This window comes from Corvus hawaiiensis, chromosome 11 (genome assembly GCF_020740725.1).
Source record: "Corvus hawaiiensis isolate bCorHaw1 chromosome 11, bCorHaw1.pri.cur, whole genome shotgun sequence".
NCBI lineage: Eukaryota > Metazoa > Chordata > Aves > Passeriformes > Corvidae > Corvus > Corvus hawaiiensis.
The window spans coordinates 8,676,465-8,820,643 of record NC_063223.1 but is presented as its reverse complement, the minus strand read 5'-3'; the positions used below and the strand labels follow the sequence as shown (position 1 = coordinate 8,820,643).

Sequence of the window (144,179 nt, the reverse complement as noted above, 5' to 3'; positions counted from 1 at the left end):
TACAAACATTCCTGAAATAACAGGAAAACTTTAGCAGATGTTTCCTCCATCTAATTTTTCCCCTTTCTCCTCTTTTTGTGTGTGGCTTTGCAGATCTCTCTGCTTTCTAAAAACTCCTTTTGTATGAAGGGCCCACATTAAAATGACAGGCTTTATTTTTCCAAAAGACAACTGCCAGAAATGAAACCCTAAATGCTTGTTCCAGAGCCAGGCAAGGATCTCTTGGGAACCACTGGGAATCCCACCCCTATTTCTGATTAGGTTTTCCTCAGCAGTGTAGGAGCCAAATTCTCAGTTGCCTGAAGGCTTTCATCTCAATGAGAATCAGACTCGGAGGAGCTCTAAGGTATCAAATCATATTTACTGTCTCTGTTAGTTATTGGCAAGGCATCTGGAAATACCTTGGGATTAGTGTTTTGATTAGAATACGATCATAACTTTATAAAACACAGATAAAAATGATCTCATTTTTTGAGCCAAGAACTCAACAGACTTGAGGAAGGAATAACTTTTAGCAACACTTTCTACAAGGAGCTTTAGAAAGGATCAAAATCCACGGCTGAGCAGAGTGAGGCGATCCCTGACAATTTAGGATTGGAACAAGGACTTTTGTCAGCTAATTACTCGGCACCCTCCTAGCACAGTTTGCTCAAGCACCCTCTAATGCTCTTGGTCACAGCAGGAGCTGGCACAGAATCCATAGAATCTCCTGAGTTGGAAGAGACCCACAAGGATTATGGAATCAAGCTCCTGGCCCTGCACGGAGCAACCTCAAGGATCACACCATGTGCCAGTCCGAATGCTAACAATGCAAATGGATGGTAGACAAATCTACACTTTTATGGTGAGCAGGACATCATTTGTTCCTGTGGATCTCAGTGGCAGCAGTGGGTCAGCCTGGCCCTAGAAAGTTCCACCCAGAAACCCCCCTCTCAGTGAGCAGACACAGTGAACGTGAGATATATATATATATATGTGTGTGTGTGTGTGTGCATACATATATATATACACACACACATATATATATTCAACCATATGACGGTGACTGGGGTAGGGGAATAAGCAATAAAGAGCCATAAAACGAGGGGTATTTTAGGGTGGCAGGTTAGGGCAGAAGGGCTGAAGCACACAGCTCCTCCTTGGGTGTACCCTCGGCTCTTCCCTGTGCTTCCCCCCTTTACCCGCTCTACTCACGGTTCCTTCCAGCAAAAGCTGTCTCAGTTTCCTGCTCTCACAGCAGAAAGGGTCCTTAATCTCACTCTTTATGAAAAGCAGCACACAGAGAAAAGGCTAATAAGTGACAGATGATGAAAACGCCCTGCCTGCTTACCAAGGGTACTTCCCACCCCACGTGCAGGGACACACCTACGAAAGGGGCCCGTTTTCCAAACAAATTTTTCATGTGCCATCCTTAGACTCTGGGGTGTTTCATTAACGTTGGGAGTCGATGATCTTACACGTCTTTTCTAACCTAAGGTATTCTATGATTTTGCTTTGGAGGGAAGAGGCGGTGGGAAGCCGGGAAGGGTCTCCTGGCAGCCCGGGCAACCTGCGGGTGGCTTTGCCCTCTGCTGGATAAAGCCAGACCTGCTGATTTTGTCCTGATTGCAGATATTTTTGCCAAGGGGAACATCATATTTAGAAAACAGTTCAGCCCAATGAATATTTTCAAACCTACTACCTTACTCTGTCTAGGCAGCTTTTTGCGTTCAAGGTCGGAATAGGCTGGGAAGGAGTGGGTCTAGGAGCACGGATGGAAGTTAAGGGAGTGGGAGACAGACACTGCATTGCACAATACAAAAAAAAAAAAAGGAAGAGAAAAGGCAGGCTGTGTCTGCTGTCCTTTATTGTGACCGTCCTTGTTTCTTTGCAACCTAATATACTCACACCAATTTCAAGTGAGCCTATCAAGATGCCAAATCCAAAGTATATTTCAGATATTGATTCAAATAAAGCAACTGAAATACATCTTACTTTGAAACCTATTTGCAGTAACAGGATGTGCCATCTGCTTCTTGCAATGGTACAAGCCAGAGACTTCAGTTCCAGAGACATATGGAAAATGTGAAGGGCTGTATTCATTTTTGGATATGAAGCTTCAGGAGGAGAGGCCATTGCCTTCAAAATCCCATAGGGGATGAGGTGCTGGGAGCTCCTGTGTGACAGCCCTCACTGGCTGGCCCTGGCTGGAATCCTGCTGAGGGTGGGAATGGGGGGAAGGGTGCCAGGGCTATCTGAAACCACCTGGTGGCTTGGCAGGGGCAGGAGACAAGGACAACAGCCATTCGAGTTTGTGCCAGTATTTTGGGGAATCATTAGATGGCTCAGTGCCTGGGACCAGCAATGGGAGTTTAAGAAGAAGTTTTGGATGGGAAATAACTCCCAGAGGCAGAAGCATTCTCCTTGATCAAGCCTACCATGTGCTTTTGGTTGGATTTGGAGGAGGGGGCTGGTTCCCCTGGTCGCAGCAAACATCTCTGTGTCTGTCCCTCACACGGGATCTGACCGGATGACATCCCTCTCTACCATGATACCCCCAGAGGAAAGAGAAATGCACTGACTCACCACCTGGCAGTTTGCAGCCCATCATAAAACCAGGTTCCTGCTTCAAATAACAACAAGGACTATTCACAATACAGCCATCAACAATTTCACCCCTTTCATTTATGGTTTAAAAGACCTTTCTTAATTTTGGTTCCAACACGACAACAAGTTCCTGAAGGGTAAACAAGGTCTGAGGAGGGCAAATGGTTTATCAAAGGTCACCTGTAGTGGCACTCACACAGTGACAGATGAAACAAAGTGGTTCAGACCACCCGTGTACCCCTACCAAAAGAAAACTGCAGGAATTGTGTTTTCTTATCATCCATCGGTTCAAAAAGATATAAACACAAACACATCTACAGTATCATCTCCTTTGACTGATTCCAGCCCAGTGCCATTTCAAATAGCTGCAGGATGAAATCCAGTTATTTTGTATTGGCTGTGCTGCACTTGAAAGACAATAACATTAATTTTTATTGTAACAAACAGCCTTAATTAAAATTGCAAAATAAATACATAGTCATGCAGCCTTTTTCCATGTTGGAGCTTGGCATTAATCTTTATTATTGTTATTAAGTGTTAAGAGATGAGAATATTTTGATGAATAATAACAGTGCATATCAAATCAATGCATTTTTAAAATACATGTTTACAAAAGGCAGTGGCATGAACATATGACTTGTGAGCTCTGAGGCTGTTATGGCCAGATAGATAAATGCCAGTAATTCATCATGTGCTGTGGGGATAAGAGAGATCAGCAAGAATACTTTTCATGAGTCTGTGGCAAGCAGGCAGCTGTGATGTGCCTGGTCCGTATCCCAATCTCAGCTCCCATACTTCATCCTCAGCTCAAAGATAAAGCAAGCCTGAAACTTTGCTGTCTGTTCTTGGGCACTCACAATAATTGTTTCACAGTAAGTAAAACCAGAAATAAATTCTACATTCTTTTGCCTGGTTCTCAAAAGAGATGAAATCTTGGAGAGTTTCAGCTTTCTTTATTATTTCAGTGATTTACAATCAGAAAAATGGGAGTTTATATCCATTAAAGTTTGATTTTCTGTTAGAAACCAGACCTAAACTGAAGTCAAAGATCTTGAAAATGGAAGTTCAGACAGTCTGTGCTCGGGGTCTTGCTCAGGACTCAGAAGATTCTCCAGTTCATACACCTAGAGGCCCCGAGGTACCATCACTATAACCCAGCTCCTCTGTCATCTAATGAGACCTCTGAAATGTACCCAGCACTTCCCAGATTTAATCCAGGAATTCATGATTGATGGAGAGGATATCTAAGAGAAAGAAACCCACCTTAACTCAGAGACTACAATGAACACAGAATTTGCCACATCCCTTCATAAGGGGATGTCCCAGAGCTTAGTTACCTGTTAATTTACCACATCCATTGAAAATGGTTTGAGTGATTGACTAACTTGGTAGTAAAAAAATCTGACTTACTTTAGGCCAAGGTTTGTTCAGCTGAACACCCTTGCTGTCCTTAAGGTCTGATTTCAATCCCCAGCTCTGCCCCAGCCATCCTCTGTCACCTTGGGCAAATAACTCCCTCCCTCTGTTGCCATCTGCCCCAACAACACATCCTTTGTTTGCCTTGTCTGGTTCCATCATAGCTCTCTTCCAGCTGAGGATTTTCCTGCAGATACATGGCACTCACATGCTAGCAATTTGCTATCAACCATGACTTCTATTTGCTGTACAAATATTTAATAACAATTTAAATGCTGGACTTGATGCTGGATTTAATCTCACCAACAGGTTGGATCAAATCCACCCAGCTGTGAGATAACTCAAATTTGATATGTTAGTTCAGAATTGTTTCTTCATCTTTTACAAATAGAAAGAATATATCAATTACAATATGTTTGCATTCCAAATTATTATCATTTCAGTTAACTAATTCAAGAGCCAGCCCTCTGAGTGCTGAGGTATTGCACATCCTCTGAAAGGGGTGGGAGGTGGCTGTAAGCCCTATTAGCTCTACAAAAATACTCACTGGCACTTTCCCAGTGGGTAAGGGTAAGAGCAGGAGTCATATGGGGACTTCACTGTGCACACCCAGCATGTCTAAATTCCCATGTTGCCCATAGTTTACACCAAAAGTACACAACCATGGCATGGGAAAGTAAATAACTCCCCTGCAGCCTCTCAGTGCATTTTCTGTGTATTCTTTTCCTGTACCCAGGACTCCGTCCGGGGCTTCACCTCACGTTGCAGCTGGGCTCTCACACAACTCCAGGTTCAGAGCTCTGTGCCCTGTGGTGAGTGGTGGCACGGAGAGTGGGTGACCTGCAGACCTTCCCAAACCAGACACCAGACACCCATTGCTCAGCTGCTCCTGTGTGTGCAGAGAATTTCCCTTAATTACAGAGGGGTAACTTTAAGTTCAGTGCTTGTAGGACACAGCTGGAGATGAGGAGCAAGACCCCAGATCTGAGGGTCCAGGCTGCACAGATGTCCTCACTCTGCCCTCATGCACAACCAGAACACACTGGCCGGTGAAAACATCTCTTTTCAGCTCTCTGCCCTTCCTGCTCAGCAGTGAACTTTCTCCACACGTGGAATTGTATTTAAGGTACAAATAGGAGGTTATCCTTTCCCCCTCATCCCTCTATCACAGCCTACTTGGCTTTGCAGTATTGTCACTCCAACACTTGTGCAGCTGAGTCAGGCTACGAGTGTGCTTGTGCACATCAGCCCAAGAGAACCCCTCAGCTGCAGCATCATTGCCTGTCCCTTTGAGGAGGGATTAAATCCCCTCATACAAGGGATAGTCTGACCTGGCCAACAAGAGTCCTAAAAAAATGACTAAATGTACTCCTAATGCAGAATGTGTCTCTCAGTGAGAAGCTCCACTGCCTGAAAATGGTGATTCACAGTGAAGTTAAAGTCACTGTGCATTTTATCCTCCCTTGTACCGGTTAATACAAAGCAGTTACACTGATGAATCTCACCAAGAATGTCCTAGCTGTGATGTAAATCAGTGTAGCTCCACTGAAGTGATGGAACTCTCCACAGTTATATCAGTTGTGGAGCTAGCCCTATACATATTTTCTAGAGAAATAGCAGGACTTCAGACAGGGAAGTGTGGTCTAAACGACTGAACTAGTACAAAACCCCCAAATGCAGAGGATACAGAAAGCATGAACCAAAAAAATATCTCCCCTTATGGTTCTGATACCTTTTGATACTGTCAGCTCATTTCCATTAATTTATAACAACGACACTTTACACTCACAGGAATTTTGCCTCAGACATCACTATGGTCAACTCAGGATGATCAAGTCTAAGCAGGAAATAACAAATCCAACTAAATCACACCTACAATTTTCTTATGGGATCTATGTATGTATTTTACCCACCCCAGGCATCCTCCCTCAGAAATACACAGTTTACATGCCTTTGGTATTTTCATGGTTCATTACTCAAGGTAATTTATGACAAGTTTATGTTGCTACAGTACATCATTTTGTAATTTTCTGCAATAAAACCATTGCACTGACTAGTCTCGGTTCTTTATTACATTTGAGGTCACTTGAAAGGGTAATTTCATCTACTGAACATTAAATCATGCAATAATTCAATACTTTGAAGATATTTGAAAGGAGTACTCTCTTCCTCTTCTGCAAGAGCATGTGGCCAGCACTGAGGGTAGCACAGAGCCATGGCCAGGTATGGCTCAGCTTTGGCTGGACTACTGTCAGGGTTGCAAAACACCTTGGTGGTCACCTCTGAAATTCCTAATGTGGTTGGAGTACGCTGGGTGGATATGTATGACATGGATAAGCTGAATGCCTAATTTTTTATTAACAGACATATGTGCACAGGGCCAGCACAGTGGATAGATTCATATTTTAGAAAGAACTTTGGGATGGATGGAGGAGCCTGTGGATGTGTCTCAGTAGGGTTTCCTGCAGTGGGAGCTAACCAGGCTCTTGAGCATTTTCTCCACCATTGCTTACACAGCCAAACCATTGCAACCCCTCGAGATCCTCTAAACTTGATGAATTTGCTGCTAAAATGCTCAAGGAATTGTAGCTGCACAGGAACTGTCTAAGTAATAACAACAGAATAGCTTTAATATTGCTCCATATCCTACAGCTTTACCTCAGACCCCCGAGGACTCCAGGTTTTGCCCACACCAGTGAAGAGCAATGCTTTGTATTCAGGGTGGTCGTTGTGGAGTAACAACTGCTGTGGTGAAAGAAGTGGTTCAGGGGATTAGCACACCAATGTTTTTTCTGTGCAGACGCCATAAGGAAGTTCTCCCACCCCTGCCAAGAGATCAGAGCCTTCAACGACGTTTTTAAATTGTCTCACCATAAAGTTTTAAAAACAATGTTTAAATCATCTGCCTTGGGAAAACTTGAGATAGAAGAGAATAGGAAAAAAAATCAATAACCTCTGGGAGGCCTGAGCTGCAGACAAGTTAAGCAGGAAAAAGGGATGTCCTGAGCAGCCCAGCACCAAGAGCAGTGATTCTGACTGCCAGAACTGCTGTTGAGCTTTTGTGCAGTATTGCCAGAGCTGAAATGGAGCTCGAAAGAAGGAGAAACTCTTCTATTCCTCTACTTTGCAGATCTTTTTCTTCATCAAGTCTCTCTGGATAGGAAAACTTCAATTTTCCCCTCACTGCATTAAAGAAAGGCAGTAAAAACTGGCATCAACCTTGTTTAAAGCAAAGTGAGTCTGGTTCAAATACCATTCCATGTGCCTTCCTTACTGACAAGCCTTATTTTGTGGGTGACCTCAGTGGCAGCAGGATGTGGATCCTTTTTCATTAGAAGAGTAAAAGAGTTGTAGCTGTCCCACCTCTTACTCTTCTGGCTGGATGAAAATTCTTCTTTAGCAGGCATTGCAAGGGCAGGTCACCGTCACAGGACCTCCTAGAGACACTGGGTCTGTGCCTGGCCTGGGGTGGATGGTGCAGGGAGAGCCACAAGCTGGCATGGAGCTGGAAAGATGAGTAGGCTCCAGCAGAGAGTCTCCATCCTTGACTGTGCACATCCTAAATGAGAGCCAGTGAGAGATTCCTGCCCACCTCTACCTGTTGGCGCTCACCACTCTGTGATGAGCAGCCCAGGCTCTCTTATTTCAGAGCTCAGCCACATCCAGTTCAGGAGAGAAAATGATAATGAGCAGAGTGATGGAATACCTCCAGTGACTTGAAGAAGATTCTGTAATACACAGAAATGTGCTGATTGCAAGTGTTGATGCCTGGGACACGCTGAGGCTGGAAACTGTTCATATCCTCCTCCACTTCTTCTACCTTCTAGGATTTTCCACTGTGTGCATTTCTCCATCACTTCTCTTCTTTCTCTACAATTAACCCTTTTGTTGTCCTACTAGCACCTGTATTTCACTGCTGCCTCTCTCCTGTCTTTCTTCAGCAATGGAGGGGAGGAGAGAGGATAAGGTTGTTTGTAGGGAATATTTGGTAGTTCACCTTTGCCATCTCACTCCCTGGCTACTTAACCACAGAGCTGTTCAGGAGGAGCAGGGGTAATTGCAGGAGTGCTTGGACAGCAAAGAGGTCGGAATAAAAAGATGACTCGGATGCTCTGGAGAAACAGCAGGCATGACCTCTGCTCTTCAGTTGTACCAGCCCAGTGCTTTGCTATTTCATCCCTGCACCTGCCCTAACTAAGCCTGTGGCTGAAGAAGCTGCGAGTACCTGCAGAGGAGAAGGTAGATGCAAGATTTCCTAGGGGATCTTCACTTCTCTCCTTCCTCCTCACTTAACGGGGAAAAAGTAGCCTTGGATATGGACTTTTGATTTATGAAAGAAGGAACCCAAACACACTCTGTTTGTTTCAGCTGAGTTGTTAGTCATCAAACTAACTCTTGCTCAGTCTCCAGTGATTCCCAGCTTTTGCTGTAACAGCCTGCATTGCTGTTTCCCTCTGAATTTCAATCAGGTGTCATTACCATGCGCTGCCCACATTCTGCTTAGGATAGATGCCTCTCATAACATACTGGAATTGCTCAATGCAGTGAACTTATTCTCTTTAAGAACCTGAATCACACTAAGTGCTTCACTTACCATCTGCTTTTTTGATTTGCTTACTCTTCTGCTCGCACTGTCTGCAAGAGCCATTTGTTTCCTTGCCTATAAATTCATGGTCCAGAAGAAACTGCAGCATTGTCAGCAGAGTGCTGAAATATGGTTTGAGAATGGACCTACAAAAGAGGCTGGAAGCAAAACTTAGCACACAGTCAAACTATCTGTAATTGGATTTTGAGGCCAAAACATTATAATGAACAGAGTGAAAGAAATAAACAGGATCGTTTATTTTATTCCATCATTAGCAAACTCCTTGGTTACGTGTGATAATTGCTGGCAAAGATTTACATACAGAAATTGTGCCTGAAAATGTTTAAGCCCATTTCTTTATAACAGATCCACCACCAGCATACCAATTACATGACATAAAGTGTATTGAGCTTAGAGAAATCCCACAAGGCTTTCAGCAGCATAACCTGCTAGCCTTTCCCTGCTCTGTGCTTGGGATTGCTTCCCGGATGGACTGATTTAAGCAAGGAATACACATTCTCAGCAATCTGTCATGTATGTTTACAAAATTATCTCTAGAGAAGCCTATAAGTCAGCCTGGGAATGAGAAGTGACAGAAGATCAAGATCTTCAGTCCTCACTCTGGTAACGTATTCATGGATCATAATGGGTGATTTTGTGTAAGCAGGGCACGCGGGTACGTCTCCATTAAGAACCTTTCTTATCAGTCTGTGTGTTTTAAAAAAGCAAAGTTTAGAAATTTGCTAGAGTTTACATCCATTAAAATAAAGAATTAATCTTCAGCTTATTCCCCTGAGAATGCACCATCCTGGGGGTTGACTTGAAGGCCACTGATAGGAAGAAATTTATTGACTTCAGAACTGGAGTCCAGTGAGTAAAAAGCCAAAATGCAAAAAGGCAGAAGCTTGGAGAGAAGGGAACAGCCATACCCATGAGTATATAGAGATCTCCCTTTGGAGGAAGGATATGCAAATGAGAAAGGCATCTGCTGGCTTGTTTTGTGAGCTGGGTTTTGATAGTAGGGGGACTAGAAATAGGAAAATACACATACTTTCCACTGCCTCTACCTGTTTCTGGGCTAACCTGCCTATCTTTTGAAGAAAATAATGTCAAGACTTTGACTCTGCAGCCTTTGCCAAAAAGTCCCTTCCTTTCTGTGTACGCCTGGTTCTCCTGCAGCGCAGGGAAATGGAGCGGCAAGGGGAAGATGGACGTGACAGATGTCCAAACTTGAGCCAGTCATCTCAGCTTTTGCACAGAGTATCTGGGTTATAGAGCACATTGCCCATTTGCAGCTCTGGATGTTTCTCCAGCTCCTGAGGCAGTTTCCAGTGATCCAGAAAAGGAAATGTGTTAAGGACACTGGTGCATCTCCTTCCCTCCAGACAGGCATGGTGGGAATGGCCCCCAGCCAGCAGCACTTCAAATGCCAGTGGGGCAAGGCCAGGGTGGTGTTGGGTAGAGACAGGGTGGGCAATGCTGCACTTTAAGGTAGGTGGGGAGTACCTCTTCCTGGAGCTGCAGACTGCAGTACAAGCCATAAACTGCTATTATTTACGATTCAACAGATAGCAAAGGAGATGGCCAGATGAGCAAATCAAAAGAAAGACTCCGTTTTCCTAGTGCTTTCTCACTGAATTCAGTGGACTTGGTGAAAGGAGGCAGCAAAAATCAGAAAGCAGGAGGGAAGCAAGATCAACAGCCACTGTCCCCAGAGCTGGAGGTCTTTTCAGGTCTAAAGGTCCTAAAGAACATCTGGGCTGAATTTGGATCTGATGGTGTAGCTTATTTCTCAGGCACGCTTGTCTCTAGCTCAGACATTGTATGTTGCAATGGCATTACTCATTGGTTGTTTTTTCCCTCCAAATACAGAGTAATGATTATTTGATTATTAGACAGCAGCATTATTCTCTCATTACTGTTTATAAAAGCAGCAGGAGAAAGGCATGGATACTGCAGTGTGGCTGACAGAATGGGCAGTAAGACCTTGAGAGGGAAGTTTGTCTTTCACTGTTTAGGGTGTTAGAGTGCAGACCTTAACTCTTCCTGGACCTCAGTGGGGAGACCTAAGATCTGGATCGCATGTCTTTTGATATGAGCTTCAAGATTTAAAAAACTCCTCTTTGAAAGTTTACAGACCCCCTTAGAATCAATATTTAATGCATTTAGAGGAATGACTGGGGAGAAGTGACCTGTGAGAGAAGAGCAGGGTACCATCAGGAAGGTAAAGTGACAGGCTGGTAACAGCAGAATGACATTTTATAATTGAGAGACCTTTGCTGCAGGTTTCACAGGGAGAGGGAGTGCTGACAACAGCTGATGTGTCTTGCTCTGCCTGAGCCCTATCCCAGCCCCTGTCAACAGCCAGTCCTGCTGAACATGCACCTGACCTTTCTGGAGGAGCATGAAGGCAGAGGAATGTCACATTTGCTGAGGACACTGTAATGTAGCTTCTGTCTATTTCATGCACATGCCTTTAACACACCAGGTTGGTGAAGCACCCCACTGGAGCTGCTGGCTGAAATGCTTCTTGTGCTGTGCCACTTTCAGGCTGTACTTTCTAGTCTAAGGATGCCCTGGAAGGCAGGGAAGTGAGGAAACCCAGATAACCCAGATAAAATCGGCAGAGAAGGTCCCTGGTGGAATGAGGGAGGGAAGGACATGATCTGTGCTCATACATTCTTCAAAGCCTGCCATGAGGCATTTTACAGCCACCCTAGGTCCTCCAGACCCATGGAGTCACAGGCATATCTGCTCAGATGTATTACCTGGGATCTATTTTCAGCATATTTTCATATTTGGGCACAGCCTGGGTTGGTGCCCCACTGTGCTGGCCATAGTACAAGGACCGTAGAGCCGAGACTTGAAGAGATGGACCCAAATGGCAGAGCTACAGGTAACACAGCATGGTAGGATGGCTTGGATTTTACCTTCCAGCCAAACTTTCCTTCCTTTCCAGTCATTTCATTCTTTCATGCTGCTATCTTTGCTCATTGGAAAGGCACATCTTGTACCATTTCCCCCCTTCCATTTTAGTCCCAATACTGACAGTGGAATGAATTAATGGCACAGTCTTTTCTAGTCTAGCAATCTTTGTCACAAAAGTGAGGGAAAGCATGCAGTGAAAATGAAGATCTATCAGCACTGCCATCTGACTGATGGCTCACTCTGAGAGCTGATGCTAAGATGAGAACAGAAGATGAAAAAAAGAGATCTCTTTCTTATTTTAATACCACGAACAGTACACAGAACCTGTATCCATCTTTTTGACCAAGGATGTAATGAAAATGGCAGCATGCTGGAATGTCACCATACCCCTGTGATGGGCTGAAATTTCAGCCCCTTCCATGGGGACTGCAAGCAGTCAGCTGTCTGCAGGTATTTGGGTTAAAAATGCCTGTCACTCCATGTACTGCATCTTGTCATCACCTGGATGGTATTCCAAGCCCCTTACACCACACAAGTTTTATCACACATCCTCTTTTCTAAGAGTTAATTGTGCAGAGACACCAAGTGCACTGTGTTTGTTTCCTCAGAGTCAGTAACCAGCCACATTTGATGCATGCGTTTTTTATATGCAACACCAGCCAAAAAAACAATGAAATTCATTGCACACATCTTCAGCTGTCACGCTGCAGGCATGTTCTTCACTGACCTTTTCCTCTGTTCCAGCTTTTAGGATACCATAATCCTCTCTGAACTTTCACAGGAGCAAAAATAAGGGTGTTTTTGCTTTCTGTATCCCCTGGCAAATCTTACTATTCCCTTTTGTCAAGACAAAGGCACAGCTGGATACTACACAGTTAAGATGCTGTTGTCCTAGGAACAACCTAGGAAAAGTTGGTTTGGACTTTATCTCTGCTGGTACAACTTTTTGTGAATTTTGAAGACATTACTTGTGCCCAAATCCATCCTGGGAGGAGGAACAGCCTTCACCTGAAAAAAGAGCTGTGTGATTAATACTATACAGGAACAAACAAGGCAGTGTGATGCCAGGGTGAAGGATAAAGTTTTCATCTGCTCCCTTCCCTCCAGCAAACCAGCTTTGCTCGTCAGTGGGAGCCCTTCCCTTATTGGATTTCAGGACAATCCTCTGGCGATGAGAACTTTTCCTTTTCACCACTATGTGGATGCGAACCATATTCCCTTTCCTTCCAGGGGAATATCAAGATTGCTTCTTGGAGATGAGCCTTGAAAAGGGGTTGGGATACAGGCAGCAGGAGAAGAGAAGATGGATAATCCAGGGGATTGCCCTCCTGACTTCTGAATTCAACAATTTCAGCAAGGGATGAGGCAGGCCCTGGACACCTTCTCCTTCATCTTTGGCAAAGGCAGTATGAGCCCATCAAGAGTCTGGTGCTGATGGGCCATGACAGGTATGCAGGACTCACTCTTTCCAATAGGATGGGGTATTTGGCAGCAATTCAGCTTCCTTTGTATTGGATCTGTCCTGTTCCAAAGCCCTGGGCTTACTAATCCTCACTTGTTTCCTGCTTTGAGCAATTTGCATAGTTATTAGGCCCAGCTCTCATTCTCTTCTCTAAAACATGCGGAGGACAGGGCTGAATGAGAGGGAAATTTGATTGCTTAGTATTTTGTCTGCTTGTTACTATCGGTAGGGAGCAGCTACACAGCCTGGCAACAGCCTGCAGAGAGTCTGAACTGCTCTAAAATTAAAAAGACCCAGATTCACACCTCCTGACTCCTCATTCTCACAGGCCAAAAGAAAAAAAGAAAGGGAAAAAGAAAGGCAGAAAGGAAAGAGAAGATGATTTGCTTGCAGAATGTTTCTGTATGTGTATATTTTTCAGAAGGTTAATTGGAAAGGGTGTTTCTATGCCAACAGGGGCTGAGAACAGACGGCTGAACCTGGAGAAGCATCCTCCCCCAAGGAAGCATGTTGGATGCATGGATTGTGTGGCCCAGTGGCTGCACACGGAGCAGGCCAGCAGGAGATACTTCTCGACCGTAAGTCTCCCTTTTAGTGAGGCTGGAGGAATTATTTGACCTGTGCCCTGCCCTAACTCTGACTGCTTCTCTGGTGGGCTCCAGTCTGTGATTTTTGGATCTTCCCCTCAAGCAGAAGTTGGCAGCACTGGGCTGAACTGGACACCTGAAGAGGGAAAGGCAGATCCTTCCCATTCTACACACACCTGGTATCTCCTTGGGAAGGGTCAGCAGGATAAGAAGAACATGCCACAGGCCAGTTCAACAGCCAAGTCTGGAGCTGCTGGAATGGCTGCTCCCCCTCTCCAGTAAGGGGAAGGCACTGGGGGATGGTGGTGGTCATTCAGCCCTGTGGCTCTCCAGGACTGGTGTGATGTTTGCCTTGGACAGTGGAGCCGTGGTTTGACTGCAGGGTTTAGAAGCAAATGCTATCAAGATACCAAGTACTTGACATTGTGAGGTATTCAGATCATAGTTATCTGTTCCAACCCTCTTCCCTTAAACATATATAAAGTCTGGTGATGAGCACAAACAGTGTTTTAAAGGGAAATCTTTTTAATAAGTGCATATCAAAGCTCCAGATAAAAAGAGAATACTATGAAAATTCGGCTTAAAACTACTGAAAGAAGGCAGATTATGTTGTGGTTCCTAATGACTCATTTTTTACGCAGGAACCTTAATTTAAGATGGCTTTCAGGACTGTCTTGGGAGGAAGATCCTGCTCCACACACTTTTCCATTCTGAGACATTTGAAGTGCAGATGGAGAAGGAGGCGGCTTAGGCGGCCTCTGGATGAGAAGCTACAAATAGGCTCTAAATGGAAGTGTAAATCATTTATTCTGGGTTTCTGAGGTGAGTTACATAATCACAGTGGTAGACAAGTCTCCAGGACATTCAGATCATTCTATCCCAGCTGAGTTCAGCACTTTTACACAGGTTTTCAGAGGAAAAAACTAAGTGCCCTACAAGACCAGCTGAGGTCTTGCAGCTGGACTGATCAACACCCCTTGGGTCAATCACAGTTTTGGCCCTTGGTTAAAGTAATTTCTGTCTTAGCTCACGTCTGCAGCAATTGCATAAAATTTTACTTTCCCCAAGTTAATCTCAAAAGAACCAACGCCACTTCAATAAGCTATTTCTTTAAATCAGCCTTGGAAATAATTACCAAGAGACAGTGCAACTACAAATCTGTACTCTGCTTAATGGCTGAGCCACTTTTCATATGGGACAAGACAGCACTTTGCTGCCTGCCATGGTCAGTAAAGAAACCACTGAACAGCTCTGCTCCTCCCTTTGATCTGCAGCATCTGCTGAGGTACCTGCCTGCCTCAGGGTCAGTGCACTTCACAGCTTTAATACTTGCCAGAGGAGTTAGTCAGAGTGCCTAACATTCATCAGAAAAATACCTTTCTAGTGAGTGTTGTGTGCCCCTGTATCTGTTCTTAATCAACACGTAGGTCCTGTCTGCACTGGAAAGCTTTGCCAAGGTAACACTGAAATGATGGCTTAGTTTATTCAAAGAAATGACATAAGCTACAGCAAGAAACACACTGACTCTAGTTACAGTCACAAATTATCTCCTAGACTGAGTTATAGATAAAAGTTCCACCAGCACAGCAATGCTCCTTAGGGATACCATTTTTTCATGACATTTCTAAGCCAGCACAAGTCATGTGAAGGCAGCTATGCCAGCATAAAACTTCTTTTGCCAGCAAAGAAGCGTTGGCCAAAAAATTTAAATTCTTAACTCTTATTGCTTTCCCAGGAGAAGTTTCTAGCATAGACTCAGCTGTAATTTGAGCACTGGGGACAGAGTAATCTACTACATTTGAAATCACTTCTCTCAGCAAGGTAGGGAAGGTACCTCCCAGAGCTTTTATTCTGTGCTATTTGCAGGGCCCTAACATCATGTAATTTTCTTCTTGGTTTATATAGCCAGAGTGTCTCTGCATCAAAGAAAATGTTCCAAGCAAATAATTTAGGAGATGAGCCACTTCATTTGTGCATGAGGAAAAACTTGTCAGAGAGCTGTGAGGCAGCAAATGGCATCAGCCTCACTGGGCATGTTCCTCACAGTGGATGGTGCTCGGTGCAGGTTCATCCACAGCACCCTGTGCCCAGCCTCAGCAGCTGCAGCAGCTACAGCTGATTCTGCTACAGCAGAGAGGAATGGGAGACAACCTCCCCTACTGCCATAACCTGCGCCCTCAGCAAGTGCCATAGGAATTTTCAAAAAACACCTAAATTACGGGATAATAGCACCTAATTCTACTGATTCTTCATAACTGCTTGATGTGTGCTTTGAGCTCTGCCAGGCAGGTCCTGCTCACCTCCATCAGATCTAGAGCAACCAACCAGAGAGGGAGGGAGGAGGCAGAGCTCATGTCCTGCTTGAAATTCCTCATGTCCCGACTTGGATGTGGTGTCTGTGCTCTTGGCCATGCTATCTGGATTGTAATGTTTGTGTTTCTGCTATTCTCTAGGTGCAGGGTTATAAAATTAGCATTTACATTCAGATTTATAACCCAGTAAAGGCGAGTTCCCTCTAATAAAAACAAGCTCATTTATGAGACCAGATTTCAGGCATGACTTGCAAGAGGGAAAACAACACCCTGTGTGATTCTAATGGCTCACACCTCAGTGGGCAGACACAGAAGACTGCTTTTTCTGCAGCTCTGCTTCTGCTCTCAGCCTTCCCTCATCTGTGCAGTGTCTGAAGTCCTCTGATGCTGCTCTGAGCTGCAGATGTGGCACCGACCCTCTGCAGTTATCCCAGGTCCCCGTGTATTTGCCCTGGAGGAATGAGAACAACTTCAAACCCTGCCTCAGCTTCCCATCCCATACTGATAAACACCCTGGGCCAAGCTTCCTGCCTGAGGTGCCAAACGGTGGCCACAGAGGCTGGGCAGAGAGAAAAGCCCATATGCTGCTGCTGCACTGCTCACGGCCATTTAACACAGGCAGGCAGCGCTCCTCGCGCTCTTGCTGCGGTAATTTGTGCCTGGGTCCATCCCCATACAGCCAAGTGTCCTTCTGCCACGCATCCCGAAGCAGGAGACTCTGGAATCAAGGGGCTGGAAGGCACCTAAGGGTGGTTTTGGACTGGCCACTTTGGGGGAACAAGGGGGATACCTCAGAGCATACACCCAGAGAGATTTTAGCCTCTGACGCAAAGGGTTGTGAATTACAGGACAGGAAAGCACAAGCAACCAAAGACTGAAAGCTACAATTTCTCTCTCTGTATTTACTATACCAATAAAATATCTTCATAGCAGCTGGCTGTAATGTAAATCCTCTTTAAGAACTAATGGCTGTGCAGGGGACCATTAAAAAAACAGTTCCATCATTAAGGATGTTAGTTGGGACACTCTTTGTGGTGTTATTCTACAGGGAGTGCTGCCCTGCAAGGCTGCATGAGCTGCTCTGGGCTTCAATGCTCTGCAGCAAACTGGCTCCCTGGCCCACGCTCCAGATAACGGCTGGATTTCAGGGGGGACTTTCCCTCTCCAAATCAACAATTTACTAGAAAACAGCAAAATCAGCTCCACCTTCCTGCAGGCACCTACCTTGGCCTCTGGTCAGAAGCTGCTTGCTGGCCGTGGAGCTGGTGGGGTCACTAAGTGTGACCCCATCATAGCCAGGAAAAGCTCAGGGCACATAGAGGGGTCTGAGCACTGCTCCAAGCTCAAAGCCTTTCCTATGATCCAGCACAGGACAGTGCAGTGCCCTGCTGCATTTCTGTGCAGTGGTTGTGATGCACTGTTCACCAGCAAACCTCACCTTGTGCAGCCTTTCCCTCTGCCAGCTCGTCAGCCTTGCATGTATTTTCAGTGCCTTTTGAATGCAACACTTTCATGAGTACATTTAAAAAAAAAATTAAAAAATCAGCTATCACCTGAAAAACATTTAATTAGTTGCAGAATCAGCTCCTTTTGAAGTAGTAATATAATCGTTCACCTCTCTCTTTGTTCCTGGAGCATCTGCTTTTAATCTAACATCTTGCAGGCTTTGCAAACAGTGTCTGGTTCTGTGGTGCTGAGCTGCTGGGATGCTGCACTCAGAGGATGCTCTTCCACACCAACAGAAACTATTCCTGTCCATCTCATCACATCTTGGGGTCAGACTTGACTTCGTGGTGCCATTTGTCTGGAATGCTGTGAAGGACACAGGGCAGGCTGAGGAGCGCAACAGAAGTGATCAGACCAGAGAGCCAAACAGTGATGCTGCTCTGCTTGATGGCCTCAATCCAGTTTTGCCTGTGTAGGAGGGTATTGGGAGAAACAAGGATGAAATCAAAGCACGCTGCAGGGATGAGAGCCTGGGGTATCACACTGATCAAACAGCAACTGCCTCTCTCTTTCTTCCAGCACAGCATCCTTCCTCAGCTGTTCCTCTGTGCAGAGTTTTGGGATTGCCTTGTTGTGCACTGGGCATATTGGCACAAGCCTCACCCCAGTCCCAGGGTACATTGGCCCACGAGCAGTGGGACCAATACAGCCTCTGCCCAGCAGCCTGGAAACCCTCAGTTCCCTCATCCTCTAAATCTTCTGACCTCCACTGGGTCAGGCTGGAGCAGCTACACCAGCTGTGACTCCCTGCCTGGCCAGCAGCCTGCACTTGTTCACTTGTGCCCAAGCCAAATGAAGCAGATAATTGCTGACCTCCTGCTGTGGTGGCTCCTGTTGGAGTAATCTGGGTCACTCTGCTCAGCCTGAGACCTACATTCTGTATCACCACTGAGGTCTCCTCACTGCTCTTCAGCTTGGCTGATGCTGCCTAGTGGGTCCAGCAGGGACTGGGGAGGGACAGACAGTAGTCCCCTCAATCTTGATTTCTACCTTCACCAGCTACAGATGAGGCTCCCACATTAAGTTATGGATGCTGTGGCGCCTCTGCAATACCACAGGCTCCACTAGTAGCAGTCTCTTATTTCTCAGGTGATGGAGCAGATGCTGAGCCCAGCACCCCAAGTCCAGCACCCCACGACTGCAGCCTCTTCCAGCAGCCGCAGCCAAACCCCATGAAATGGGCTGACTCTCTCACAGATTCAGATTTATGGTTTGCAATGTGCTTTCAAGCAGAGAAGTTGGCATGAGAAGCATGCTCTTGCAGGGTTCTGGCTGGCAGCTGCCTGGCGGCATTTAATCAGTTGTGTTCATGAAATCTGACCCAATCTGCACCTGCTGACCTTGGCCCCAATACTTGCAACAAGTCAAATGAACTCAGGCTCACAGATCCATCACTATCTTTTTCTAAGACCTGGTAATCATCCATCCAGTGCATCTTGATGATCTTCATGGAATCAGCACACAAATTCCCGCTTGTATTTATCAGATATTCACAGAGAAAGTGTCCTGTGTAAAGCAAAGAGAAAAGATCATCCATGTATAAGACAAATGAAAACCAGCTGCATCTTCACAGAAAAGATCTCCTCCTGGCCATGTATTTGGGTAATTACTGCAGAATTTGTGTCTCCCTGCTTCCACATAGGTGTAATGGAGAAGACAAAAGTCTGAGTTGCTCATTATGAACCAATAAGCCTTGGTTCCTTTCTCTGAGGTCCGAGGGGTCTCACTCCTCCACGGCCAAATTGTCTCCATGATCACTTCAAAAGAAGAAACCATAATGATGAGCTCAACCCCAGTGAGAAGACACAGTAAGAGCAACCACTTCTGTAAAAAAAAAAAAAAAAAAGACAATTTGCCACAAAGGTGACAAGGAAAATACGCTGTAGGAGGAAAAGTAAAGAAAACATTGCCTTTGGAGACTTTTAAAATGGATGCATGAAGGTAGCCAGCAAAAAGGTTTCATTGAATTTGAATTAGATGAGGATTTTGATGAGTTCATATTATTCTGTTATTGAGGTATTTGAGATAAGTAAAATGAGCCAGCAGAGGGTGGGTGGTCACATAAAGGAGAGTCTCCAAATGAAAGTTCATTTACTAATTATGTAAAGATTAGCAGAGAACACATGGCACAGTCCAGGGCTCTGCGGGGTCACTCAGACGAGGACGATTTTCACACTAAGGGATTGTTCCTTCCTTTCCAAAACTCATCAGACCTTCACAACAGAGCCCTACATGGTGTATCCACAACTAATAGTGTGTCCTGGCTGAATGTCCCACCTTGGCCATCAGGTGCTCAGGTTTGTGCATGATAGCACTGAAGTTGGTGGTAATTCCAGAGTACATTACATCCCGTTGACTATGCTGGAAGCATTAACTGCAGGGAGAGTGGATGTTGTAACTCTCTATTTTTACAGCCCACTGAAGTTTTCACCTTGATCATTAGAAACCACAGTGCACAACAGATGGCTGATTGACGCCATATAATTTGGCTTTATCACAGCCTTTCTCCTGACTTTCCTTTTTTTGGGGTCTGTGTGTGAATCTTTTAGCATTTCAAATATAAACTTCATTATAAACCATGTAGTAATTTTGTGACTGAAAAGCTACAACCATATCATCAGGAACTGACCTTGGAATTAAATGTTTTCCTCTGAAGTTCTGACTTGATAAAATGTTCCTGCATTTCCATGCTTGGTGAAACTCATCATGTGAGTAGGCAGCTGTGAGATTTTCTGGGTCTGCTTTCCAAGCTTGGCTAATCACACAATTTTAATAGCAATAAATCACTATTTCAACAAAGGGCTGTCTCTTCAGCAGAGACGTGCAACTTTTACTCACAAAGGTATGAATTTATCATGTTTATTAATAGACATGCTCCACTGCTTTGTCTTGCTTTGTGTACTGCAAGCAATGACTCAGCCCTGTGCCATGGGCATACAAATATTATTAATAAAACCTGATTCTGCCACATTTAGACAGATTATGGACAAACGATAAGGAGGGATTTGCATATAAGCAGCCCCATCAGAAGTATATGAGAGAGGATCATAGTTTCTGGTAAATTAGATATGCCATTTCCTCTGGGGGAAAAAAAAATCTAAGATTCACATGGCCTATCAGAAAGTGTGTTATAGCCTCAAATGTTGTAAATACTCTGCTGGTGTTCGCTGTGATACTTCATCTTGTCCATAAGCAAGGCATGTCAAGATAGTTCCAGAGGAGGATTTGCAGGGCTGAGGGAGCTCTGCCCATGCTGGGGATGGGGTGGGTCACAGCTGGGCCAGCTCTCTGTCCCTGGTAGGAGCTGTGCTCCATCTCGTTCCTGCACATACTGCAGAATCAAGAAAGCAGGGATGTGCTCACCAGTTTTCTGCTGCAAACACATGCAACTTGCAGCTATTAATTACAGGCAGCAGATTACTCATTGGAATTAAGCTACAATCCTTCATGGGTATCCAACGACCTCCTAAGGTCTTTCTTGGGGTCCCAATTCTGTCCCGCTCTTCCCAGGGTGCTGCTGTACGGGTGGCAGTGGGGATGATTCAGTCACAGTGAAGTGTTTTACTTTGAGGCTTTCAGCTGTGCTTCATGGCATCAGGACGTCCCTAATCAACCCCCAAATCTCGCTGCCGGTGTGGGAGCCCTGTGTGAAGACATCTGGCTCCACTGACATATTACTGCTGCAAAAGGGAAACCAGCCAGCACTGCTGATAGTTGTCAAGGCCCCGAAAAATCTCCATACTGGGGTGCTCTCAGTACCCGCCTCTTATCATAGCTGATAAGCACCACCAGCATAAGAAAACCTACAAAATACTAGTAAACAAGGCTTCCCAGGAGGGAGATAGACTCTCCTCCTTTTCCCTCCCACTCTCTCTCTCTGTGTGCAGGCAAATTTAGCAGTGAGCCAAGATTTACAGCTTTAATTATGAACTTTAGCCCAAGCAGTCATTCTGGAAATATCCTCATGGGGGAAATGGGGAATGGGACCTGGCGTGCGCAGTGAGGTGTACAGCTGTGCCTCTGCTTAATTGTACTGGTTCTAGTCCTTCACTGAAATGATTTCATGCGAAGGGATTTTATCTCCCCCCCTGCTTACTGGTGGTGACAAGGAAAAGAAAATGGGAAAAAAGGGAGCCTCAATCTGTCTTTTACTGTATTATCTAATAAACCAGCAAAAATTAGCCTCAGCAGCAAAGATTAGCCTCTTTCAAGCTCACACACCTTAATTAAACATGTTTAGCTCCAGCTGGCAGCAAGCACAAAATGTTTTACACTGTTAAAAGCTGTTCATTTGTTTTACTGTCCAGACATCCTATTTTTTTACACCCAAAGCAAATCAGGACTCCTAGAAAGAGCCTGACCAGGATGGTGAGTCACAGTGTAGAAACCTCTTTTCTTGTTTCAGAGAGAAGGCTGCAGGTAAGAAGGTAGGGAGATTTCTGTAACAATATCACTTGTGAACCATTTTGCTGAGAAGTAGCACAGACCCTGCCACCATGACTGGGGGTCTTGGTGCTAAAATAGAATCTGGTTTGAGTACAGATCTCCAATAAACAGTCCAGCTAATGGAGTTCATCAGTGCAGTAACAAGCTGGGTCTGACCTCATATTGAAAGTGTAGCTACATCATGATGTGCTTCTGTGTTGCTGAGCCTATAACCCAGCCCTAATGAGGGCTGTACTGAGACCGTGGTTCTGCAGAAGAACCAAAGCAGAAACCAAAGCCGTGTAGAAGGTCTTTGTGTCTTTGCTTATGTGGCATTTTTAGTGAAATAAGCTTTCTGTGTAAGACTTGTGTGATTCTTCCCTGTGAGGATGGGGAGGCCCTGGCACAGGTTGCCCAGAGAAGCTGTGGATTCCCCATCCCTGAAGTGTTCAAGGACAGGCTAAACAGAGCTCTGAGCAACCTGGTCTAGTGGAAGGTATCCCTGGCCATGGCAGAGGGGTTGGAACTAGGTGGTCTTTAACACCCATTGCAACCCAAGCATTCTACTATTCTCTGATTCCAAAAAGGCTATTTGGTACCAGGAGCTTTCTATGAACTTAACAAGCTAATGGCAAGAATCTGTAATTTCCTTCTGCAAAAGGTTCAAGATACTTTGAAAAGCCCAAGTACAGGGAACAATAAGCAGCTTAGAGGCACAAAATTCAGCAGCGGCATTCCACCTGTCTGAGGCAGGGAGCATCAGGGGACACCGTGCTGGCAGTCAAACAAGCAGGTGAAACAGCTGAACCTGACCCTGGGCTGGCCACCTTGAAGTGCAGAGCATGGTTGTGATCAAATTTTGAAACATGTTTTTCACAGTATTATTCGTTAGACACAACAGATGGGAGCTTGCAGTTCCCTGGGGAGTCGGGATTGGCCGACACCATCTCTGAACACATTCCCTGATCCCATCCCCTCTGGGCACACCGCTGCGTGGCTGATCCCCAGCATGGGCAGGGAGCAGTGTTATGGCTGCTGAAAGATGACATGCTGGGAGGTTTCATTACGTCACATTTGACCTTCCCAGCTTCCCTAATAGATTGTTCTTGTCATCAGGGCCTAACAAAATGCATTACCTTGCTGGCATTTGCTGCTTAGCAGCAAGTACAAATCTTAGCTCCCCAAGCTTCATTTGGACGTCCAGCACACTGATTTAGAAAGTAACTTCAGAGGCTAAAAAGCTTAACTTTTTCTTCCTCTGAAAAGATTAAATTTTAAATCTCTTTGTAAGAAGACATTTGCAGCTGAGCAGTCCTTTTCAACTACATTTCTTTCTTGATAAGATAGAAATTGAAGTACATTAGAAAAATGTTCAACCAAATCAGTATTCTTAAATATTGGTGTGCAGAACACAGAAAAAGTGCCTTTTCTTCTTTATAAGGTCCAAGAAAAGCCCTCCAAGTACTTTTGAAGACCTTGCTTCGCACCTGCTCTGTGCTTCTGCATCCCAAATACCCTCTTCATTATTATTTGAAGGCTCTCAGTTTTATGGTTTAATTTTCAATTCCATACCATAGTTAGCTCATAGCTGGTGTTTGTGGCCTGTCTTGCCAAAGTTCAGTAGCCACCAAGAAAGGTCATTTTTTCAACTATATGCTTTAGGTATTACATCACTTCCTGATGTCCCTTTCGATCACAGTTTAATTAGACTGATGATAGCTGTGAATAAGGTTCCTAGTTTTGAATTAATTCTGTTTTCTGAAGGTCACACAATCCTGTCCTTCTGTCATCCTCTCCTAAACTCTGTTAGACATAAGACCTTCCTCATGGTTTCACTCTATGCTGGTTAAATTTCAGAAAAGAACCCATGAGCACCACTATCACTGTCATTGATGGAGAATTACCTTCAGTCCTGTTTTGCAGCCATGGTCTTTAATCCACTGATCTTTGACCACATGCAAACAGAGGTTGTGGAATTCCTCTAAAGACTCTGAAAATACTCACCTTCACTTCCTTTGAAGAGAAATATGTACATATACTTTCACTCTCAGCCCTTCTTTCAAGACCTGCCTGAAACTGCGTAAGATGCTGTATTTCCTTTACTAGAAGAAATATTACATCAACTGGAGTTCACTAATGCACAGCCAAAAGCTGTCATTAAGTGATTGATCATGCATTAAAGATAAAGTAATAAGCTTTAAAACAGATCTGGTAAAGGAAAATTTAACTTACTTTAAATTACCTATAGAAATAACTCACCTAAACACTGACTTAATTCATTATGATCGGTGCCATTATAATAAATATCAGATATATTCATAATTGCATGGCATTTATCTTCAGTTAATGACCTGTAGAAAGGTTATTAAATGGGTTTCATCCTTTGGTTACTATAAATGGAAGAATTCGCTGAGCTGGTTTGCAATCTCTCTCCTCCTCCTGAAGAACAGTTACTGCTGAGCCCTCCTGCAGCACAACAAAGGTGTTGGCCAGCCAGTGGTTCTGTGAGCATTAGGTTTGACATAAAGTCACTTAATCTGGTGCTCCTCACTGCTGCTGCAGGTACTGTAATCAGCTGCATTGTCATATCCTAGAAGGGAAGTGTGAACTTATCTCATGGCCCCAGTTTGGGAACCATGGTCTGAGAAGGTGCTTGGCCAAATGCTGTGTAAAAGAGCTCATCTTCCATGGCTGTGTCTATTCCCTTGTCAGTGTCCTTGGTTTCTCTAAGCTTCATTAAAGCAGTGGGTGGCCAAGCAGGCTGAAAGACCTTTTGTTGCTAATAATTCACCTCCAGGTCTTTTGGTTCTCCTGGGATCTCAGTTCAAGGATGGTGGTTCCTATCATCTCTGGTACCCTTAATCCAATTCTTCCTGCCTCTAACCGCAGTTAATGCCTGCAGTGCAGAGAGAGCAGCTGCCTGTCCTGGCAATTAATGGCTTTTCCTTGGCCGGTGTTTTATCTATCAGTCTTCCCTCTCTGAACTAATTTTAGAAGCTGGATTCAGTGCCAGCTTCACAGATGATCTTTTCATTTTGTAAAGGTGTTTGGCTTTGTTCACTAATAACTTAATTAGAGGTACTCTCCAGATTCCTTCTCTGCTTATGCAGCCCTCGCCCTTTCTCTTTTCCCTGTGTTCTCTTTCCATCAGACCGGTACGTCAGAGCTCAGAGGACCTGGGGTGATGAAACGTGGGAACACTGATGAGTCCGTAGGAGGATCAAGGGCTGCAGCACCTGAGAAATGGTTTGTTGAAAGCCTCTTTCAGTTGCAGCCACATTAAAATGTCCCCCCTTGATGAAAAATGGGGGTGTTCAGGAATCTGGGAGCTTAAGGGAGGAGAGGGGACAGACGTTTCACAGGCCACACAAAACTGTGAGGACTGGTGGTGTGCCAGATGGTTGTGCTGCCCTTCAGAGAGACCTTGGCAGGCTGGAGAAATGGGCTAACAAATACAGAATCCCATGCCTGGGGAGGAATAACCCCCTGAACCAGGACAGGCTGGGTGCTGCCAGGCTGGAAAGCAGCTCTGTGGGGCAGATCCTGGGCATCCTGATGGACACTGAGCTGCCCATGGGGCAGCAGTGTGACTAAAGATAAAGAAGGCCATGGGTCTCCTGGACTATCACCAGGTCAAAGGAGGTGCTCCTGCCTCCCAGTTCACACTGGTGAGACACATCTGGAAGGCTGGGTCCAGCACGGGGTTCCCCATTACAGGAGAGACATGGACATGCTGGAGTGAGCCCAGTAAAGGGCCACAGAGACAATGAAGGGACTGGAGCATCTCATCGATGGGGAGAGGCTGAGAGAGCTGGGACTACTCAGCCTGGAGAGGAGGAGGCTTGGGGGAATCCTGTCAGTGTATGCAAATACCTGATGGAGGAAGTAAAAAAGACACAACCAGACTCTTCTCTGTGGTGCCCAGTGAGAGAGCAATGAAATACACTGAAATACAGGAAATTCCACTTAAACATAACAAACAACTTTCTTACCGTGAGCAAGGCTGAACACTCAAACTGGTTGTCCAAAGAGACTGTGGTTTCTCCTTCCTTGTGGGTGTTCAAACACAGTGGGACACATTCCTGGGCAACCTGCTGTAGGTGACCCAGCTTTGAGCAGGGACCAGGCAATCTCCAGAGCTGCCTCCCAGCCTCAGCCACTTGCTGATTCTGTGATTTTTGCTATCTCTAAGGCAAATGACTTCCATTACTTTCATCAGGGTAAATTTTGTCTGCAAATGTTTCTGACATTTTCTGAATTTCTACCAGAAACTGGTGTTGACTCTTTCCTTTCAGGAGCAATAACCATCTGTCCCAACTCCCCAGATGAAAGCTTTTACCTCTTATCAGTAGGTATAGTGGGAGAGAAACAGCAAAGACTGAAAACAGCTTATTGTTTATTAATGTTTGACTGAGTTTATATCCTTTCTGAAAGTCTGCAGCCTTGTGTATGCTAACTATTCTCCTGGATATCCTTCCTATGGATATAAACGTCTCTTTTTTTAGACTCTTTAATAAATTCTTGGCCTCAGTCAGAATTCCTGGAGGCAAGAAATCCCTAAAAACGTGTTATATTAATACAAAATATATTACTTACAAAAAAGTCTGAGTCCAGGTGTGATGGATTGTGCAAAGCCTTGCTTGGATTTTTCCAAAAATGTGACCTGAGGCCTAGGGCTGGAGGAGGGTTGTGATTTGATGGTTTCCTGACCCTTGGCAAAAGAGTGCGATCCAGCAAGACTGACACAGCAGCCTCTCATTCCAGTGTAACTGTTTTCTGGTTTTATTTAAATTGGAAAGGGGAAAGGGCTTGGGAAGCTGCCAGTGTTAAAGCTTTAGTCACTGACAAGGTAAAATATACTCGAAAATACAGACAGCTCTCCTTTCACAGCCACAATCACTTTAAAGTTGGAGCTAAACCTCTCCTCAGAGCAGGTACAGGGAGTATAGATTGCATTGAGTCCTGGCCCTATGAGGCTGGGAAGAGATTTGGTGTCTAACACCAGGCCCAGCCCTGCTGAAGGAGGGGATGGTGAAGGGATTGACTGCTTTGCGTTGTTTAATTGCCCTCAGCACTGCAATCTGCAGCACTTTGCTAAATTATGGCTAATGTTCAGCTTTATTTCTTTGTGAGAAACAGCAGCCAGTAATGAAGTGCAGCATTTAGTCAATGGTGATAAATAATTCCTTTCTTAACCAGAAAAGCAGTGGGGGAAAAAAGAGCCATAGCTGGGCAATCAGACTCTTCTTTTCTCTCAGATAACATCACCAAGAAAAAATCAGGAGCTTTAAGGAGTCGATGTCCACCCAGGAGTTTATTGGTGCAACAGGGCAGATTTTTCTAGATTTGACTCTGCCATCTTATGTTTAAACCTCAAGCCTATTCTCTCTCAGGCATGCATTACAAAAGAGATTTTAGCTCTCTGCCCACATAACACTTTCTTCCCTCTTGCTTGAGCCTCCTGCTCTTGGCAAGAGCAGTCTCCTACAGAAACAGATGTTTCCCTGTTGCCTATCAAGGACACACTGCTCTTGGGCTGAGGCTTTCTGCTTGCTGGTAGTACCTGACGGGTAAGCCATGCTCCCCTCTGGAGCTCCCTTCTTTCCCTCAGGAAACCCCTGCATGCCCTGGGCAGGCCTGCAAGAGGAGACTGAAGTGAACAGAAGTTTCCCAGAGCTTTTGCTGTATGTCTGCTTTCAAGTATAACAGGGGTATCCTGGGATGTGTTAATCCCCCTCCATCAGGGACTGATTTGGCTCCCTGTAAATGCTTTGGTTGTTTGCACTGTCATTAGAATTTCCTCAAACAAAGGGATCTGCTGGCATCCCCTGTCAGGGCCAAGGAAAGGTTATCAAGAAAACGATACAGACTGACTGCAGAAACTTGCTCATAGCCCCACCAGCAGCTTTCTTTGTGACTGGGGACCCTCAAGGTTCAGTCTTTGTTCAGAAAACCTTAAATTTTATGCACGAATTAAAACAGGTGACTGAGATACCCTGTAAGCTCTTGCTGGCTGGTACTGCAGCAGTTCGTAGGTTCTGGTAAGAATAGACCAAATGTCTAGGGATGCTGCTGGCTCTGCCTGGATCCTGGGTGTTTACTCATTAGTTCTTTGTGTGCTTTTCCCTGCAAGGTACTGTTATCAGTGTTTGGAAAGAGGGTACACACCAGTTACTGCACTCGGCTTCCTCTGTTCTGTGCCTCATTAGTTGTAGCCCTTGGCATGTTGATAAAACGTTATCTCCCAGATAAGCTGAACAGACTGTGTGGTTGTCTTAACTTGTGCAGTAATGCCTGGCCTTTGCCTCTCTGGGAAATAGTGGAGCGGAGAGGGTACACGATTAAATTACCTCCTTGGAGGTACTGCCTGTGTACCACCACCACAAGCACTGGTGTCTGAGAGGGGATTTGAAGACGAGCACTGAGAGGTGTCCTGGTGTCCTGGCCTGGCAGCTGAGCAGTGGCAGGGACAGCAGACCTGGTTAAGAGCCAGCTGTGCTGGACTGGGAAAGCAAACACCGGCTGGGGAGGGTCATGCTGCAATGGGCACGAAACAAAGGATCCCTCTATACTTGAATGTCTCGTGACTGGGGGAATTTTGGTGCTCTCCGGGCCACCTAACCACTCTGCCTTTCTGCAACTCTTTGCCACTACATTTGGGCTTGTCCAATATCCAAGGAGTGGGAGCACCTGGTGTTTTGGTGTGGTCCAGAGCACATCATGAAGGAAGCTGAGGCTCACCAAGGTTTGAAACCACATTCTTGGTATACGTGTGCCAGTAAAGCAGCACAAATCATTCCCTCTGAGTCCTCCATGTGCTTTCTCTGCTGTTCCTGCACTGGATTCCCAGTGCAAACACAAAACAGGCGGGACCTTTTCTGCAAACCTCTCAGTGATGCATGGCTGTCAGCATTAATACAGCAGAAGAAGCTGCACAACCATCTGCAGCACTGACAGAAGCCAGGCTTGATCCATGAGAGCACTGTATGTTTTCAGCAAGGATCAGAAGACTAGCTTACCAAGGACTAAAACAAAAGAGCTCATCATTTAGTACCCTCATCTTTCCATTCCTTCCAGGATATATATTTGGACCCTGTAAAGTTCTAGCTTTTATTTTCTTCAGCTCTCTAGAGGGTGAAATGGCCAAGATCCCCACTCCAATGAGATAAATGTGGCTAATTCACAGGTAGTGCCATTGCAAAGGGCCCAACCCACTCTCAGGCCTTCAAGCAATCCATGTTTGGTGATCTCTGCAGATGGCTGAAGTGGCTCATCTCCTCTCTAGCAGAAGCGTTTTATGTTCTCCATAGGGGGAAAAAAAGGAGAATAACTGCATAAATTACCCCTGCAAGCAATCTCTTCCCTGTCTTCCCTGTCTGCTCAGCTCCTAAAGGACTAGTATATACTGACTCTAATCAGGCTTGTCTGCTCGTGTCAGGAATTTCAACAAGAGGAAAGAGAGGAGATACTCTGCCTTCCAACCAGCAGAAAGCTTCCTGCAGCAGAGATTGCTCCCAGGGGGCTCAGGCCCTTTTCTCTCATTGATCAGAGGAAAAAGTCACTCCCAGGCATTACCCACTTACCTTGGCCTTTGCTTTCAGCAGTAACAAGACCCCAACTCCCTCCCGATGAGCATCCAGCTTATATTTTAACAAGGCTGATTTTCAGCTGGGAAATGCCTGGATATTGTCCTGCTTCTCCCATTGCCCAGGCTGGGCTGAGTGTGACCATCTTCATGTAACATAAGCCAGTGTAACCACAGCAAAGTGGCAGAGCTTCACTCTAATCTCAGTGCAGGGAAGCAGGATCATGAAAGTGCTCTTTACAGGTTTCCTGTCCTAATCCAGGGAGAAATTGCTCTCACTGTTCACTGAAGTTAGGGAATTGTAGGGGTTTGTACTTTCCTTTAAAGAGCTTGCAAGCCCTGTAGAGGCAGTGCCTGTGTTCTGTGTTTTAGCACCTGCAAAAACCACTCAGATCAGCAACTTGCCAGAGCTACAGAATACATAAACCTGGTATTTTTGCATCTGTTTAGTATGGGCTGTTAGTGGGAACCAGCTGAGTAGGTTCATGTCTTTTTTGCAGGAGAAAGCAGATGACACAAAATCCCTCTCCTTGTATTTTTAAAAGGAGGCCAAGAGAAGTCACTTCTTTCTCCTGCATGAAACATTCAACAGTGCCCAAGCTCATTATTTGGCACATTTTTTGTATAAATCTCTAGAAGCAAGGAGTGCAGCTGGGAAAAACTGCAGCCTACCAGCCATGAGACACTCGTTTGGATTGACCTGTCCCCTCCCACAGCTTCAGCTGCAGTGGGACCAAGCAGCCCCTTCAGACTGGCTGTGCATTTAGAACTGCTTTCTTTGCAATCAGCTGGTACTTCCCAGCCCTCTCACAAGCCATGAAGATCTGGAAGCTGTCTGGGGAGATGGGATGAAGCAGAAAATAAGAAAACACCAATACTGAGCTGTTAAATGTCTGAATGGCTGGAGCACGGCTCAAAAATGAAACGCCACTCGCAACTGCACTTGGAGTGAGAATATGATATTAAATTGTGAGAATACTGCATTAAATTGTCCCCTTCTTCTACTTGGGCACCACCTGCTGGCAAGTAATTAAATTAGCATCATCAGCCAGATACTAAACTCCGCAGTCCTGGAGAGTATGCCACGTTTTTTCCAGATTATTAAGCAAGGCAGAGAGGAGAATTTTTTAATCACTTTATGCACACCCTGTAACAGCAATTAGTTACTGTAAATATAACTCCTTGTACATCCCTCCTCTTTAAGTTTGTGATGATTTCTTATGGTGAATGTCTTTGGGCACTACTTGCTCTTGGCATGTGCATGGGAAACCAGGCATGTGCACGGCACAGGCACAGCCACTGTGCTCATCTCAGCTCTCAGTGCTTCTCATCCTACCTGCAGAGTACCCCTGGACCTGCCAAAACACAGACAGGACCAACATGGGACTGGAAGGACAATCATAGAGTGGTTTGGGCTGGAAAGGACCTTAAAGCTCATCTCGTTTCACCCCCTGCCATGGGCAGGCACACCTTCCTCTATCCCAGGTTGCTCCAAGCCCTGTCCAATCTGACCTTGGACACTTCCAGGGATGGGGCAGCCACAGCTTCTCTGGGCAACCTGTGCCAGGGCCTGACATACCTGGGAGCCAAGGCTGTGTAATTTACTATAATCCCAAAATATGAAACAATAGGACTGAGAAATACCAGCACACCTTCCTCAGGCATCCCAGAAGGAGCCACAGCAGGAGAATGGCCCAGGGAGCAGATTCCAGCATGGAAGATCTGCAAGAGGGATACCAGGAGAGAGTGGTCATTCTTAGGAGCTGCAAATAGGTTTCTGGGAGTTTTGACTTCATGTCTGACACAGATTAATCTTCCTTTGCAATGTTTCATGCAGGAACAGGAGCAATCCCCATGCTCAGCAGTGTAAGCCCACTCAAGCTAGCCTGGCAGCATGGAGCTTACCTGCAGTCTTTAGCAATGGTTTGCATCAGCTGTTCCTCTGCTCTTGGCAAAACATTTCCTGCAGCCAGGGCTGGTTTTGCACAGGTACAAGTGGCTTCCTACCAGCTTCTTCCAGCTGCAAAATGGGGAATGTGCAGGCAGGGCAAAGGAGAACACATCTAGAGAGTGAAGACAGGGACATATTCTCAACATGGGGATCAGCAAGTCTTCCTCTTCAAGAAGTCATGCATACTGCTGTCCCTTGCAAGAAGGAACAGACAAGTTTTCTGGCTAGTGACTCTATCCAGGACTGCAGAAAAGGGAAAGGGCAGCTAACACAGCCAAATTCTTTCCCTGGGCACCCAATGTCATGTTGTGGTGCATATCCTGGTGGTGGGCTAAGAGATGACACGTAGTACCCAGTGCTCATCCTAAGAAGCTTCCTACTCAGCTTTTGGCTGAGAGCTTCACAGCTGATTCCCAACATGCTGTTCTGTTTCTCCACATTGAGGGGAAAAAGGATAACCAGGACTTGGATCCTGAAGACTGAGGGGAAATGAGAAGCAACATCCAAATTCCTCATTGCTTGCAAGATGTGTGTACACCACAGGAGGAAACAAGCCAAGAAGAAATCAAATTAAAAACTGTGCTTGTGAGAAATTATGCTGAGAGTGAAAAAGTTCCAAACTATCATTTTTGATGCAATCTGCTGTTGAAGGCTTGTGGTCTCACAGGACCCCTGGAGCTGTGGGAGAGCGGTGTCAGGTGGCTGTGCAAAGGGGTAGGGAAAGCCTTGTGAGACATACGGGAGCATTTATACATTATCTGCCTTCAGCTGGCTGCAGAAATATGTGATTTTTATAAACAGAGGGGCTTTTGGGAACCTCAGCCTAGCTGCAGGGCAGATACTAGTCCATTTTCTTGGCTATGAGCTCAGGGAGACAAGAACAGCTCACTAAAGCCAACATGTCTGTGAAGTTCCCCTGGACCTAAGTGACAGGCTCCCAATGGGATCAGGCAATTTCAAAACCTTATTCCAGTATAAAATCCAGCTTGCCTAAGCAGCCAGCTCCCATTTCCTCTGCATAAGATGCACAAACAGAGCACAAAAATAATAATGGCGAGAGAAGGATGCATGGCCAAGCACACCCCTGCTGTGTGCCAGCCCCATCTGGGAGGCCTCTGGATGAAATGCAGTCCTTAGCCCAGGGAGGAGAAGCCCCTGGGAGAACAAGAGTGGGTGGAAAGGCAGCTTTTGGGACCTGAATTGCTGGTGTTGGGTGTTCCTGGGGTAGCCATGGAGAGAAAGGCCATCCTGGACCTGACCTGAACTTGTCAACCGTGATACCCTGGCCAGCTTACTAAGGACACAAGGCTCTCAGCATGGCTTACAGTGCTTTATTCATTAGCTCATTTACTCATTAACTCCTTGATAAAGAGCTTGAACAAAAGCCCTGCTTTCAGATAGCACCATGGTGCTTATAAACCTCTGCAGAGGAGAGAGGCCCATGGCAGTCAGGCATCCCAAATACAGAACTATCACTTGGGGGCTGCCCAGGGATGTGACCTGCTCCCCAAGAAGACCTCCTCCTTGTACCAGGGGCCGGGAGATGAAGTCTAGTGAGAAATGATGAGAAGGAAGGGTAACCAGGAGACAGTAGAGTCACTTGTGTTTCCCTCAGCTGAAATGTCTGTTGGTATCGGGATCATTACAGGGCCACAAATCTGGGTAAGGAAAGATGCAGGTGAACATCATTCCCAGTTTAAAGATGGCAAAAGGAGACACAGTGCTGGCATCTACCACCACTTCACAGCTCCTGTGTGTTACCTTTCTCAGCAGCATCTTTCTCAGGAGCCTTCTGAGAAGGCAGAGAACATTGTCCAAAGCCTCTGGATAAGAAATAAGGATGCCAAGTTTTAATTAAATTTGTTATTAAAGAATAAAACTCACTCAGAAGGTAACTTTGCAAAAAAATTATCATATCCTGAAGAATTCTTTGTGAGAAATAGAAGCTTAAGGGAATCAAAGTAGAAATGCTTCCTCCTTTATCAGGCAAGGGAACAGAAACCTAGGCATTTAAAAGCAAATTCTGGGAAAGGACCCTGCAATGTGTAGGATGAATGGAGCTGCAGGTGGGATTCATGCAGAAGGAACAGAGGAATGACCTGAAGCTGATGACAGGATTTCCTGACAGTCATGCATCTCTGCTTTTACTTGGCGGCCCTGTGCCTGCTTTGTGACATTCAAAGCTGTTTCAGGTCCTCATATGGGTAGGAGAAAAGTTCTCAAAATGGTCAGAAAAGGGGATTTTTCAATTAAAACCCTGAAAGATCTCCTAGACTCCTTCAGCATGAAGAAATGCATCTCTCCATTTCCTCCTTGCAGTAACAACAGTCCTCCAGCTCTTAGAGAGACACGACCAGCCTCACAAAATGTGCTGCTCCAGAAATTGTATTTAGGATGAAAACTGCACTCCCGTCTGGAAGAACTTGGCCTTCCCCTGGTCACTGCTATTTCCTGTAGTCTGAAGGATATGGTTAAAGAAGTGCAAGTGGAAGCACTGAGATGCTGTACCTGGTAGAGCTGCAATTTCTCTGCTACATTTGCCCAAGGGGAAGTGATGCAGCTCCTGGTGGCACTGGGCAGCGGCCTTTGGAGGGAAACAAACCCTCTGCCAGCTGCAAGCCTGCCTTGCTTTGTACATAATGACTAGCACAGGCAGGAGTTGAACATGGCTCCAAGGCAGCACATGAGAGAAAAAGTAACCAGCCAACAGTGAAAAGGTTTTTAAACATAATTTGTGAGCAATAAGACTTTCTCATGCTGGCTCAGTCTGACAACCTCTCCTCATACAAATTTCAGTGAAGGTTTACCCTAGTGAAAATACAGTGAGAGGCTCTCTTTTATATGTGTTTTAAAGGCTGCGCAATCAAAAAGCTCTTTGAAGCTCCAGGAACTGTAGACATTGTCTAAAAACATCTGCTTCTCCTTTTCTGCTCTATTTTTCCTCAATGTGAAATGAAACCAATCAAGCTCTTGTTACGGAGGGGAGACAGGATGGCCCTGTGCTGACAGCCAGGGTTATGGACTGGGACTGGCTCTACTGGGAGGGGTTGGTGGCACCTGCACAAACCAGCAGTGCTGGGTTTCCAAAAGCCAGGCTCTGCTTCCCCTGCTGAGATACACGGGATTTGATCCAGCGTGCTCAGGCAGACCAACATTGCTGCAGTTGCTTCTCCAGGTATTTGCTGTCCCCAGCCTTGGAGCTCAGCTCCCCATCCTCTCCTGCAGCTCTGGATGGGGGATTCTCTCTGGATGGCTGATGCTGGAGGACACATTCGCCTACTGCTTCCCAAAGCTCAGTCTCAGGAAGCTTTTCCTTTGGTTCAGTCCCATCTATGATGGAAAGGAGAGCTTGATGGATGGCAATGTGTCCTCAGAGAGCCCAAAGAGCTTCCCACACCATCCCCATGCCCCTAGCAAGGGAAGAACATGCTGGCTAGCTCACGGCCATCACATAGATCACTTTGAGTTTACTGTGTTCAAGCAAGCTGGAGAGAACAGCTGTGGATTTGTCATTTAAAAGCGTTTTAATGAGAGGAAGCTCATTTTTCAGTGCAAAAGCAGAAGCTCAAGGAAATATTACAAACTGTGAGCATTACTTTCTGCTTCCTTCACAGCAGGTCTGAGCCATCTCATCTGGTGCATTATGAAAAAAGTATTTTAGATTTTCTAAAAAAAAAACCCAACCCAGGAATGATAGTGCAGCTACCGTGCTGCTTCTCCCAGGAGGTAATTGCTTAATAGGAACATCTCACTGCGTCAAAGAAAAATAGAATAACCAGGCTCTTTAGATCTTCTCCCCAGCTGTTACCTACAAGTACCCACAGCTGCTGCCAGTAATTTCTAGCTCCTTATATACCACAGTACAAGAATATCATCACCATAAGCAACCTCATTGTGTAAGAAAATAGTATTTACTAAGCTGGAGTTGATTCCACAGTGACAGCCAGAGTAACATGTTCTGTGTTCCAGGAGAATCAGGGCTGATCCATCCTCAGTGGCAGCCAGGGCTAGCACCCACCTGGAGGTGATGGGTTCCTTTTGTGCAGGTACCTTTCTGCTGAAAACCCAGCAAGCACAGCCAGCAGGGATCAAACGTGCAAGGGGAGTGAGCTCAGGGTTCCTCAGGTGTTGTTTTTGCACCTGAACCCCTGGGCTGAACAGCAGGTGAAGTGGAAGGAATAAGCATCCAGACCAAAAGCACATCTTCAAGAGGAAGCACGTTTAAGCAGAGGGTAAACTGGAACACATTATGTAATTCTGGAAAACCTGCTCAGAGGCAGTGCTAGGGCAGGTGAGGGGGTCTCTCACTGTGGCCCAGTGTTCCCACAATCACCCAGGGCAAAGGTGGTGTTTCAGAGCATCAGTCAGCCCTTCCCTAGCACCCCTAGCCCTGCACCAGGTGTGACTCCTGAGCTGAGGACTATTGGAAGGGCAGGGACTGCCACAGTGTCACTCCTTCGCTTCCTCAGCACTTGTGTCTTTCTGATATCCAGCCCCAGCTTTCAGTGATTCTGATTTCTGCAATGGCATACTGATTTCTGCTCTCCTCAAGACAACTTCACATAGCTCTTAATCGGGTCTCTAACTGCTGCAGCTGCTGGCTGCAGATTCCCTGTTTCTCCAAGGGCCTCACTCTCATCCTGCTGTGTCAGGCAGGGTGGGCACTAAAAGCAGAACAGAGCTCTTAGTCCATCCCATGGTGTGCTCCTGGGCTCTGTGCTGAGGTTTTTCTCACACTGGAGGTGGGGGCTGGAGGCTCCTTACACTGGATATCTGGTGACTGAGAGGCAGCATTGATGTGCAACACGTGCAGCAAAAAAAAACTATTTGGGAAAATGAAACGGAAGGAGGTGGGAAGCTCAGTGTAAAATTCTGTGCTCAGCTTGAGGCTGAAAATCAGTGTGTTGTCTATTAACTCACCTGGTTTCTTCCCCCCCATTACCCTGACAGGTCCATCAAAGCAGTGCAGCTGAGTAGATTTTTGTATGGAGACATGAGGAGTGATGATTTGGCATTCAAAATGGGTACAGTTGATGCAGCAAGGAAGAAGTTTGGGGGAGGGAGACTTAGAAATAAAACCGGAGGATTTTAGGATAAAGATTCAACCTCCTTAAACCACACAGACCCAGAAACACAAGGGAAATAATTTTTAACGTAAGAAAAGTAGAACGATGTCAAAGCAAATTGCAATGCAGCGTGAGCTGCATCTAGTGGCCAAGGAGAGTAGTGCTTGGCTTTGGAGGAGCAGTCCAGCCTGGTAGGAAAAGCGACAGCCAGATCCAGGAGTGGAACCAATGCTTCTCTCCTTGCTGCTCACGCTGGGACCCAACAGCAATCATCCTGCCTGAGGAAAAGCAGCAGCTCACACTGAATCCCATCTCAGCATTTTAAACTACACCTGTTCTAGAGGTACCACAGGTGCCTCCTGACCCAGGTTTGCAGCAGCCCTCAGAGCCTGGAGGGGACGCCTCTGGGATCAGCTGCAGTGAAACCAGGCTGGTGCTGCTGCACCACTCCAAAGAGGGCAGCGTGGGCAGGAGATTCGGGCAGAAAGGCAGGAAATGCAAAGCAGGCAGTTTCATGCGTTAGTGAAGACACCCAAGAGCTGCCAGCACAGGCTAAGCCAGTCCCTGCAGTTTCGTATTCTGCTCAGGGCTGTGTAATCCCTGGCTGCACATTATTAGAATCCTCTGCATTTTCTCCTCAGAATTTTGACAGTATATTGATAACTCAATTTGAAAGCCAAGGTGTTTCCTTGACACAGGACTTTTTCTAAATGGAAGGCAGAGTACATCAACCCACGGCACGATTCATTATCCTCGACTCAGAATGTATAACATGTCAGGGATAAAGCCGTGAAGTTTTGATTTATAAAGGCTAATCAAGCAGACAGCTATTAACCAAGGGGCAATGGATTATTAAATAAAATGACAGGAGAAACACTGTCAAAACACCTAGTTCTGACTCTTGGAACATATAATTGCTCTTCTTATCTGTCCCAAGTCTTAGCTATGAAAGTTAAAGCAATCCCTCCAGCTCAGATACAATTTGAAACACAATGAGGACTCGATTCAGCATCTATTTAAGCATTTAAGGCATGGCAAGTAATTTGAAACTCTGAATAATATTGCTGAAGGGCTTTCTCAGAGTACTCAGTGAGTTCAAAGATCAAGACCTGGACACTACCTGCTGCAAAACTTTCAGTAAATTGCCCTTGACTGACAGCAGGGTCAGTTTTGGGAGGCACAGCCTGGAGGGATGTGGCACAGCCCACGACAGAGTGTAAGAACAATATCTATGGTCCTAAAAATAATACTCCTATCTGAGCAGGCTGCTAACCAAGCAGAGCTTCCATGTAATATGACTCCCTACAGCCAGCCCACCTTCACTTAAGTGATTCTAGTCAGGTAATGTCTAATAGCATTTCTCAAATAAGACAAACTTGACAATAAAGCAAAAAAACCACCCACCATGCTGCTCTATCTATTCAGCCTATTTTCTCATAGGGCACTCCCCAGCTTTCCCTTCTACCTGGGCCAGACTGCTCTTCTGGCTCTAACTCATTGCCTGATAACCAGCTAACTTTGAAGACTCTTCCTTCTCTCCTACCCTAGTGCCCTCCAAAAAAGGAGGAAGACACCACCCTTCCCCTCCAGAACTCTCCCATCTGCCTTTTTAAGGGATTGTCACACCCAGCCATGTCAGTGATTGACTTTGATTCCTGGATGACTGGCATCAGCTGAGGAAGGGAGGGAACACTGATCCATTAAAGATAAAGCTGAGCAGTTACCTAAGGAGGGTTTACCAGCCTGGGCTACAGCGAGTTCTGCTCCAGATCAAAAACTTTTTCAGTTGAGGAGTGCTGCTGTATGGTGCTTTTGGAGCACAGCAATAGGGTGGGCTGGAAAGAAATAGTCAAATTTTCACTTTATTTTTGCTCTCAAAAATCAAGGTACAGCAAAGCTCTGTTTCTTGCAGTGATTAGCCTTCAGTGTGAAGGAGCTGGTGCACTGATTTTTCTTCTTGCACAGTAAGTTGATCTTAAGCCTTTCCTGAGTATTTTCCTTAGATGAAAGGCTGACCATGTTCTAATCCCCTGCTACCAACCAAGCCCACAATTTAAGTTCTGGGTTGTGTTTGGTTGTTCATATAAGACAACTTTGTTTCCTAATTTTCGTGGATGCCTAAAGACAAACACAAATACTAATCCTAGAGACTTCGGAGTTACCCTGAACGTTGGGTATCCCAGACTTTCTGCAAGGTGTTCAAGACTCTGAAAACTCCCCTCTAGCACATTGTCCTGTGTCCAGGGAAGTAGTTTCCCCTTAGTATAGTGAATGCACTCTTGCTCCCTTTGTTTCACAGAGGGGTTCTGCTGTTACAGGTGGATTAGTGCTCTATCTCTCCTCTTTGTATAGATTTTCTTAATCAATCAGCCTGAGATCTCCTGTTGGTTTTAAGCTCTGAAATAATTTCCTGGCAGGCCTAACCTGAGCAGCTGTGTGGCTTCTGGGGATCTTGGGAACCACAGAAGGGGGAGATTTTTTTGTGTCTAAGGGCACTAACAGGTGGAAGGAGAGAGAAAGGACGTGACAAAGTCCACTGATATCACTCCCATGCTGGTGGAAACAGTCTGTGAATAGTCACTCAGCTTCCTCTGGCTGGTGGATATCTGTGGCAAGGGAGAATGTTGGTGGCAAATCTCTCAAATAAGGTTTTCTCTTAAATCATTAGAACTACTTTCCTTTGAAAGGGATTCCTTGGCTGCTGCAACACAGTTCGCATTGAGAGAGAAAAGAGCCATCAGGTTTAGATGTCAACAGTGTCATTTCAGTGGAGGCAATGTCTTGCCTCCATGTCAGTCCTGATCACATTTCTGGCAAGACCAGAGTGAGAAGGGCCATTGATTCTGTCCCTCTTTGCTGGAGAAAGTCTCTTCAATGTTGGCTGACTGGAGAGTTTGGCTGCTCTCTGACACTGCAGTCTTGGCCGGTAATTGAAACCCTCAGGCCTGTGGGCAGGCACGGGGATCTGCCAAAATTTCGTGCCTAGGTGTCTGTTCCTGGCTCCAGTGCAGGGGATTTCTACTGGGAACAGTCTCCGTCCTGTCCCTCCCTGCAGAGGGCTCTGCAATCCAGCAACCAGTCCCTTTGCTCTACCCCTACAACTCCACAACAGGAACTGTTTCACTTTCATCCTGGAGTAACAAAATTCACTTTGGCCCAAATAACTGAGTAGTTTTGATTTTCAAATTGCTTTATCAGTCTGAGAAGGACAATTAAATGTGCTGGGGATTACAGCTGGGATGGCAGAGCTGCAGGAGAAGTTTGAGATTTCTTCACAGTCCACTGGAGAGCATGTTTTAAGTATGCTGAAAATGAAAGGTTAGTGCTCTAAAAAGGGTTCAAGAGCATTGATACCTTCAGCCTGAGGATGTCAAGACCACATTGTGAAATTGCATCAATACCTTGAAGAAACAAGGTGCCACTATGGCTGCAGCATCAAAAGTAATGTAATGGCTCTTTTTTGCAATCACCAGGTTAAAGGTTTTCTCTGAACTGCAGTGCCTTAGTGGAAGATGTTTATAGTGAGCCTGGCATGGTGAAGTCTGTCACAGCTCATTCAGTGTCTGCAATAAAGCAGAGCTGCCTCAACAGTTCCCAATGCAGTATTTTTCTGGCTGAAAATACTGTTACAGCACATTGAAACTGTAAGTGGGAGAATGAGAGGATTTTAAAGCATATTTAGGCACAGGAGTTTTCATAGGTCAAAGGGGGAACTTATCATTGTGGTCTTCTTTTTGTTTTGAAATTGTTTTGTAAAGTGTAATGAAAGTCAAAAGCTGGAAAAGGCTTTTCTTTTTAAAAAAAGCATTCAGTGTTTCAGTGGCTTCCACTGTGTTCTCCAGTCTCCCTGCGGCAACCTGGCCAGAACACAGAATCCTCTTCCCCTTCAGGCAGTCTTGTAGGGTTTGCAATTCACTTGATAGCTCTTTGGACTTGCTTTTTCAGGCTGGGCACAGCAGGCAAAGACTGTGGCTTAATTGGGCTGATATTGCTGAATTCACCTGCCACTTGCTGAAGGAGACAGGGCAGACAACCAGTGGGGCAGGGGCTCCAAGGAAGCTTTTGATTTGGGAAACCTATTTTAGAGGAAAGCTAATTCTTCTGGCATCTTGGAGAGGTTTCTAAATATGCTCACTACCCCTCACCAGGAAATGCAAAGTGTCCTCAGGTGTGGCTGGTCCAGCAGAGCTCTCATGAGCCTCTCCAAGGAGAGCTGAAGATGCTCCTAAGGCAGTAAGAGATATCCTGTGTGGTACTGAGGCTCCACACTTCATCTGTGACAGTTTTATTGAATAACCCAGGTGTGCTGCAAGAGCATTAATGTATTTTTCAATTTTACTGGACCTTTGGGAGAAAGGTATGAAAACCAAACATATCACTTAGGCTTCCTGTGAGAGCTATTACTAAATCAGCTCACAGTTTTTTCCCAAGATTGTGTGCCTAGTTGGCTTTTCTATTCTAATTCAAGAGGGAAAGGAAGCTGGAATTGTGTGGCCTTCATTCTCTCTTCTATTTGTACATGTGTCTCAGGAGATGAATTATTTATGATAATGTAATTATAGAAGTGAACAAACAAGTGTATTGTACGTTTTTCCCCCCAGAGAAGCTGCAGTCTGTGATCGGGACACTAGATGGTAGTGTCAGTCCAGAAACATTTCGGTGACGTCTGACAATGCAGTGACACTAAATCGTGGCTGTTTCAGTGGGATTTGCTCCTTGCAACATGAAATTTGAGGTGAATAAGTTGTGATGTGGTAACGTTATTCAGACCCAAACTTTTTGCAGCTAGGTTGGAAAGCTGTAAACAATTTCTAACTGTTTTCCAGAAACTGAGATCTTGAGTATGATAATTTTGCAGTTAACCATTGCTGCTCTACATGAAAACCAGTGAAATCTCTATTTCTGGTGGTGTGAGCACAAATTCTGATCAGAAAAGAAACCCAGACCCTTGATATCTCAATCGCTGACACCAGTGATGTTAAGGAAGATTCATAGCCATGTTCCTGCTTGCTTTGTTTAATTATGTTTCAGTGTGAGGTTAAGAAAAAGTGCATGTGAGATGTGAAAATCACCATTTTTAATTATTAGATATCATAGATTGACTGAGAAATTAATCTAATTCTGACTGGGAATAGAACACAAGGATAAATCAGGCATATATTTCTCCTAATGTGACCATTTTGGTTTCAACAAATTGCAAACTGGTATTGATTTCATAGGTTGATGTCATAGGTTAGCAAGCATAGTCCCGGAAGGGATGTCCTTACTAAGGGGTGCTTACAGTTTCCTCTGGGAACTGAAAGAACCTATCAGCTGGCCAGTGTGAATATGGACAATTCTCTAAGCCACTTAAAGTTGTGATCACCTCTGTGATCCACATTTAAGAATAGGCAAACTCCCCCTCCAAGCTCTCTCTCGTTTCCGGTGTTGGGACAGGCGGCTGCAGGGCCCGAGCAGGGCCCAGTGGGCCCGGCCAGGCCCTGCTTGGGCCAGGCCGGGCCGGGCCACGGCCATCCTGGAGCCATGGACCTGTTCCAGCCATGGAACCCCCCCCACTGCCTTGCCGTGGGCAGCTGGAGCGGCTCGGCTCTCCCCCCTCTCCACTGCGATAAGAAACATTCAACATTCCAGCTGCAAAGCTGCAAGGCCGAGGTGAGATTAACCCTTTTTATTGCTGTGAAGAGCTGAAAACCTGAGGGAAGAGAGAGAGGAGATGCTTAAAGCTGAAATTCTGTTGTGAAGCTATGATATATCAGAGTATCCTGTTGTAATTTCATGAAGATATGGGGGGTGGAGTGTTCAACTCGTAAGCAAAAGCACCTGCGCTGAGATAGGCAGATGCTGACGCAGCTGTAATTGCATGAGAAGTTTGGACAGGGAGAGATGAACCAGATGAGGACTTTTGCTCCAAACGGGAAAGGAGAAAACCTCAGTCCGTAGAGATGAACCAGATGAGGACTTTTGCTCCAAATGGGAAAGGAGAAAACCTCAGTTCCTAGAGATGCTCCCAGAGATAGTCCTAACGATGAAGATGATGAAGACCCTTTGCTCCCAGGGAAGGAGAAGGGCCTCTGTTTTTGTTTCTGAACGGCTCAACCTTAAAATTGTACCCCAAAAAACTTCAAGAGTGGACCCTCGAAAGCAGTTGTGGGAAAAGCTGCAAGTCGGGGGAAAGGACTCACACGCAGGCAGAGAGACTCCTCTTCCTAAATGGACTGAACAATATTTGGAAGTGGGCGGCTGTCTCGTTGTGATAATGTTTTCATAGCATGAGCAAGAAGAGACTTCTCTTTCTAAATGGACTGAACAAGGTTATTATGGAAGTGGTAAACAGACTGAACATCTTAAGGGTTGTCTTTTTACATTGTCAGTGGGAGAAGGGAGGAAGGTGGGGGGAGGAGGAGAGTTCTGAAGGTGGTATAATTTTTTTTCTTCTTTTAGGTCTGTTAATAAACTTCTTTATATTCTTTCAAGTTTGGTGCCTGTTTTGCATTTCTCCTAATTCTTATCTCACAGCAGATAAACAGTAATGAGTATTTTGGACCAAACCACTACACTAAATTGGTGTTTCCGCCCGGTTACAAACCGAACCCGCGACATATACATAAACTATGAACAAAAAAGAATTACAAAACTTCTCAGCAGCCTGAAAAGTCAATACCAACCAAACTAGAATGGCATTTAGGAGAGAGATGCTCAAATGATGAAAATAAATAGCAGTAAAACAGCTTCTCACTTGTAATTTTTATCTAATATTGTATCAGGTCTGTAATGCTTTGCAAGTGTCATCCAATGCATCACTGGTGACTGCAGAAATGTGCAGAATTAATAAAGAAGGTGCCTGGATATGGAACAGCTCCAGCCTTCCTGAAAGGTTTTGGTTTGATGTATGATATTCCACTGATGAAAGTATAAAATCTATTAATTCACAAAGTGAGTCTTATTCTTGAGTTCCAGCAAAAGAAGCCCTTTGCTCGTGGCCCCAGTTTCATACCATGAATTTATCTTTATCCCAACAGGCATCTTCAGCTGTGAAACTGTGTGGTTGTGTCACAGCACTTCTGACAGGAATGCCTATGGAGTTGCAAACATGTGGATTAGAATAAAATCTGGTTTAATACTTTGCTTTAAACAACCTTTTAACACCTGAAGGAGAGGAAGGGAGTAGTGGGTGTGAATTGCCTGGCTGCACATAAAGGGAAACCCAGCAGGAAGGGGAGTATGGACAGGGATGACTGGCATGCTGTGAAATAAATGGGCATGGCAAAAAGCCAAAATATAACAAATATTCCTCAGAAGATATGGGATTAGTTTTTCTGGAGATCCTTTCTCTTCTGTTGTCCTGCTCCTTGAATGTTACTGTCCCAGCATATGATAAGCATTCATAATTTTTAAGGAAAGTGGAAGGAGAAAGGCTTTCTCACTAACATGGGCTGATCATCATTTTGCACTGAACAATCTTCCTTTCCTATGTTTTGGTTTCTCCCCTGGTTTAGAGCAGAAGATGGAGTGGGTGGATGGGAGAGCCCATAGGGATGGACATCAGCAGAGCACAGCATGTGTCATCCATCCATAAAAACACAACTTCCCACTATCATCCCAGTGCCACTCCATCCCTATGGATGGAGCAGGTGCTCTCTGAATGCATCTGCTCAACTCTTCTAATGTTTTGCTCAAAACTGGGAGTTCTGATCCCTCCTCCCTTGACAGGTCCTGTGCCTCTCTCAGGCTCAGCAGAAAGGGAGACCCAGCAGAATGTTCTTGCCTTCTTGGAGAACTCTTCAAAGTGCTGGACTGTCTTTTTTCAAAGGAATTTTGATCAATCTGCAGTTCCTTCAGTAATCTACTCTACTGAGCAGAGAAATCCCTGCTAGACAAGAGCCACTGTAGTTTTTAGGCTCAAATGGTATAAATCAGTTTGTTGTACTGGTTCTGCATAGATGTAAACTCTTGCTAAGGATGGGAGGTTGTTGCTTTCAGTCAGATGAGGGTATTTCAAGTTCAACACAGACTGTCAGGCTGGAGCTCAAATTTTTATTTACTTGTGCCCAACTGCAAGCAAGAGCAGCTCTATCCCTTCTGTGAGAAATATTACTGTTTGACTGGTATCACAGTTTGAAAATAAATTAAACTGAGAAGCAGGTGCTGCATATGACCAGACAAAGAAAAAGTTCAGAAAGCCTTTCTGTATCTTCAGATCAAGATGAATTTCGATAAACTTGGGTTATTAAAAACACAAGCAACATTTATCTTCCTCTTTTGACTTGTAAATTAACCTAAACTCACATAACCAAATCTGATGGGAATTTATTTTCAGCTGTAGAGTTCACCACAGACTTAAAAGACAAAATCATAATTGCATATTGTGGACTGCTTCTGCTGCAGAAGTTTCCAGAGCAGAAGTCTACTTTAGTGAAAGGGGGTTGTAAACTTAGAGAACAGTTAGAAATGCAGAATTGGATGTTGCTCATTCAAATGTGGTAAGGATTTTGATTTGGATCCTTTCTCCTTCCCTTTGAAATGCTATTTACCTACATCAGAGTTTAATAAGGTTAATGTGTTAGATGTTCCCCCAGTGTAAATTCTATCAGTGGGAAGAATAGTGCCTGAATAAAGTCCTCCAGCTCTATTCATTTGCTTTCAATGTGTCAAATTAATTTTGCCACATGGGTAATAAAAGCTGTGCTTCTGTGTATTTCTGTAAACATTGTACGATTTAGAAAGTGTTTATGATTTCTTTCAACAATGAAACTTAAACTGTGCGCACTCCAATATTGGTGAGTAATTTCAGAAGTGACTGAGGCATGTAATTGAGTTTGTCAGCGTAATTGTATTTTGGAATAGATAGTGGTGTGGTTTTTTCAGTCATTAGTGAGTCTCGTATTTAGTGTGCTGATTAATTCTATTAGAGGAGTTAATTAGACTGAGAAGGCGGGGGTGAGGATGGATACAAATCACTCTAAAGCACTGCATTTAACTCAGAGTTGATTATTCTGTGCACAGAGAAATGCTGCCTTTCCCTGTTTTGGACTCACGCGTGTGATTAGAGCTCATCAGTGCAGCCCCACGCCTGTGACAAGGACAGACGATGAGTACGGATGCAATTCTCTCTCCTTTCAAGTGTGAACTTCCAAATTAAGGCACTGCAGGGTACAGGGATGACCAGACTTCAAAATAATAAGCTCCTCTGCATACTCTGGAATAATAAAAATAGTAATGACAATATTTCTGGCACAGCCTCCCCATATTGTTTCCTGTAAAGAAAAAAGGGTAATAAGGAATAAACAGGAATCACTGAGGGCACTCTCTGGCTTTGCAGACTTCAGAAGAGCTTGGGCTCCAGTCTTGACAAGGGAGATTCAGAAAGGGGGGATGGAGAATTAAAAGAGCCTCCTCTAAAGCCAAAATATGCAAAATAAATATACACACAATAGATTTTTAAGCAGCATTTGGTGTGTAATTTTTTAATTACCTGGAATATTTCCAATCAGACAAACACAAGACACTGTCAGAAGAGCATTAAAGCAGGCCTTGAGGCATCAACGGAGCTGCACAAAAAGTCAAGGTCCTTTATAAACCCAATGTACATGCTAGAAGATGGTGTAATTTTCTGGAAAACAGTCTCAATCTGAATAGGCATGAAAGAAGGATACTGTCAAATGAAACAGTGGTCAGGACGACTCAAAATCCAACAGTCGGCAGATTTGCAAGGAATTGTGAGGCCGTGTCAGGGAATTGCTCCCAGGCTGCCTGGTTAGGCATTACAGCGCTGTCAGTAAAGATGCCTTTTATCTCCCAACTCCTTCCATGTGCAGATAAAGCAGCTGTGGTCAGTACAGGGCATATTTTAGTAAGATTAAGAGTGGTAACATCTGGCGAATTCACATGTCATGAACTGCTCCTTGCCCATGTACAAAGAGCCCCTGTTCCCATGCCTTTTTGTTTCCCTTAGATAATGGCTTTTCTGCAGCAGAATCCGACCGATAGGTTATCGGCTGGGAATGGCAACATGGCTCACAACAGCACTGTGGGAAGGGACGATCAGAAACTTTCAGCATTGGGAAACTTCACATCGGAAGCCAGCTCTGATAATCCTGCTGAGAGGAGAAGAACTGGCAAGTTTCTCTCTGCAAAACATAAGGAAAAGGAAAAGGGCCCTGGAAAGTCACAGGAAGGTGAATAAAAACTTCTTGTCACCAGCCTCCTTCCGCTGGTCCTGGGAAGGACCTCTTGGCTGCCTCTCACCAAAGGGCTGTGCTCCACAATGTCAAAGCAAACAAGCAAGGGGGCCAGGGTTCTCCCTCTGAGATCTCAGCTTGCTGGAGACACTGTGAGTCTTCTGGAAAGAGTTAGAGGAGCTGTCAAAGCCACTCACCTGCACCAATAAAGCTGTTTAGTTCAGGTTTGGTGGTGGTGTATGGACAGCCTGACAGATGCAGCTGAGTGTGGACAAAGACCCATTCCCTAATCTTCTGGAGCTGCTGTTTCACTTCTCTCCAGGGGCTTTGTTGCAGGTTTGACTTGCAGTTAATAGGAAATGGAAAAGGAAGACTGAACCTTCCTCCCCACTGCTGACCTCCTCTTTAGGAGCAGTCATCTCCATCCAGTCCACTCCTATCCCCAGCCCTGTAGAAGGGAATATGAAGCAGGATTCCATGTGGTCTTACAGGACATAGGCGGCAGTGTGGAGTGATGGCAAAAAGGGATGTGCAGGAGTTCTGGGACAGTCAACACGTGCCCCAACAGCTATGAGAATCTGTGCTCCCTTCAGCCCTCTGCTCCCTGTCCCTACCCTGTCACTCATGTCCTTTGGTCTCTGAGAAACTCTTTTCTTTGAATGAGATGATACTAAAAATGAATTACATCAAGCACAGAGTGCCAAACACACAGTTCATTTTTCTTAAAGCAAACTGTATTATTTTTACAGTTTACATTAAAAAATAGCTGTAGTTTGCATGCCACAGTTCAGCTCTTCAAATAAACCCTTTAGCTCCTTTCTTCAGTGACATCTCCCAATATGTGGATTGTTTCAGCCATGGTGGCTGTTCTGTATGTCACTCCAAGCACTTTCCATCCACTTCCTGGGAGCCAGAGATGGGATTTACCTGATAAAAACTCTGAGCTGAGCAAACAGCTGGCAATGAACTATATATTTTTTTTTTTTTTAATTTATCCTTGTCTGTACAGAAACAAGTGCAGTTTATTTCTGCCAGGAGGCTGATGGAGCTGAGCAGTTGAGGTGAGGGTTATCCTTGAGTTGGAGCCACAAACCTCTCCCAGGAGTCAGGGCCACCATCTCTGCAAAGCACTGCTGGGCCACATCATTGGGAGGGAGGACCCATCCAACCCCATGGAACAGGGAGGAGTCCAGCTCTCCAAACCTGTGAAAGTCAAGAAAATCCTATTCTATTTGAGTCTTTTCTTACAAAGATCCATCAAAATACCCCAAGGGGTCATGCTGAGCTTGTACCAGGATGGCCTTGGTGTGGTGCTGGTCCATACTGGTTGGAAGGGGACGGAAAATGGATCCAGCACTAATGTTGCACCCACTCCTTCTCCTAGGAGGGACAACCCACCTCATGTTTCACTAACTCCAGCAACAGCCTTTGGAAGAGACCAGGTCTGTTAATACTCTTTTTTAAAAAGAAGAAGGACCTAAATCACAGCATGACTGAAACAAACCAGTGGCTGAAGAAACCATGTTTCCTGGTTCCAGCCACTCTATGGGAATGTCAGGGATGCTCCTCTGGGACAACCTGGAAATGCACAATTATTTGGGCACCTTAGGGCCATTCAGTAGTAAACTTTTTCTTAGCTCTGCTTCCTGAGTCAACTAAGTCATTGCATTGGCTCACAAAATGACTTGAGAACAGATGTGAGTAATTCCTATGTCAGGGAGTTGGATTATAACCACAACTACAGGCATAATTAAGATTTTCCTTCATTTCTCTTATGAGATAAAATGGAAATATTAGATTAACTCAGCTGTGCTGTAAGACTAACTGCAGAGAGTCTGAAAGATGTGTTCACATGTAAAGGTCACTGCATCGCCACTGGATCATTATTTTACTTACTTTACCCAGTAGTTAAAATGCATGTTTTCTGTCTTTCCCAGGCCTTTCATCTGCAATTGTCCAGGCAGCCAATAAGGCAGAATAAATGAGGAGCATCCAAAAGTTGTACAGTTTAAGGCTTTCTATCATTATGCAAAATCTGTATCATCATTAATCACTTTTTTTTTAATGAATTTGGGGACTAGTGTTTCTGCTGCTAAGTACTCAAAGGAGTTATTAAATTTATGGCTGTCTGGTTCCTCCATCTGTTTCCATAAAAATTTACTGCAATTATTATTTCAGCAGAATTTCTAAACTCTGCCAAACTGCATAAGAACAGGGAAATCTACTGTAAGCATGAGGGGGAGCTAATGGCATATAAGTGGCAAAAAATCATCTAAAATCCAGATTAAACAAGTCTTGCCTGTAGTTTGGATGAGGGTTAAGGCAGGAAAAGGAAGACTGACAAAATTAGGAGAGCTGGAAAAAATCCTACCCATCCAGGTCCAGCTGTCCACTGCTGGCTACATGCTAGGAAAATATTTAGTTAATTTTCATTTTCTGAAGGAGGCAGCTCCAGAAGCATGTGGGCAGAGCTGCTGAGCACACAGGGGGGCCATGGGGCACTGGGCAGTGGGGTGGCAGCTGGAGGCAAGTACCTGTCCTGGGAGGAATTACTGGGAACAGGACTCTGCTTCCTTGTGGAAGAGCCCTGGCGTCAGGGGGCCTCTTGGATTTTACTACACCGAAGCTGTGGCCAGGAGCATTGCTGCCCTATCACTGGCAGAAATAAGCTGCAGAATATAAACCTGTGCTTCTGCAAGAGTCGGGAAGGAGCCTTCACCTTAGAGTGTGCACATCAGGAGTTTGAGGAGGCCATGTCCTGGAGAAGGACCAGTGTCACACCTTTCTGGTGCATGGAGCCACAGTGCTCTCCTCCTGCACAAGAGAAGTCCTTCGCCCTGCTTGAATTTCACAGGTCTGTGGCTGTTTGTAATAAGATGGGACAACCAACATTTTTATGGTCAAAGGTTTGTGTTTTGTTCCTCGTCTGCCACATTATGCTCCTGTGGTGCATCACAGCTTCTTGGGTGCTGTATGTGATCATATCATTGCAGTTCCCCCTTCAGATGGCTTCCCTGGCCCCATTATGTACCTGCTTATTATCTAATAAGAGGGATCCCCGAGTCTTTATTTTCACTGTATTTATGACAGCATAAATTTTTGCAGCTGATAAATTTCCATCTGCTTTTAAGAACAGTGGGAAGGGCTTTTCCTTCTCAGGAACGAAAAGTTGTCGGGTGTTGCCCAAGCTAAAAAAAAAAAAAAGATGATCCAAGAAAGACTGACTGACTGGAAGGGGTTGGCTCTGGTGTGCCTGAATTGCTCAGGAGGAAGATAATGAAGAGAATGAGGAGAGCAATTGCTTCAATAAATAAACTGGAACATGTGTGAGACCAATACCGCTGGGGGCTGATATATGCCAAGAAGTCTGTTTTTAACATCTGCTCTTCAGCAGCCTTAATATATTATGACCAGATCAATAAATCTTCTGCTGCTGGTGTCAGACATCCAACAGCAGCCAGAGACTGAGGAGGAAATACACACAAAGAATATAGACATGCTTACCTATTCACAGATCCACACATACAGGCATTTCTGTGCATGTGCAGTGTTGTACCAGTGGAAGGATTAATGTGAAATCAAATCTAAAATAGTGCTTAAGTAGCCCTGACACAGAGGAGCCATGAGTGGCTGATATTCACTCCCTGAGATGTCTCTTTTTCTGCAGAGCATAAGATAGAGGGTTGCTATATTGCTGGCAGCTCATATCCCACTCAGTGCATCCAGAGATGCAGTATGTTCCTTATCCTACTGCAATTAAAAGGCTTTTCATCTCTTGCCAAGGCTTTTATGTGCTGCAAAGGCTGAGGGAACCAGGTGAGGTGGTATAGGCATAATGGCCATTTTTAAAAGCATTCTTACCAACCTGCAACCATGGGCAAGGAAGGGCAGAAAAGAGGAGCAGGGGAAAAAAAAAGAAGACAAAAGGAGGGACTGAGCAAAAAATTCTGGCCAGCAAGCTGCTGTGATGATGGCAGAGTCTACACTTGCAGCAGGATGAACACAAATGTCTGTTCTGTCCTCTGCTTCAGGGTATTGTCCCTGCAGTGCCTGGGACAAGCCCCACATGGCTGTTCCACAGTCTCCCCATCTTGCCCTCCAGCCCCTGAGATCCAGCCACAGCTGGACACAGGCCTGGCAGGAGCAGAAAATAGGGTTGATCATGAACATCTTTCATTCAGGTGCAATCAGATGCTACCTGTGCAAGGTTATGCTCAGCCCATCTTCTTCCCCTGCAGTGGAGATGATGGGGAGCACCCACAGCATTTTCTTGCAGGCAAGAAAGGATGTGAGAAACCATCTGGTTTCTCTTTCTTCAGTCAATTTACTTTTCAAGCCCAGGGGGAGTCCACTGAAGGACTTGGCACAAAGATTGATGTTTGGCCCTTATGGTATTAAGCAGAACTTGTTCATTTAAGACAGGACAGTGGCTTGGAAGAATAGAAGATTGTGACCTCTCTGATGCAGCAACAGTTCTCCTGACAGAAGGTGATAAATAAAAGAGTCAGTGCCACAGAGTGTATCTGAAAGCTTTGCACTGAACAATATGAAAAATGCTTGCTATGACCCCAAGAACCTTTACATCAAGAAACCTCCTGGGCCCATGGAGGTAAAAAGGTCTTGTTTTGAGTGCTGCCATTGCTGGGTTCTGGGGGATAGCAGGGACTCCAAAAGCACACTTCATTTACTGCAGATGTCTGATTTTTTCCCTCAATATGGCTCCAATGTGCTTAATTTAATGACAGACATGGACCTGGAAACTGAGGAACTTTCAGCTTTTGTGTTTATTTAGCCACTCAACAGAACACCAGCTTGAAATGGTAGATTTCAGATCCTTTTTATTGCTGTGTAAATAGCAGGGTTCTTTCAGAGAGTCAGGTGCTCTGCTGGGTGTTACTGTAATAACTGCTCACAGTCCAGTCATCCCTATATTACAGCTGGAATATGTAACTGGGGCTCCTGCTTCTTCCCGGAAGCAGGATCAAAGTTTTTGTAGAATCACAGAATGGTTTGGGTTGGAAGAGACCTTAAGTTTCTAGTTCTAACCCCCTTGCCATGGGAATTTTCAGGAATTAATTCCTAGGACAGCAAACTGGCCTGCCTTAGACTTTAGGTGGTCAGACATCCATACCAGGGACAGGTGTGGCAGTAATGCCAAAGGAGTCCACTTGTTTGATCATTCCTGATATGAAACCAACAAGTGTTTCTTAATAAGCACAATACAGCCTAAACTAAAGCAAAGTATTGATAACCCACCAGATTACCACAAAAGTTGTATGTTAGAGATAAAAAACCAAGGAGCTGCCTTAAAAACCTAAGGAGTTTGAGAAATGCAACATATTCAGGTTCTTTCTATTTTTGCCTGAACAGCTTTGAGCTTTTCACTCAAAATGAAAATGAAGGCTAAATGAAATGAATACTGCTCTAACATCACCCATCTCTGGGGACTGAGGGAGCTCAGAAAAAAATCACAGTGTTGTAGGAGAGCTGTAATGAATTTGCTGGAGCTGGCAATGGCACTTTCATGTCAGTCACAGACCCTGCTGTGGGCAGATGTTACAACCCAGGTCAGCACGGTGCTTCCCACCTGCAAACACTCTGAGCAGTCTGATGGAGAGGATCTGAGCTGGATGTGAGGTGTCATCACATTCCTGGCTGCTACATTGAAAACTCATCCCAAGTGATGTGCTTGCAGCCAAGGAAATCTTGGAATTGGAGTCTGCCTGAATTTTCTGGTTCTGCACACACTGCAGTGCTTTCCAACATTCACCCTTTCTTCCTCCTCTAGAATCACATTTCCCGTAATTTCAAGTGTGGTTTCCTGCTGGGCGAGGACTGTGCGAGGACTCTGTGCCAAAATCCTCTGCAACTTTTTGAACCACTGATTAATTGAATGCCCTTTGTAAGAAGGGGGAGAGTCAGCAAGACACAAATACAAAATGTAAAAGCGTTTCGGATACGGGCGAAAAACGGCATTTTCCATTCCAGGAGAGCCAGCACAGCTCTTGGGAGGAGGCAGGAGCGATGACCCTGGTCGGGAGGCTTTATTACTTTTGCCGTGCATTGCTCTGGCTCAGGGGAGCATCCCAGAGGTCTGTGCTGGATGATGTCAGAACCACTGCGCCAGGCTCTGTGCTACAGACACTGCTGCCGATTTCAGGAGCTCTCTAAACACAGAAACAGTTTAGTTTGAAAGGAGACATTGTTTATTCCACACAGGGTGCAAGGCAGAAGTTTCCACAAATCAAGTACCACAAGGCATAAAATGTTACATCTATTATATGGTAAAATTTACATGAACCCGCCTATCTAATATAAATTCTCTGCCTGCCTAATGCATATTTATTTGGGTAATATGATCTTATGCAATGCTGGAAACACAAAGTTTTTTTCTATTGTAGAAGTTATCTGATGTCATCAGTTACGTTTACAAAACGTGGCAAAATTCATCCTGAAGTGTGATAGATAAATGTTATAATATTGGCTTTCTCCAAATGTTAAAATGAATGATGTTAAAGTATCTTTGTTATTGTAATAGATACATGTTATAATAGTGGCTTTCTACAAATAGATGTTATATGTAAAAGTAGCTTTGTTATAATGATACAGTTTTTTAACAACAACTAATGCCTTTATTTCTGTCATTAACTAAAAAGTTAGACATAATAGTGAAATAGCTAATAGAATTATGCTTGTGAACTGCCTGCTTGGTTGGATTACATCCAACCAACGTGTGTTGAAGACCCCTGCTACTGATATGCCAACTATTGGCAGCTACCGTCTGCAGAAACCATGGACCAAAGGCCACTCTGGAGGTGATGATAAAAACTGACTGAAACCACAGCCAGGAAATGCGCATGCTGTAAAAAGGCAGATCCAAGGAGGAGCCATGCTAAACAGCTCCTGGAACATGTAAACCAGCTTAAGGAAAAGTTTGAATATGCATAATTGATGATGAATATGCACTATGATGCAATAGGACAGGTATGGAAAGGGTGCCTCCCAAGTTAACAGGTGTGCTCTTGGTCGAGAGCCAAAGCACCCAGCGCTGTGAAGTTTATTATCTTTGTCCCTTATTGTCCTTTATTAAACCTTTAAATCCTAACAGGAGAGTGAACCTCGTTTTTCACATAAAGACAGAAAATTCAGCTTGAAGACATCAACATCAATTGAGGAAAAACTCAGTTTCAGGATTTGAGGACTGTTTTTCCCTCAGGATATCATTTATTTCCAGGGCGCATGGAAGAACTGTTTGCTTTCCAACCAGACCCCAGCCACGAGCAGCACGCACCTCTGGCGCACCCACCAGCACTTCAGGGGTGCCAGGAGGAGCCCCTTCCCCCGCTTCGAGAGCGGCTGTGCCGATACTGCACAGCAAACCGCCGCTAAGTATGAAGCAATTAACACTCGGCGCTAATTGCCGGGCGCCGCCCGCCATGCGCAGGCGCAGTGGGAGCCGTACCCACGTGACCGCGGCCCGGGGGCGGCAATATGGCTGCGCCCATGTGCGCACACGGGGTGTGCCCGCAGCGCCGGGCCCGGGCCCGCTGAGCCCTCCCGGGCCGCCAGCCCGGACCGCCAGCCCTGCATGGAGCCGCGGGAGTCCTGGGCGGCCTTGGCGGTGAGTGAGGGGGCCCAAAATAGGTTGCTTTACCTGGTGTGCAAGAGCCCGATCCACACGCAGACTAGAGGTATATTTACAGCTCTGCGCAGAAAGGGGCGCTGGGTGGCAAATCCGCAAAGCCAGCACTGCCGCTACCAGAACTTTTCATTATTTCTGCTCTTCACCGAATAAAAGCATAACTGTGTAACTACAAGTTACATAGTTCTCTTATTAATTAGTATTGTATCTTCTATTGGTTAATGATTGTCTCGCTTCCCATGGTAATTAGTCCACACCTTCAGTCTTCCTCTTCCTTTAGGTCCCTGGGTTTCCCGGATCGGCGGCTGTGATGTGCCCCTGCCGGAATTACCTTTTACCCAATCAGAGCTGATTCAGCTCAGTTGACAGGCGTGCTTTATTAGTTTCTTACTCTTCTTTGGGGTTCTGTCAAATGTCCTTGTGGCCCATAAATTCTGCGTCCTTAGTGTCCACTATCAGTGGTACATTGTTCCCAACATTTGTTAACCTCCCTCTAGGTCTGACATTATTGAAACATATGCAGCTCTAAACTTTATCAATTCTACTGACAAGTATTTTGTCTTTCAAACACATGGACATCACGTAGAGCCTGTTGGCTGCTCTGTTTCAACAATTAAATCTCCTTTCTTGTTGATTGGGCTTGAAAGTTACAAGGATCTAATATCAGAGAACAGCCTTTCTGAGGAAAAGTGTTTCATATTCCACATTTTGTAGCAGGCCTGACCATTGCCAAGGTGATGAGCTGAGCTGAGGGGTGGCCACAGTTTGTGGCTTCAGCAGCCACTCCAGAACCACGGGAAGCCCCTGACCCTGTCTGTGAAGCATCTACTAAGTGCTGCAATCCCCACCCTAAAAGCTGCTTTTCCATGTGTGATCTGAGCAAGGGGGTGCAGCCCCAGTCACCATAGCTGAGGAACCCCTTGGAAACATCCAGTGCTCACTTGTCGGTTCTGTGTGGGAAATCAGGGATATGATGCCGTGGGCTGGTGTAGGGAGAGCTTCAGGAGAGCTCAGATGCTCTGAGGCAGATGGATGCAAGCAGTGAGGTCATGGCTTGATGCCTTGGAATCAGGTCCTGGTTTTGCTTAATCGTTGTGATGGAGTTTATAGAGTCATTGAATATCCTGAGTTGGAAGGGACCCACCGGGATCATCCACTCCAGCTCCTGGCCCTGTACAGACACCCCAACAATCCCACCCTGTGCCTGAGAGCATCATCGAAATGCTCCTGGAGCTCTGGCAGCCTTGGGGCCGTGACCATTCCCTGGGGAGCCTGGTCAGTGCCCCACCACCCTCTGGGGGAAGAATCTTTTCCTGATACCCAAGCCCAGCCTCTGCTGGCACAGCTCCATCTGCTCCCTGGGGTCCTGTCACTGATCACAGAGAGCAGAGGTTGGAGCTGTCCCTCCACTTCCCTTGTGAGGAAGCTGCAGACCCCAATGAGATCTGATCTCAGTCTCCTCTTAGCTAACAGGTATGTCCAGCTCCTGGTGAAGGTTCTTTTGATAACACTACTGTTACTGACAGGTGGGGGAGAAGTTGTGTTCTAGGTGTCTTATTAACCAAAAGTCATTTCTCTTTTCTGCAGTTGTTGCAAACACACAGCTATTGTCACCCGCTGGCAGGTGCTCTGTTAGCTACCTCATGAATTTAAATGACATTTAAGATACAGAACTTTGAGAACTTAAAGAAGCAATTAGTAACTTTTGGTTCATGTTTTACCAGATGCCTATATTAAATCTGATCAATGTTATTTTGAGCAGATAAGGATTTTGATGAAAAAGAGTGAAGAAGAATCAATGCATGCAAAATAGCCAACTAGATTAAAAGAGTAATTAACTTATTGATTAAACCTTTAGCAGTAGATCGTGAACAGCTCTCTGAATCCTCTGTTACCCTGAAAAAAATTATCAGTTAACACTCATGTGATTTGTTTTCAGGCAGAGTTAAAAATCTGTGGAGCTGTTTCTTGTGTGCTAATCTCTCTGAGGTAGCCTTCAAACTCTGTTTTCTGTTCTGAATAGCACTGCATCTAAATAATCTCATAACAGATTAATATTAACTACTGATTTTTTTTTGTTTTATTTTAAATCAGTTTTTCTGTTTATATCAGCCTTTTCCTCATATTTTTGCCAAATAATTATTTTCTACCATCACCCACGTCATGGGGTAATTTAAAAAAAAAAAAACCAGTCATCTAGAAACACAGACAATGGAAGAAGATTGAGTCCTAGTTGAATCAATATTTTTAGGCTTTTGTTTTATGAATTCTTTGGATAAAAATCTTCCTCTTTTCTTTATGACTTTGAAACCTTTATTTAACATGATTTCCAGTACCTTAAGGGAGTCTACAAGAAAGGCAGAGAGAGCACGTGGTGACAGAACAAGGGGGAATGACTTCAAACTGACAGAGAGTAGTTTAGATTAGATATTAAAAAAAAATACTTACTGTGAGGGTGGAGAGGCCCTGGCACAGGTTGCCCAGAGAAGCTGTGGCTGCCCCATCCCTGGAAATGTTCAAGGCCAGGCTAGATGGACTTGGGACAACCTGGTCTAGTGGAAGGTGCCCTTGCCCATGACAGGGAGCTGGAAAAGTTCCCTTCCAATCTGAACCTTTCAGTGATTTGATTATTTTTTTTTCTGTAGGCTTTTATTAGCAAAAGAAAATAAATCAGCTTTACTTTAGGCTTTGTTCAACAAAGGCAGTGAGGGAGTGTGAACACTTTAAATGAAGAACTTTGCTGGAAAAATGTGAATGTGCTTTCTAGAGATGCCTAAGGGGGGAGCAGAATTGCTTCAGTCTCTCCCTGATTTTATCACACAACTGCTGGAGGTGTTGGTCATTCTGTGCTGTCTCTTGATAAGAGACATCCACTGTCTTTCTTTTCTGTGGAATGGGGAAGTGTTGCATCACTTTGCTTGCGCTATTCGAAACACCAAGATTATTTTGAAAATACCTTAGAAACGGTTTAAAAGTCATAATATCTATTACTTTCTTTTGTTGAACCCTCCTTGTTAAAGCTGTGGAAGATGTTGAGTTCTGTGTAAGACTATCAGTTTATAAACTGACCTCAGGAAGGATACAGTCAGGAGTGCTTTGGGTTAAACACGCCTCAGGTACTCACATGAGCACCACAACTTCACCCCTGAAAATATTAATGCACTTTCCTCCATGGTTTTGTCTTGAAGGCTGGTGGAGTTGCTGGTGTCTGCGTTGACTTGATCCTTTTTCCCCTGGATACTGTAAAAACAAGACTACAGAGTCCTCAAGGATTTAGGAAAGCTGGTGGTTTTCGTGGCATCTATGCTGGTGTTCCTTCCACTGCAATAGGATCCTTTCCAAATGGTAAATTTTCTTTGGATTATACTTTGTCTTCTTTAAATAGTAACTTATGTCACATATTCATGTCTGTGGCTTCCTCTCCTGTGGGTGCCTGGATTCTGTGAGTCCATGTCCAGCTGTGAAGAGCAGTTTCTAGAATTATAAAGCACTGAGCAAACTTGAGCAAGGCTGGAGTGAAGGCTGCTGCATGTTTGCTCTGAAAAGCAACCCTAATTCCTTGGAAGCACTCCTGGATATAAGCCTGTCCTTTCCTACAGGGTCACCCTAAAGCATTTCTAGGCGCCAAGGAAGGCTTGAGTCTTGCTTGTCCTGGACACTTGTCATGACCCACTCTTTCTTGGCATTGGAAATGAATGGAATTTCAGAGTGCTTGAGCACTGGAGGTGTTTGAGTTAATTGCCCTGGGGATGCTCTGCCCATCTCCCTGAAACAACAACACTTAAATTGTAAAGACATCAGTAATACTTTTGAAACTGAGGGTTTAAAAGAGTTGATGCTTGTAGTCCCTGCAGAGAAAAGGCATCTGAAACTCCTGATGCCTTTGTCCATTTTGTCTTTGTAGGGAGGGATGAAAAAACAGCAATGTGTGCTGTTGGACGTAAATGTTAGGAGAACTTTGCTGACAAATCCACTGACACCTTCAGGTGTTTGATGTCCTTCATAAGGTGATATAAAAAAATTCAGTTCTTTATCTTGGCTGCTCTGTTATCTCCTTTTGAGGTGATAAGCATCTTTTGATTAGTAGAAGGCAATTCACATGGCCCTTCTTTACAATTAAAATCTGTTCCCCCTCAAGACATGTCATTTTTTTCAGTATTTACATCTCCAAAATCTGCACTGTAGTTTTATCTTTCCTATGTATGACTGAGAACTGAAATTATCTTTAGGAGAAGGAATAACCCTTAAGGTGTAAGTGCCTTTGTAGTTGACTGCTGCAGTGAATAAACATAGCTCGTGTGTTTCTTGTTCACTGCAAAGAACTTCTACAAATCCTTCGGAAACTTGGAAAAAAATTTTATGGAGCTAAATTCAAAATATTTAACTGACAGTACCTGGAAAAAAGTTATTAATAAACTGCTACTGAAACAGTTTTGCACATTGCAGAATAGCAGAACTGTATCAATGCTTTTTGGGTTTGTTTTTCTTTTCAATTAATCAACTGATTTGTTTTTGTTCCCTTCCTCCCCCACTCAAACGAAGGACCATCCATTCAATTCAACCAAGAGACCTTCCCTCCCTCTATCTATGGGTATGGAAGATACCAGTTTTTCAAGATGTGCTGGACGTTCATGACTAATTAACACATCTTTCTGTAGCTCACTACTAAATGTGGCCTGGAGTCCTGACACCTTTGATATTAATGGGAGGTTTGCCAGGGGTGGCCAGAAACATAAACTTCTGAAGGAATTATCCCACAGATTCTGTTGATACTGTTGTACTGTTTTGGTGTAAAAATACCCTGGTTTTAACTACAGCTCTGTGATGGAGGAACAGTGCAATGATTGCATGTATTCTTGAATTTCAGCTGCTGCTTTTTTTATCACCTATGAGAATGTGAAATCTGTGCTGCCCCATGGATCTTCATCATACTTGTCCCCTGCAACACACATGGTGGCTGCGTCCCTTGGGGAAGTGGTAAGAAGGAAGTTCATCTATTGTGTGTCCATGGGAGGAGAGGAAACCATTCAGTTATGGAAACTTGGGTTTGGAGTCGTATTTTGTGACAGTTCTTACAACAGCCTCGTTTCTCACTGTTGGCACAGTGCCTTGGGGCTGGGTGTTGAACTAAACACCCCATGCTGTTCCTGCCAGCACTGGCCACCTCTTCTCTCCTGTTTTTGTCACACATAGTGTGTCCTGGCACTGCACTGATAAATTGGAGTGCAAATTGTCTCTGCAGATTTGAGGTAAGGAAATGGGCTGTATGGAAACAGGCTTTTCTGGCTCTTTTGCAACTTAAACTTAGCTGATGGCGTGGGGCAGAAAAATCTGTTGTGTCTGTGGTTCCATATTCTGCTTTTATTAACTGATTTTTTTCTTTTCTTTCCCATGGAGGCTTAGCTTAGGTGTGTGTTGGTCCCAAGCTACCAGGAGTGTGGAGATGCCATTTATTTCAGCTTAACACCAGGTGCCTCACTACTACAGCAGCACAGCCTGGCTACTTCCCATGGGAAGCAGCTCAGCTCTCCCTGCTCTCTGTGGGATCAACTTTGACACCCAAGTAATTTTTATTCTTCCATGGAAATGTTACTGATTAGATTGAATGAGATTTAGCCAGGAAACTTAATTTAACATACCAAGCACACGAAGATAGGTGAGTGTAGCACCTATAACCACTCTGGTAGTGGTAGATGCAAGGTGATAGGCATAGGGCTGGGTGGGATTTGTTTGTGTTGCTGCCTCAGGTGGATTCTTTCTGAGCTTGGTTAGAGCCTGTGCTGTCAGGTTATAACTTCTAACTTAAGGCAATGCACAGAAGTTAGTTCCATGAAGATTCTCTAAAGGCTGTTAGAAATCATCAAGAGGTTATTTACTACCATGGCAATGCACAGCCCTAAAACTTCTTGTTTGCATGATGTGTCATGGAACAGCAGATCCAGGAGGTGTTTTGAGCTTCTCAAGTGCTATTGCAAAATCAAGCAAAATGACAATTGGGCTTGTGAAGAGGTGACAGCGCTTTGCAATAAAATCCACTGGAAGTAAAAGTCTCTTCTTTGTGGAATAGGTTATTTATGGTACACTCCCTGTGCCTGTGAGGATCCTGTGAGAAAATTACAGCCGAGTAATTTAATCAGCAGTAGCCAAACACCAGGTGGCTACAGAGGACTCCTTTCAACAGAACCTGTTGCCATTTGTTCCCCATGCTGGTCTGTGACCTTTACAACTCAGGTGCTTGCTGCTTTCATTTTGGGGCTGGCAGAGATGGTGCAGCGCAGTTAAAGGAATTGCTCAGGGCTCATGTGCTTGGCTCTGGCTACTCTTAAGGCCAGAGAAATGTATAACAGTAGCCACTGAAATGGCAGAGTGGCTTTATGGTGTGGGAACTACCATGTTGTAACAGCCATTTTCTGCCTCATTTTCCTGGTTTTTGCTAGCTTTTCTTCTCTTCTTGGAGTGATGGTGTGAGGGGAGAACTAAGCTCTAAAGTAACTGAGATAGGTATTTAGAGATTTGCTACAACAAATCTGTAATAAAATAGCACAAACCAAAACGTTCTCATGTATGTTTTATACAAAGTCTTAGTTGATCAATAGAAATATATAAACTAGTCCAAATTGCATCAGGGTGAAAGTTATAATTACAGTTTTATTGATTAGTCGTTAAGTTTTAATCAGGGCATAACCACTGGGACTATTATTTTGTCAGTAGGTTTTTTGATAATACGTACTTTTCTTCATTTTATGCTTCATGATATAATTGCTTTTAAATGTGAAGCATTAAGCCAAAGACTGTCATGTTAGGATTCTTGAAGCGTGTCTTTGCATTTCCACACAGTTTTTTTACAAAACAGAGAAATTAGGATTTATAGCAAGAAAGCGTTGATGGATTTCTAGTTTTGCTGTTCCTTTACTGATGAGTATAAATGAGTCAGATACCTTCTTGTGCATCAATAAAATGTGAGTATGTGCAAAACTTAAATGTGTGTTTGTGCTGACTAATCTGTGTTTTGAATGTCACCTGCTAAAAACAGTAAAATAGGTAAAGAAGAAGAAATACGATAATATGTGAGAAATCAGTCAGATGGGAACTTTTAGTTGTTATAACAGCCACTCTCCTGTACTGTTTACATTCTGTGGAAACTCATGGGAGAAACAGCCCCCTGGTCTGGTTTGGTCCATTTTTTCCATTCCAGGCAGGGGGACACAAAGCCAAACAATAAACAGGCATGGGTTGGAGCAGTGTTTTGGTTTTTTTCCTTTTAGGCAGGAGGAATATATAAAGCTAATCTCATCTCCCAGAGTGAGATAAAGAAAAGAACATACAAAATCTGATCCTGTTAAGCATAATTATTTTTTCCTATAACCGAATCTTTCTGTATAGAGACTCTGAATATCCCATAATACATGAAAAACTGCTTACAAAGGCACATCCAAAACTCTAGAGGGCAGATACATGGTGTATCATCTCATCAAGGAAGGAGAAGGTTGAAGAATACATGAGTTGCCAATGGGGGAAAAGCCCTTATTATACCACTTGTGTAACTGAAATCTGGAGATAGAAAACACACTTAATGCATCCAGGACTTTGGAATTTTTCATCTTGACTCTGCTTTGCCCTGTATGTTTAGTCTGCCTGTATCTTTACAGTGAGCTGCCAAATGTGCTTGGAAAACATGATATCATAGGGAGTGGAAAGGAAAACCAGATGTTCTGAAATTTTAATTTTAATATTCTAAGGCAATATAAGTAACTCCGAGAAGGAGCAGCATTTTTAACCTCCTAGTGCCCATTTTCAGTAGTAACCAGGTGTGTCTTGCAGGCCCAGAGTTAACTGTTCAGCTCCAGATTGATTTGTACAGATTTTTTTAATGTTGGTTTAATATGAGTGTGTGTGTTAATTACAAGAAACTTTGCTAAATAGAAGTCCCCCTCTGAGCCTCTCCCACCAACCTCCTGCAAATGTGGTTTTATGGGACAAGTTTAAATTGTCCCAGTTTGATGAGGTTTCCCTTAGGAGTGCCAAAGTGTTTGGATTCAGCACAGCTAATTTGGATCCAGCACAGATAATTTTACATCCCACTGGCTTTTCCATGGAGGTGAGAATAAAGTTGTTTGGCTCACATTCCAGAGAAGGGAGCTGACAACAGCCCTTTCGCAGCTAATATTTAGATACTGTTATGGTTGCAATCTGAGCTTTGCAAGATATTAGTGAAAGTTTTGGGTTGTTGCCTGTAAATATTGGGTTCACTCTTATCTTTCTGACCTTTTGTTCTTGATGGGCTATTTTTGATGACATTGTCTTTCTTTTTTTTTTTTTTCCCTACTTTGCAAGACAGCAAACTGCCTTGACTTTCAGAGAGGAAGTGTGGGGGAGGACTGAGGACTGGGATGGGAGGGAGATGTCCTGTTCTTTTGGCAGCTGGTGGTAATGACCATGCTCTGGAAGTAGATCACCAGCTGAAGTCATTGAGCTGCTTTTGTCCTTGTGCAAGTTTCCAGAGTACTTTTGGATTAGCAGTCTGGAGATTTGAAAAGTTCAAAAATTTGTCACTTCAGTGGGGAGAGGGGATCATGTGATTCCACAGGGCAAGGTGAGGACAGGTACTTCAAGGTGAAATTCCAAGCTCACTTCTGTATTCCTGTGTGTTACCACTTGAGGTACTTCTGTGATAAGAGCAAAGTGTGTGGTTCATCTGTGATTAGCATCTGACCCTTCATATTAATAACTTCGGAATTTTTTTATCTGCTGTTGGGAGGTGTCAAATAGGAAAACTTCAGGAATTATCTTTCTGGGGAATTAATTTACCTTTACTAGTATGAACTTGTTTCTTAGAAGAAGCAAGCTTGAATGCATGCAAGTTTACAGTTTACAAATCATGGCTCTGTAGAATGACATTTTAATTCAAATAAAAGAGGAAAGTGTATGTTTATTTTATGCTTGTGGGGTTTTTTCCTGCATAAAAAGAGGCATTCTAGACATGATGGACAGCACTGTTGTCTATCTCTGTCCACTAATCAGCCACTTTTCCCTCTGCCCTGGCAGCATTGTTTGAAACAGTTAACTAGTTTCAGTTTAATAGAAGAGCAGGAATCTCCAAAAGTGTATTGGTGTGAATTCCATGAGACTAACTGACTAGGTCAGAGAAGAAAGTTGTTATTAGTGCCTGTTCTGAGGAAAAGGCAGAAGCATGAGTCAGACAAATCCGCAGAGTAATGGAATTAAAGTCTCCAGCAGGATAATTGGCCAGGGCTTTACAGCATGGTAAGCTCTGGAAGATCAGCTTGCAGGAGCCCAATCTAACAGAGACGAGACAGCCACTCACATCAGACATGAAGTTAAGATTTTAGGTGTTTCAAACTCCAAAACTTGCATGTTGGAAGATGTGACTTTTCCGTTCAACAGGCTAGTTGGACACTATAGGGAGAGCTGATTTTAATTCAGCAAAGAAGTGGTGAAGTACTTGTGTCTAGACCTTGGGCTAATGGCTTTGAATATTTTAGCTATCCCTCTTCTACAAACTGAACTTATAAATGGACAAAACTGTTCTGCATTTTTGCTTTGCATCCTATCTCCTCTCAACCAGTGTAGTATGTGCTGGCAGATCACAGTATTCAAAGTAGCGTGCAAATGACAGCAGTCAGTGTGTGATGGGACCTTTTCCACAATACTGAAACTTTTTTTTCTATTTTCATTGATCAGTGCCTGTCATTTTAGCTGTGACTGTGCCTTTTGTGCTGTGCAAATCTGGCTGCACACAGGCTTTGAGAAAGGGAATACTCCAACCCTGGCAAGATGAGCAGTGATGGGGAGTGCAACAACGTAGGTGGTCTTTTGAATTAATTGTGGTGGGGCTTGAAGTATTCATAAATTAATCTACGTGAGGTCAGGTCTGCAATACAGATGCTGTAGGATTTTTGCCAAATCCTTATGCAGGAGCAGTGGTTAGGAGGTGGTTGGGAAGGTGAGATTGCTGCCTTTGAGAGGTAGTGGAGGAAGAACAGAGAGTGGATGGAAACTCAACTCAGAGCAGCAGCTGGGAATTGGTTGTAAATAAAGATGAATGGAGGCATGAATCCACAAATGCTGCCAACAAATTCATCATACAATTAGAGGCTGAAACAGCAAATTAAGAGCTGTCAAATACCTAGCCAGCCACCCACACTGATCTTCTCTTGTATGCTCCATGCTAACTGCATCTTCTTCATCAGCTGCTCTCCCCACACTGCTTTGTGTAACCTACTTGGTTCAGGGCTTAGAGAACACACTGCTTTGCAGTAAAGTTCAATGTTTGTCATGTCTTTTGATCACAGGGCTGATATTCAGTTGATTTAGAAATATTTGTAGCTCAGAGTGTCTAGAGAGGAAAGCTAATTTGGATTAAAAAGTTATAAGTGAGGAATAAATAATTTTAAAGTATTTCCTGATGGATTTCCTGACTTACTGTACCAGTCAGCTTTGGAAATGTTTGAGACACTTTGGAATAAACTTACCTTGAACTAATGTTCTATGCAGGTTGTCAGGAATAACTATGAATAGCTCCATATGTGGGCAAGCCTGTAATTCTCTAAGTAAAAAGGCTGAAGGAAAGAGTAAGGGATCAATTAAAGGAAAATACTTAATAAAATACAATGTAGTTGAAATTTCCCTGATCTGGGCCAATGTAACCCCAAGAGAGTGAGCAAATTGTAAAATACTAGTCTTCTTTCAACAGGAGACTTAATGTGTTTTCAGAAAATATTGCCTGTGTTCTCTTGCCTAGAATCTCATTAACGTCTGTCCTCCTGTAACACAGACTGACCCCACTTGGCGCCGTGGAAACAGTTTTATGCTGGATGGGATGCACCATGCTACTTTTGCTGAAAGAACAGTTTGGCTGGTGGATTTAATGAGTTTCTTAAACCTTTTAAAGTAAGTTTAACAGACTTTCATGGTGGAAGTGTTGCTGGAAAAGATTGGATCATGCAGATGGTTCTGTACACTGAATTAGGGATCTACTTTTCTTAGGTTTTAAGGATTTCTGTGTTTAAATGTGGTAGTAGTTTATGATTCAAGCATCAACCAGGTTAAGGAAGATTTTTTTCAAGTTATTCAGCTGCCTGATTTTGCTGCTTGAGTTCAAACCAACTGCTTGTGATCGTACTGAAGAACTTCAAAATCTGTGGGACACAGTTTGTGCTGGTGTATGAGAGGTGTGTAGCATCAGGCTGCTTTTGGTAAGTTTTAGGTCTGGTTTTAAAAAGGAAACAAAACTCTACATTGATTAAACATTAAAAGACCAATTGATTAATGCAAAGCACACAAACTTTCAAAACATCTGCAGTGAGAAGTACTTCTGCAAGGAAGTGTTTAGTGTCAGCCTTGTCAGCTTCACAAACTTTCCCTGTTCTCTGCCTGTTAGCTGATGTAACTGGAGTAAGAGTTTCTCCTTGCTGTGAAACAGAGCTTGGCACAAATTCCCACTGCTGGAGGAGAAAAGTTTTCTGAGGTGTATCTGACATGTCCAAAGGAAAGGTAGGCAGGGAACCCACAGCAGGATTTGTTGGGAATGTATCTGGGCAATTGAAGAGCCATATGTGGGGAAGGAAATCTGAGAGGGGCAGAAGCCCAGTAGCCCTGAGAGGGCTCCTGAAATGATGGATGAGGAGCCATCTGGGCACTTCAGGCAGTTGGGGTGAAAAGGCTCAGCCATGATGGCCATGGTGAAGGAACAAGTGTGTGGTGGTACAGGTGATGCTCTGAAGCAGGAAGGAGGGAGCTCTGGAAAGTAATGAAACAGAGCTGACTTAGATTTGAAAATGACAGGATGAAATAAATCTTCAAAACAGCTCTGCAGGTTCCAGGTAAAGTTATGTAAGGTGGGAACGTGGAGGAAGTTGAAAATGTTAGTGGAGAAACTCCAGTTTTCCAAATGCTTGTGTCATTTGGTCCCCATGAATGGTCTCATCTCTGAAATAATATGTTTTTAAGCTCTGGGAGGTGCTGAGATCTGAGGGATCTTGCTGGGTGAGACTGTTCTTTGAAGAAATGTTTCCTACCAGCATACAGGGGAACTGCAGTTAAATTGATGAAGGCCTTGTTGTGTCAGTCAGAGGAGAAGATGGGACAAAGAGCTTGGCGTTGTCTAAACTTTCCCATCCAGAGCCCATTAGTCAAAACTTCTTCTCTCGATGGGGTTTAAATTAGGAGTGGAGTCACCTGTTCATGACCCCAGCAGCTTTACACAGGACTGAATTTCACTGTGCTGGAAGGGCTCTTCTGTGCTGTGCATGAGAGTGTGTGTGGGGGGGAAATAAGATTTAGCATATGCTGAGGCTTTGTGCTGAAGGTGAACACTTTCCCTGGGGCTGGCATTTAAAGACTGATAGTGGACAGTACGAGTACTGGGCAGTTCTGTCATCCCTGGAGACAATTCCCTCATTAAAATAGGAATTAACACTTCCATTCTGTATTCTCTCTGCTCTAGCAGGCAGCACAGCCTGCTGACAGCAACATATGGAAGGACTTGTTCACAACTGCAGTTGTGACCCACAGTGAATTACCAACCAGAGAAACTTGGATTTTTGTTCTGTCTCGGTCAAAAGTGCAGCAGTCATTTAGACGAAGGTTGATTGGTGTTTGAAATGTTTTGAGCCTGTGATTGCAGCAGTTCAGGTGCTTTGTTCAAGGAATATAAGAAACCAAAGGACAAGTGGATATTACATGTTCCTCCTCTTTTCTGCTCATTTTCCTGGTGGTGGGAAGGGTGAGGCAGTTCGTCCTCCATCTGCAGCTCACAGCTCATGTTCCCTGCTAGCTAACATTTCCAACCCAAGAGCTGTGACCACAGTTAGAAGCATTTATTTGGAGGCTGAAATACTTTGCTAATCTCATAATATTGCATTCATTTTCCCCTTCTGTTGAAGAGGGGCATCCCAGGGAGATCTGAAGAACCAAGCATAAATTTACAAGGTTTGGAGAGGCATGGAAAGCTGCAGTGCTGAATTCAAGTTTTGTTGAGAGCCTTTGACTTGAACCAAGAGGGACATTTCCCCTTTATTCTCCAGATCCAAAGGAAATCAGTGCAATTTAAGATCTTTCAATTTTAAACTTGACTATTATTTTAATAATTCAGTTATCTGAGAAAGGGAAAAGGACATTTTTCATGTGTCAGATTAAAAATGGTAACTTCCTACTTAGAAGGGAGCATCTGACAGAAATTGAGATGTTCATATTATGACAAACTAACCTATTTTGGGAAGCAGCATTTTTTTAATATTAAAAAAACCCCAACCAAACAGAAAACCAGCAACAAACAAACTCGAACTCCAAGGTAGCTAAGTCTGCAGCAGTATGGTCAGGGCTAGTGCAGGCTACACTTAAAAACCCCACAAACCCCAATTTATTGCTGCTTCTCTTTGAATGGGGTTTTAAAGTTGTTCTATTTTTCTTGCTTATTTTACATTCTATTGCAGCAGGCAATCTTTCTGACCTTCAAAAATGGGGTGAGAGATTAGGATTTTGTTAGCAGATTGAGTGCAGCTAAACATATGTCCTTTGATAAATCACAGTGTCTTTGTTGTTGTCATTTTTGTGCAGCAGCTTTTCCTCCCTAATGGGGTAGTGATTATCTTGCACAGGTATTGTGAGGTTTAGCCTAAAGTCTCTGCTCTCTGGATACAAGGTTTTATAGTGTCATAAATTATATTCTTATTTGATTAAGAATAAACTTATGCAAATGTCATTTAAGAGAAACTGTCCCCAGGCATGTTCCTTTAGTTTTGTGTTAAGTATTGAATTACATTTATGTGGTGAACATCAATTAAAGCTTCCCAGCCTACTCAGACAGATAAAGTCCTTAAAACTAGCTTCCTGCTTGAGAAATTTAAATATTAAAATCTTTTAGAAAGGGTTCTAAAGGGTTTAAAGCTGCAAAAAAAGAAAAGTTTTCTGGAGCTTACTCCATGCTTCTGTAATAAATTTTCAAGTAGGCTTAGCTATGCAAGCCAGAGATTTGCTCAGAGTCATTGAGTGCAGGTTCCTAAATCACCAGGTGCTCACAAATTCCCTAACAATTCTTTGCCCTCAGACTACCCTTCTCCTGCCACGGAGCAGAACAGTTGGTGGGATTGGCCTCTATGCAGAAGTTACAGTTTTAAGATCAGGTGTTTCCAGTGAACTTAGGTGAGCCCATAGAAAAGCCTTTGGGTGGGTTCCTGGTGCTATTTTCAGCAGATCTTATTTTCTGTTTGCTACAGCCACATTTATACTGAAAAAAAAAAAACAACCCAACAAAACCAAAATAACCCTGTTTAAATTGGCATATATAAAGTTTCATGGCATTTTTGAGGCTTTATTTGCACTGGTCATTCTTCACTATCGGTCAGAACAGCCAGCAAAATCTGGTTCCAGCATAAATCTAACCAGGAGATGGCAGCGTTGATTCATGCTAGGAGTACCGAAAAGTTAGAACGCTTTTCCCTGAGCTGACAGAGGAAAGAAATTACCTTAATTTAATTAGAACATTCACTGTCTTAGCAATGCATAGATAGCTGTTAATGAAATAGACCTGGTTTTAGCTTTTGGCCCTGACTGGCTTATGCAAGTCAGTAAATTAAAAATGAACGCAGGTTTTTGTCTAAATACTGGAGTCACCCTTTGACCTGGTAATGATTCAAGATAAGGATTTTGAAATTCAGTGCCCTCTTTCTCAGAAGTCATCATAGCATTAAAAAGCTGGGAAGGTAATAGGTGCTAATATCGTCATTTCTGCATACCTGCTCTGTAAACTAATAATAGCTTTGCTTGTAGCTGAAAAATCAGGTTTTCCTAACACTTAAATTTAAAAATTCTTGAGCCTTTGGTTTCAGTATTATTGTCTTCCTGCCCTTATGGTATGTATACATGTGCATTGACATTGTGTTACCTGACCAGGTAAATAAGGAAGGAGCTTATAGGGCAGCACCTGAACTTTCCCACGGTCTTGATTCTGTCCTCTTGCTCCCATCAAAAGATGGGAATAACTCCTGGCTCCAGAGCTTGCTTGGGAAAATGAGCGTGGCCTGGCCTCTATCAATGGGGTGCTGTTGTCTGATGCCCTAATGTCAGCTGAGGTGGGTGAGGGCCCACTTCTGGACTCTCTCTGTGTCTGGAGCTGCAGATGTTCAACACAGAGCTAATTTGTCACAAGGTCATCCCCAAATCCGGTAGGATGCACCAGGAATGGCCTGAGTTTGGTGGGCTGTATCATGCTCTTCTGTGGCAAGCAACAGGCTACATCTGTGTGAACAGCCAAGAGATTAAAAAGCAGTTTCTTCCTGAGACCTGGGTGATTAGGAGCTGAATGGGCCCCCTGTGTGAGGCCACGTTATTGTCTGTGTTCCATGGCTGTTAGTCCCCTGGTGGATGCAGGTAAAAGCGTGGACGTGGGCAGGTGCTGTGGGACAGCTGCACAGCTGCACCTTTCACTCTTCCTATGCCATTTGCTTATAGCTTTCATGTCTGGAAATTGAAGTGTGGACTCTCTTGGTGAAGTGTTATCTCACTGGAGCTGCTTGAAAATCCTTATCCAAGAAAGCAAAGCCTGGAGACGTGCACTGTGTTCTTTTACGTTTGGCAGGCTTACCTGGAAGGCGCTGCAGTGATTGAGAGTTGAGATTTTTCTGCACCCGCCCATCCAGGCTGTTACTTTTTTAATAAGATAGATACCTGTGAACTTAACTTGCATACTTCCCTTCAGAGACCTGTTCTCCACATCAAAAGGCTGCTGGGGTTGTTATTGATAGGAAGGTGCATGTGTAGGAACAAACAAGGTAACACGTTGTAAGTTCTGGTGCATAGCGAAAATGTCACCGTGCAGTCTGATATTGGCAGCTGCAACTCGTGGCTTTTTGAATACCAGCAGTGCCCTATGGAGCCAATCTGACAGCACTGCCCGGGTGACATGAGCTTTATTTCCTTTCAGAACAGCACAATGTAATCATTGTTTTTGTTCTTGTGCAGCCACAGACTCCCTTGTAAGTGCAAATTCAAATGGAAGAAGCATCAAAGTTAATTTGAAATGAAATGCACCCCAAGTAGTCCGGGGGAAATGGAGACATTACTTTGTAGCCACCCTTCTCCTGCCAAAACTGCAGCACCCCAGATGTCAGGAAGCCATGCTGCGCTCTTTGTCTGGTCTTGATTGACCAGATTGTTTTCATCCCAGCCTTTTTACAGCTTTCCTCCTGCCTCCATATTTTTAAGGAATAAAAAGCTAATATAAGGACATGGAGTGTTATGAAGCATGAAGTTCTATAAATATTTATGCTGAACTATCAAAAAACTTGACAGTTCTTATTTTCTTGACAGATTGGGGTCACTTGTTATTTTTGACCCTGAGAATTGAAGAGCACATGGAGTTAGATCTGTTTGTAATGACTTCTCAATATTGTTGTCCAGTAAACTTGTAGGAATGTAACAGGATAACAGACTTTTTTCTCGGTGTCTTTGTGAAAATGGAACTTAAACCTTGTACTGTGTTAGCCATAAATGACCACTCAAGTTGCTGTCTCTGTGTAATCTCCAGTGAATTCCTGTACTTTCTTTGGCACACATGGATTTTCCAGTTAGCTGCTTGGTTTGCCACTTCAGATGGACAGCTTTCACCTGGGCTGGTCTGCATTTGAAGTACTCTGTGATCACCTTTATGTCTAGGAACTACAGTGTGTTCCTGAGCCCAGCACAGGATGATCTCAAGGCAGGCTAAAAATCTGGCAAAGGCCTGTGGTGTTCGCAGTGTTTTGCCACCAGTCCTGTCACTGCTTTAAGTATCCCCGGAGCCAACTGAAGACAAACTCTACTTAGAAGTTTTAAGTGCTGATGAATAGGTGTTTTCCAGAGAGATGAGAGGCTTGTTACTGTCATGCTTCAGGATCCTCATTCTATGAAATGATGTGCACACAAGCTTAGCCCCTACCTGAAGCCAAAGTGGCAGGTGAAGGTTTAAAATCCAAGCTTGGCTTTTTCAACAAAGCTGGAGCTTTGTGGCAGCAGCCACATTATTACATCCAGCTGCAGAGCCTAGTAAATGTATCTGTAGGAAAGGATCAATCCAATGCTTTACCTTGAATGAAGTGTGGTGTGTATTTTAAGGTAAACCTTGGAATATGTTGTCTAAAGCTGACCAGAATGTCTCCCGCTATCGGTCACTAGAGGGCACAAAGGAATTACCAAAGAAAGAAGTTTGTTGTTCTTAGTGTCCTGAATCTCCACTTCAGATCTGTGAAAGTGGGGGGAAAAATTCCTGTGACTGCCAAAAGACAGGATGGCTTAAAATTTTGGTTTCATCAGTGATTTTCTCCACCCAAATCTACTTCTGTTTTCGAAGTTAAAAATTCCAAGGGTGCTTCCATGTTCCTGTTAGTATAATTTTGTGATCAGAAAGTACACGGCACTCAGAACAAACACATAAGCTGCTCATGAACAGCTTTTAAGTCCTATAATTAAAAACCTGATTTCCTCATTTGTCAGGTTTCTCTTCTTGGAAGAAGCGTTTGCTATATGAAGAGGAAGCCAGCAATTGCTCCCTGAACCTCTGGCTCTTTTGCAGGTTGCCTGTCTCATACGGGTTCCATCCGAGGTCATCAAGCAAAGGGCCCAGGTTTCCCCTTCCTCAAGCACTCTCCGGATTCTCTCCCACACCCTGTACCACGAGGTGAGTTCAGAGCAAAATTTCTAAAAATTTTCATCCTTCCCACTCAGTGCCGTACATGTCCTGAAGTATTCCTACAACTTTATTCCAATTCTGTGCTCTCCCAGCACTTTCCCATCTATTCTGCTATTGTTAAAAGTGATTGGCATATTATGATTGAGGAAACCAAACCCCCACCTCCCCCTGGGACATGCACTTATGTGCATGCTCCAAACAACTCTTTTTTTTCTCCTCTTTTTATATGGGGTACCTACATTTAAAGAGGAGGAAAAAAAAAAAAAGAAAAAGATTTAGCTTCCAGGTTCCAAACCTCTGCTTGTATTTATGCAAACAGTCCTTGTCTGGGGCAGCAGGACATTGCGTCTCTGTGTGTAGTTTGCTGAATGGTTCCCAGTTTTGAAGCAGGCTTTGGAGGGGATGTTCAAAAGGCACCATTTCAGAGAGGCTCTGTAGGAGCCAGGAGGAACTCTGGAAATGAGTGCTCCTCCAGTATTGGTTGCTTTTGGAAAATAAGGGCCTTTGTCTTCTTTTCAGGAGTTATGCTGTTCCCTCCTGTAAAAACCTGTTCACGTCTGTTTTAGCAGAGTTTCACAGGGGGGATTTTCAAGCTGTGTTCCATAAGAGAAAGTGGCTCCTAAAAACAGTGTGGGGAAAAACCATTATACACGTTTTCTGAGTGTAAAACCCAGGGAAAGGAAGACATAAATATAACCTTTAAATGATCCACTTGATTTTTATTTGCTTTCAAATGAAAACTATTGTGATAACCCTGCACAGGAGGGTCACTAGAACTTCTTTCTGTGACTTGATCATTCTGCTTTAAAAGCTGATTCTGTCAAAACCATATGTTTTTCCCTTTCCATATAGTTGGCCAGAGAACCACAAGCCTTGCCAAACACTTGAATTAAGTGCCCTATAATAATAAACAACATAATTTTATATACACATTAAATAAGTTTTAATTGTTTTGAGTATTATCAGCTGGTTAAAAATATAAAACATTTTTCTTGATAAAGGCTCTGAATCAAGGCTAAGGAGGTGGAAATAAAACCCTCTGGCCCTGTAAATAATGGAATACAGTATACAGTGTTATAATCAATACAGTCAATTTGAAGCCGAGGTGTGACACTTTAGGGCTGTAATGCTTGCCTCATAATCACCAATAAATTGTGGTCTTTGACAAACTCATTCCCTGTGGATGATGCTTTCTTTTGTTGGTTTACAGGGTATTCAAGGACTTTATCGGGGTTATAAAAGCACGGTATTAAGAGAGGTAAAACACTTGTCATTTTCTCTTTTATTTTTATTTCAGTTGATTCCTTTGCCTCACTTAGTTTTCTAACAAGAGATAATAGTACAATTGAGATCAGTTGCTCTAACCTTAAGCTCTAAATCCCAGCATATTTCATTCTAGGTAAGTTACCAGCCTGTAATTTAAATAGAATACTGATAATGAGCACTAAGAAAACCTTTGATATATGCAAAAATTCATTTGTCATCCTGTCTCCCAGTTCTGTTACTGCTAAATTGAAAAAGGATGGAAAGGTATATGTTAACATGAGAAAACCATAAAGTACAGTACTGGAAACTTTCTCAAGTCTTGTGATTGCATCATGTGAACTATATATGCCAACAATGGTGAACTGGTGGCATCAGGCCAAGTTTAGCACAGACAGATTTAGGCTTTCTTTAAATATATTCGTCAGCAGATGCTGAGGGATTATTTGTCATCTCTATATAGAGAGGATTGTACTTTCTCTTCTTTTTCTCTTTTTTTAATGTGTGAAAGAAATTCATTTAGTCCCCCAGTCTGTAGGTTTGATATGGCATTACTTAACTCTAAATCAGAAGTATTTCACTGTTAGAAAAAAAAAAAAAATAGGGCTAAAAATATTTTGACCTGCTTGGAGAAAATTGTTCCTAAACTAAAATCTTTTCATAAATGTACTGTGAATTCCAGGATTAGTGTCATGGAAGTGGTTGATACGCTGTGTGGACTGAGGGCAGATTATAAAAGAAGTAGAAAAACCTACTCCCAGTCTAAAATTGTTTCAGTATCAGATCCCAGGAGGTCATCTTCTGACAAAGCAGAAGTTGCATCATGTATGTGTACCTCAAATAGAGAGATCAGGCTTGGTTCCTAGGAAAACAAAATCACAGAAAGGTTTGGGTTGGAAGGGACCTTAAAACCCGTCTTGTTCCATCCCTGCCTTCCACTATCCCAGGTTGCTCCAAGTCCCATCCAACCCGGCCTTGAACAGTTCCAGGGATGGAGCAGCCCCAGCTTCTCTGGGCAGCCTGTGCCAGGGCCTCAGTGTTCCTCACAGGGAGGAATTCTTTCCTGGCATGTAACTGGACACAGGCCCTGTTGTCCAGGAAGGGCTCTCTATGTGACATGTTTGATGCGGTGTGTGTGGGTTTGTCTTCTCCTTACATAACTCGAGTGAATAAAGTAGGTTTGGATCTTCCCCTTTTGGTTTAAACACAGGCTCAGGTCTGTTGTCTGTGTTGCCATTGATAATAAAGCCAGTTGCAGAGGCCTTTTAATCTTCATTCAATAGCTTTGCTTTTAAAAGCCTTTCTTCATGCTGAAAACTGTTTTCAGGACAGTTATGTTGGCCAGCTCTTGTTACAAGTACAGAATAAAGATGGGTATTACCTAAAATAAGAAACACCAAACTTAGTGTTCCTTAAAGTGCTGGCAAATGCTAATGCACTGCGGTCTATTTTAGCAGTTTTGAGTGTTTAAAAAATTAGTTATTTGTGCAGAGATGACACCTGCTTTTCCGAAATGTAACCCCCACCATAGCTTTGTCCTGTACTTATTTTCTGGCTCACTAAACGTGTTATTTACTCAGATTTCATTTGCAGACGGGCAAAAAGGGCCAGTGAATACGAATCATTTTGATTTCTCTGAGGGGTTCTGAATAAATGAATAAATTTAGATCCCATTGACTACAGATTTTGCATACTAACAGGTAGATAAAGCACATGGTTGCTACTGTGTGCTATTCTCCTTAAAATTTGTTTTGACATATGTCAGGGTGGTAATTAATTTGCAGACCATATTCATGGCAGAGTGTGTGACCCTGCTGAGATAACTTTGTTTACTCAAAATGGCAACACTTTGTTGGAAATTTAATGGGGGTCCTCTCCATTATGTATATCATAAAAGATCCTTCAGAACTGATTTCAGTTGAAGTATTGCTTTTTGGGAGAATCTGTCCAATAGAATGAGAAATAAATGATTACCAAATGAAATGTGCTTTCTCTTCAAAATGAGATAAATCGTAAGTGATGTTTAAAAAGAAAAAAAATCTTTGAATTTAACACTGTTAAGACTGATGCATTTTTCTAACACCAAATTTTGTAAAGCAATGTCCAGTTGACTAACAACAGCTTTTTGCACCTTCAGCTGGAGCTGTTGTAAGCCTGACATTTAGTCATGGTATTTTTCCTTCTCTTTGAGTACACTTCTTCCTTTAGGGGAAGTCTTTATTTTCAGATAAAAATCTATATTAATTCATTATTGGACACATTGTAGCGGGTTGAGTTTGAAACCGGGCAGAAACACCAATTAAATGTAGTGGTTTTGATTCAAAATATTCATTATTTACTTATTTTCCTTCTGTGAGATAAGAATTAGGAGAAAAGCAAAGCAGGCCACAAACCTTAAACAGTTGCAGTACAATGAAAGAGCTTTATTACTAACAGAATTAAAAGTAAAGAGAAAACAAAACAAAATTAAAGTAAATTCCCCCCCCCCCCCCTTCTTTCCAGCACTTCTCTCCTTTTATCCAGCTCACACAAGGGATAACAGAACATGGGATGTTAGTCAGTGTTGCAGTTCTTGAAAAGTCTCTCTCTTATGCTTAAGGAAAAAAGGGTTTTCCTTCAGTTGCACGTGGATCCCACCGCTGCCACCAATAGCAGACCCGCCCGGAAACAAACAGTCTGCTATGTGTAGAACATCTCTCCCATGAAGAATTTCACAGTTCTTTCACACTACAGAACATGGGCCATCACATGGGGTTATTCATCTTTTTAAGGATAAGTTATTTTGGCCTGCACACAGAGGCTTTCCTTCGCCACAAGTCTCTAACAGCCTCTTACTACTTCTATATAGCCTGGCATAGGCACTCTTCACAAACTTCATAGGCACACGTTGATTCTCCACCCCCCCCCCCCCCCATGTTCTTCAAATGGATTAAAGAGACAAACAGTTTGTGGTATTACAGTTTCTTACCACGGCATGCAAGAAGGTTTCTTTTAAGCTGCGCGCCAGAATCGCGGCACCGCCCTCTTTTCTCCTGTCGCCATGCTCAGCTCCGTCCCACAGGACTCACTTCTCTTTCTCTCTGACTCTGAAGCCGCCATGTTGAAGGGTGTTCTTGTTCGGGCTTTACGGTGGGGAAAGCCTCGCTCCCTCTGTGCTGCTGGCTGCGTGGTGTCCTCTTCAGTTCAGCACGGAGTGTGCTGGCTGCAGACAGGAGGCTCTGCCGGCTCCCGCTGGCTCCGCCGGCTCCGCATGGAGAGGAGAGGGACCCGCCTGTCCCCAGAAGCCGCGCTGGATGGGTTTAGCTGTGAGCAGTCCATGGCTGGTTTTAGCTGCCTGCGGCTCTGGGACAGTCCCCCTCAGTGACCCAGGGTCCGTGCCGCAGCGATGGGAAAGGGGGAAAGGGGCAGTGGCCCCGGCCCAGCGGGGCCGAGAGGCTCGGAGCCCCCCCACCTTCCAGCAGGCGAGCTCCGACCATAAGGGGAAATCCCGCCTTTCCGTGCGGTTTAAATATGTAAATTGTGAGAAGCATAATTGGTCTTAAAGACTGTCCATCAACTCAGGGTCAACCCAACACATTCCACCCCTCGCTTCTTAAAATTTACATATCCAAAAGTTACTTAAAATAGCAAAACCAGAGCTAAAAGAAAACAAATTACATAAACCTCCACCCCTAGAATTTTTACCACTACTACAAAGCAAATTTCTTCTATTATTCTACTTAATTTTATAACTTTCTACTTGCTTTGCTTATTATTTTCTCCTAATTAGTCTTCATCTCACAGCGCTCATTAATTGCCCGCATTCTCCACCATAAATGTAGCGGGTTGAGTTTGAAACCGGGCAGAAACACCAATTAAATGTAGTGGTTTTGATTCAAAATATTCATTATTTACTTATTTTCCTTCTGTGAGATAAGAATTAGGAGAAAAGCAAAGCAGGCCACAAACCTTAAACAGTTGCAGTACAATGAAAGAGCTTTATTACTAACAGAATTAAAAGTAAAGAGAAAACAAAACAAAATTAAAGTAAATTCCCCCCCCCCCCCCTTCTTTCCAGCACTTCTCTCCTTTTATCCAGCTCACACAAGGGATAACAGAACATGGGATGTTAGTCAGTGTTGCAGTTCTTGAAAAGTCTCTCTCTTATGCTTAAGGAAAAAAGGGTTTTCCTTCAGTTGCACGTGGATCCCACCGCTGCCACCAATAGCAGACCCGCCCGGAAACAAACAGTCTGCTATGTGTAGAACATCTCTCCCATGAAGAATTTCACAGTTCTTTCACACTACAGAACATGGGCCATCACATGGGGTTATTCATCTTTTTAAGGATAAGTTATTTTGGCCTGCACACAGAGGCTTTCCTTCGCCACAAGTCTCTAACAGCCTCTTACTACTTCTATATAGCCTGGCATAGGCACTCTTCACAAACTTCATAGGCACACGTTGATTCTCCACCCCCCCCCCCCCCCATGTTCTTCAAATGGATTAAAGAGACAAACAGTTTGTGGTATTACAGTTTCTTACCACGGCATGCAAGAAGGTTTCTTTTAAGCTGCGCGCCAGAATCGCGGCACCCGCCCTCTTTTCTCCTGTCGCCATGCTCAGCTCCGTCCCACAGGACTCACTTCTCTTTCTCTCTGACTCTGAAGCCGCCATGTTGAAGGGTGTTCTTGTTCGGGCTTTACGGTGGGGAAAGCCTCGCTCCCTCTGTGCTGCTGGCTGCGTGGTGTCCTCTTCAGTTCAGCACGGAGTGTGCTGGCTGCAGACAGGAGGCTCTGCCGGCTCCCGCTGGCTCCGCCGGCTCCGCATGGAGAGGAGAGGGACCCGCCTGTCCCCAGAAGCCGCGCTGGATGGGTTTAGCTGTGAGCAGTCCATGGCTGGTTTTAGCTGCCTGCGGCTCTGGGACAGTCCCCCTCAGTGACCCAGGGTCCGTGCCGCAGCGATGGGAAAGGGGGAAAGGGGCAGTGGCCCCGGCCCAGCGGGGCCGAGAGGCTCGGAGCCCCCCCACCTTCCAGCAGGCGAGCTCCGACCATAAGGGGAAATCCCGCCTTTCCGTGCGGTTTAAATATGTAAATTGTGAGAAGCATAATTGGTCTTAAAGACTGTCCATCAACTCAGGGTCAACCCAACACATTCCACCCCTCGCTTCTTAAAATTTACATATCCAAAAGTTACTTAAAATAGCAAAACCAGAGCTAAAAGAAAACAAATTACATAAACCTCCACCCCTAGAATTTTTACCACTACTACAAAGCAAATTTCTTCTATTATTCTACTTAATTTTATAACTTTCTACTTGCTTTGCTTATTATTTTCTCCTAATTAGTCTTCATCTCACAGCGCTCATTAATTGCCCGCATTCTCCACCATAAATGTAGCGGGTTGAGTTTGAAACCGGGCAGAAACACCAATTAAATGTAGTGGTTTTGATTCAAAATATTCATTATTTACTTATTTTCCTTCTGTGAGATAAGAATTAGGAGAAAAGCAAAGCAGGCCACAAACCTTAAACAGTTGCAGTACAATGAAAGAGCTTTATTACTAACAGAATTAAAAGTAAAGAGAAAACAAAACAAAATTAAAGTAAATTCCCCCCCCCCCCCCCTTCTTTCCAGCACTTCTCTCCTTTTATCCAGCTCACACAAGGGATAACAGAACATGGGATGTTAGTCAGTGTTGCAGTTCTTGAAAAGTCTCTCTCTTATGCTTAAGGAAAAAAGGGTTTTCCTTCAGTTGCACGTGGATCCCACCGCTGCCACCAATAGCAGACCCGCCCGGAAACAAACAGTCTGCTATGTGTAGAACATCTCTCCCATGAAGAATTTCACAGTTCTTTCACACTACAGAACATGGGCCATCACATGGGGTTATTCATCTTTTTAAGGATAAGTTATTTTGGCCTGCACACAGAGGCTTTCCTTCGCCACAAGTCTCTAACAGCCTCTTACTACTTCTATATAGCCTGGCATAGGCACTCTTCACAAACTTCATAGGCACACGTTGATTCTCCACCCCCCCCCCCCCCCATGTTCTTCAAATGGATTAAAGAGACAAACAGTTTGTGGTATTACAGTTTCTTACCACGGCATGCAAGAAGGTTTCTTTTAAGCTGCGCGCCAGAATCGCGGCACCGCCCTCTTTTCTCCTGTCGCCATGCTCAGCTCCGTCCCACAGGACTCACTTCTCTTTCTCTCTGACTCTGAAGCCGCCATGTTGAAGGGTGTTCTTGTTCGGGCTTTACGGTGGGGAAAGCCTCGCTCCCTCTGTGCTGCTGGCTGCGTGGTGTCCTCTTCAGTTCAGCACGGAGTGTGCTGGCTGCAGACAGGAGGCTCTGCCGGCTCCCGCTGGCTCCGCCGGCTCCGCATGGAGAGGAGAGGGACCCGCCTGTCCCCAGAAGCCGCGCTGGATGGGTTTAGCTGTGAGCAGTCCATGGCTGGTTTTAGCTGCCTGCGGCTCTGGGACAGTCCCCCTCAGTGACCCAGGGTCCGTGCCGCAGCGATGGGAAAGGGGGAAAGGGGCAGTGGCCCCGGCCCAGCGGGGCCGAGAGGCTCGGAGCCCCCCCACCTTCCAGCAGGCGAGCTCCGACCATAAGGGGAAATCCCGCCTTTCCGTGCGGTTTAAATATGTAAATTGTGAGAAGCATAATTGGTCTTAAAGACTGTCCATCAACTCAGGGTCAACCCAACACACACATCCAGGTAGCTCCATAGCATATATAGGCTGATACTTAATTCCAGCTGACTTTTATATTTACAAGGTTTGTTTACATGCTTTGATTCTCTACCTACACAAAACCCTTTGTTTAGTTATAGTGGAGAGGGAATTTTTGGGTAGAGGGTCTTCAATACATGATTTTTCATTAAAAAAAAATTGGAAGACGTTGGGAATATTGATGCTTTTCAGATGATGATATTCTGGTGCTGGCAAAGTTCTTGAGCTAGAATTTAAGAAAAGTTAATTTTAGCTGTTGCATTGGGATAAAGTTTTGTGTATTATATCAAGCAGATTTCTGGGCAGAGATCTGCTTGGCAGCTGACTGAATTTTGGTGAAAATAAGTCTGTTTATAAATGGAGTGTGGTGTGGAAGCCTCATCTTCTTGCCTTAGCATAGCAGATCTCTTCAGGACAGCCTTACTCCGCTCCATGTAATTGGCTTTAGCTGCTGTGCTGGTGCAAGGTAGTTGTTTCATCCTTCATTTTTGATTCTCACTCTTACTTATCCCCTTTATCTTCTCAGAATGCTTTCTGAGCAGATGGATATTAGAAGAGAAAGAAGGTGGCTAAATATGTAATGCTTTTGGAAATAACTTTGAGTGAACCTCCAGGCTTGAAAGTTTTGACTGTGACTCTTTTCACCTTTTTGGTGCCTCTTCTCTCACATCTCCATTACATTTTGGTCTTTACATCTTCCTTTGATGTAGTTACACTGAACTAATCCTAAAATGGAAAGGGAGGTGAGGTACAGTGCATCATCTTGTTGCAGTAGAAGCCTGAAAGAGACATCTGTGCTCCAAGAGGAAGGCTTTTGTAATAAAGCACAAAGTGGAGTATGGTTATTAGGTTGCTCAATGAGACTTTGAATAAATGGCAGAAATCAGAGGCTGTGAAATGATGTGGAATTCCCATGATGTCATTTCCAAAGCAAATCCAAGTGAGAATTGCCCCTTCCTATGACTGTAGTGTACCAGTGTGCACCAGTGTGGAACTGGATCTATGCTACTAAGATCAGTCAAATGAACAGGTAAATTTATTCACATTTTCCACAGCAGAGACAAGTTAACTGGTAAAATTTCCAGCCATTGCATAATAAGGCAGGAGCAGACTATAAATCCACTGTAAATCCTTTAGAATTCCTAAATGGGAATGGAGTTCTGCTGCTGAGATCTTATATAAGCAATGGAGCCAGATTTTTAATTCCTGCGTAATTCATTTTATTAACTTATGACCAAGTAGAACATCTGTTAAAATTCCATAATGTTCAGTTCATGGGAAAAAGAAAGAAACCCCTGAGTTCCCATTGAGCTCTTCCATTTCGTTAATGTTGCAGGACTCCAGATGTCTTAGAGGACGTTATTAGAAATGAGGGGACAGCACAAAAGAAAAGGAAGTGCTCTGTCCAGTTTCCCTGTGTACAATGAGTTACTTCACTGGCATATCTGTGTGCAGGTTGCAGCTTCACAGTAAATCTGGTGTCCCCTCTGTCCTGAATTACCATGGTTTGGAGAAGTGAGCGAGTCCAAAGTGGGTGTTCTGTGTGCTTTTAATACAGTTTGTCACTTGTAAAAAATATTACAGAAGGACTGGCCTCTAGCTTGGAAGTAGATTCAAAAGGAACTAAATTAATATTGAACTTTCTTAAAGACAAGGAGGATGGAGAATGACTGGCTCTCTGTAACTCACAGATGTCTTGGAAAGAGACTGAGTCACTTTCAAACGTCAGTCTGTGCAGGTAGCCCTGGCTGAGCTTGTCCTCTGAGTAGACTTTTCTGAGACAATTCAAACTCTGCTTGTGTTGGCTTCCATTCAGGTGGAGGTGGCAATGATGCTTTACTTGAGAATGTTGTTTCAGAACTCAGAGCTCTGAGTTTGAAAGGAAACCACTGACAAACTTGACCCCACTTGGGTACCACATGCTGCTGGCCTTGCTTTAGGTAAGATAGCTGAGTTGCCACTTTGGGGAGTTCCAGTTCTCTAAGTTAGTGCAGCTGTGGGTTGGTTTGGGGGGTCTGTGTTTGTGTTTTTCCCTTTAGTATATGCAAGGCAGAGCCCTGAATGGATAAAGGCAGCTGCTGCTGTCTTGGGGGGGAGAGAGTGATACAATAACTTTGGGAGGAGAAGGACAGCCAGTTCAAAGTGTGCTGTTGCATTAGTGAGTGGCAGCAGTGTGACAAACAGCAGCAAGTTCCAGAGAGCCAAGGAGAAACATCATCTCCTGAGGAGGAGGTACTGCTTGTTGTATGTGTTCCGCAGAACTGCTGTTCTTTTACGAGGTGTGTCCCAAAAGGGCTGGGGAGTACCTGCAGTGCAGCCTTTGCGGATGAGGAAGGAGCTAAAAGTGAAAAAAACAACAACAAAAAACGCTCTTCTTAAACAACTTACTGCCTGGGAGGGGGAAACTAAAGCAACTAGCAGCAAAATGGGCCTTAAAGGCACACCTGCATGTATTTTCCTAATTTTAAAGGAATGAAATTTTTAAAAAATCAAATTGTTGGTGAACAAAGGATGTTGAGGGGGGTTTGTATGAAAATGTAAAACCCAGCTGAGATATGTTGACCCTATTGACTGAGGGTTGGAGGGGATTTCTGAGGGCTGAGCTCGATAGGGCACACTGCAAACAGGGAACCCAGTTTGTTTATCCATTTAAGGTAGTTTTGCATGCTTTTCTTTTGTTAGGACATCTTTATATAAATATCCTGTTCTCTGAGCTGTTAGAGGGGTTTTTTAAAGTTTATCTCTGTTGCTGTAGGACAGAAAGAATGCTATTAATACATTCTTTCACTTGCACAATTAAAACTTTGATCTTTTGTCATTCTCTGTGTATTACAGAGCAGATGTCGATAGAAATAGGCAAACAGGACACTATCTTAATACAATATTTGGAAAAATAAACATCCTCCTTAGTGAAATATGTGCACTATCTGTCTTTTGTTACCTTCTGAAAAACTGAGCTGGCTGTATGTTATTTTGTGACTCTAGATAGGTTAGGTTTAACCAGAAATTTGCCAGGCAGGAACTCTAACGCTGGTTTTGACTCTTACTGAGCAGCCAGCATTTCTTTGGCTTGGGTGTTTCCATATAGAGCATCAGCAGTCTCATGAAAGGGATGGGGGCTGTAAAATGGATTAACGAGCATTGTGGAAAATTGTGCAGAGCTTATGTGACTTCATGATTAATGGGAGGAAGTTGAAGAATAAGTCCCTGCTTCCCATTGTAACATCTCTTTGTCTTGGAAAGCCCATCACTGGAGTTGTATCAGCTCTTGTATCATTCCAGGTATCAGTATTCAAGGAGTTTTCATTTTGAGGGGGCTGTGAGGGTTAAAGGTAATTCTTGAGGGGTAGGAGCAGGAGACAAGTCCGTGCTCTGGGCTAAGGCCTCAGGCACACCCTAGCTTGTGACCTGGAACACCAATAAATGGGTAAAATGAATAACTCTGCTGCTGTAGGTTGTGCTCATTACCTTCTCCCTGCAAATGCTGGAATAGTACTTGCAGATGAAAATGGAGATCTCACAAAGCAGTTGTAAATGACTTTTACAGACTACAAAATAACCCTGGTTTTCCTGATTTACCAGTTGTGGGAAGTAGGTTTTGTGACACGCCTGAATGGCGGACAGAATCCTAAAGCAAATTCCTTGAAGTTTGGGGTCAAGGAATGGGGTTTTTTTGGCTTTTTTTGGTCAGGCATGTTTACAACCAAGATGTTCTGGTTGAACACTCTCTTTCTCAGGCCAGGTGCAGTATCCGTATAGATTGGCCAGAAGCAGAATTCAGCTATCCTTGGTGCCATGGATGTGCTGTTTACCAATGGAGCACACAGTTACTGCATCTCTCTGACATCAGTGGGTATATTCAGATGAAAAGAATTCCATATATGCGGAGTATTTCTGTATTTTGAAAGCTACAGCCTCGCATCTGGGGTCTTTGAACAGAAAAACCCTTGGAAAGCCATGTGCACTAAAAGGATGGTGTGTGATGTGATAATGCAAATTCTTTCCAGCTGAATGTGTGTGCAAGCAGAGTCTTGCAGGAAGCATGTCCTGCTCCAGGCTTCCAACAAAGATACCATTTCCATACATTCTCAAAGCAGCTTACTAAAGTGTTTCTGCAAATGCAGCCTTCATGGTGTAGGAATGTGTTTTGTGGGTGGGTAGCAGCACTGTGGGCAAGAACAAGTTGGGAAGAAAAGAATACTGTGAAGAAAAAGTTCTGGTTTTCTTTGTGCCGTGATATTTTTGTTTCTTTTGTTGATTTGTTTTTGTTTTTTAAATAACCTAGGAACTCTATTTGCTTTACTGATTGCTTTGATTTTTACATTTTTCGCAATGGTTTGAATTTTTGGCTGAGTGGTGGCTTTTAGTTTTAATTCCTTAGCTGCATTCCAACATGGGCAACTATATTTTGCCTGTCTAAATTCTTTCTGTAGGTCTCAGTTCCTGTTTTGCTAAGTTGTAGAGTAATCCTGCTGATGGCTGGAGGGTTGCTAGGCTGTATGTGGTGAAGGCCATGTTTCGTTGGTGCATGAAGCAACTTCTCTGTAAGTGTGCTCAAGAGGGTAATTCTCTAATCCTAGGAAGATATATATGTATAGGGCATCTATTTATATAAAATATGTACAAATATACACGTGGATGCTTCTGTATGTAAAATATGGTATTGCTTTTAATAATTTCTTGTCAAGGGTCTTGGACTCTCTGAAGCAACTAGGCCTGTAAATGTGTGTGGTTGGTCTGGAACAGCAAGCAATTTAGCAATTTCCTGAAAGTACAGGACTGTTTTTCAAGGATGAAATTCTTGCCTGAAGTAGACCAAAACATGATTTTACAGTGGAAGACTTTCACTTGCAGGATCATACTGCTGTCAATATTAATAGCACTTACCTGTTTTTTATACTTAGGCTACTATTATCTGGTTTCTCTGCACCTGCTAAAACCAGAAGCACAGTTAAAAGCATCAGCAATCCAAGAACTGAATCTGTAACCCAAAGATTATGGTGAAAGTGTGAAAAAGAAACCAGATCTATGGCAGAGAGATTATGTAATTTATCAATTATGCTAATGATTGGAAGAATGGCTAGAAAGGCACTTGTGAGAGTGTGCCACAAGAACAGTTCTTCCAAGTGCTTAAGACACATCATGCTTCAATTATTTCGAAAGACTACCTGCTTATTATCTAGCAGGCAATAGGAATTGATCCCACTGTTTTGAGTGCAGGAGAAGTGCCCCTCAAAAGAGAAAATATTGAAAGCCATACCTCTCTTCAGGATATTTTAAGGGCCAGAATTGGCTGGTTTTAGCGGATGGAATAAATGCAACAGCTTTTAGCTTGGTCAAAGGGGAATCTCGGGAGTGCGGCAGGAATTCATCCTTGCAGTAAACATTTTGGGCAGGAAAAGCGAAATACGCGGATTGGCGTCCCTCCGTGGCTGTGGCACTTCCCGCGCTCGGACAGCAGAGGGCAGCAGCGCCCGCCGTGCGGAGCAGCGCCCCGGGAGAGCCGCGCAGCGAGCGCGGGGCGAGGCCGCGGATCCTGGAGCTGGTGCTTTAACCCCGACCCCTGGCAAAGGGAACTCCGCATTGCAGGTGGTGTTGATTTCATTCTGGGAACCAGCCCTGTTGAATTTCCGAGGACTAACTTGTGTGAGGAGATAGAGGGAGGTTTAGCTTTTATGGGTTCCTATTTTTTAGCTTTGACGAGGTTTTCATTTGATATGAATGGATTGTATAAGGTCTGTAGCATTCCCCGTGTGTTCTTGCCCCATGGAGTAATGCTCATGTGCCATGAAGAAGAGGAAGGAGGATGTCTGATCCCAACACCTGTGCTGAGACTTCACGGGCTGTGTAATCAGCTATTTCAAATTTTACTTCACCATCAGTTTCTGTTAGTATTCTGCATTTCTTTAGCTCATGTGTTTCTAAGAAAAATACAATTAAATGTATATTTTTTGGGATAATGTGGTGTGCACCCTAATTTGAAAATCTCATGTCACTTCTTAGTGACAATGTAGTTGGAAAGGCATATGGGAGGTGGAGCAGGGTGGTAACATGATTTTCAGAATTTTTATAGAAACTTAGGCAAAGCAGGCCTGGTGTGTGTACTGCAGATGGAAATAGTGCTATTAAACCAGGCTCTTATCTCACTTTTATTTTTTCTGTTAATTTTATAGAAGCCAATAAAGAGTAAGTGCTGCACATTTTCTTTTTATGTTGGTTGAATATGTGAAAATTGTGTTCTTGCTTTTCAAAGCCAGCAGGTCTAGAGTTTGGTGTGAATGTTTTGGCATCGCTCTGCAATGCTTGGGTCCCTCTGCCAGATCTGGCTATCCCAGGCTTGAATCTTTTCCAGTTAAAGGCTGCTGGTGATGCACAATATGTGACATGGATAGATTTCTGTCCTGAGGAGACTGAGGCATCTCAATGCTCTTTCAGATAGAGCAAAGCCTCAAAAAGAGAGAGAATCATAAGCCAGGATACTAGCCCTACTTTCCCATGGGAGAACAGCCAGTACATTGTATTCTGTGTTTGCATTTGGCATTGTACAGTCTCTTAATGTAAAAGAGAGGGACAAATAAAGAAGGTTCCATGACTATCAGAATAAATAATATGCTGGTACTTCAGTGGGAGGTTATTTGCTCCCTTTTTGCTTTTGCTGATATGAAATCCTGAAGTGCAATAAAACATTTTAGGAGGCTCATAAAATATAAGACCATAAGGTACTTAACTGAATCTTATCTTGCTGACTTTAATGTACTGAATGCCAGCTAAAGCAAAATTTAGCCCATTATTAATTTTACCAGTGGCTACATCCCTTACAGCTTTTGGGTGGATGTTTCTTACCCCTTTTTCTCCAACCTTCCCAGCATTTTGCCTAATGGCCTGTGCAGCTGTGCTGCTGATATCTTTTCTATTTCTGGAAATGACCCATGCAGTTAGGTCAGTTTGTTTTAGCCTCACTTCTTGTTGCTGAAGTAGAATAGCACATTTCCCCTAACTGCATGAAAGCCAAGGTAGACAATCTTGATAAATATGATTAATGGGCCTCTCTACTTTGCTCTGCAGCTGAAGGCTTCCTGTGATTCTGTGTCAGCTGGGCAACAGCTCCCCAAACCAACCTTTACATAGAAAGTATGTCTCACGTTCAATTATGTTGTTAAAGGTATTTTTATTCCCAGGTTTTGCTGTAGGAAAGTCTTTGCAATTGAAATACAGTAATAAGAGTCTGAAGACATATTATTGGCAGGAAAAGCAGTTCATAAATATTGGTGAGTTTGGATTTCTTAACTCAGTCCTGTTACCTAGAGGTTTGTTTATTATGTTTCCCAAGACGGAATTTAAATCTGGGGCTAGCGAGGTGTTGAATTCCTTGTCCTGATCAGCAGGACAGGAACTATTATAGGAGATAGTGACAAGTGGTGGCAGCTTTGAGTCGATTATAAGTTGTCAGTACTTGGGATGTATTTGTAAGTTACTGTTACGTTTATCTCCCGTAATGTGACTTAAACGTGGTATTCCTAGAATTCGACAGAAGATACTTTCTGAAGTATTGTCAGAAGGAAAACCAAATCAGTATCGTATTATCTTGGTGAAAAATGTTATCTAGAGACTCCAGCAGTTACTCAATTGCTCCTTCACAAATGGAATTAAAGAATATGGTGGGGGAAATACCCATAAAATAAAATGTGTGATTGGTATTAAGGAGCACTGAGCTTGCACCTCTCTGTTAATCAGCAAGCACTCAAATTTGTGAGGATATTCTGCAAGCTGTCCTTAAAATTCAGAGCCCCCTGCACGTGGGAATTGCTGGCTGCGACACGGGCTGGATCCATCCAGCTTTCCTGGTGACTGTTCTGCCATTGTAATTGCAGAACAGCAGCACTCTCAATAATTGAGTACAAGCCTTAATAGCAAATAATCCTCTTCAAGTTGTTCCCCCTCCACTGCAATCAGAGGAGAGCTTTGTTAAGGCATTAAGTAACAAATTAGCTACTAAATACTGGTAATAACCTATTTCCCAAAGATTGCTTTTTAATTATAGCCTAAGCTGTGTGATTCCTGAAATCACTTCTCTGGCAAACCAGTGTTTGTGATAATTTCCAACCACAGTAAGTAACTGGCAAAAAAAAGTAGTTTTTAAGTCTCTACTGCTATCTGAACAGATTTTGCTTCTATATTCCTGCCTGCAGAAATACTTTATCAGTGTTTCTTTTCACTGCTGTTAGTATTTCAATTTAACTGTATTAGGCTGCTGTGAAATTATTGTTTTAGTTTTACTTCCACGTACAATATGTGGCTTCATTAGATTTTTAGATAGTGTAGATATTTTTTTCACTTAACCATTACAAGAAACTTTTCCTGTGAGGGAGGAGGAATTAACCACTTTATTTTTTTATGTATTAGTTAATGCAAACTATTTATTTTGCTAATCCGTGTTGCAATAACTAATTAGAAAAGTAAATTAGGTTTAAGCTTTGGCAAGAAGGGATTTTTTTTTGGTATATTGATTGTTTTCTTCCCCAGATTTCAGTAAAGGCTGCATGTCTTCTAATATATCATTCCATTTCCCTTCAAACCCGACTTTTTTATAAGGGAGCACAGCCATCAAAATTGGCAAGCATTAAGCTTGATAATTAGTTCAATATAGTGACCAATTCTGTGAATTACAAGTTCAAAGCAACACATGGACATGGATGAAATCAGATTTTGGCATTTCTCACTTAGATTGTTTCAGGACCCTGCTGGAGCTTCTTTGATCTGTAAATAACAACTGTGGTTCAGTGTCTTACTTAAAATACATCAAACGCATTCATGGCTTTTGCTTTTACATGTAGATCTGACTTCTAGTTACAGTTTTGGATCAGACTAATAAAACTGTTTATGTTTTGAGATTTCCTAGAGAAAGCTACCAAAGATAGCTCTACTCATTCTTTATATTTTAAGAAAAGCAGCAAAGACTTTTCTGGTGTGGTGTGCACCCCAGACTACATCAACAGATGCTTTGTGAAGTCAAAAGTGACCATTTCCTGTCGTGCAGATCCTCTAACAACCTGTTGGCAATGGGTGTCTTCTTCTTCTCTTTCAGCTAAAACAAGTGAGCCAAGGGTTTATTTTCGCTGTGCTATGTGGTAATCTCATTTCCCTGCTGTATCTTGCACAGACCAGTGTTTTTGCTAGTTCTGAACTTTTTTGGGGGTTTGGACGGTGCTGTGCAGACAAGTAGCTGGAGATGACCAGTCAGGCTCTATTTGCTACTCCTTAGAGATACACACAGGTGCTGACCTAGTTCAGTAAGAGTAACTGCACTACCTCAGGCTTATCAGTTGGTTATAAAAGAGCTGTATGATTTCTTGGTAGCAAAGGAATGTGGGGAATTATGACTTCCTAGCGTTTTACCATCACCTTTCCAGCTGAGTAACTCCATTCCTCTAATTTGACTCCCAGTGTTTGGCTTAGAAAAGTTCAGCATCCAGGGGTGGTGCAATGGGGTTTTTCTGCTCCAGAGTTCTGTAATTGCCTGAGTTCCACGCAAACAGAGTAATGTGAGCTTTGGGGTCTACTGAGGTAGAAAGTTCTTCTCCTATACAACCCATAATATACAACTCAGTGAAAATTCACTGCAACCCTCCAGCCCCCCCAAAAATCATAAGCCTGAAACTTAGCTGAAAGACAAGCTTCTTGTCTAAGCATCCCTGTCCCTTCTCTGGTTATACTCCCTTGATACCTCACACGTGGAGCTTTTATTTCTGTGGGTGGCAGGAGACAAAACCCAAGCAGGCAGGTCAGATTTTGCCTGATGGCATTAGCCCTGTGTTCTGTCCAGTATCTTGTCTCTCCTTGGGACCAGCTGTGGAATCCTCAGGAAAGGCAGGAGGTAGGAAAGGTGCCCTGCTGTGTCTCAGGCTCACAGCTGGCAGCTGTTACAAGACAAGCATTCAACCTCCCTTCAGTGAGTCCTTGTTCTTACCAGCACCCCTGACAAAAATGACTGTAGAAATAAGGACTACAAATCCTAAACTTTCACATTAACCCTTTTAAATGGATGCAGCTGGCTTAGAGTCTTCTTACACCAATGATTGATATTTTGCGGGGGAGGCAGCTTATATTTATTATATGGGAAAACAAATTCTCCTTCCTAGTTATTCCCCATCTATCTTTCCCTTCAAGACTCTGCTCCAAAACACGCTTATTTCTCTATCCTGCCTTGCAAAACATCATCTTACACAGATAAACTTTGAGTCTCTGAGGGCCAAATCATGCTCCCATCACTGTTCTCCTGCTGACTTCCCTCTCAGCAGAGTTGTGGGCTGACAAGTTGGGTCAAAACTCAAGCCCTGTGTGGCAGAGGCTTCTGCAGGGTGGCTGCATGATGGTCTCTTACCTTTGTTGCAAAATCTTTTGAAAATTGCAGCTCATTGTCCAGAAATCATAACCAGAAGAACATCTAACACAGTTGTGGGTAGACAAGATGTTTCAGAAAGAAATTCTCACCATGAAAATTCTTGGCAGCTTTGGCACAGCTTCATCCCACACCTGTCATGCTTGGCAGAGGTTTTCACTTCTGTATCAGGGCAGGTAAAAAAGCTGTACACATCCAAAACACCCTGAGTTATATAGGTATAGTGTGACATTCCCCAGTGTATTTATCTTTTTAGTACTCTGAAAAATATGCCCATTTTCTGAGTGCTTACACTCCATCCTAAAGTAATGAGTAGGAATTCCGTTTTGGATTCACAGCTCTGTCACCAATGCTCTCTTACTGTTTTTTCACTTTTCTTGTAAGTCTAGATATGTGTTTAATTTGTTAATTTTGAATTTTGGATGGTTGAGAGATGCTTACTCTGAATATTTAATGGTACTAACTGTTATTTTGAGAGCATGTAGTGCCAGAAGGAATGCAATTAGAAACTAAGCCCAGGAATTTCTGTGGCAGGTCAGGCACTTCTGGCCTCAGCTGTCATTGACTGGAAGAAGAATAAAGCTCACAGTGCCTCTGCAGATCACTGAAGCATCCCCTTCCTTGGTGTTATGATACAGGTCATACAGTCTGTTGAGAGACAATATGAATGTGCCTGGTGGATAAATGTTCTCTGGGTAAACTGGGATGTTACTGGTTCTTCTCACCTTTTATGATGCACATGTCTCAGACTGCTGTGAATATGTGAAGTATGAGCTGCTTTGAAAAAACAGAAATGTGCATACATCTAACAACCATGGAAAAAATGTCTGAGGCATGAACTGGATGCTGTGGTGCAAACACCAGCCAGCAAAAGAGCCCTGATGTGTTTGTTTTCATTCCTGTACTTTTGAGAGCCTATTTCATGATTGTTGATGCTTGATGCAGAATTTTAGGAGGGTGTTTGAAGAAGGCAGTGTAGTTGTGTGGCTTAAGAGGATGGTGAACCACCATGGCCTCCATGACTGAGGGCAAACTCACCTTCCCTAGGTAGTCCAGATTCCTGTGAAAGAAAATAAATGACGGAAAACAACAATTTGAGATGAATTTTGAAGACATAGTTAAATCTAAATTCTTCAGATTGGCAAACCATGGGGAGAGAATTCTGCCCAAGTTCCCACTGGGCTGTGCCTCGTTCAGAGGAGTGAAAGGCAAGATACAAAAAATCTTTAGTTCTTTGTTTTACTCTAATATTGGAGTCAATGTGTTGCACAGATCCGCGGGTCAGGTGAACATAAATTGTGCAGTTGGAATTTATCCGGGCATTAAGTTAACCTCTGACTCACCCCACAGTGGTACAGCATTACAAATGTAGTCTTCAAGGAAGGATGAACAAATTTCCTAAGCCACTGGGCACAAACAAAACCTTCAAAACCAGCCAAGAATACCTCCTTGTTCCACTGTTCGTCACCCCTCATGCCCTGGGATGTATTTATTGTGGCTAACACTAGGAAAATGCAATCTGTCTGTTTGTGCTCCAAGTGACTCAAGGTACCTCTCCTTGCTTTGTCCAGCTCATATTTAGTTCTGTGTTCTTTAAAAGATTTCCAGACCGCCAAGTGTGATGAATCTTAGCTCAGCATATGAATCTCAGTGGTTTGACAAATTAACCTCTTTTGTTAATGTACTTCAGCAGAAGGGAGCATAAAGAAGGGAATGCAAAAGCATGGTTTTCTTGACAGTCTCAGCTGTTTAGGAATTAACTAATTCAGGCCACAGGAATCTTGTTTATTACTGAGGCACCTGAAAAGAATGTCCTCTCACCTGTGATTTTATTTTACCTTCATGCTCTCCCAAACCCCACCAGACACACAGAGCTCCCACTAACAGTGGGAGCTTAGAACTTCCAGAAACAAATAAAGCTCAGGTATATGAGTTGGAAATGGATCTTGTCTTTGTAAGGGAACTACAACTACTCTTATTTCTTTTCCTAAGAAAAGAATTTCCTTTTTCTGGATTTCCCCCCTGTTTTGAATTTAGAAAGGGAGCAGAGCTGAGTAGTAGTGGTAGGAAGAAGCCAACTCAAGGGTCCTGTACGAACTTTGTCCTAAGAAGCTAACTGGAAAATCCTTCATGGGTTATGGGGCAGACACTAAACATGGGACTTCATGCTGAGGTTCATGTTTGACCTCTTAGTCCCCTTGGAAGTGATGATCTTGGAAGAAGATGGCCTAGAATGACTTGAAGTATTTATTTTCCAAAGGTCCCTGAATTGCCAAAGTTTACTGTAACAAAATACTGTGTATTTAAAGAGAATGCCTTCTTTTTGAGGAGGAATGTGACCTTGATTAAATTATTTCTATTTTAAATCAACTTTAAGGTCCCTGGAACCTCTGAAGTTCTCAGCAGCTGTTCCTCAGATGTCTCCTGGTCTGTTGGCCTCACAGATTTCCCTATCTCCTTGGGAGGACTAAGGACTCTGAACATCCTAAACAGCCAGAGAGAACATTTTGTGGCCAAGAAAGACTCAGTGGTGCCCTGAGCTCAGGAAAGCACTCTGTAAATGGTCTCCAGAGCTTCCCCACAGAGGCTGTGTGTTAGAGAACCCTGCTAAAGAGCACTTCAGCCTCAATAGTTGTACACTGATTCCCAAACACTGGATCTTCTTTCTGCTGCCAATCTTTCTTTTGTGCTTTATGTTTCCTTTGAGAGCAGAATGCAGGCAGAATCTCTTCAGCTCTTGCTTTGCTCTTTAATCCAGCACCACAAACCAGAAATCCTCAGGGTTTAAGCAGCTTCACCATTTATTTACACAGGTCTGCAGCAGCTTTTTGTTTTCTTTGTTGTTTCATCTGTGGTTTCCCCCCCCCCGCTGTGCTTTGGATGGTTCTGTGTTTGTAGGAAATTCTGGAATTCTGTTCAGCTGCCTGCACGCAGCCTCCCTGTGCATTCACCTCATCACCTCTGCACATGGTGCAGGACAGGACCAGCATCCTGCTCCCAAAGCCATGCTACCTTTTCTTTACTGAAGTAGTTCTGCAAACAGCACAGCCACAGTTTCCTACAGATCTGTACCCACAGCACCTCTGCTTCCCTATTGTGCTGACTCAAGCTCTGCTTTTGTGGCCCCAAAACTGCCTCCTCCAGCCCTGAGCTGTTGGTTGAGCAGATGGTAACAGATGCTGGGCACTTCCCCAGGTGCTGGTTGCCAGCCCACTGGTTGCCTGGCCAGCAACACCAACAGCTGTTGACTCTTTCTGCAGTCTTTCCTGCAAAGTGGGGTTGCCAAATTGAGACTCTTGGCTCAACCAAGATGCTTACAGATGTGTTTGAGATTTTTATTTGATGTTCACATAAGTTTTAGGAGCTCTGTGTTTGCTGCTGTCTTATTTGCCTAAAATCAGATGATGAGTTCAAAAGCTAAGGAGGGGGGGAAAAGAAGGCAATTTGTGCACCACTTCAATAGCAAAGCAGTCTGAAAATGGAGCTCTGTACAGTCAGAGACATGATGTCAATAAATATCCTATTGAATGGCTCATGTTCCATTACTTATCAGTACAGTAGTGAAATAATTAATTTTTGGAGAGAGATTATTAGCACATGGTATAGATGGAAACTTAGTACTGATGAAGTATCATTATCCAAACTAAAAGTTTATTATCCAGACATTGTGTAGTTGCAGCTGATGGAAGGCAAAACCCAACAAGGCCAGTGAAATTTGGATCAGGACCATGTAATAGTCTTACTAATAGGCAAAGGCATTGGGTGTTACCATATTAACAAAATATTGCCATTTATTGTGTGTCAGGTACCCATTGAAAATACATGGGCTGCAGTCCAAATACCTGTGGAGATTAACAAGTTGAAGTTTAGTTCAGGGCACTCCTGAAACCACTAAGGTATGAAAAATGATGAATACTTGTTTGTACAAAGTGTCCTCAGACTTCATCAGGGCAGATGTCCTTTCAGGAGTTGTTATAGGTAGTCTGTGAGTAACCAAACCATGATGCACATCTGAGGCACCACTTTCCTTCTCCTGCTAAATATGAGACTTTTAATTGAAGATTTAGTTATGGAATTTTGTCTGTATGAGCAGAATTCCGTAGTTTATTATAGTGAAATGCCTGAAATAGCAAAAAAAAAAAAAAAAAAAAAAAAAACTTATAAAGGAGGATCAAGGAGTTTAAAACCAAGATATTAGAATTGCATGGTGTTGCGTGTGCATTGGGTTGTGGCCTTTACCCACTGAGAATCAGACTTACAAATGATGTGTGCTTGCAGATGTGGAGCTTTTCCTTTGTTGGTTTATTTACAATTAATTGTATCCATACCAGATAACTGTCACAGGTACTTGAATGGGCTTAGAAATCTTTTTTTGAAGAGATATCTGGTACTTTGCTGCTTTTAAGCTTTAGCACAGTCAGTTGGGTTTTATGTAAATCTGTCAATGTCATTTCCACCACTGGTGATCTTATTTCTGACTGCAAGCACTACTATTTAATTCTGTCAAAGGTGTTTCTGTAATTAAATTTATAGTGCAGCTTAATAACAGTTCAGAGAGCATAAAACTTCCAATGTGTTTTAGTTCTATTTGAAAATGGATACCCAGGCTACATTTTTGATCAGAAACAGTAAAATTGGATAGCGTTTTGTGACCCTAAAGCTTTTCTGTTCAATCACACCTTGACATTCCATGTCACTGGGTTGGAAAAGATTTTTGTACAAGAGGGTTTTGAAGTGTTTTAATACATTGAGAAAAAAATCCCAATGAAACAGAACTGTTGGCATTTCTGTGTATCAAGAGCTGTTCTGCTCTCCAAGCTCCTGTTAACTTCAATGTGAAGTGCTTGACTGAGATGTTTGCAGGGTCAGGCTGCTTCCAGGCATGGAGATGGAAGATATCCTGGTCTCCTTACTTGATGCAGCATCTTGAATTATCAAGAAGTTACTAGTACCTTGTCTCTCTCCTTCTTGTATTTTTTCACGAGAATAACCAGGAGGTAAAAGAAATGTTGCATAGCAAAGAAATGATTAAATAGTCCTTTGACAGTAAAGAAATTGCAGCATTAGAAAATCCTATTGACCAAAAGTATTTTTCAGGTTTTAGGAACTAAAGTATCATGAATATGGACATAGTACAAATGCCCAGATGCCACAACTTGAATAAATTTTTTAATCAAGGATACAGGTGTATTTTTGGATGAAAGAATGCAGCACTGAGCGCTGCTTCCTTTTTAGCCTGAGCTTTACCCCAATATATCCTTTAATGCCTGTGTTCTGACTAACAGAAAACCTTTGATTACCAGTGCCTATAAAGAGCAGATGGTATCTTCTGACTGTGTTTTAATATGAGTATGGATTGAGACTGTGCATATTTTAAATCAACTGTGTCTGTAAACTCCATTCAATGTTACCTGTGCTTTGAAGAACTTCAGATATTTAATATGTCTACAGACATCCCATAAATTCTTACTCACACCACCTGCTTCCATGTGCAAAGTTCCTGCTGTTACAAGTAGAGCTTTGATGAATATTTCGATTGCACTATAAAGTTCTTTCTTTCAAAGATATGGATTTTCCTCATGGAAAAAGCTTTGTTTCTGTTCAGAAACACAAGGAGAAAAGGACTATCTTATGTCTGCAGCTCTCTGTTGTTGCAAGGGGGGTGGGAATGAATAGTTATTCCTAGAGCTGTAAAGAGCAGAAGATAAAGGATCCTATTACCCCAAAAGATTGGTCAAAAAACCAAATTTAGTCTGTGCTTTAGATTTTTGGTACTAAAGCCATCTCTTCCCATAGTTCTGACATGATTGCAATATTACTCTGTGTTTGTGACGTGCTTGTTAATCTTGTGACCTTCCCTCCCTGCTCTCCTCCACCTTTCCAACCATCCATCGGAAGTATCAGGAACCTGGCTGGACTTTCTTTGTTTTCCCTCTCCAGGAATCATCTATTTAGAATGAGATAGACTTTTACATATGCAGCTGTGTGAAACTCCAGCACCCTTTCCTGAAATGGGATGCTTTAGTGCCTCGTTAATACCAGCTAGAAATCCTGCTTTACAGCATTACATCAACAGGAGCAAGGTGGAAACACAAGTGGAAACACTGGGCTGGGGGCTGAGGTTCTCAGTAGTGCTTTTGAGTGTTGTTCCCATCTTTGTAAAGCTGCAGGGCTCTTGGGAGAACTGTGTGCCCCATATCTGGACAGGAGGTTTATAGAGCTTTAATCAGTTATCTCCTTCTCTCTTCTCTTCTCTCTTCTCTTCTCTCTTCTCTCTTCTCTCTTCTCTCTTCTCTTCTCTTCTCTCTTCTCTCTTCTCTTCTCTCCTCTCTTCTCTTCTCTCCTCTCTCTTCTCTTCTCTCTTCTCTTCTCTCTTCTCTTCTCTCTTCTCTTCTCTCTTCTCTTCTCTCTTCTCTTCTCTCTTCTCTTCTCTCTTCTCTCTTCTCTTCTCTTCTCTTCTCTTCTCTTCTCTCTTCTCTTCTCTTCTCTTCTCTCTTCTCTCTTCTCTTCTCTCCTCTCTTCTCTTCTCTCCTCTCTCTTCTCTTCTCTCTTCTCTTCTCTCTTCTCTTCTCTCTTCTCTTCTCTCTTCTCTTCTCTTCTCTCTTCTCTTCTCTCTTCTCTTCTCTTTTCTTCTCTTCTCTCTTCTCTTCTCTCTTCTCTCTTCTCTTCTCTCTTCTCTCCCCTCCCCTCCCCTCCCCTCCCCTCCCCTGCCCTCCCCTCCCCTGCCCTGCCCTGCCGTCCCCTCCCCTCTCTCCAGTAGAGAGCCATTTGATCAGAGTTGACTTTGTGAGGTCTCCCCTAGAACTTCCTGGTTCTTGGATGACACTTGGAAGATGTCATCATTTAATGGTTTAATTTTATCCTGGAGCATTTGGGTTCCATGGAAATCTCTGGTATGTGTGTACATACACCCCTGTAAGAGGAAAGCTGAGATCTTGCAGCTGTTAAAGATTGTTTGTGTTACAGTGTTAGGGTCTGACCTTTCACCATCCTGATAGAGGGCTCTACAAGAAACCTGGATCACGTACATGCTGTTTTAGGCTTCAAAACCAAACTGGGAATTTGCAGATGTAATATGAATGTTCCCTGTGTTGCTGGAGAATAAGATCCACAGGTGAGATGTATTCTTAAAGAAAATGCTTATCCAGGTTTTTTCCTTCAGGGAATTTATGCTTCTGAATGCAGCAGTAATTGTGAATGGAAAGGGGTTGTGTTCTCAGGTGGACCTCACGTGTGTTCCCATTGCGCATCTGAGCTGGCACATTATGTTTGGGTCCTTCAGCCACTGCTGTAGTATGAATAATCCACAGAAAACTGATCAAAAGCGAAGCCTAACTGTTTTACTGACTGTCCTCTTGGCAAAAGGTTATCTTTGAGCTGATGACCTTCTAGTCCAATGGACAAGATGAAGGGCTACCATTTTTCCCAGATGTCAGATGCAGAGAGATTGAGTGCTTCGCCTGAGGTTATGCTCTGAACTTCCTATGCAGTTGGGGAATTCTCCTCATTGCCAGAGCAGTTTCAGAAATGAAAGACCATCCTGCTGCCTCACTTAAGGGTTTTTGTTGTGGACTAACAGTTGAGCACACACGTGGCATTTTGCAGCACACTGAGGGTGAAACTGTCACACTGGCTGACTCTGCTAATGATCTACTCTGAAATTCAATGTACGTGTGTGGGGACTTCTCTCCTGTTCACTTTTGAGCCTCAGATAGCAAAGTCCTGTAGCTCAAGCTCCTGCACCACAGCGAGCCTCAGGCTCCACAGGCTTGCACAGACTCTTAGGGCTGTACTTGTTTCCCACAATTTTCTGCGTGTTTGTCTTTAAACGAACCATGAAATGATTCAGTGCCCGCATGTGGTTTTAATAACAAGCGTATGTGGGCAAATGAGAAAATACAGAATGTTTGACTGGAAGTTTCCAGCACACACTATGGGTTAAAATCGAAGTAAGTTTGTAGTGCAGTGTTGTCAGAGTTGGTTAATTACTTTGTGTTAGGTGACATTTTAGATGATACTTTTCTCTCTAACCTTGTAACGACTGCTGAGTGGTGGAAGACTAAGCTTAATTAGGGGCAGATTAGGAGCAATAATCTCCAGCTTGATCTTCACTGGGATCTCATTGTTTTTCTGGGAAGTTTGTGTCATGTTGTTGGTTTTTCGGCTTTTTTGTTTGGCTGCTGTTGTTGATGTTTGGGGGGGGGTTTGGCTTTTTGAGAGAGAGAAAGAAAGAAAGTGCAGCAAGTAGCTTTCTGATCGTGTTTTACCTGAGAGTTATGTCAAGGGCTTATGCTTCTACATCTTGAAAACTACAACTGTTGTAGATCACCATGGCTACAGGCGGTCTTTTCAGAGTCTAGAGCAATCCTTCCCTTTGCCATGTGTCCTCAGCTTTGCAAAATGCTTCTGAAAAGACTTTGTGTCCTTCATTATTATTTTGTTAGAATGAAATAAGGTCTCAGATTTTCAAACTCACTTTTCTGTTCTCTTTTCCCACCTCAGACGTGTTAATCTCTGATGTTTCCTCTTCCACGTTTTACTGAAGGGAGATTTACATTCCACTACCCTGAGATCAGAAGAAATTTGTTGCTGTCAGACGAGAGAATCTTTCAGACTGTTCTAGATCTATGTTTTCTTTTGCTCCCAAACTTGAAGGGTAAATGTTGGTTTAGACTTTACCAGCCTTTTCTAACAATCTGACTTAAGTTTGCTGATGAAAAGCACAGTGAGAATTGCCTTTGGCAGCCTTTAATATCTTTGTGTAGGAAAAGGGGGTGGAAGAGCAATGGCAAAGCCTCAGGAAGGTGAAATGATAAATAAAGACAAGTACTTGAAAATTTTCTGTGAATGGGAGAAGAAAAATCTGTTCCTAAGCTTGTGATAAGGAGGTGAAGAAGTAATGACTTAAATCGCTCTGGGGAACTATCCAACAAAGCAGCACCTGAGCTGATCATCTGTGCAGTCCATCCATCAGGAGAGGCTGCTAATACAGGTTAGACAGACTAGCTGGGAACAGGCCCTGCCCTTGGTCAATGGCCTTCAGATCTTATTTTCTCTATCAGACTGTAATTCCTGTGAAAGGCAGATGCAGTTGTAAGAGAGCAAGAAATGCAAGGGAGCAGAGCAATTCCTCTGACAGCTGTGCTTTAGGTGATGTGCAGAATAAGAGACTTAAGTAAAACAGGTGGATAAAGCCTTTAGAATTTGTTAAATTCCATGTATCTCCACTTGTGTTATTGGAGGAGTTGTTTTTCTCAGGAATTTTTTTTCACTATCTTCAGTGTCAAAGTCCCTGTGAGTGTAGAGGTCCCTGAACTTGGTGCACAGGTGTGTATATAAGCTCTGCTGGGCTGCCTTGGTTTCTTCTCACTCATCTTAGAGCACCAAACCTGATTGCAAAGAGGAGCTACATGAGTGTAGGTCTGCTGGAAGCTCTGGTCAGTGTAGAGGTCAGAAATGACAGCACAAAGACTGTGGTAAAATTTGCTGTAAATCCTGCAACCTTTATGTAGCTGACTTAAATAAAACTTACAAAAAGTATTTTTAGCCCAGAATTTTGAAACATCCAGGCATATGAGCTGGGGAAGGCCAAGTGGTGTGTGTTTTGAGGGTACAGAAGGTTTCAGGAACACACTGAGGCTGAGGGAAGAGCAGTTCCCACAGCTGTTCCTGCTTTCTGCTTCAGTGTGGAAGTGGATCTGACCCCAGGCAGTTTGTGGGACTTCTCACAAAGTCAAAGGCTGTAGCATCCAGGCAAATACTTGCATGTTCCAAAAGGGAAATGCACTTCTCTGAGGCACAAACATCCCAAGGTGCTGCAGATGATAACACCTGTATGCAGTTATTTTATCTCTGGGCTCATCGGGCCTTAGGAGTGGAGCAATATCTTAAAGGACCTGTCACAGCAATCCTTGTTTGCCCCCAAGGTGTCTCCTGAAGTGCTCCTGCAGGTAATTAATCACCTAATAAAACACACTCTTTGACAGTAGGTGGAATTTGGAAATTAATTTGCACCCCTTAAATGAGGCTTCTAAAACTATAATTATCACGAAAGAAAGAAATGAGCTGTGTCAGGTGTGTAAATGATTTATTTATCAGGAATAAACAGTCACCCAAGTGGCACCTAGCTTGCAGTGTCTGTGCTGCATTTCTTTAAGGTGAATTAAGCAATGGCATTTGCCTTCCTTCCCATATTTGCAGGTCTTGGGGCGAATCTTCTGTTGTTTGGGAAGTGTTTGGTACAAAAGTGACCTGTAACAATATTATAGCTGCCTTTCCAACATTCTCTTTCTTTAATGTGTGATCACTTCTTGCTGCCTCATCAATCCCTGCTGGATGCCTTATCCACTGAAGAGCCTCTAGCCTCACCAGAACTTGTGCAGCCCAGCTGGCCATTTGGATTTCTCATTATCTCTCCAAATGGTGGATTTTGTGAGCTGGATGTTGGTAGCAACAGGAAATAGAAAGGGGAGGAAGTTTTAACTAGTTGGCTGGACTGCATATGGAATAAGTTACCTGGAATAAGAGGAAATCCAAGATATCTGATTCTCTCTCTCTCTTCTTTTTTTTAATGATAGAGGTTTAAAGATGCCTGAGAGATGTATTTTTTGAAGGTTGTGAGAGAGCACTTTTTAAAAGAATCCAGATAAGTGTGAGAACAGTAACATTTTAAAAGCAAATCGTTTACAAAAATATTTACCTTAAAAAATACCCTTTCAAAAGTGTGTTACCAAGGTGTCTGACTGTGCACCAGAGCATCTGAAGACTTACTTTAGCTGCATGTGCAAAGGGGACGTAGGCTTCCCTACAGCCTTCCCTGCAAAATTGCCACTAACAACTGTTCTAGTTGCTACAGCTGAAATGCATTTGTTGCTGACAGTGTAATTGTCTGGCTTCAAAGGGCATACAGTGCATGTAGTCTGTGGGACATGGAAGAAAATTGTCTCATTATTACATATTAATCTTACATTATTGGTGCATTTATTTCTGAAAAAGCCCAAGAGGATTTCTATTCACTTGTGTCAGTCTGGCTTCTAGTGCACAGCTCCAGGGAAGGGCCATGCTTCATTATTTCCCCCATACTTGTTTGCCTGAAGTTGAGTTGACTTGAAAAAGGGGTGAGGGTGCTCAGCATCACTGGCTTGATTCAAAAGTTCTACACACAGTGAGATTTCTTGAGTTAAAAACCCTTGAGAAAAAAAATGAAGCAAGGGTGAAATCAGTTCCAGTGTCCTTTTGATTTACATTTTAGTCGTGTCATTCCTACACCAGAAGTGACTTCTGCTGCGAAGCATCACAAACACAAACAAAACAGGGTGCCATTCAGAAAAAGCCCCTGTGATGTGATTAGATTGGCGATGCCATATTGTAGCTGTGAGAACTGACAGATTGAAAACAACTCGTGTGAGCAAAAAATACTTGTGATGCTGACTCTTCACTTAGGGGCATGAGTCGGAATAATGCTCTGCAAAATCCTTTCAATATAAACTAACATGTTTCTTCTTTTAAGTTTTACCACAAGGTATTTTTGCTGTATTACAGAGGTTTTTCAAAGTGTACTGGAAATATTTTTCATGCAAACCAAGTGGCAAAAATTAAATGCTCAGGAATGCAGCTGAAGGGGCAGTCCAACCACCCTGAGCATGTCCTGGTTTGCTTGAAATATGGTTGCCCTTTCCAGGTACTCAATTCATCTTGAGGCCAATTTTAACAGTGCTCAGTGCAGAAATGGCTGTTATGACATGCCCTGAACCAGCTCTGGTTCAGCTTGTGTAAATTCTCCATGTGGGGTGCTTTTGGAGCTGACAGGTGGAATTTTATTGTGATCCTATTTAACTGTTCTACCACAGAAAAGGCTTTTGGAATTTATCTTACTGAGTTGCTCTGTGTTGCAAAGCAAAAGCACAAGTTCTTTACTTCGTTGTTTTTTTAATCAGCACATCTTTTAAAGGCTCTTGCTCAGGGTAGGATCTCCCCAGTGTTCAGCTGTGCTCCCCAGCTGGGCACTCTCCAGCTGGTTTGGGGGCACAAGCCATCATGTCAGGGTCTTTTCTGTCTACTGGGAATTCCCAGTGTAACAGGCTATATTCACCATATCCATCAGCATTTCAGAAAGAATTTGGGAACCTCCTTTCCACCCCAGATTAGTCCTAGGCCTGTGACAATGATGATGAAAATTCCATGCCCATGGAAGGGGGATTGGAATGAGATGATCTTTAAGATCACTTCCAACCCAAACCATTCTATGATTCTATGACTTCCAGACAAACTCAGGTCATTCACTGGCATCAGGTCAGCTGAGTTTTTCAAATTGCATGTGAGAACACAGAATCAGCACAGTTCACAGATTTCTTTATTCTTTTCATGACCCCAAAGCCCACTAACAGCACATGGTGATACTATTTAAAGAAAGGTGTGAATGGAATTATATCCTTTGATTGAAAACCACAGTTGATTTTTGCTCTTGTATGCAGATTTTGGTTGTTTTGTCTGAAGTGGTCTATTAGCACTTGCCCTGAGATAAAAATTGCTTTTTAACTGAAGAAAGGATTCTGGCATGAGTCAGAAAATCCCAAAGAAGATAAATGAAAAATGTAATTAAAATACCTTGAGTTGAAACATTATGGGAATTGTAATGTAAAGCTTGCTAATCTCATTAGAAAAAAATCCTGGTGTAAGTCACCTGGTTATATTATATGCTGCTAACACCAGCCTGCTCCTTTTCAGCCCAAAAAGTTACAAAATTGTACTGTAAAAGGGACTTGCTTTGACTTGCTTTGAAAGCAAGTGTATTAGGCAGCAGCCTTGCTTTCCTTCCTTTTCTCTTTGGTTCTTAATTTTCTTGATAATTTTTCTTTACTGCACTGTCTGGTGCCCGGTTCCTTGAGTCCAATTTGCACTGCAGCCTCAGGGACACCATGTCTTTGATCAAGATCAATATTTTTTATTTCAGATGCTGCTTCATAGTTTTGTTGAACTAATTTAGGCAGATATATCCCAGCCAGGCTCAGGGTGAAAGGAGCATTATCCATGCATTATGGGGACTGTGAGTAGCACCCAGAATAAGGCATCCAATCCGTCCATAAGGCTCCAGGAATAGAAACAGTTCTAGAGACCTACCTAAGGGCAGCTTTCCCAAGCAGTTTCTACCCTACTGTCCAGTGAAAAGGTAAAATTTCAGGAGATGCCTCGTGGCTAGGGAATGTCTGGCTATTTCTCAGCAACATTTTCGTGTTCAATTTTCTTTCCTCTCAGGTAATGCCTGTTAGCATGAAAATTATTTCATTGCTGGCTACTTCCCAGCTGGAAAACAGTTGGGAAGACTATGGTTCAAATCATATATATGTAAATCCCATTGATTTTGTCTGTGAATTGCAGATAAAATTCTGTACCTACCCACACAACTTGAGCCATTGCCCTGTGAGTTTTGTGAATGTACCTGTGACAGCAGGGAACTGGCAAATCTGCTGTTACGGGCATTTGACATGGCTGCAAAACCAGCGAGGAAAAGAAATCATTTCAGTCGAACCTTCTGGATGCAGAATGGCCTTTAAATGAATTTAAGCTGTGAGAGCAGCATTTCCCATCCCTTGGCATTTCCCATGCCATTCCCTCTGGAGGCCATGCTGCAGTGGGCGTGCAGTTTGGCTTTCTCCTTTTGGTGTCAATGTTTTCCACAGAAAGAGGTTTCTTAAAGGGACCATCAGTGCAGCAGATGCTGTGCTCAGACCTGCTGCGTGAGAGAGGAGCGTGCTGGGAATGGTGGGATCTGATCCCATCGTGGGGCCCTGGCAGTCACTGCTTGGCTGTGGTGCTGAAGCTTCTTGGTGGAGCTCCAGTCATGTTGTTCCCGTGCCTTGTCCCCTCTTGGGTGTTTGAGATCACTTTGAGCTCCTCACTGTATATCTAAAGTAACACACAGAAAAGATTACACTATGTTAGCTGGCTTTTCTCTTCAGTCACCATGTTGCTTGCAGCCCCACACGAGCAAAAGCACTTTGTTCAGACATCAGTTCTACAAAACACTTTGGCCCAGCTCCAGCTCTGGAAGAGCTGGAAGATTATTGGGAAGCTGGGAGTGTGAAGAAGACCATGGAGTTTTGAGAACTTGTGTTTGGTCTTTAACATCTTTAAGGAATAATTTTGTTCCCATTCAGCAGTAGTGAAAGCTGTTGTCATGCCCAACTGGCAGCTCATCCCCACATGGCCACCAGTGGGATCGGGGCAAGGATTGGAAGAGAGAAATTGAGAAAACTTGTGAGTTGAGATACAGACAGTTGCACAGGCAAAGCAGAAGCCAAGCAAAGCAACACAAGGAATTCATTCACTTCATGGACAGGCAAGTGTTCAGCCCTCCCCAGGACAGCAGGGCTCCATCACATGTAATGGGGACTTGGAAGACAAATGCCATTGCTCTGAACGTCTCCCTTCCTTCTTCCCCAGCATGACACCACATGGTCTGGGATGTCCCTTGGGTCAGTTGGGGTCAGCTGCCTCTGCTAGGTGTCCCCTTACTCCTTGTGCACCCCCAGCCCACTCACTGGTGGGGTGGGGTTGGGAGCAGGAAAGGCCTTGTCTCTGTGCGAGCCCTGCCCAGCAATAACTAAAACATCCCTGAGTTATCAACACCGTTTCCAGCACAAATCCAAAACACTGTTCCATACTGGCTGCTGTGAAGGAAATTAGCTCTAGCACAGCTAAGCATGTGCTTAAGTGCTTTGCTGAGCATGGAGGGGATGATTTATGCTGGTAAGGTGGAAACTTGGTAGTGTCTACTTTGCTGATCACAGCTCTAAGCAGGATTTCACAGAACAAGTGTGAGCGGCTGTTGTGCTCTGCAGTTCAGTTCCCTCAGGCCCTGCCGATAGCCCAAAGCTACTCCTGGGCTGTGTGAACAGAACTGCAGGATGAGAAAATGAAGAAAATAAGGGTTTGTATGTGCTGGGATGTTCCAGTTGTTTAGTTCTCTCACCCACCAAAGCACCCTTGTTCCCCTTGATCTTATTCCCAGGCTCTCGTAGCCTGGCACACTTTCCTCCCGTCCGAGCTGGGTAACCCAAGTGTGAGAAATTGTGCAGGTTTAGCTTTATGGTTAAACATTGTGATTGTGAGAGATTCTCAAGGAAATGAGGTGCCTGTATAAAGACGTGCAAAGGAGCTCAAAGGCTTATGATGAAAGCATCTTCTCCAAAACTGGATTAAAAAAAATCACTGAGAGTTATGGCTTTTATTTCCACAGTTCTTACACCGGTGGTGCCATTGTACAAGCAGGATTTAGGCTCCTTTGAGGAAGCCTGCAAGAGGTTCCTGAGAGCAAACCCTCCCTGCTCTGTGCATGCAGCCAGCCTCACTAAAGTTTTTTCCCAGCTTGCTGACAGGCAGGAAGTTGGGGGATGCAGCCGTGAGACGGCTTTCCCAGGGGCTTGACTGCCGTGGACGAGTCTGCACGTCCACACCTGGGAGGGCAGCGAGTCCCAGGTGGCCCAGCAGTGTCCAACCCGACATCCTACAGCTGCTACCTTGGGGTGGGGGTGGAAGAAATGCTCCATTAGGAGCAGAGTAACTCTCCAGCTGCAGTGGCAGGGAGGTCTGCTGGGTCCAGGAGGCTTCCTGTTTAAATAGTTACAGAGTCTGCAGAATTGGTTAAACTGTCAGAAAAGAATTATAGAGGGTAAAAAAAAATAATAAAGGAACCATCCTTCCTGTATCTGTGTGTGCATTGTCTAACTGCTCCTTTGGGCTCAACCAAATGCTTGCTGGGATTTTTCAGTTCACTCTAATGAGTTTTAGATTAGGTCTTTTGTAATGTAGAATCAGATTAAAGTTTGTGGAATTGTAGCTGCTGTTCAGGAAAGTTTTAATACGTAAAATCTAAGGGAAATCTTTGTCATAAGGCAATAGGTCATTTCACTTCTGCAAGACCATGTCCTGTGATTGGGCAAAAGCAATGCAACTGTTTATTAAAACAGCTGAAAATGGCACCCACAGAAGGAAACTTAGCAAAGCCCCATTTTGTGAGATACTAAATTCTGAATGTGAAGGAAAATACCTTTACATGGGTAGTATTTCCTAAATTTGACATTAGTCTGCATTCTTTCTCTCTGCCACATGATGGAGATAATGATGTAAGATATATAAAGAGTGCTGCACAGGCCTTAAACTTCAGAGAAAGAAGTTTCAGCTTGGTTTATAGCAGTTGTTCCATTAATGTTGGTTTTGCACTAGCATTGAGTATGGAGTAGTTTTCTCAATAGTATCCATGAAGTGTTTTGTTTAAAGCAGTGTTTGCTTACTTGTTCTTTTTGGTATGGTTTGGATTTTTCTTTTTTTTCCTCCACAAGGGCAAATAAGCAGGAATACCCTTACCAAATAACCAGGGGTAGTGATGCAGCAAAATACCAAAGTCTGTATTTGGTAAAACATTCAAAAGAACTTGGTTAGCTTACATTAACTGTATTGGGACTTTAAATTGTACTTAAATGTTAATGGTTTGGGCTCAGATATAAGTAAGGCTGCTGTGTATGTTCTGTGAAAGCAAGGAATTTGCAGCAGTTCCTGTTTAACAAGTTTTAAAAAAGCACATCCTAGAGCCTGCTCTCACCATGAGATGGGTCTGTGCATCCTGGGAAGGACATGGTAGAATCCAGATTAGTTGATCTTTGTGTTGTACTGTAGAACCTTTGCATCCACCCTCTTCTTTCTCCATCTAGAGCGTCAGTCCTAATCCAGAAGCTGTGTGCAAAATTCCCAGCAGTTTCAATGGCCTTTGGATCTGACCAAGATGCAAAGGCAGAGATGGATTTCCTCTTGGAAATTTTTTTAGTGATACTCAGAAAACTCCTGGCAAGAGATGTATTTAATTTTTATGGCAAGAGCTGCTGTGTTATATTTGTAATCATAATGTAGTAACAAGACATTTGTAACAAAGCTAGTATAGGTTGAGATATATCCAGGATGGGAGAAACACATGTTTCTTCCCCGTCTGTTTTTTTTTGGGTTTTTTTGTGGCTGTTACTCTGAGGACAAGACTGCCTTTGCTGATGCCAGTGCAATTACAGCTGCACTGTCTTCCAATTTTTTAGACTGAATATTTGCTGGATGAAGCAATACTCTCACTCCTCTCCACAGATCCACCTGCCATGTGAGTCAAACATGCTGTCTTTGATTCGAATCCTGGGTTCAGTTTTGGGCCTCTCACTACAAGAGAGACATTGAGGGGCTGAAGCATGTCCAGAGAAGGGAATGGAGTTCAGAAGGGTCTGGAGCACAAGGAATAGCTGAGGTAGCTGGGGGTGCTCAGCCTGGAGAAAAGGAGGCTCAGGTGGGACATTACCACTCTCTACAACTCCCTGAAAGGAGTAGCCAGGTTGGGATCAGTCTCTTCTCCCAGGTAACAAGTGCCGGGGTAAGAATAACAGGCCTCAAGCTGCAGCAGGGGAGGTTCAGATTGGACATTAGGAAAAAATTCTTCACTGAAAGAGTTGTCAAGCATTGGAAGAGGCTAGCCAGGGAAGTGGTTGAGTCACCATCCCTGGAGGGATTTAAAAGTAATGTCGATGTGGCACTTGAGGATGTGGTTTAGTGATGTGCTTGGCAGTGCTGGGTTAACAGTTGGGCTCAATGATCATAGAGGTCTTTTCCAATCTGAATGATTCTTTGATTTTGTGAATCTATGCTGCTTGTTTAATTCCTCGTGCTTAGGTTCTTATATCACCTGCAAAATACTCACTTGAGGAATTGTTCAACTCTGATACTGCAAATCCACCAGTCCAGTGTCCACTTGAGAATGTTTTTTTCTTTGATTAGCATTTCCAAGTTTGTGTTTAGAGGCTATTCCTTGACAGGTACCTTTCATAAGGCATTTTTGTAATTATACTTTCTTTTAAAATGTCCCATGTATGTAAAATGTCCATTAAGATGCTCTCAGAGTCAGTGAACTGACGTGCTGCCCAGACAGTGTGTGTGTGTGCACCCATGGGCTGATGTAATAGCTCCTCCAAATGTTAGGAGTTTTTCCTCAGAAGACTTTTTCCAGAAATGCTGCTCTCCATGCTCTTGGGTTCTGCTCCTGTTTTTTTCATGAGAACAAAGATTAGTCCTTCATGGTCCTAAACTCAATGCATGTGCATGACTTAAAGGCATTACCTGCCAATAAATGGGAGATTAGCTGCGGCTTATGTATTTCCTGATCAGTTCAGGTTTTTTCAGATGGCTCGTTGTTATCCCGTTTCCTTTAACGATGGGACACTTTAATGAGTTTGCCATCTGACATACATCTGCTTCCTGTTAAACAATACCTTCATTCTTCTGGAGCTGCTAAACTCATCTTTTATCCTACAAGATTTTTATCTGTGCCCTGAAAACAGCATGTACAAATCGGTGTCAGCATATTAATTTACTTGCTAAGGGATTCTTTTTAATATGTTGTTGAAAATGAATAGCAAAACAGGCATCTCCTTTAATGCTTATTTGTTGGAAAATGGGAGAACATGGATATTATTTGTGTAATTAGGGGCTGGTCACTCCAGCTCATGTTTGAAATCCAATAAAATCGACTTTTGTGGCTGACATTATACAATCTCTAATAGTTATTCTGTTCTCCCAGCAGAGTAAGAAGGGGTTGGGGGTGGAATTTGATGGTTTTAATGTTGTTTCTTTGAGGAAAGAGCCTTCAATAGCTCAATGATGGTCTGTGTCACGTGTGTGCAAAGTTAGGGCTCTGTGATCATCAAGATTCTTAAATCAATCCAGCCTGCATTGAGTTTGTGCATCTGCCTCAGTGCCTCTCTTTTTCCCATGTTTTGGGAACACGCAGATTGTTGTGCTGGATCTCTGACTATATCTTTCCCCTTCCCTGGTCAATATTGCCCCTGCAGAAAAATATTTTTTCCTTTATTTCTCTTTACTTTTTAAATCACAGAACCTTTTTCTCATAGAGGGTAAACTGAATTTTCCTTTTACTTATCTTTACTACATAATATGCCATACAAGTGGCTTTTATAATGAGTGTGGTGCTATTATAAAGAGGAAATGTGGATGTGAGGTTCTGCCACATAGGTCCAAAGGACATCTGTGAGAATGGCTTGTAACCAAATTAAGGGACCCTGTGGGGCACATAATGTTTTGTCTCGGAAAGGAACTTAGCTCCAACCATTCACATATGCCGGGTGACAAGTGGAAATACTTTGGGGTTAGAGCTGGGGAAACAGAGGAAGCAAGGTGCAAATATTTATTTGAGAGTTAGTGGATGCCTGAACCAGAATAATGACTATAATTCAGGAATTTTGTATTTCTTCCCATTTGTAGCTTGCAGTTTTCTCCCAGCTCACACAGGGTTAATGTTATTTGCTTGAAAATGAGGGAATTGCTGATTACTTCAGGTGGCTGCTGGTGCATGATCTGAAACCTTTGTTTTAATTATACTCTTGGCATTGTTGAGATTGATGTTTCTACCACCCTAAATGCCATTCCTTTGTCTCTGGCAGTGCTGCACAGCCGAATGTTCAACACTGAAGGCCTGTGAAAAGTTGTTTGTTGCAAATGCAACTTGATAGTTTCCCCTGTGATGGCTGAGCTTCCCATGGGGTTCCACCTCTCTGGCTTCCTGCAGTTGTACAGGAAGGTGCTGTGCGTGAACTTGGTCTTTCACTGTTTTCCTTAAGGAGTGACGCCAAGAGATCTTCCACGGTCATTGCTATGCCAGCGTTGTTAGACTTACCCCAAAAGCTTTGTTTGTTTTTGCATCAGTGTTTATTAACAAAGCCCTCCATCATTTGTTTAACATACAAACTTGTCTATTCTTCCACCCTCTCCCAACCTTCCATCTCACAGAGCTGCAGGAACACAGCTGATGGCTTTGACAGTCTTTTATTCATTTTAAGATTACAAATTACCTTCTTGTAATTTGGTTCCTTGTGGAGTCTGCAGTTTTTCGAGGAGGGTCTGGGAGACAATATTAATTGAAGCTTTGCAAGAGAATAAGTCTGCTTTGTCAGCTCTGGGGTATCCCATCGATGATGGGTCTTAAACCCCTTTACCTTCAGTCAGTAGAAAAGCTGTGAAACTTCCAAATCTTCTTGATGGTGGCTATTGCTATGACCTCTGACGTGACCAGGGGCCAGGCTTGCCTCATTTCATGCTGTCTTTTCAAAGCTCATCCTGGGGAAAGTATACTTATAGCTGGAACATCAGTTTATCATAATCCAGATGTATTGGGCAAGTGCGTGAAGAATTTTAGGAGGGCAAGACACTGAACCAAATTTGCTGTGATTATTAACAGAAATGTTTAACTCCAGTGGGCTGACAGGGTTGTTTATTCTGCTTTAACTTGAACCTATTAAAAAGACTTTCTATCCTTTATAAAGAAGCTAGGAAAAAACGGTATTGTAAAAGGGACTTAGGTAAAGGAACGATTGTTCTCCTTAAATTTACTGTTTATGCATCCCTAGAAAACAATACATTTTTGCTATTCAGAAGTGGGTTATTAGACTTTTCTTTGCAATTACAATGGAGAAGGCACAGTTTGGCACAGCAGCTCAGTACTCCTCATAAATACAGACTTGGACAGTGATGGCCCCTCTGTCCTTGTCACGGTGAGTGCAGGTGACAGGTTGGGTGCAAGTTTGAGAGCTGCCCTGTGAGGATGAAATAGGTTCTCCCTGAAGTGAGCAGATGTTCTTGCTGCTGGCCCTTGTGACATTCATACTCTCAAAATCCTCTTCATAAGTGTTTGCTTTTCTCCCATTGCTGTTAATGTAGGGAACAGTGGAGGTGTGGGTGAGAGCAATTTCTGGGATGGAGGTGCATTTTCAGGAACACTGAGAAAGCTCTTACAAGGTGAGCCTGTTCCTCGTCTGGCTGTTTATGCCAATCTCTCCTCCAGTATTTACTCTAACATTTGTAAAAACAGATAAGTCTTCTGGAGAGCAAAGCCTGCTGAACTGGGGACAGGGAAAACCTGAATAAACAAACATGTGCCACAGATTAGTGAGAACATCTGTAGGTTTTATACTGTTTTGAGAACACATACCACAGTTTTTCATTTCTTATGCTTTTTTGGTTTCTCCCTTTCTGTCTCTCTCTTTTCTTCTTCTTTTTAAATATATTGCTAATAAAGGTTGGAGGTAGAAAGCACAGCTGGACTCTGCATGACATGCCACTGTTTAATTTCTAGCTTGGAGGATGAGAAGAAGAGTAGTTTTATTGTATCCTAGAAGAGAATAAAGCCACATGCAAATACCAGCCATGGACATCTGTTTCCTCTTTGTGTGAAAGAATTCTCATATTTGGAAGGGAATCCCAGTTCTGAAGGGGCTGATGAGGTTTTGTTTTTTTTCTTTTGGTTCTTTCCCCCATTCTTTACCACTCCTTCAGCATGCTGCCCTTGCTCTGGCTGCTGTTTTCCTCAGGACAATGCAGTTTAGCATCAGATATCAAATGGGTGAATTTTGAGGTACTTTAAAATGTTGTGTTGTAGTTACAAAGAGCATTATTAAGTTCCTCCTTAAATTTTTTTTATTTAATTAAACAGTATTTGGTGGGAGGACTTTTGCTCTGTCATCAATCTTCCAGTACTTACAGGTTGGTATTTTTCTTTAGAAGCGAGATGTGTGTATCTGCCGCTCTGGCCAAGAAGTGCAACTATTTCTAAAAGTAACTTATTAAACATAATAATTTAAAATACTTTGTATCAGGAGAATTAAGTAGATGTGTAGAAATAAGCATCTGCAAAGTTCATTAAGTTAGGCATCAGGTGCTAAGGACTACAGGGATTAGAGTAAATGATAATTTCATTAACCTATAAAACATTTTAGAATAATTATTTGCAGCTGTCTGGGGGCTTTAAATTTGCCTTGTGTGTGTGTTTAAGGGTTGACTCTGATGAACAAACAGCACAGTTATATAACATTAGGCCAGACATGAGAACTGGTACTCTCTGTCTATTTTATATTAATGTCGAATGAGAGGTTGGTGGAGCTTGCCAGGGTTTCATATTTGCTGGCAGCAAGTTACCCACATGTGTGGACCACATTTTTATTGTTGCCTTAGCCTATTTCAGGCAGAAATATCTCTGCTTAACAGGGTATGATTCTGTTCATTGCTGAAGAGCTTTTCTTTTAAGAAACAAAATACGAAAAGGAATGAAATGATGTAAGTGTTCAAATTAAGAAGTGTCCCCAGACTGCAAGATTTTGTCACATCTGCTGTGGTGGAAGAATAAAGGGCAATAAGCCATCTAAAGGCTTTTTCATGGTCAGATGAGCTACCCTTGCAGAACTATTTCTTTTTGCGTATATTAATGCTACTTTTGGGTGTGGGCTGTTTAGTCTGGTCTCTTAGGGAGACAAGGCTTATGCAAGCAGGGTGTTTGCACACATGAACACACAGCAGCCTGCACAGCCCTTCCACATCTTGACCACGGAAATGTGATGGAAGGACAGATGCTGCAAAGATAAATAGGAGTTCCTATAACATTCTTGAAAATATGTGTGTGAGGGGAGAATAAAGGTGATTAAGGGGTTTGAGGGAAGGTTTGCAATAGGAGCTGAACTTTCAACAAGGGGTGTGGAACAGATCTTGAGAAGAAATGTGATGGAGGTCCCTGTCATGGGAAGATTGCCGAATGTGGCTTGGAAATTATTTGGCTTCAGAGAATCTGATGACAAAACATGAATCTGCAGGAAGACAGACTCCCTTTCATTCCAATACCCCTGAAATTGCTTGTGTGGGTTTTGTTTTTAAGTCAGGATGTCAGACAGGATCCAATGGGTGACTGTAAGAGATGTAGGACATCTCTTTAGGATCTTCTTAGTGCAGCAAAGGTGCTGCTGGTCTGCTTGGTGATGGTGGTGCTTTCTATTTTGTTGGGGATTTTCAAGTTTTTAAACTCTAGTAAAGTGTGACTTACAAATGTTTAGACCCTTATCCTGCAGCCCTCCTAGAGAGGAGGGAGCCCAGTGGCTGTGCAGGTCCCACTGACACACATCCAAAATCTTCCTGGGTGTTTCAGATGCTGTGCATTGCTGCATCCCATGGGACATGTGGGGAGAAGGGAAGCCCATAATCCCCATCCAGCCCTGGCTCCCCTGAGCAGGACACAGAAAGCAAACACCACTAACAATGAAAATCAAATAGCACTTGTGAACGAGTTTCCCCTTTGACTGAAATGCTTCTAGCTAGGAGATATAAAGGGAATTATGTCAAAAGCTTCCCTTGTTGTCTTATTAACAGCTGCATCATTTTACCACTCATTCGCAAGCATAAAAAAGCAAAACTTGGAGGCTGTACTTGAAAGCTTGTTTTGTTTGGTGTACAGCTGGATACAGAGCATTTCCTTTTTTTTTTTTTTTTTTAACAGATTTGAAGCAAATGTGTTGGTTATTGTTACTTATTTTTACTTATTTTTTTGGTCTAGATATAGAAGATTATGTTGCTTTTCGTTTTACATTGCGAAGAAATTATTCCATATAACTTCAGTTCAACAATGCTGCAGTAACATGTGGGTGTATATATATCTTTTCATAAATATATCACCACACATTATTGTCAAAGATCTGGACTTTTTTACCCAGTATTAAAAATGAAATTTAATTGCTACACTAGAGTTTCAAGACCCTGATAAATAAGAGCCATGTCTGACCTTTATTGTGGGGCTCTGAGATGCCACCAGGGATATTGCTCATTGTCCAAGATGACAAACTTCCTCTGAGATTTCAGTTTGTCAGCTCAATGTACAGCAGTGACATTGATTTCTTCTCACTGCCATTTCCTGCCTGAATAGATAACAAATTTTCTGTTGCAGGTGTCTGTCAAGTTTAGTTTTGCCTGACAGATTAACTTAATAGACTCATTTATTAATCATTACGTGCAGCACAGGGAAGCAGACAATACTCTTTGACTCCTGTGATGTTGAGTGGATGTTCCATTTCAGATTCCTTTGTGTAGCTTGAATTTAGGTTTAATAAGCCATTCATATCTCTAGTGAACATTTTTAACCTGACATCACTCAGAGCAAAGATATCTGCATTACATAAGCATGATCCATTTTGAGTATCTACTCCTTTTCATGGTAAAAGATGCATAAGTGCTTTCTGAGACGAAACAATTTGATATATGAACTGCCAAATCAGCCTAAACTAGGAGGAAAATTAAGAATGATAAAAGGAGAAGAAAACAGGTAGTTGGAGGAAGATTTGAGTCTGGGGTTGACTGCCTAACAGAGAGGAGGAGATAATGCAGAAGCTTTAGGAAGGGGCAAAGCAGACCCGCAGATACAGCTGTTGGGTGATCCTAGGACAGGCCAGTGTTTTCCTGGAGACCCTTTTCCCTGAGATCTCTTGAGACAGATATTCAGCCTGGAGATAGCAAAGGCAGGGTTGGTACCAGAGGTAGGCATTAGACAGGGCTTCTCAGAGTGGTGAAGGGCAAAGAAGAATGTAGTGGAGAGCTTTGTGGAGGAAGAAATATAATAGAAGGCATAAACTTGGAAAATGATGTCTCTTGTTGCAAAGTGCTTCAGTGTGTTCACAATGAAAACTGACTGATGAGTTGAGGTTTTTATCAGGGCAAAATCTGGGAAGGACATGGAAATGCAAAGGCACTCCTGGGACAGGTGGCAGCAGGAACGAGCCTAGACAGAGATACAGGCTGTTGCTGGACAGAATAACCCCGTGTTACAGGCAATAAGAGGAGAACCACCAAGCTTCTCCCTGGGGTTTTAGTTGGGTTGTGGTAGCTCCTCACAACCTGCTTTTAATTCTCAAGGGAGCCTGTTCATGGGAGATCATGGGAGATGTCCAGGAACGTTTTTGCAGCTGATGCCCAACTGCAGAGCCCTGGTTGCAGCACAACAGCTCAGCATCTGTGAGGGTCTGCACTGCTGAAGATGTTTTTTTGCCAAGCTGTGTTCCTGGCCTTGGGAACGTGTTTCTTGAACCATCCTTATGGCTTTCTTGGCTGACTGTCAAACCAAGAATGTCCCTGCACTAGATCACACTGCTTATTGCTCTTCTAGGCCACCCTGGTAACAATACATTAACCTCTCAGCAGGGAATGTGATAAACAAAGTAAAACTGCTTTAGTGAAACCAGTCATTTAATGGCAGCATACATAAAGTGTCCGTAAAGATTTGTAAGTGTAATAAGCTGCAGTTCACTGAGGGAACAATAACTGTTCCTAATTTAGCCAGTTGAGGAACATGCCAACCCAATTTGCTTTTGTAACATTATGTTGGTTTTTTTTTTTCTTTTCCCACCTCTCCAGATTCCTTTCTCTCTGGTACAGTTTCCCCTCTGGGAGTCCTTAAAGGTAAGTTCTCTTTAGTGATGGAAATGTAAGTTACACATTTTGCAAAGGTTTTCCATGGTAACTTATCTAACTCGATTATTTTGATTATGGGTGTGTCCAAGAATCAGTAATTATGTGCCAGCCTACCTGTGCATGTGAAGATCATTTGCCTGAATATCTGAAAAATAGCAGGAATATCTAACCACTGATCTGTGGCATGCAGGCTAGATTTTACTCACAGCTTGCCAGAAATCTTATCTTCGGCTCGAACTTTTTTTACTGCTTAAAAAGAGTGGGAACCACCTTGTGTTGTGTGATTTCTTTTTTTTATTTATTTTAACTTTTTTTAGTGTTTTGGTCTTCATGGTAAAAGGAAATTGCGAATGAGAAAACTGTTTCAGCCTGGGTTTTGTGAACATCACTGAAAAGCTATTTTGATTGGCTGCATGTACTTTATTTTAAAATCATTTAAAGAAGGTGTCAGTAGATGATGTTTTAACAGTGCAGTTGTTTGGAATGATATGCTGTTCTCCCACCAGCAGCTGGTTGCTCTGTTTACCATGGTCAGAGTCACGATCCAGATTTTTGAGTGGACAGTTGGATTTGAAGACATATAATTTCTCTATCCCTCTCTGTTTCTTTGAACTCACTGCAAAAGATGAAAGGAAGGGTTTTTCAAGTGCTTGAAGGTCATAGGGTGGAAGCACAAAGAATTATTGCAGATCATTAAAAGCACTGTAGCAAAATATCTTTATAAAAGAGGAGCTGGAGAGAGAAACTTTCTTCTTGGTAGGAGTGCTGGACTTCTGAGCAAGCTCGTCATGGAGATCCAAACTGGGTCCTTGTATGTTGAATTGGGACAACAGTTTGTCCTCTTGCTATGTGTCTGTATCTGGGGCTGTTTGGGGGGGACAAGTCCACAGTGTGAATGTTTGCATGTAGAGGCTTCAGGGAGTTCGAAATAAAGGTGAGTCCACAGGCAGGAGGAGAAGGAAAATCATCAAGAGCTTTTGCAGAACTGAGCTGTGTTCGTGGAGGATTCTGTAGGTACTTCATGAGCTCAGCCTGCTGTGGGGTCTGGGTATCATCCCACTGCACAGGGGAGCTTGGGCTGCCTTATTAGGAATCTGTTTCCCTGCCAGTGTCCAGGAATGGCTTTCTGTAAACTCTTCAGCAGTGGTACTGGCCCAACCTGCTAATGGTTAGTGCAGCAGCCGTGTTTGGGAGCAAGAGGTGGCAGTGCTTAAAGGGAAAAAGTGCAGTGTTCGTGCCAAAACCACATAAACCAGAAACATTGTGTAGCTGTTTTCAGAATGTAAAGTTGTTTTAACTAATGTCCACGTAGCTGTGACAGTAAAATGTATTGTTTGCATTACAGGCTTTAAAGAAGACAGTTTGAATTTAGCTAACTGCAGGAATGAGTCACTCAGAATGAGGCATCATGTTTAATCTAAAGAGGTCAGTGCAGATCCGAAGAGAAACAAAACTTGTGTCAGTTTGTTCCACAAACCTGTTGCATTATATTCTTCTGATGTGGAGTCAAGAGTAGAGAACTGCAAAAATCAGTCTGGCATACTCAGTCACTTTGGCTCAGCACAGGGAGAGAGAGCTCAGGGTTTGTCATATCAAAGCCAGGCAGTGAAAGCAGAATACATTTTGTTTATCTGAGTGAAGCTCTTAAAAAATTGCCCTGACAGTACAACAAAGGACAAAAATCATTATGGTCCCATCAACAGGATGGATGTGGCCAATAGCATCACTGGGAATGTGGTTGAGGATGTAGGGCTCCTCATGGGTGCATGAAGGGAGCATGAACAGACAGTAATTACACAGAAATAGAAATGCAAAGGACAAGAGAAAAATGGCACGAAGCCTGAACAGAAAAGAGTTATTGAGATGATGCCTGAGGGACTATTCTGCACTGTATTAATAGGATTACTTGAGAAAGTAACTGTGGGAGCAGTTGTGTATGATGTGTGTGGGCCATCTCACTGAGGAGAACAGAACAAGTGCTGTGGCTGTGTCATTTTTAAAACCATTAGTACGAAGTTACATAAGCTGATGGAAGATAGACTCAGTCTTATGATTCCCTGAACAAGCTAATCACCATAAAAATGAGGAAAATCTTTCCACTGTGAAAGGACAGTTAGAGAGGCACATGGAAGAAGGAGTTTCCTTTTCCTTCAGATATGGCTGACTGCAGCCAGCAGCAGGGTGTTAAGCTTAAAGAAGCCTAATAAAGGCTTGTCATAGGTAGCAAATTGTGTGTTTCTATAGCCCATTTTCTCTATCTGCTTTACTCCGAGCTGCTCTGGTTATTCCTTATGCGTTAGTCACAGAGTTTACATGCACAGTTTTCTTCTGTCTGTGAATGTGCACCAGCTGTTTCCTGTGAGAGCAAACTTGCATGCCATGCACTAAACCATATTAAAAGAAGAGGGAGCATTGTATAGATTACTGAACTATAAGGTTACGTTGGCTGTGGGTGCTGGCAAAGGGAGGATTGCAGTAATTAGCAAGAAACAGATACTGCTTCAAGTACAAGTCTTACTGATAGTGACCCAGGTGAATACACAATTTAGGAACAGGTAATAGACTCCTTTCTTAGTTCACAATGGCTCGAGAAACAACAGTAAAGTAATTATGGTGCTTTTAATTAAAAATAAAGTCTTTTTAAAAAAATATTTAGGTAGCATCCACTGCTATAAGGTGTGCTTAATGTCCTTTCTCTTCTCAGTTCTCCATTTTTCTCAATTTTTAAAAATTTTGTTTGAGGCACAGATTATTGCTATAAACCAAAAGAGAGAAGGAAACTGTGCTATGGTGTATCAGATTTCAGGACCTTGTAATTCCCAACCAGGGTGGGGTAGTATAGCTCTTTTCTGTCTCTTTAGTCCAAGTCTTGCAGGTAAAACAATTTTGAATTCTTCTCAGAGTTCAGGGAAAGAAGGGAACGTGTTACAAATTTTATTCACTTTCTGCTACACCAACCCTCAGAAGAGCACCGTGGTTGAATATTACTGTGACAGTTTCATCAAGTTTACATTCTTTTGTGTGGGGTTAATGCTTCTGATCCCATCTCAAAACCAGGTGGCCCTGAAGAAAGGCAACAGAGCATAGATGTAGTGTGCTTCCCAAATACCAGCCAAGCACAGAGCCTTCCATATTAGTTCAGGTTTTGGAATTAATGTTGTAAGATACAGTCCCCTTGTTTGCTGCCATGGAATTTCCAGGGTGCCTCAGTAACTTGCTTTGGAAATACTATATGTGTGTTCTCCACTGTGGGAATTTCACATTGTGGGCTGTGTATTTGGCATGGAATTGTTGTGGGTTACACGGAGCCTGGTGCAGCTCCTGCTTTCACCCTGCTGCCAGGGCTGTGCAGTCTCTGCTCAGATGACTGTGGCCTCGTGGAGCCCATGCCTGCTGTCTTAACTTTCATTCTCTTCTGTTCAGACATTTTATTCAGCGCTTGTAATCATCATATCCGAGTTCCTACCAGCAGCACATAAGTGATTTATCATAAGTTTCATCTTTTAATCCATAATTTTCTTTTAGAACTGAGAAAAAAGACAACTTTCATTTCTGCTGGGGGGGGGGGGGGGGGCATTACAGAAATACAGGGCATCAGGTGGGGTTTTTTTCAGTAAAATAGCGTTTTAAAACCCTACAGAAAATCAAGATCCTCTGGTAGGTTTGAGTCCAGAAACATTTTGTCAAAAATGCCTGTTTCTTAAGACTCAGTGGAAATGGTCAGATCCCGTGGAGAACAGTGCTGTGTGTAAGATAAACCCTTCTCAGGTGAAACAAGACTCAGTCCTCTTGGGTTTTATATTTCTGCATGTTGGCTGCACTTCAGAGCCTCTGAGAATTACTCAAATGCAGCTGTACAGGGAGAATGGTCTCTTTATAGACCAAATGTATTGTATGTCTGGAGAAAAGGCTTTGGTAGGCGGCGAGGAGGGAAGGAGCAGGCGAGACAGGAGGACATAGGCCTCAAATGAGTTGACTTAAAAACAAGGGCGTTTTTGTTTGTTTAGTTGGTGGATTTTTTTAAGGAAAACAAACCTACTGTCCTGGGAACCTTTTGTCTTTTTCATTAGACAGGTCTGACTCTTAAGATCAGACACTTGGACATTGCTAAGACTATGGAACATCAGGGTCAGCCAGCCCTGCCCCTACAAACCCAACCTCCCTGGGAGGGCTGGCACAGACTGTGCTGCTCCACTGGCCCAGGAGCTTCAAAGAAAGATAAAAATCTTCAACTGACCATGCTCAAGGTGATGTCTGACTCTTCTGGCACTCAGTGGGACCAGGATTTCCCTCTTTGTCTCAGTGCTGAGCAAAATTTAGAACTCTTAGACTTCCTGCAGATCTAGTGAGCCTACAATTTTTTATCACTGGTTTTAGCAATAAAATAATTTTCTCAAACCTGTAGGTCTCACAGTATAACAGGTGTTATACAAAAAGAGAATGGGGAGAGTCCAGCCATTCCCCTGTGAGGCTGAGCAGGATCAGAGAATTGGCTGGGTCAGAACAGGAGTTCCATGGGTTGGTTCTAAGCTAGTTTCTGCCCACACAATAGAGAGCAGGTTTGGGGTTGGACTTAAGTCCTTTGTTTTCTGTTCAGGTGCAGCTGTAACCATAGGCACAAGGCACTTGTGTTGAGGGGCATGTGCTGGTGCACTGAACTATAGATCTAGAGGACAGTAGCACATGTGCTCATTTGCTTGGTTCTCTTGGTTCCCCCCTCCAGAGAGCTCAACTTCTGGGGGCTGGTATAGGCAGTATAGGGTGTGAACTGATTTTAGGGTCAGCTCAGCCTTGCTCTTGGTCATCAGTGAAGATAGATTTTGAGATATATCTTGAAACTTGCTGTGCAAAGACTGCTTGATGGCTTTCTGTGGAGAGTGAAGACTCCAACCTTGGTTGAAGTTCATTGCACCTGATTTTTAAAGTTAATAAGAAGGAAAAGTTTACAGAATACTTCTGCCCAGGCAGGTGGGGTTCTCAGCAATAATATGTGTTTATAACTCCACCATTGAATCAATAAACCACATGCTATTTCCCTCCTAAAATTAACAGTCAGATCTGTTGCTGCTTAACAGGGCAAGTAGAAAATAGAGGCATGCAGCCAAACTAGGCCTTGAATGGCTCTTTCCCTGCTCTACAGGTAGGTGACTGTTTTCCTTTTTTCCTGGAGAAGTCTAGTATTTCTTTCCTCTGTGCTCAGCTGCATGTAAGTCAAGAGTAAATGAAACCCAGGCCCAGCTTTAAAGCCATTTCCTTGCAGGCAGTGTAGTAAGTGTTCTACCATGCCTCGCTCCCTCTTTGAGTAACAGTTGGGCTGATTTTGGGATTAAGTCCTAATGGTTAAATAACACTGTCTGCCATTTGCTTAGGTGCTGAATCAGGAAAACAGCTTTGCACGGGGCGTTTGGGGGCGGGATGTAACGTGTCCATGCCATGAGCAGAGCGGCTGCATTTTTCTCACAAAGGAACAATGCACCCAACAGCTGTTGAGCAAACAGCCCTGGCTTTATTGCTGCCACAATAAGTGTCATTCACGCTGTCCTGGGGCACAGCCCAAGGAATGCTGCACACCATCTGCACCAAAGGGAGAGAAACAAATGCAACCCTTGCTCACAGCACTGCAGGCACGTTTGGGAAAAGTCAGATGGCCTTGGATCATCAATGCAGCATTTAAACAGACCAGAGGAAAACAGGCTTACACAGTCCATAGATACAGAGCCAGATTGTGATGCTCTTGGTCATGCCCAGGCCACAAGAGGTTCTCTAGAAGTTGCTGAGCTTGCCAATGACATCTGGGGATGTTTGAATATCAAAGAGTTTATTTGGACACTTGTTATTTGCTGAAGAATCTTAGCAGATTTATGTAATCCTTCCATGTAATTTATTCACACACACCTATGAAGCACAGATCTATTAGGCAGTAGCAGTGCAGGTACTCAAGGAAAACCCTGCTGGCTTTGAAGTGATTTTTTAGAAGTGCTTTTTCCCTCCCTGTATGTCCCTTTGTGCCACGGAAACTGGGTGTAGCTGTTCTGCCTTGCCATGGGAACGCTGTTTCGAAGAACATTTCCTTTTAACCAGGCTTTTAGCACATCCATTTTGATTTACATCCAAATGGGTCACAGACATCAATGCAGTATTATATGGGCAGAAAAAGGGAATGAAATGCTTTTAACATGAAAAATACGCTCTTGCATATAGGCCAACTTTTGTTCTCTTTCAATTTATCTAGGATTTGGGTGGGTTTAATTCTAGGACTGAATTCAGTACTGGCGTAAGTGAGCACAACTCCATTAGTGCAAATGGAGTCTCAGCGTTTATGTCAACAGTGAACTTAGATCATTGAATTTTTCCCATGTTTGGGCTTGCATGTTTCCTGCAAGATAATATACACATGTACTTGCCCATATGCTGCACATATGCACATAAAAATCCACTGAAGAGGACTTTTGGTTCTTTGTTCCGTGTTGACTTTATGTATAGAAACTGCAATCAACTTGTGAATTTTTTGCTTCTCCTGTAGCTAATGTGCCATGCATCTGTAAGGGTCAGCCATGCAGAATGCCACGTTGTGAGTAAAATCCCTAGTAGGAAAGGCAAACATGAAAATTGCTTTTCTTTCCTCAGTCTGCAGGACCGCACATGCACACAGATCCATGTGATTAATTTGTACTGATTTTTTTCTCCCCCGTTATCATGAAGTTGAACACTGTTGTGAACAGAGGGGTACATAGAGATACTATAGATACTTATCATTGGAGTGAATTGTAATATTTATTCAGCTGCAGGCCTCAAGTGTAGTGTATGCCACGAGTTCTGGCTTGAAGAATAGCAAGGCCATGGCAGAGATGTCTCATTCTCTGTGATGCTTCCTGCAGCATTGGCGGTGTTGGGCTGGTCATCAGGTTTGAGAGAAGTGTGAGTATTGCATTTTCCTGGATTACCAAAGCTTAGATGTCCTGAATATAGACCATGACCTGGCTGCGTTGAGAACACAAAGCTGACAGCTGATTTTTGCCACAAACTTTTACTACAAATGCGTGGCAAAGGTGACAGGCATGCACAGGTAAGAGTTGTGTGCACTGGTCAAAGGTTATTGGCCATCTGGAGGCCAGGTGTCCTCAGCACTCTGAGGAGTCCACGTTTGTGGGCACCAAATACTTACCCGCAGTATTTAAAAGCAGGGGGATGTATTTGCTGCCCACAAACATGGACAAAAGGAAAAAAGTAGTATTTTCTTTTTTTGTTTTTAGATTGAATGGCCTTTGGTATATCCTGAGAGTGACTTTTCCAATGCTCCCTCTGCCCAAAAAAATAGGGTGTCCTTTTTTTCTCAGTATCAAAAGAGCTAAATAATGTTTGTGGTGAGAATTAGGGGACACTGGCCTATGGAGCAGTAAGAAATGGGATCACTAGGAAGAAAAATACGGTTCTGCCCACGAATAAAACTTGACCCTTCTCTGTGAACATTATCCCTGTGAATAATTGGAAATATGCAGTCAGGCTTCCCGCTGTGTCCCATCCCCTGAGGCCACACCCGCTGTATTGCTTTACATGGTGTAGCAATGCACAGCGAGATTTACATATATATCACAGAAAAGTGTTTACAAAAAAAATTAACATGTGATTGAGCTGGGAAGCTGCAGAGGGCCCCAACTGTATGAGTTTCCATGCGCTTCAGCCAGAAGATTTATTTCCAATTTGTTATTCATAAGGGAAGAGAGAGAGAGAGATTGGGATGGGGTCCTTTGAAGTAGAAAACAAAGTCTTCTATTCAGCCTTCCGCTTAATAGAATACACATGACACAGGCTTGGCATGGCGGCCGCTTTCATGTAATGTGCTCCTTGTCATTTTGCTTTCCTAGGCTGCGAATGCTAGTGAGAATGGGTATTGCCCTGGAAAAGTCAGGTTATCCTCTGCAGCCTTCTGCAGCAGGAGCACAGTGTGAGCAGGTAGAAGGCTTTTTGGTGATGGTGGTGGGGAACCCAAGCTGAGCCAACTGCTGCAGTCGTGTTGCTCATAACTCCTGGATTGTGTTTTACGTTGCAGGAGCATGTGGAGAGAGAGCAGTGTCGTTGGGGCTTCTGCAGGCATTACATGGGCACTTCTGCCCTTTTTTGGAGCCTCTGAGCTGCCCCCCTTGGGCTCTGAGCTCTGCCTGACCTGAGCTCTTGCTATTATCCTCCCAAGTGGAAAGCTCTTCTGCTTCTGTGCAGCATCTAGGATGGCAGAGTGTGCTCTAAGCACTGTATCACTGCAGTAACCAGCAATTTTGTTTAAAGTCAGTGTTTTGGGGAGATCTGTATATGGATCCTATGTTTCTTTCCAGGAACAAGGCCCTGGTTTTATAGTAATCTAAAAACCTCTAACAGCTTCTGTGCATTGCCCTGTTTTAACGGTATTTAAACCCACTCAAAGGGTGAGTGTTTTTGAAGAACTTACAGGCCTGACTTACCACAAAGCCCTGTCAATTAGTTGGTCCACGGGCTATGAGAGAAAACATGTGTTACCTCCAGCACATCATCCTGGCCCACAGCATCGTGTGGTTAGAAAGAATTTGGATCGGAGTCCTGCTGGTCCTCTTGGCCCTGTGACACTTGTTCCTCTTGACTTCCTCCAGGATCATGTCCTCATGCTGTGCTTCCCTCTTGCTCTTCTGCATGTTCAGGTTTGGAGCTCTGGGTGAATCACCGAAATTGGAGATGGAAAGAAATGCGTGAAGTCATCTCATCTTGCCCTTGCCAGCGCAGGATTATTCCCCACAGTACAGTCTTGAGTGCCTTCTCCAATCTATTTTTAAATGACTCAAAGGAGAGGGCTTTCCTCTCCTCCCTGGGGAGGCTGGCTCCGCGCTTCAGTAGACCTCACTGTTGGGGAATTTGCTTCCTGTTCTTCAGCCTCAATTCTCCTTTTCCCTAATTCAATTGAACTGTTGCTGGCTCCACCCTTTTAAACCATTTTCCATATTGCATGACTGTTGCAAATACCTGTTGTCAATTTGCAGGCATAATGGATGGGAATTCATCACCGTTTGCCTTGCTTGGCAGAGGCTCTTTGTGCAGAGCTGCACTAGGAAGCCAGGCTTTATCAGAAACTAGATTTTGGAGCTACATGCCAAGAAATCAGAATGACCTTTTCCCTCTTCTTCGGACAATGACATTAACATAAAACCCCATCATGACTGAGAATATGCTGGGCTTCTGGCAAAGCCATGAACGTCTGAATTAATGGGCTGGTTTTCCTTGTAGTCCTTCAGCAGCTCTTCCACAGTGCATTTTTACATGGCAGCAGTAACTGTTCTGGGTTCGCGGGTTTAGCTGTAGATGTACAGATGTTTGGAGAATGTTTAATTAAAAAATACAGTAATTCTGTTTTTATCAAAAGAAAGCTGTGGCTCCAGCAGCTCAGTTTCTGAACCCTGACTTTCAATTTAAGGTTTCTTAAGCACCTGAAGTGTTTTGCAAATGGGTGCTGAAAGTGGGATTTATGCTTTGACAACACCCAGATACTCTGGAAGGTAGTTTGTCTAAGAGAGTGTGTGTCCTTCTTCCATCAGGACTGAGTTGCAAGAGAACTGTGTGTCCAAAGACTGTAAGTTATTCCAGAAGAGCATATTATGGTTTTGAAGAATTATGAATCTCTATTTATTTATTTATGAGATGAAAATCAGTTTCTGCTGTGGGTGACGGCAGAATAGCAGCCCATACCGAAAACACCAGGAAAAGAATGGCTAGCATTAAAGAGGCTGGAACCCCTTCAGTGCTTTCATACAGCAGAGCTGCAGCTATTTAGCTGTGGCAGGGTACCAAACAACATTGTGGCTGGCCATTGTTGCTTGAACAGTTTGATTTTTAAAACATTCAACTGAAATATAACCACCAGCCAAGTTGGAAGAAGCGAGTCACAAGGACAGCATGTTAAATGAAGAGTCAGCAAACAAGAGAAGGGTTCTCCTGCTCTAGCAGGAAGTGGCTGCACTGCAGACCAGGAGCCCAAGGGCAGTATCTCAGCCTAGCACGGCTATCCAGTTGCTTTTAAGAAAATTTTATAGTACAGAAGTAACATGTCTTTAAAAAGTAGAATGACACAGCTATAAAATAAAATTGCTGATTTCTCTGTGGTGGGCCTCAGAAGGGCCGTAGATCCCATCTCTTTTTGCTCAGTACTGATCCTCACATCATAAACCAGAAACCTCTCCTCCAGACAGCTTCCAGTGTGAAGTGTTTCAGGAGATGGGAAAGGGGTGATGGAGCAGGGTGAAGGAGGAGAGAACACAGTGACTGTAGCTGCCACGGTAAACCCCTCCCAGCAGACTGGCCTTTGCTGCTGGTACTGACCAGGCTCATCAAATAGTGTGACGTGACTTGAGAGGTGTTTTTGGAAGGCACTGTTTAGTTGGGGCTTTAAATGTGTGTGTTTAAACGCTGCTGTGAGTTAATGGATGGGAGCAGGGTGTGTGGGAGCCATGGAGAGGAGGGTGTGTGGTCCCTAATGACACCAAGTGAAAAACAGAGACACACCTGCTTTGGGATATAATGGGAGTGAGAAGAGTAATTTCTTAATGATGGGGGTTTTTGGGCAGTGTGAGGGGAAGGGTTGGTTTAAGAAATGTAGGGGAGCAAACAGGACTTGTATCTGGTGGTAGTGGAAGCTGTTCATTTTAAATGGGAGCCTTGGGTACATCGAGGCTGAGCTGATACTGGTTCTTGCATGCCACTCTCCTGCTCAGTGTTTTGCTTTGTGCTGTTTTATCTGCCAAAAAGAAAATAAATTCACAAAATATTTGCAAAGTTGCATGGCCACAGGCTTAAATACATACATATGAATTCCCTGAAAGCAATTTGCTTCAAGCCCTCCTCAGTTCCAGACGTCTTTCTCACTCCATCTGCTTGTTCAAATACACAAGTTCCTTGGGAAAAATCACTTATTACATCACTCAAAAATGCCACAAAAATAGCTTTTCTCTTAAGTTCCCATCCTCAGAGTTAACTCACATGGGGATCAGATAGATTCAAGCATTTAATAACTTTTTATTTTCCTTTCTCTTTAAACACAGGATCTCTGGTCATGGAAGCAGGGTCACGTGGTGGATTCTTGGCAGTCAGCAGTCTGTGGAGCTTTTGCAGGTGCAAAGGATTACATGTTATACTGGGAAAGACTAAAGAAGAAAGGGAAAAATGTGCAAATCTATTAAGTATAGCAGAACAACATTCCTTTGTAATTCAAGTTTGTTTAGAAGAAAACGGATCCAGTTGTTTGGAAATACGAAAGTCAGCAAAGGAAAGAGAAGAAGAAAAAAAAAACTCAACTAGGGTGTCTGTTTGAAAGACAACCAATTTGTTTTTGACAAATTTCTGTTATTTAAAAACTGTGGCCCTGTCAGTCAGGCTTTGTGATTATTTCAAAGTTGATTTGTAAAATCCTCATCCAGGAGAAACCTTGCTTGGGTGGGGGTTTGTGCAGCTGTTCGCTCTGAGCACTTCCCCAGGGGCTGAAGTGATTGCAGAGGCCGTGATTCACCATTCCTGTGACAGCTCTGACAGCCACATAGATTAACTAGAGGCAGGAGAGCAGAGGGCCAGCACTGCTCAGCCTGGAGGCAATACCTTCTTCAGCAAAAAAACCCAGAGGATGAAACATCTGGGCAATCTCCAGACACTACAACAAGAATAAAGAGTGGCAGAATACAATACTGCACTATTTATTACCAAACAAGCCAGAAGTTAATTGAATTTTTCAGTAGTCTTCTTGCTTGATTTTAGCCTACTGTACTTGTTCCCAAAAAAACAAAAAGAGGGGAAAAAAATCAATTAATGACTCATCAGTATAGCTGACAAGTTTGAGGGAGGAGAGATTCAACTGTCTTAATAGAAAAAACAGATTAATAGTAAAGGGATGGATAGCCAGAGCTTTTTCCCCACGGAGCTAAAATACATGTTGAGATTCCAAACCAGTAAGAGAATATGTGGAAAAAATAAATCCTGTTTAAAGAGAAATTATAGCATTTCTTGAAAAAGAGATTATCAAAAGCAAAGCTTGTTCTTTGATAGCTTACAAAATCAGAGTCATTACACTGTATGTAGTTTTTTAAAAATAAGTTCTGTTAGGGGAAATGAAGTATTAATAGCAGCAGAATTCCAGCAGAGACTGAGGCTTCATTTTGAAGGGCACAGAAACTGCACAGCTGAGGGGAGGCAGTGTGGCTGTTGCTGCACAGAGTTAAGTAGATTGGGTGTGTGAGCAGTGAGGGAATGGTTTAGGTAGAACTGATTCCATTTTGGGGCCGAGAGAATATTTTAGGTGACCTCTTGTGGTCTTGTCCAGCTGTATTTTTTCTGTTTATGTTGATGGGAAGGGAGTTCTATTCTGCTTAAGATCCTGCTGTTGGATTTTACACTGACTTCATCAGTCAGTGCAAACAAAATAAGAGCGAATGAAGCAGATCTTTCATTTTTCTTTTGAAACAAATCAAGCTAACAGACTAAAAATGCCTTAAAATTCAATCTGTATGTCTGCAGGTGTGATGGGGATCATTACCTCTGTTGATTTCTTTACAGTTAGATTGATACAAAAACTGCGTTCAGGCATGTTCAGAGAGCTGGAAAGGTTATCTGATTTACCCAAGGCCTTGCAGAGTAATTTCCTGAGGTCCAATTTGGTGTCTCAGCTGGAAATTTAGCCCAGTGCCTCCAATACCTTCTCTGTATGTCCTAATTCTGACCAGTTGTGCTTGGACTTGCTACTATTTAATGGATGTTCAGCACTGTCTGCTCCTTTTCTAGCAGAAATCTTGCAGAAGGAGCGTCCAGAGGCACAGCTGTGCATGGACATGTGCTCACTGTCCTTTGGCACACACTGAGGACACCAACACTTGGTGTTGGAGGAGACACTAGGTCCTGGAGCAGCACAGAGACTTCCAGGTCCATGTGGTGGTAGATGAGACACTTGGCCTGGTTGCCTTCCTAGGCTCTATTCCCCAAGCACGAATCTTTGAAGAGCTGGAGTCGTAATTTGTAGATCATGTTGTAATTGGTGAGGATGAATATTCTCTGAGTTATCCTTCCTTCAGCCTGGTTTTTCTTCTCTGTGCTTTGTCTCCCTATTCTTTCCTTTTCACCAGCAGTATTGTAATCTTCCTTTCTCATGTGTCCTTTGACGACCTGCTTCAAAGCTTAGGAGGTTGAACTCTTTTTGGATCAGAACCTTCCCTTCTGTCTCCATTGCCTCCCCCTGAGGTATGGAACAAGCTGGCTCTGATATTGATCTATTCTGGTACCACATCCATTCTATTTCACTGAAAATATTTAGCCTTTTTGCTGAGGGGAGGCAGTGGAACAATAATTTCCTGCATTCTGAACAATGGATTCCAGAGTTAAAAATTATTGACTACCTACATGTAGCTTCAGATGAGGGAAGAAAAAGCCAACCAAACTCTTTATCCCTTTCTTTCCATCCCAAAACAAAAAAATTAAAACCCCATCAGTTCGCTGGGAATAAAACAAGGTGGATGTGTGCATAGAAGTGATTTAAAATCACTGTGTTATAAACCTTAAAAGGCAAATGTTATCCAAAAAACAACCTTTGCACACAGATATGCTGCCAAAAGCCACCATGGTGGTGGTGGGATGGTGAAATCACACAGACAGGCTTTTCTCCTGTGTTCTTTGCTTGAATTCAATACTTTCTAAAAATATGTTAGAGGTCCTGAGGGGCAGGGTAATAAGCTGAAAGAAACTGAAAAAAAAGTCCTGTTTAGCTTCCCTTTATGGCACACACACATGTGTGTGTCTGTATGAGTTGGTTATAACTATTTGGTGAAGACAGAACCAAGAGCAACAATCTGTTGAATTGCATCCCCAGTGCCTGTGAAATGGCAGCAGTTTCAGCCAAAGTGCTGCAAGAGGCCCAACACTGCCGTATTGAGCCCTCATATGTAAGATAGATGTATGTGATCCATGGGCTTTTAATGGAAATATAATAGGCATGAACATAAATATTAGAGATTTGGAATCCTCTCTGACTCATCTGTTAATAATTTAATCCCTCAGTGCCTTGTCCAGCTTTATCATCATCTTTGGTGTCTTAACAGAGATGTTTGGAGCAGCCAGGGAGTGGGAAAAGGTGATACCTGAGCAGTCAGTGGGGAAGAACCCAAGGGTAGATCTAAACGAGATTTTAAGCCTGAGGTTGTGTTTTAACCAAACTAAGCCTGAGGTTGTGTTTTAACCAAACCTTGCCTCGTGTCTGAACTGTTTGGGCACCACCCCAGATCTGGGCAGGGTATGGAGGCAGAGGAGGGAAGCATGTCCCCATACAGGCATGGTTCTGGTTTCACCCCATGCTCAAGTGTTCTCTGGATTTAGACTGCCTGGCTGGACTACCCCAGCCCTGCAGTGTACCAAGGCAGGCTATCCCAGGAGAGCTTCTGTGTGGGTTTCCTGTGTTCTCCATGGAAGTAGGTCAGTGGCAAGGAAATCCTGCCATTGGGTATTAGCTGTTGGGAAAGAAGAATACTGCCCTGGAGCAGCAAGGTGATCCCCAGCTTGTCAAAGAACCTAATGTCCATTTAATGTGACTGAAAATTGCCCCTGTTAAGCTGCCTTCTTTGTCGCTGCCATAAGAAAAAGTGTGGCTTAACATTAATAATTAATGCTGTGTGGTGACAAAGTCACCACGAATGGAGGTGCAAGTCCAGTGAGTCATAATGCACTAACGAGAGCTTTTTGCACATTAACAGGGAGGATTTCCCATCACTTTTGTTTTGATCTAATCAGCTCTGACAAGATTACACACTGTGTCTAAAAGCCTCTTTAACTCTATAGCTCTGAATAAATTTTTGAGTAGTTCTCAAGATTTCCCTGCAGAGTCTGCTTGGAACATGCTCCTAACCCTGAATTGGTTAAATCTCTGGAGGGTGCAGTGCTTTGTCTTGGTATTTCTGCTGAAATCCAAAGACGTTCTCAGATCACTTCGCTCTACTTTAGGCAGGTGGTGTTCCCACGCTGATAAAGGGCCAGAATAACTTCCTTTTAAAAAAATTTAACATGGTATCAGTAAAATAAAAGTTCAAATAAGAACTTATTGATTGAAGAGTTCTGAAAAAGACCATTTGTGAACTTGGAAATCAGTCAGTGTAAGAGGATGCTGTGAGGTTTAGCATTGGACCTGAGCCACTCAGTTTTTCAACCTGGAAATTGGGATGTGATCCTGAATCGGTCCTGGGTAATCTCCAGATGTCAGTACAGAAAGTAATAATGAAGAAAGCCAATAGTACAGTTCCACTGGAATTTTTTTTCTTTTCCTAAGATGAACTAATTCCAACAAGGAACAAATTGCTGTCTCTTGAAGTGAGCTTGACCTACAGAACAGGACTGGTATTGCAGAAGAGAAAGCGGGGGTCTGGCCATATGACAGGAACTCAGAATCAGGGAGAACCCCTGTAATGGCCAGAAGGATTCCCTGGACCCTTGTGAAAAGGGGAGGAGAAGTTAAAATGGTACAGAAAAGCAAGACGCCAAAACTGAAGGAGAACTTGTCTTCCTCCCTTCATAGGATCTTATTTGAGGATTGTGTACCTTTTCCTGTAGCAGCAAATTCTACAGGCTGCGAGAACCTAGGGTTATGAATTGTTCCCAGGTGAAGTATTTCACTCTGCTCTGATGCTTTTAGTTGTGTATGACAGCTAAAATGGTAGAAAGTGCCAGCAGCAACCATGGGGAATATCTTAAGTCTTCAAGTCTTTTTATTCTTATTGCCAAATAAAGGTAAATCATTTTCTGCAGATGTCTGTCACCAGCACTTCCATCAAGGACTGGTCACTGGGAAAGTGTGAGTAGCAGGGGGATTTTCTGTTTAACATCCTGACTTGGTAAAGTTTGGCTGCTCAGCTGATGTGTGAATGTACAGTGACCATTGTAACTTCTTGGGAGATGGGTGATGAATTTTCCACTACTGCACGAAGGTTTATTTTCCCAATAGAGGAATTTGTCACTCTGCTAGAAGTACTAAAGAGCCAAGAGCCTTCTCCCATGTGAAAAGCCATCTTTATGCATGTTTGCTGAGCCCAAGTCATCCCCAGATCTGTCTAGGGCAAGGGAGAAAGGAGCCTTCTCCAAGACTGAGTTGGTGAATGGGCCTGGACACAGACTGCCTGCAAAGGTGCCTTTTTCTCCATCAGCTCTGCAGAGAAACCAGGATGATTTAGGAGTGGGAGTCTGGATGTGTTTGGGCCTTTCTTGTCCACCTGATACTCTGATGCTTTTCCTGGTTGCTGATTAGTGGAGCAGACTCCAGCCTCATGTGGCAGTTCTTGGTGAGTTCAGTGAGAGCAGGAATTGAATGATTTATTTAATAAATAAGTGATTTAAAGATCCATTGGGCCCTATGGTGTATTAGTGCACTGCACAGCCCTCCTATTTTCAATGAACAGACAGTTTGCATCTGTTGTATCAATCTGGTGATTGGAAGCAGTCAAGTTTTAAGTTCCTTTATCCTGTTCCTGGGTACCTCTGTACTAAGCTTTAAGAGGTCACTGTAAAATTATCTTGAAGATTTAGAGTTAAGGCTGGAGAATATTCATTTTGTCAGACTCTGTCTTCAATAAAAAGCAGTCCCCAACAAATGCTAGCTTTAATCTCATGTTTTTGTCAAGCATATACAAACTTGCTTTTAATTTAGCCGCTATTCTGCTGCTTGTTGTGCTTATGAAGCATTTTATTGTTGCTGTTGCCATTCTGAATTGATTGGTAAATCTGTACCAAATACTTCCCAGTGATGAAAAAAGAAACACTGAAATTTAGTAACAAAAGAGTAGGGAAGATCCAGATGTCAGCTGGGGAAAAAATGAAAACCAATCAGCTTTGATTAAACTTTTCAGATAAGAATTTGGGAACATCATGCCAGGATAAATTGTGTTTGTTCTAATCACTCTTATCAGCCAAGACTGAAGCTGCTGCCAATAAGAAACTCTCAGGAATAAATGCATAAAAAAAGTTACAGAGATCTGATAAGGGACATAAGTTAGTCTGACTAAAGTGTTGCCATCAGAGCTGGGTGATGCTTTGTGATTTTTTTGCTTGACACAGGCCTGACAGCCATGTGGTTCACTGTTTAATTTTAGCTTGGTCTGTGGGCAAAGGAAGGGCTTCTACATCCAGACTTGTAAAGCCACTATTTTCCATGGAGATTATTTTTTACCATTCTAAAAATACATTGCTGACATGAGTACCAAAGTTTCTATCCAGACCATTCTCTCAAAGCCTTTTGGTCACTTACGCAAAAACTGGCTCACAATAAAAGGATTTTCTGACCTTAAAGAAGATCCAAGAATTGACTGGAATTTAGTTTAACTTGCTCATAGTTTCTGCTTTGACTTCTTGAATACAGCCCATTTTTTCTGCTTTTTAGTGAGGTATCACTGCTAGAAAGCTTCCGGCATAGTGAACCGCATGGGCCAACCTAATGGGAGTGGAAGCTGCTCCTAAACCAGGCATTTGGGCTGTTCACTAACTCAGCTTTCCTGCTATTCTTGTTTGAGATCCAGGGGACTGCACATGTGCCTTACTGCATCTCCTGAACTGTCATGGGACATTCCTTAATGAACTGTAAGAAGTCAAGTAGGGTGCCAGCTGGCCCAGCCTCCTCCGTCGGAAAACAGAGGTTTAATATGTTCAAGTTAAGGTGGTTGAGAGAGAGAGATGCAGGTAAAAACACAAGCCAGCAGGGAAAATGGATTTTTTATTACTTTACAGATTTTAGAAGAAATGTTTTTTCCCCCCTCTCCCATCCCAAGAAAAGAGAGATCAATTTTTCTACATTCCATAAAACTTGGAACAGAAAACAGATTATTTTTGGCTTATTCCCTGGGTACTGTGTAGGCTTCAGTCTTTGGAGTCACTTTGTTCCCAGCTGTAGCAGATACAGGATTTATACAAGCTCCAGAGGAAAAAAAAAATTAGGAGGAAGAAGAAAGATTTCAGAACTAGTCTCTTGCTCTCTTTTCTCCCCCCTTTCTTCCCCTTTCATTCTTCACTTACTGCTGCTCCTGCATTTCAGAAGTTTCCTTCACTTTGGCTCTTCCTCAGCATGAATTACTCTTTTGAAATATTTTGAACAGAGGAGGGAAAGATTAGAGTTGATTTTAGGATGGGGAAATAAGGCAAAGGGAATAAAATCCTGGGAGGAAAAGCAGCAAAGCTGGTCCCTAGATAGCACAAGAGGCCAGGCTGTAGTCACAGGGTTAAAATACAGAGCCAGACACACACATGTTCGGGGATGAGACATGCAGATGGATAAGCTGAAGATTTCTGGCTTTCAGGAGGAAAGTCACAGCTGAGCTGGCTGTGGCAAGTGACAGTAATGAGCTCCAAGGGTGAAGTTTGGGAGTGAGTAGAGAATAAAAATGCCCCTGAGAGTAAGATGGCACTTGTGGCAGCAGACTTCTGACAGTTTTCTAAGACCCTTGGGCAGCTTCACATTGTTGTTATCCAAAGTGGAGCTGATTTAATCTGTTGGAGATGAGCTCCATCCCAAACACTGACTTGTCTTTTTTCTTTGAAACAGTCCCAGATCCCGTTTGTGTCTATCTACTGAGGAGCCCAAGCATATGTGTTTCAGATACAGAACATGTTTCTATCTTTCTAGCATTTACATGGTCAGACTTTAATTCTCTAGGCAGAACACAGTGTGACTGGTTTATTTTCCCATCTCTGCAAATGAGTAAGCAGTTTCTTCCTTCCAAACTTGCTGTAGATGTTGGAAGTGGAATCTGTTATCCTTGCAACCTTCATATGTTCGTATATGTACAGAGTCCAGAACAAAAAGACAGTAATGCCCCTGGGGATGTTTGGATTTACAGTTAACCAGCAGAGAGCTGTTTTCTAAAGTCAATACACAGTAACAAGGTCTGTGTACAGACCTTGGACAGACGTACCTGGGCTCTGACGTGAGGGAACGTGCTGTGGGCATTAATAACAGAGCAGTGTTGACCACAGCCCTGGGAATTATAGGCAGTGTGGCATTTATATTCACACAACAATGTCTCACTTGTGCTTGGTATTTTAATTTTCTCAGGTGGATTTGCAGCTGCAGTCACCACACCTCTCGACGTAGCAAAGACGAGAATTATGTTGGCAAAGGTAAGAGTGAACGAGGCCACCAGACAGGCTGGTGAATGGCCTGGGTATTCCGGGGTTTCTGTAGGGTCGTTACAGACTGAAATCCAGCACCTATTAATAATCATTTCTGGTCTTGTCCTCGAAGGCAGGAGTAGATGTGAACAGGCACTGCATGCAGAACTAATGAAATTGTTGTGTTCCTTTCCTTGAATGCTCCTCTCTGGTCCTTTCCCAAAGGAGCTGTCTGAAACAGACTTGGGCTTGTGCTCAGCTTCCAGAATCTCATGCAGTGTCTTTAGGAGAAAAGCCTTGCAGAGTCAGACACCCAAAGTTAAATTGCCCATCAGGGATTTATTCAGCTGTTGTTTTGAAAATTCAGAGTGTGTGTATGTCTTTTCTGAGGAGGGCTTGGTACTGGGTTTTCTGTCCTAAAAAGTTAAGCTACAGAGATTGTGATGGGGGGTTGGCAGAAGGAAGATTGCTTATAAGATCAGTGAGTTTAGTAAGTTTAGAAATTGCTACTGAGTCTGATGTTCCCATCATCATCTCATTGATCCAGAGCAGAGCTGACAGCCACAGAGCTAAGAGCCCTTGGCAGGTGGATGTTCCTAAAGCCTTTCTCCCAGCCCTGAAGAGAGCTGTTGTGTTGGTGAAGGATGGGCATTGTGAAGTTTCTGTGGGTGTTTTTCACCCTGTTGCTCTGGTCTCTCAATTTGGGGTGTTTCTTGTTGATAATGTGCACCTCCCCAGCTGAGTCACATCTATGCTCACCATGTTGCTGTGTTGTGTATCTGTCATTGCTGGCTTGTGCCTGCTGCAGCTTCTTTGTCTTTGGATAGTGTCAGTGATAAACCTGTAAGAACTGGGTTTCATTTATCTCTGCCTCTCTCCTGAGCCACCAGGTAAAGAAATGAGGATGCTCTGAGGTGTTCTGGGACCATTCCATTTATATTAGTCATCTCACATTAACTAGGTCACACATGGAATTTAATTGTCTCTAGTCCTGCTGTTTGTCCTCTGTTTTGCACTCAAGACAATTTTCACATGCATTTCACTACTCAGGGGTTTTTTTGGTTCTTTTAAATCTAAAGGAGCAGCAAAGTCACTTGTTGGTGCTTCGAGACTGTGTTTTTATTCATATCTTACTGCAGAATCAGCTGCTGGATGTAGAGCTGAGTGTAGTGCAGAAGGGACCGGGTGTCCAGTTCTGAAGTAACCAGCTCTGTGACCTTGATTGCTTTGTTCTTCTGTGCCTCTGTTTCACTTTGCGTCCTTTATTTCATTCCTGGAGACGAGGAGCTTTTGCCTGTGCCTGGGGTAAGGAGGTCGTTAGGATGTCTGTAATTCCTGTCATGTAGCACTAACCAGGGACAGGTGCTCAGTAAATAACTAAACCTCTGCCAACAGTTCCCAATCTCTCTCTCCCTGTGGTGCAGGCTGGTTCCAGCAATGCCAGTGGGAATGTTCTGGCTGCCCTTGGTGGCATCTGGAGGACACAAGGCCTGTCAGGGTAAGGACATGCTGCACCTCAGGGGTTGTGTGTCTGTGTGTTAGGGGGTGTGAGAGGATGGGATGGGATCTGTTTATATTTAAATACTGGCATACAGAAAAGCCTTTTGATTGCTGTACACCTGGACAGGGAGCAACAGTCAGGTAGCCAAGAACAAGTTCCTCAGGGAGGTTGAGTGTCCTCACTTTAGCACTGGCTGGGGGCAGTGTCCAGGGAAGAGCACAGAAAAGGGGCATTGTTGGGAATGTATCCAACCTCTAAGCCTAGCTCCAGGTGTCAGAGGCGAGGGTGGCTTTGTGTTAATAACCCATGATGGACTTTTCCCTGTGAATGTGTGCGTTTGTGATTTGTATCCATTTAAATTCAGGCACATCTCGTTGCAGCGAAGACAACAGTTTTATTTGAGGGGTGTGAATCACCTCTCCTGAGGTGTTGGGAAAGGCCAGCATAGGATCCACATGCCCCTTATGGACAGTTTTTCCTCCTCCTGGCAATTTCTTTAGATTTGAAAGCACCAGCAAGGTCTCCTCTGTTCCTTTCAATTGTCCATTCTTGCTGCGAAGTGCAAAATGAGCAGGCAGTGCCAGCGTGGGGAAAAGCTGAAGCAGATGGAGGGAGCCGTGTGCTCCCTGACTTGTGCTTTGAACCTCCTGTTAGGTCTGGCCTTGAGCACGTGGCCCCAGATTTTTGCAGTGTGGAACGCATTGCAAAAGCGCAGGTTTTCTGAGCCAGGCTTGAGTACAAAGAGTAGGTCTGAGCAGCCACAGATCAGCTCTCCAGGGCTTTCCTGCTGTAGCCAGAGTGTAGGAATGTTCTGGGCTTTCCTCTGACCGGCTGTGGAAGTCTGGGGTGATGTCCATCCAGTCTCTTAAGTGCCTCACTTTGTCCAGTCCTGAGACAGAGAATTGCTCTCCTGACCTTGGAGCAGTGTAGGAATACAGAGTCTTCTGCTAGTGTTTCTACAACATTTTGAGGTGTCAAAATTATTATTGAGTTTTACTGACACTGCTTCACTTACACTACCTTGTCCTCTTTGAGTGTGTGTCTTATACCAGTAGTTGGCCTCTGAAAGTGAATATATGTCTTAACTTCTCCAGTCCATGAAGTTCAGCCTGTGCTTCCTTCAGCAGGGCTCATGTCTCACCTGCCTTTGGCCTGGAAGAGAAATGAATGGGTTTTTTTGAAGCTTGGGGCTTTTCCCTGTAATTTTCCCTAGGTTTTTAACCCTCTCACTCTTTCAGGGCACTGTTTTAACCTTTGTTGCCTGAAGCATTGTGCACATCGCAGCTTTGCGGGGGACAGCTTTCTCAGAACATCTGATCTCTGCTTGCCTGGCTAATAAAAGTTCAACCCTCTTTCTACACATGTGGGAAATAATTCAAAACAAATTGCAGGAAGTTCCTGAACACCGATTCCAGGAAGGTATCCAGCTGTCCCCCCCGGCAACACTCAGGGATGGGCTGTCTCAGGTTTGCCTCTTGGAGGGGATGAGGTGATGTGGCAGTGGATGAGTTTGGGGTCCTACATGGCTTGGTGGACTCTAAGGCATGTTTTGAAAGGGACTGGAAGAAGTGAGGCCGTGTCGGCTGCTGGTGGAAGTTGAGCTCTGAAGGGTGTGAAGAGGCCTGGATTTGACTGAGAAAACCTGCCCCGTACCCCAGCCAACAGCAGAAAGTAAAAATGTATGTTTGTGTTCTTTTCAGGGTGGTTCAGCAGTGCCCTTTTCTAAACAACCCAGAATTAAACTCTGCCCAAAGATAGTACCAGTGGACTAGGACCAAAGGGAGCACAATTCAGTTGAAATCAAAACAATAAGAGATCTGGAGAAAAAGTAACATGTAAAGGAGGCCAAGCTGCGTCAGCTGCAAGGAAAAGGAAGAAAGTCTTGGGAAAAATAAACGCAGAGGCTGTCATGCCTGCTGCCAATTATAAATCTATTAATCAAAACCAATAAAAATGTCGGGCTTTTTTGGCCAGTTGCAACATGACATGATTTATGGCTCCTCTAATAAATCTTGTACTTGAAGAGGAGGAATTCTGATGGCAGAAAGACACATAGCTTATTGCCACCTTATTAAAACCAGAGCACAGGGCTCAGCTTCCTGGTCTGCACCTAGTAAATCCCTCTGCTTCATGCCAAGAAATTCCACATCCATTTCTGTCCAGGGAGAGCCAGGACTGTGGTAGGGGTTAGGATAGCAATGGGGTGAGTGGATCTGTGCACCTCTTTGCTCTTGCCAGAGGGGTAGAGGAATCATTCACAGGAAGGGAAGTTTGCATCTTGTCTGACAGCTTTTCACACAAGGAGATGGTGTTTTAAAGCCATGGATGAAGCTTCCCAATTCATTGGTGAGAAACACAAGGATTATTGGAGTGGTAATGCTGGTGAGGTGGCCTCTGTGGAGCTGGGGATGGAGCTGGTGGTTTTGTACCAGGTGTCCTGTTCCTCCCATGAGCTTCGTGGTTGGACTGAAGTTGGCACGTGTGAGGTACCGATTTAATAATCCCTCAACATCGTTTAGTTTTATTTGTTGAAGTGTGAGTTATGAATCTCGATTTCAATGGAAAAGTACCAGAAGGGCACATGCCTCGGCAGTAACAGCACATGCACAGAGAAAGGCTCTGTTACTGGGCTACCCCCTCGAGGGGAGGAGAGCAGCTCTGTCTCTGAGCAGAGAAAATTGTCTTCAGGGAATACAGAAGAGTCCTATCTCTGGGGGAATTTTGCCAGGCAGCCAACCAGGGGGCAGAAAGCCTCCACCACCAGCCTGCAAATTACACCCCGAGAGGCGAGGTAACCCTGTTGTGGGGTGAGACTCTTCAGACTGTCCACTAATCTCCTGTGAATGGGAAAACCATGGGAGGAGCTGTGGGATATAAAAACCATTATGAACAGCATCACTTCGGCTCATTGTGTGCCATTTATCGGCTGCCCGAGGCCTCCCCGAGGAGCCCCGTGCCTGGCGCTGCTGCGGGCCCGGCCCTGTCCTCCCTCTCCTGCCCGGCCTCTGCTCGCCCCGCTCGGCGGCTCCGCTCAGCCTGCTCGCCCCTCGGTCCCTGCTGCCCGCTGAACCCGAGCCATGCTGCTCCTCACAGCCAGCCCTGCTGGCTGCTGTGCAGAGCACAAGCTGCCCATAGAGAGAGCTGGGTGCAGAGCTGGGTGCAGAGCTGTGGCCAGAGGAGAGCAGCAGTTTGTGTCAGTATGGCCACCTCATTGGTCCAGAGGGTACTTCTTAGGTTACACGGTGCTTTTTTCAGCACTGGCCCCTCTGTGCTGTGTCCAGGCCCTGCATTGCCTTACCATCTTTCCCTGGGAAGTGGTGGAATCAGCAAGCCTGGAAGTGTTGTAAAAGTGTGTAACTGTGGTGCTTGGGAACGTGGGTTAGGGGTGGGCTTGGCAGTGCTGGGTTATTTTGGGCTTGTCTTTTTTCAACCTAAATGATTCAATGATCCAAAGTCTAACTGCAGGGGTCCTGTTAGTCTCCTGTTAGGAACTGAGGAGTGGCAGAGTGCCAGGTGAAATCTCCAGAGAGCAAATCCAACTAGACAGCAGACCTCTACCCACCAGAGTGGTTTCTGATGGGGCCAGCAGAAATAAACCCAATTTATCTCATCTGCTGATGGGCGCAGGCATGGCCCAGCAGAGAGCAGTTCAGATCAGACCTGCCACAGAGCTCTGCTCTTTGGATTTGGGACCTGCCTGCAGCTGTTCAGCTCTGCCCTCATGCAGAAAGGGAGCCCATGGGGAAAGTGTGGAGAGGCCACGGGTGGCAGGTGGGAACAGGAACTGGGAGAAGCAGGGCCAGGATTCTTGGAAGTGATGGTTGGTAATAGGGGTTGCCAGGGATGCAGCTTCTGGGTTAACTCAGTTATGGGCCCCTGTTTGTGTAATAGCTGTGTCTCGAGTGGGCTGTTCTGGAAACGAATATCTGCCCCTGCTCCCGTAATGAGGCTCCCTAATTCGGCAGGAGAGGGATGGTGTGTGCTGCTCCCTAGGATTTGCCCTACCAGTGCTCTGTCCATACATGCCTTGTACAAATTGCTCTGTTTTAAAGCTGTCATTATGGTAATAGACCCAATTGCTGTCTAGTAAAGCCATAAAATGTTTCCATCTGCCTGTGTGCTCCAGGCTCCTTTGCAGAGCTCATTATTGTCAGAGGTTTCCCTGTGCAGCAGGAGCAGGGAGCTCCTGAGCAGCCAGGTCTCACCAGGAATTACACCATGTCCCACTGTGGGCACGCTCTTAGCAAGGACCATGCAGTGTTTGGAAAAGCCAGGGACAGGATCCCTGTGGACCTCAGCCAGGCCGAGGGTGATAGATCTGGAAGGAGGTGGGATGCCAGATGGATTCAAGCCTAATGTTTAATCCTTGCTTGCCACAAAGGAAGCCTGTAATCCTCTGGGAGGATACACTGGCCTGTCCTGAAGATGTTAAACCAACTGTGAGTTTAGATGTGTCAAGCAATTGGCTTTGCACAAGTTTCCTGTTAATTTCAAAGAACTGTGAAGATCAGGCACCTAAAAAAGGTGAAGGTGCCATAAATTGAATATTTCTTCTCCTTCACGGCTATTGCGTGTTGCTGGGAATGAGCCACTGCAGTGAGCAGGGCTGTTTCTGCAAGGGGGAGCCCCTGACACAGAGGGGCTGGTGGGGGCAGTGGAGGACAGGATGTTCCCACCTGCAGACAGGATCTTCCCAGTCTGCAGCTCTTTGTGGGCATGTGTCCGAGCTCCCCTTTCCAGTGGCCCATAATAGCCTCCTGCCTTTTCCTTCTGCACCTGAGGAGTGTGGAGAGAGCTTAAAAATCACAAGCTTTGGGAGTGCTGTGTTGGGGAAGCCCAGACAGATTCCTTCAGTGAGCAGTGGGGTGGGATTTAAGAAACCAGCAAGAGAGAGTTTTTCTTGGCTTTGTCTTCCGAAGCCCCTGCATCTGCTCCCGGTTCGTCCTCTTAAACTGCTTTTCCTTTGCCTTCAGCTTGTTCGCAGGTGTTGTCCCACGGATGGCAGCCATCAGCCTGGGAGGCTTCATCTTCCTGGGGACATATGAGAAGACTCGGCAGCTGCTGCTCTGAGCCAGCCCGGCCGCTCCTGCGGGGGGAGAAGCCGGAGAAGCCGCCGAGGCAGAGGAGGAGTCGGGCTGGGAGCAGAGCCTTCCTCCGGCACCCCTCACAGCAGCTGTCCTGCAGGCTGAGAGCCACTCTCCCTGCTAGAGAAAACTAAATCCTCCAATAATCCAGCTTCCCAAACATGAAATTTTCCTGCATGGAAAGTGGGTGAGGTCATTGTGAAGAGTTGTGCCAAAAAAGTAATGTTTGGGGGGTAAACAGCTAATTATGGTGGCTGCGAAAGGCGTTATTAGAACTCCTGCAGGGAAAGTGTTTTGGAAAGCTCTGGCTCGGGGGCTGTGGGGAGGCTGAAATAAAGCAAGTTTTCATCGTTCAGTGGCACCTGCCTCGTAACAGGGGAGGGGAAGGGGCCGATAGAGTTACAGCCTGCTGCCCTCCAACAGCACTGAAAGGATTCTGGCTTGGGAGAGCTCTTTGTAAAAGACAATAATCCATTTGTTTCTGATTCGAGCTGTATTTGTGGAAGTTTATATTCCTGTTTATACGTACAGGTGCTCAGCAAGCATTCCTGTGAGGAAGCCAACGCAGCTTTATTAATCACACTCACATTTCTCCAGTAAAAGCATGGGCTTGTATTACTTTACAGCAGTGCTTGTGCAAAGACATGGAGCTCTGCCTTCTTTTGGTCTTCATCCCTCAGCTGCTGAAGCAGTGGGAGGATGGAAGGGCTGAAGCACGGGAGGGAGGCTGGGAGGGTAAGGCAGGGAGAACATCGGAGTTCTGCCGATGTAAGGGTGGATCCTGAGGGCTCTCGGGGGGCTGCTGGCAGGCAGAGCAAAATTCTGGTGCTGTTCTTGTGTAGGAAACAGAAGCTGCAGCAGTCAAAACAGTGCGGGGAGGAGTGTGAGGAGACCTTATTGGAATTACGCAAAATTATCACCAGAGTCGGTGCTGGCGGTCAGGTTTACAGCACCAGCTTGGCTGAGTGGTGGTTGAGGAGGTTTAGCTGTGGAGGGTGTTTCTGAGGGCAGGCAAAGCCAAGGGACTGTGGTGGGTGATGGGTTCCTGCACGGCCCTGGGTTGGGCCATGATACTGGGCAGTTCCTCATGACTGAGCCATGCCAGGTCACTGGTTCTGGTGGCACCGTGCATGCTCTGTGCTCGCTCCGTCCCCGTCATCCCAACACTGATGTACTGGGGATGATGTGCTGCCCTAGGGTGCTGTAATTTAACTGTGAGGCTGTTCCCCTCATGAGGACGATGTGCAGGTGTTCAGAGTCTGGAGGGAGGGAGAACAAATGCCAGACCAGGTTAATGTACTGACCAGGGGACACAAGTGACACCAGAGCCCCTGCCCAGAGCACCAACAGCCCAGGCTGGATGTTTTGTTACACTGTTATCCATGACAGAGTAGTAAGACTTTGTAGAGGCCAAAACTTAGAAAATAATTGGCAGACAAGTAAAACATAGAGAACAAAGGACATAATTCTTAAAAATAATCTTCAGTTAAAATTGGGAATTCAGCCAAGTCCTGTCTTGGCTGGTTGGTAGTGCTACTCGTTACCATGGCTTGCTGTAGAGGTTGTCTCTTTTATGACATTCTATACATGTATCCTGTATATATGTATCAGATCCAATTTTAGGGGCTGGGAGGGAGGAAGATTTATTACTCTGTCTCAAAAGTCTATCACATTTTCTGTTTAAGCTCTTTAAAGCATGGTGAGGGGGTTAGCACTACAGTTGATGCATTTAATTACTTGAGCTGTAAATAATCATCTTTATGTCATTGGGTCCAAATGGTGCATTTTTTGTTTTTATTTAATGTTGCGGAATCAGTTTTTGTCATCACCTCAGGCCCTAGCCTCTTAAAGCCTCTCTCAATTTTAAAAAATTTTAACTCCTACATATGTTAAGGAACTTTGAGTATTCTCAGACAACCTGTTTTATACCCAAAGTGATAATTTCGAGGGGGAAATAGTTTTAATTTTTAAAAAATATACAGAAACTGAATTGAGATTTTTAGTTAAAGCAAGAATTCAGGCTTATCTCCAAAGCTGCCTCTGGAATTTCCATCCAGGGTGGGGTTGGAGTTTGGGAACACCAGAGGTGTTCACAACTGCTGCTGAGTCTGGTGCTGTCCTGGCCGTGTTTTTACTTGCACACATGCTCACTCCCCCAACTGTTCTGTTCGCACTGCCAAGACAGGGGGACTTGCCAGATACTAAAGCAAGCTGATATATTGGAAATTTATTTCTTATGAGTTCTGTATTGTATTTTCCAATCCAGCCCCAAATTCCACCCCATCCACATGCCAGGCTGTCAGAGCCTCATGCTGTTCCCCAGGATCTCATGGCCCAATTTCAAGAGCAGGTACTTTGGCAGTTAATCTCCATTTCCATAAGAGAAAGACAGAAAAGAGTTATAGCAATGGATTAGAATTTTATTTAATTTTCAACTGAAACTCCCAAAAGCTCACTCTCAACAAATCAGCCGTAATATTATAAATGAACCTTTATTAAAGACACTTCAATGCCATTTGTTAGACACTTCAATATCTTACATGTTTTTCAATGTACAACATTGTACCAAATTTTCTAATAAATAAATAAATTTGTACACAAAAGTAATACTTCCTCTTTCACATTGCCTCTTAGAAGCAGCAAATTCACATATTTAGTGGAAGTCATAACATTAGGCAGTTAACTTTATTCAGAAACATTATTTTCAATGTTAACATGGCAAATGTGCTTTGTATCCGCACTGGTGATGACACTGCCGCCAGCAAAACGAGCCCATTGAATCATTCCCGTCTTCCCTGTGTCCCTGGTTCCACGAGTCGGTTCTGGAGCACTTTTCCCTTTAGTGAAGGGAAAACTGTGCTC

The 144,179-nt window shown here is 43.6% G+C and overlaps 1 protein-coding gene across 4 annotated transcripts; it reads left to right on the top strand.

Annotated features, from left to right (window-relative positions):
* The first annotated feature begins 54,068 nt into the window (after window positions 1–54,068).
* SLC25A26 (solute carrier family 25 member 26) lies at window positions 54,069–141,672 on the top strand. Of its 4 annotated transcripts, XM_048315575.1 has the most exons (10): window positions 54,069–54,208; window positions 57,418–57,574; window positions 59,097–59,206; window positions 71,799–71,903; window positions 73,126–73,173; window positions 115,548–115,592; window positions 126,662–126,731; window positions 134,677–134,741; window positions 136,157–136,230; window positions 141,207–141,672. In XM_048315575.1, the coding sequence occupies exons 1-10, from the start codon at window positions 54,176–54,178 to the stop codon at window positions 141,301–141,303; spliced, it is 804 nt and encodes a 267-aa protein (XP_048171532.1). In that variant the 5' UTR covers window positions 54,069–54,175; the 3' UTR covers window positions 141,304–141,672. The 4 variants fall into 4 exon arrangements, with proteins under 4 accessions (XP_048171532.1, XP_048171533.1, XP_048171534.1 ...); XM_048315576.1 differs by lacking the exon at window positions 115,548–115,592; XM_048315577.1 differs by lacking the exon at window positions 136,157–136,230.
* The last annotated feature ends 2,507 nt before the right edge of the window (window positions 141,673–144,179 follow it).

Coding starts and splice junctions, on each gene's coding strand:
- SLC25A26 (XM_048315575.1), top strand. CDS start 54,176: ATGGAGCCGCGGGAGTCCTGGGCGGCCTTGGCG. Junction 73,174..115,547: donor AAAGCACGGTATTAAGAGAG/GTAAAACACTTG, acceptor CCACCTCTCCAG/ATTCCTTTCTCTCTGGTACA. Junction 136,231..141,206: donor AGGACACAAGGCCTGTCAGG/GTAAGGACATGC, acceptor CTTTGCCTTCAG/CTTGTTCGCAGGTGTTGTCC.